General features: G+C 43.9%; 1 protein-coding gene across 3 annotated transcripts; it reads left to right on the forward strand.

Moving 5' to 3' along the window:
- Positions 1-24,121: 24,121 nt before the first annotated feature.
- ADRB2 (adrenoceptor beta 2) lies at positions 24,122-120,530 on the forward strand. 3 transcript variants are annotated; one of them, XM_067732189.1, is made up of 3 exons: positions 24,122-25,563; positions 117,464-117,834; positions 119,296-120,530. In XM_067732189.1, the coding sequence occupies exons 1-2, from the start codon at positions 24,375-24,377 to the stop codon at positions 117,643-117,645; spliced, it is 1,371 nt and encodes a 456-aa protein (XP_067588290.1). In that variant the 5' UTR covers positions 24,122-24,374; the 3' UTR covers positions 117,646-117,834; positions 119,296-120,530. The 3 variants fall into 3 exon arrangements, with proteins under 3 accessions (XP_067588290.1, XP_067588291.1, XP_067588292.1); XM_067732190.1 differs by lacking the exon at positions 117,464-117,834 and having other exon boundaries at positions 24,126-25,563; positions 119,296-119,433; positions 120,005-120,530; XM_067732191.1 differs by lacking the exons at positions 117,464-117,834; positions 119,296-120,530 and adding an exon at positions 39,217-39,508 and having other exon boundaries at positions 24,127-25,563.
- The last annotated feature ends 1,366 nt before the right edge of the window (positions 120,531-121,896 follow it).

Here is a 121,896-nt window from a genome sequence, read left to right on the forward strand (position 1 = left end):
GATGAATGGATAAGGAAGATGTGGCACATTTATACAATGGAATATAACTCAGCCATAAAAAGAAACAAAATTGAGTTATTTGTAGTGAGGTGTATGGACCTAGAGTCTGTCATACAAAGTAAGTCAGAAAGAGAAAGACAAATACCGTATGCTAACACATACATATGGAATCTAAAAAAAAAAAAAAATGGTTCTGATGAACGTAGGGGCAGGACAAGAATAAAGACACAGATGTACAGAATGGACTTGAGGACACGGGGAGGGTGAAGGGTAAGCTGAGATGAAGTGAGAGAGTAACATTGACATATATACACTACCAAACGTAAAACAGATAGCTAGTGGGAAGCAGCTGCATAGCACAGGGAGATCAGCTTGGTGCTTTGCGACCACCTAGAGGGATGGCATGAGGGGGGTGGAAGGGAGACACAAGAGGGAGGGGACATGGGGATATATGTATGCATATAGTTGATTCACTTTGTTATACAGCAGAAACTAACACAACAGTGTAAAGCAATTATACTCCAATAAAGATGTTAAAAAAAAAAAAAAGTAATGATTTCAGCCACTAGAAGTTAGGAAGATATAATGCCCACTGGTGGTTCTCATGAAAGAACAGCAATATCCAATATTTATGGGCAATTTATTTTGTGCCAGGCCCCCTGCTCAAAGTACTTTGACTGAATTATCAATTTAAGGTTCACAGCAATGCTACTAGGTAGGTTTTATTTTATCCCTGACTTACAGGTGAGTCAGACAGAGCCAGAGATGTAAAGCAACACCTCTGCACATGGTAGAGTTTAGATTTAAACCAAGGTCTGGTTTTTGAGGTCCATGTTCTTAACCCACTCTGCTGTGCTGGGACTGGACAGGTTTGCGAGGCCATATAAAGCAGTCAAAAGAGGTCTTGGCCAGGAACCAGGGAACTTAGGGAACATCTGGGGCCCAGCCAACCTGCTTGGAAGCTCAAGCAAATTTCTGTCCCTCCCTAGGCCTTAGTTTCCTCATCTGCAAATCCAAATGACTGGATGTTGAGGATGTTCCTTAGTCAGCTATAGCTTTATTCATTAATTCCACAAATATTTACTGTGTGCCCATTATGTACCAGGCACCATTCCAGACACTGAGAATATGATAATAACCAATATAAACAAAGTGCCTGTATTCATGGATTTTGTATTTTAGGTGTGTTGCAGGGGTGAGGAATACAGAATAAACAGGTTGAAAATTTCAGAAAAAGATTAGCCCATGAAGAAAATAAAATAAGGTCAGAGATTGAAAGTGACAGATGCAGGGTGGTGGCTGTTTTATATGAAGTGGTCAGTGAAGGCACTCTGGGGAGGGGAGTTTTGAGCAAAGAACAGAATGATGAGAAGGAAGGAGTAAGAAATGAGTATACACAGGCTACAAGGAATTGGAACTATAGGCATTAATACCCAAGAAGGCCCACAGCTGTTAAATAACTATTGAAATTGCCTCAAATTTAAATTAGATGCATGTGGGAGCTTGGTTTAAGCCTGTTCCCCCTTTGTCAATAAACCTTCCATCATGAATCCAATTTCATGGTATAATTTTAGTATAAGTTAGTAGCCTCAAATTATATAATTTGCTCAGGTTTCATTGTAAATACTAATTGTTCTAAGCCTAACTGAGAGACTCCTGGCCAGAGTAGGTTACAGAAAAGGAGCAACAATAGGTGAATAGACATTATTGCTGGTGTATCAGATAACTTGGTTAAAAAATGTCTTTACTGAAAGATTGCAGATGATCTGGGGTCATTCAGATTGTATTTGACCCAAGAAATTATTTCTAAGGTCCATGGATTCTACCTCTTCCAGATCTCTAATACCCATTCACTTCTCTCCATGTTTACCACCATTGCTCACATCCGGGCCACCACCATCTCTTATCTCTGTCTCCATGCTCACCCGCTTCCAATTCATTCTCTATACTGTAGCCAGGGTTATATTTCTAAAACAAAAATTTTATCATGTCACTGTTCTCCTGAAAACCCCCCAACAACGGTGACTACATAGCTCATAATGGTGGTGGTTGCAAAATGCTATGCATTTGTCAAAATCCATAGAACCACACACCTAAAAAGAGTAAATTTTACAGTGTGTAAACTACATCTCAATAAATCCGACTTAAAAAATCTCTAATAATAGCCACTGCTCTCCAGGTAAAAATCTAACTTTTCACAGGGTGGCGGTATTACATAGTGGATTAGATGTTCCTTCTCAGCCTGGATTCAAAGCCCAGCCTCATAATATCACTTATTAACTGTGTAATCTTCACCAAGTCACTTGAACTCTTGGTACTCATTCTCCTTATTTGTCAAAATGAGATAATAATAGTACCTACCTCTTAGAGTTGTCATGAAGATTAAATGAGTTAATTCCTATAAAGCCCTTAGAACAGAGCATGATGTATAAGTGCTCATTAAATGTACAGTATTACTAACAAGGCTTATAATACTCTTCATGATTAGAACCTATATTAGTTTGAAAGGGTTGCCGTAACAAAGCATCGTGGCCTCAGTAGCTTAAGCAACAGAAATTCATTGGCTCACAGTTCTGGAGGCTAGAAATCCAAGATCAAGGTGTTGGCAAGGTTGGTTTCTTCTGAGAGCTTGGAGGGAGAATCTGTTCCAGGCCTCTCTCCTAGCTTCTGGTGGTTTTCTGGGAATCTTTGTCATTCCTTGGCTTACAGATACATCACCTCAATCTCTGCACTCATCTTCACATGGCATTTTTCCTGTGTCTCCAAATTTCTCCCTTTTTATAAGGACACCAGTCATATTGTAGGGATCCACCTTACTCCAGTATGACCTCACACTACAACAACTCTATTTCCAAATGAGGTCACATTGTGAGATACTGGGAGTTGGAACTTCGACATACAAATTTTGGAGAGATATAACTCAACCGATAACAGGCCCTGACGTGTTCTCTTACCATTTTTGCCCATAATATCTCTTCCAACAAACTAACACAGTCACCAATTTGTTTGGCAAACTCTTACTCATCCCTCAAGTTTCAGTTAGATATTGTTTTCTAGGATAATTCCTCCCTAACATTTTGCAAACCCACCAATTAGATTAGAGCCTTTTTCATATCTTCTAGTGTCCCTGTGCTTACACCTCCCACGACGCGTATCACTTGGCACCATACTTGCCTGTTTACTGCTTGTCTCCCCACAAGACTTCAAATATCTTTTCAACAAAGATTCCCTAAAATTATGTCTCAGAACCCAGATGGATTCTAAGTAAACATTTGTTGAATTAATGAATGCTAACATCTCTTTCCAGATTCTGGCATCACCTATTTTGTTTCTATGGATGGTTAGAGGGCGAAAAAAGTAGAAAGCAAAATTTTTAGGAAAAAATTAGAAAGCAAAATTTTGTTAAGCAGAGTATCAGTTGGAGTTTAGTTTGAAGATCAGTATCCGTGCTAGTTATTTCCAATAAAAGTTACACAGTTGTTGGAAGAAAGGGAAGGCAAACAGAGAATGCTGAGAAAATCCAGGTATGAGTGACTACAGGAAGCAGCTCCCACTCCTAGGACTGAGGGAATAGAAGGGAAATGGAAATGTTACCAAAAACTAAGAGTTAGAGGAGGGTGTCAGGTATGGCTGAAGCTTAGATCTCAGACAGGCAGAAACCACATGGCTGTAGCTTAGACCTCCGATTTGGAGAACACCATAGGTGATACAGGGTGTGCTGAAGGTTGCTGGAGCTGGAGCCATGTCTGTCCTCTACTGTCAGAGGGAAACCTCAAGATACCCAGCATGGAAGTCTAGGCAATGTACAATAGTTTGCAGACTCCCAACTCCAGAATCACAGAGCAGGGATAGGAAGGTGGGATACAAGCTGAGAGGCAATGGACACATAACTAGCACAAACTAAGAATCTGATACAAAGGTATATATATTTCACATAATTATGAAAGATTCCTGCCAGTGGGTTTCAAACCGTGGCTCTGTCACAGGTTGACTATGTCCTTGGGCAAGGAGCTTCCCTCCTCTGAGCTTCAATTTCCCCATCCGTGGCAGGGGAGAAGAACTAGATGATTTCTTAGGGCCTTTCTATGTATGAGCAGGGATTTGACTGCAGAAGCACCAGGGAGTTGCTAGGGATTTCTGAATGATGATGTCACTCTAGAGGATCCAATCTCAGGCTTTAGCCATCATATAAATAAGACATTTCCTTCTTCCCATTCTGCAGCTACTGTTTACATGCTCCAAAGAAGGCAGAGGAAGGAAGCTAGGGCTGCATTTCTCCAATATGGTGACTGTCTCAGACAAACCAATCCCAAAATAGTCATTAAGGGTAATGTTTCACATTTAGTTAAGTGACCAAATAACTGAATTGCAGAGGGTGGGGGGGTCAGGGGAGGCAGGAGCAAGTGGGAGGAGGCAAGTGAAAAGAAAAAATGTTTTGTGTGTACACAGGGCCTAAATCTACTGTGTGTCTGATGCACAGCAACAATATTTTCTCCAGTCCCCTTGGCCTGGCCTTGCTCTCTGCCCCCTGTGGCCTTGTTGGGAGTCCAACCATGCTGTAAAAGACTCAGTTCAAGTCTCAGCACAACCACATGCCAGGCAGGAGACCTAAGGCAAGGTATTTATTTTTGCCTCCTATGAGCCTTATTTTCCTCGCCTGCAATTCTGCCTGCATCTCAAGATCATAAGGATCAAATGAGCTAATATGTGTGGAAGTGCCTACTCATTCTGGGTACTGTTTACAAAAGTGTAGTCATTTAATAAAATAAAATAAATGAAGCATTAAAGTGCATTTATAAAAATGTACTAAGTATATGCTTAAGATTTTTACACTTACATGTATGCTTTTTACTTCAATAAAACAATTACCCAAAAAAAGTAAAACTGTAAGAAGTAAAAGGCAATTTAAATTTAGTTTAATTTATGGACTAAAAAGTATCATGTGATTAGAAGTGATCTACTTAGATAACAAAGCCAATAGTATAACGATATAAAGCAGAGCTAAGTACTCTAGATTTTATAGACATAGCTGAAATTCTGTAGGTATATCCCCTACTTAATTCTAGCTTTGCAAAAAACGATGCATTTTTAGTGCAGAAAATTTGGTAACTATAGGAAAGCACAGAGAAGAAAATAAAAATTAACTACAATTTCACCGCCACATACACAAAATTAAGATTCCTCTGTGAATTACAAATGCTACTGGACTACTAGGGTCTGACTGGTGACAATGTTCTTTATTCTTTTCCTTCTTTTCTACTTCTTAACAGATTCAGAAATTGAGAATTCTTATAAGCCAGGACCAGGTGGCAACGCAAGGGCCTACAGAAAACAGGAAGGTGGTATATCAAGTGAAACACCTGAGACACACCACTGCAAGTTCAATGTAAATGGCAGCTGAACGCTGGCCTGAAAGGTGAGGACTGCTGGGGAGTGGTGTAGGCTGTGGCAAACTCAAGACCATGTGCTCCAAGGGCTACTTAGCCCCAACTCATTCTTCCATATTTCCAGTGTGGCTGGATCACTTATATTTCTAAGACGAGCTGAGCATATAAATATGTGAAAGTCCCCAATTTTTAAATGTTAGTGCCTGATTAATGTTTTAACTCTCTCTAAGCCAAACCGAAGACATCTGTAGGCCAAATGTGGCCTATAGCTATCAATATGCAACCTCTGCTAAAGGCAAAGAGGGTAGGGGCGTGTTCATTGAAGGTCTTAGGCAGGGAAGTAACAGGAGCAGAAAATTCCTGAGAAAATTTCTGAGGCACCTGGTATGAAGGAGAGATTGAAGTGGGAAGAAACTAGAGGTAGCGGAAAGATAATATTCCAGGTGAGGAATGATTGGTGCCTTAACTGGGGCAGTGGAGAGGGAAGCGGCGGTGGGGGGGAGTGCTGGGAGAACTGATGATGTAGGGAGGGGCCAGGTGCCCAAGAGGGGTATCAATGTCACAGCTTTGCCTAAAGCCCTGGGGACCCACTGTTCAAGTTTGAGAAAGGAAGTACCTTGTTTGATAACAGACAACTGGAGAGGAGGAACCACTTAGCATTAGAGAGCCCTCCTCCCAAAATAGCAAAAAGACTAAACAAGCCACCCATTACAGGGTTTGAGGTCAGAGCCAAGAAGGTAGCAGGGAGGGAAGGGCATGTGGGCTCAGTAATCTGGACCAGAGGTCAAGAGAAGAGAGGAGGAATAAAGTCAGAACCAAGTCCTATACCTTGAAGGGACTGGGGATGCTTAGCCTGAAGAAAAGGCACAAAGGAAACAGGAGTTGGCTGGCTTGCTGGCAAAAATATTTATTGAGCATCTACATGTGGCAGGGTTCCAGCTGGTGCTGGGTTTTGGGGCGATAGTGATAAGCAAAAGCAAATAAAACTGATGTTGTACTTACCCCGAGGGAGTCTTCTGGAAAGATACAGATAAAATAATCTCAAAAACAAATGCAAAGGTGCAAAACTGAGATAAGTGATGGGAAGGAGAGGGGTATAGTGCTCTGAGGGTGTGTCCCAGAGGTGGGGACCTATACTTCCATAGGAAATGATGATTCATCTGAGAGCTAAGAGATGAGTGAGCACTAATGATGTAAACAGGGGGAAGGAAAGGCTTTTAGGCATCAGGAACAGCATGTGCAAATACCTGACTCACAGGAAGGACTGAGAAGGCCAGTGTGGTGGGAGCACCCCATGAGGGACTTGGGAGGCTATCTTCATGAGGCTTGTTCTGTGCAGTCTGCAAATGCATCCATTAGGGGTGCCACAGACACACTTTCCATGAGAGACTGATGGGAGTGTTTAGGATTTGTTATTTGCTTTTAGTTAAAATAAAGAGCTATCATTTATTCAGTTTCACATGTCCCAGGCCCTGTTCTAAATAACTGTCTCATGAGTCTACACAATAGCCTCAGAAGGTACATGCTCCCTTTACCACTGCTGTGTAACAAACACCTGCCAAACTCAGTGGCTTTAACAACAATCATTTCATTATCCTGTCTCTTGATTGTGAAAGGGGCTCAGCTGGGTGGATTTTGCTTGGGACCCGTCGTGCATTTTCAGCCAGATGGTGGCTGGGGCTGAGCTATTTAGAGTGGCTGGAAGAGCAGGGGGCATCTCTTTCCAAGGGGGCTTCTCTACCTCGTGGCTAGTTTGTGCTGCCTCTTCACATGAGGTCTCTGGGTAGTTATATAGCAGAGGTCTTCCTCCAGACCAAGTTATTCAGGTAGATAGGCAGAGGTTGCCAGTCTTCATAAAAACTAGCACCCAAAATGCCACAGTGTCACTTCTGTTGTATCCATTGGTCACAGCAGTCATAGTCAGACCAGATTCAAGGGGGTGGAAGAATAAAGCCCATCTTTTGATGGGGCAATGGCATGTGCATACGGGAGGGAAGGAGTCAATGATGACTGTTTTGGAGATAAGCCACCACAGTACCACCGTACAGATGAAGGAATAGAGGCTAAGAAAGAAAGTTATTAAGATCACAAAGCCAGCAACACGTGGAAGAACTAGGATGCAGACCCCGGTCTATGTGACTCCAAAATACACTGCATTTAAGCTCTGTGATATTCTTTTAGCAGGGAAGGATGGAGCAATAAGAAAACTCCTGCGTTCTGCTACCAGCACGGCCTCCGACTTGCTGTGTGACAGAGCAAGCTCCTTCCCACCTGCGGGCCTCAGGTTCCTCCACTACGCAGAGAGAGATGGGTGGCTCTAGGATTCTAAGGGTCTGAGAGTCTATACTGCATCCTCTGAGCTGGGTGGTCACCAACTGGCTCCTTCACCCACTTAGTACATCACAGCATGTCAGCTCCACTGTCAGGCAGGAGCCTCTGTTGTCCCTCCTTCCCTTTCCTCTTAGCAACACTCCGCTTTGCTCCCCTGGCTGCTCTGTTTACCCAGCCTCTCCTCCACTTTCCTGTAACCATAACCAGTAAGCAATGCCTTACGTCTCTCCCCCTCAACAGCTGCCCTTGAAGGCTAGTTTCATTCTTGACTAGGGGCTTTACAAAGGCTGAGGCCAACATCGTTTTTATGCCAAACAGCACAGCAGGCTGTGCAGCTCTTTGCAAATAATTAGTACGTCACGAGAGTATGTCAAATGAGAGCTTGTATAAATGAATCCATGGTCCTGTTTTGTGCAAACTGCCAAACTGTACACTAGACAGCAAATCCACTGAGGACAGGAATTGCAGCTCATTTATTCATCACTGTAACGGGTATAAAAAGTGTCTGGCCCATAGCGGGTAATCAAAACATATTTGTTGGTTGCACCAGCTAATATATATTTTAATCCCTGCTGTCCAGTTCTGTAAGTTTCCACTTTATGGTCCATTTCATCCTCAAACATATTTAGGCTTAACTTTCCTCCTTTGTCTACTCTCCTCTGTCATTCTGTCAATCTGATTTGTTTTTCCTCCTTTTTGGTCTTTGTGAGTCTAGTATTTTTTCCCTAGGAACATTCCTTTACAACTTAAGCCACTGAAATTTAAGCTTGCCTGCAGGCCTGATCCTCTTCTGTTCAGTCTCAACTAAAACATAAGAATAAAAAGCCATAAGAAAGATTGAGAGTCAGAAGCCCTGGTTTCTGACACATCCCTCCAACTATCTTTGCGACATTTCTCAACTTTCTTCCTCATTATGGATCTCAGTTTCCCCATTCCTACTGTGAGAGGGTTGGAATATCTTTTTAATGGGTATCTTTTTAGCGATGGAAGATTTGCACAAATCTAATTGTATGCAGAGGCAGGATATAAAAAGGCAACTACAAGGGGAGCAGCTCTGGTTGGAGTGGGAACCCAGGACCTCCACCCACCTCCCTGTGTCTGTGGCTGCCTCTGAGGGCCTTCTGCTGAAGTGGGGACCCTTCTGAGCTAGGCAATCCTCAAGAGCACTCCAATCCCAAGGTGGAATGATTCACAGCCCTGTTAATCCACTGGACTGTCAAAAAGGGCCGCATCAGCAGAGATACACACTCATGTACACTCTAAATAGAAAACAGGCCCCAGAAACTGCTTTAACAAGCTCTGTCTTCTCTCTTATAGCTTCCGCATTTGCTCAAGTTTTTGCCATCTTTATTTTCATCTCCTGGTTTCTTCTCACATCCTTCCTCTTCTCCCTCCAAAGAAGTTACTGAAAAATTCTAATAATTTCTACTTTGATTTCTTTGCTGTTATCTACCGCACTCCCCTCCCCTCCCCAAACCCACCCTCACTCTCCATAATTACAGAGAATTCACTAACTTTTGCTTAAATTGCACCTCAATTTCTTCACCAAAAAGGAGTAGTCAAAGGAAAAGACTCTTGTGGCCATGACAGTATTTTCTAGAATTCTGTGTGCATTACTTTTTTTTTTAAATTAAACTATGCGATTTTTTCTTTTTTTTTTTTTTTTTTTTGCGGTACTCGGGCCTCTCACTGTTGTGGCCTCTCCCGTTGCGGAGCACAGGTTCCGGACGCACAGGCTTAGCGGCCATGGCTCACGGGCCTAGCCGCTCCGCGGCATGTGGGATCTATCCCAGACCGGGGCACGAACCCGTGTCCCCTGCATTGGCAGGCAGACTCTCAACCACTGCACCACCAGGGAAGCCCTAAACTATGCTTTTTAATAGTACTCAGAGTGAAAATTCAAGCAGAGCAGATGAGTAAAAAGTAAAAGTAAAAGTATACTGTCCTGCCTTCCGCACCAGCCCCATCTCCCAGTCCCTGGTCCCCTATATATCAAACACTGTTAATTATTTCTGAGTGTCTTTCCAAAATATGTTTGTGAAAATAGAAACATATGTTATACAAAAAGGTGATACACATACTGTTTTGCTTCAACCCTTTTCACTTAATATCTTAGAGAGCTTTATCTATCACATGTACTATCCCATTCTTTTGAACTGCAGCATAAAATTCCACATTCCACTGTATGGTTACACTAATTTGTTTAATCAATTTACACATTTCCTTATTGATGTGTATGTTGTTAGGAAGATGCCACATACGATGCTTTGTTTACACAAATGGGGACAGGTTACACTGTTGTACAGTTAGCTTTTTTACTTTATGATATATTTTGGATATTGCTTCATATCAGCAGGTACAGAGCTACTTCTTTTTTTTTTTTGATAAGACATTTTATTTTTTTAGAGCAGTTTTAGGTTCATAGCAAAATTGAGAGGAAAGCAGAGATTTCTCATATGCCCCCTGCCCCACACGTGCATAGCCTCCCCCACCAAAGTGCTACATTTTTTAACAGTTGATGAACCTACACTGATAAATCATCATCACCCAAATTCCATAGTTCAGAGTTCACTCTTGATGTACATTCTAAGGATTTTGACAAATGTAGAATGACATGTATCCACCACTGTAGTATCATATGGAGTAGTTCCACTGCCCTAAAAATCCTGTGCTGTGCTTATTCATCCTTCCCTCATCCTTAACCCCTGGCAACCACTGATCTTTTTACTGTCTCCACAATTTTGCCTTTTCCAGAATGTCATAGAGTTGGAGTCATACAGTATGCAGCCTTTTCAGACTGACTTCTTTCACTTAGTAATATGCATTATGTTTCCTCCATGTCTTTTCATGGATTAATAGCTCATTTCTTTTTACTGCGGAATAATATTCCTTTGTCCAAATGTACCACAGTTTATTTGTCTGTTCACCTACTGAAGGACATCTTGGTTGCTTCCAAGTTTGGCAAATATGAATACAGCTGCTACAAACATCTATGTTTACATAATAATCCACTGACTGTCAATACATAAATTTATTTAGCCATTTTCCTTTTACAAACATTTAGGTTATTTCCAGTTTGGGAGCTTTTAAATTATGCTAAACAACACTGCAAAGAATATCCTTTGTATATATCCTTTGCATATCCGTGTGCATATATCTCCAAGAGAAATTCCTAGATTCCTAGCAGTACAATTGCTGAGTCAGAGAATATGTGCACTTTAAATTTCAATGAGACAATAACAGTGTCTATCCTAGTCTGGTTCCAACCCTGAGTTTTTGTAAAGCATTCGATTTTGCCAGTGTGGTAGAGAAAAAAATTTTTGCTGTTGTTTCTGGATTTTGTATGGCAATCTACTCCCTCCTTTCCTCCCTCAGTGCCCAGATGACCACGCCATATGCTCCCACAGCTTGTCACACATCCCTCTCCCTGTGTCAACCTGAGTTCCCTGCTTGTGAGGTCTGTCCTGTATTTTCTCGCAGCATTAATCACAATCCTCTGTAGGAAATCAGCCCTTTGCCGGCATCCAGCCCTACAATTGCACGCACATAGTGCACTTGATCTCACCACCAGTCTGAGGGCAGGTAGGAGTGCAGTAACACTCTGCTTTACAAATGTGGAAACAAAGACCTGTCACCCAGCAAGGCCCACAGGAGCAGTGCCATATCACGCCCCTTGCCAAATTGGTTTCTTTCCTCCTCTGCTCCTTTGGCACACGGCTGCTGGGCACATTTCTGTGAAATAGCCTCATTTATCCTACCACCAATTTTTTTTTCCAGATTTTAGCTTTACATGGCCTGCCTGCCTCCTTCTGTAATTTCTCTTAAACCTCAACTGCTTATCCCAGCATTCAGGGGCTTTCAAAATACATACTGTGACTCACATCTTACTGTTATTCTCCTCATGTATCAGGTGTTATAGCTCTCCTGCAATAGTTACTGTTACTCAAACATAATTCAAGGTTTCCCACTTCCACATCTGTTCACATCATATCTCCTCTGTGGTATTCTCTTTCTGTTCCCTGACTACCCAAATCACATCCATCCTCAAGCCAAGCTCAATGGCCACCAAGTCAATGAAACTTTTTATAATTTCTCTTTGTCTTCGCCCACATAACTAACAAGACCAGCCCTCTGTTGAATGCAGGCCTCTTTTATACCTCTTTTACAGCCTTTATCACACATCCTGTCATATCATAATTTTCCTTCTTAACTTCACTGTGTTACAGTAAATCTTTGGGAGGCAGCTAACTGTGTCCCCCCAGAGCTTTCAGCAGGACCCAGAAGTAGTAACTAAGGTGCCCCCCAAAACTCTCATATGTATGTTTTGAACATGACAAAAATGAAACCATTTCATACAATCTGGCATATAATTTGCTCTCATACCTTAGTGATAAAGCGTGGACAACTTCCTGAGTCTGCAAGCTTTGGTCTACTTCATTCTTTTTAATAACTACACGTCACAATATATATTTCTTCTAATTTACCGAACCATTTCCCCTTTTTGAACAATTAGTTTTGTTTTAATCACAAGTGAAACAGTATCTTTACATAAACATCTGACATTTAAGAAACAAATTTCCAGGGCTTTCCTGGTGGCGCAGTGGTTGAGAGTCCACCTGCCAATGCAGGGGACACGGGTTCATGCCCCGGTCTGGGAAGATGCCACATGCTGCGGAGCAGCTGGGCCCATGAGCCATGGCCGCTGAGCCTGCGCGTCCGGAGCCTGTGCTCCACAACGGGAGAGGCCACAACAGTGAGAGGCCCGTGTACCGCAAAAAAAAAAAAAAAAAAAAAAAGAAACAAATTTCCAGCAAGAGAATTGCTAGGTGAAAGGATATATACATTTTACATTTTAATAAATTCTACCAAATTACTCTCGAAACAGCTGTGCCAATTTATTTTCTTTTTTAAAATCCTGTTAGTCTCTTGGCTGAAGACTCTTTATTATCCAATACTCCCTTCTCTTTTGGAAGTCTGCCCCATGCCTCGTCCCCAGTATTTATGTGGGGAAATTGGTTACTGAATCAGTCCTCTTTTGTGCATAAAATCAAGTTCCCAGCTCACAGTATTTACTTCATTATATGGAACTGAAGTTTATGTACTAACCTCCACTACTAGCCTGTGAGTTTCTTCAACGCCAAGAGCCCTGCCTTGTTCATTTCTTTACATTCCTCAGCCGCATACTTTAAGGATATCTAAGTAAATATGTGTGTGTGTGTGTTTGTGTGTGTGTGTGTGTGTGTGTGTGTATACACGCACACATATACGTATAGTATCTGCCCTCTGTATTCTGGACCCTGAGTTGGGGTGTTAGGGATACAAAGATGAATAAATTAGTACTAGAAAGCAAAATGAGGAATAATACTAACATAGGGCAAGTGCTACTGTTTGGTGTGACACAACAGCACATACCAGAGGCATCTAACCTGGTTTCATAGTTAGCAAGTCTTCCTGGAGGAAGCTGACAAAACATGAGTGTGTGTGAGTGTGAGTGTGTGTGTGTGTGTGTGTGTGTGTGTGTACGTGTGCGCTGGGGATGTGGACCATGCAGGAGATGAGGGGAGAAGGAAAGGAGGTGGAATAGGGAGCTACTATGAGTAGAGGAAGGAGGCTGGATGAAGCCCAGAGGCTCATGGCCAACGAATTCCAACCTCTCTCCCCACTGGTGACTGGACAGTGCTGCCACTACTCCAGTCTCCAGCAGTGTGGTGAAACCTAGCTCCGAGACCCTGACAACTGGGGCGCTTCCACCTCAGCAGCCTTAACACGCAGTACTTTCATTGAGTCTGAATCCTGACTAAGTGGTTCAGAGGCAGGCTTTTGATCCGACAGAGCTGGGTCTAAAGCCCTTCTCCTCTTCCTTTTACCTATGGTGTAACCTGCGGCAGGCTGCTTAATTTCTTTAAACCTCAGTTTTCTCATCTGTGAAATGGGAATAACTGTGCCACCTCGTAGTGCTGTATGAGATGAGATAAAAGATGAGAGACTGCAGGTAAGGTGCTACACATAGCTCCTGGTATGTAGAATATGCACATAATAAATAAAACCTATGCCTGTTGTCTTTCAGACCCCGTAACAACCACCAACGAACTATGAAGGGATCATGTGATTCAACTTTCCCATTTTACAGTTGAGGAAACTGAGGCCCAGTGAGGGGCAGTTGCACAACAGGGGTGAGGGCCAGGATGGACTCTCCTCCTCCAGGCCAGCACATGTTTCACCACCCCGCAGTGATTAGACTCAGTGGGGCATCTGTACCTTCTCACCTTGAGCCAGTGAGATCTTTCCCTCTGTGGCATCAGCAAAAGGCACCACTTTGGAGGGAGGCCAGCCCTGCTCCCTTCCAAGCACCTGGAAGGCATTTCTCCTCCTTTACCCATCTTCCCCAGCCACAGTTGGCTTTACCTTCTCCCACTGTTTCCCTGTCAGCTCTGCTTCTTTTCTTCAAGCAGACACTTCTTGATCCCTACAATTGTTTCATCCCTACTTTCCTACAGGGCCCGCAACTGCAGTTCCTTTTCTTGGGCTCCAGCGCTGGGCAGTTAGCACTTAGGGGCTCTTCAGCCCAAGAGGCTGCATGTACAATCTCTTCCCCGTGAGAGGTTTCCTCAGTTCCATGGCCAGCAGACCTTTCCATGGCTTCTCTAGGTTTAATATCAGTAATTAATTCAGCATTTACTATGTGTCAGGCCAGTTCTAACCATTTTGCAGATATTAACTCATTTGTTCCTCTGAACACCTCCAAGAGGTTGTGAGATATTATTATCAATAGCCCCAATTTACAGATGAGGAAGTCAAGACACAGGGAAATTAAGTAACTTGCTCAGGGTTTGACGGCTAAGAACTGGAGGAAGCAGGGCTTCAAACCAAGCAGTTGGTTCCAGAGACGCTCTAGAACACCCGTTCAAAGGATCAATCAGGTCATGCCCGGGTTTTTGTCTGAAACCACCACTGGCTTTGCTTCTCCCACTCTCTGACGGGTTTTTCTTGGGAGCTGTTCCTTCAACAATTACTGGCTCACAAACCCTCATCTCAGCAGCTGCTGCTAGAAAATCCAACCTAAGACTTCTTCCAACAATCCACCCCAAAGGTTATCACTGTTAGTAGTTTGATATATACAAAGGATTTTTTTTCCATGTTGGATAAATTTATTAATTCACTTAAAGGACTGCCCTCAGAGAAACAAATATAGTGTTGTGAAATTGAAGCCGTGCTAGAAAGTCTAAGATGACGATAATGATGACAGTGATGATGATGACAACGATAAACACTTTCTTTTGGAAACACTGTGTTAAGTAACTTAAATGCATTATTTCATTTAACCATCAGAAGTGTCCTCTGAGAGTACTGCTATTCAGGGAATGCTTCCACTGTAATGGCAACCACCAACAGACACATCACCCCAAATCTGTTTATCTTCTAAACATTATGATATTTTAACTTCCATTTTGATGTCCAACCAAAACCTCCAACTTGATGTGGCTATATCGGAATTCATCACTCCTTCCTGTGCTTCAGACACTTAGGCCACTGCTCTCCTCACACCTGCTGGGCAACGGCCCCCACTCCTTTGACTCATCTCCTCAACCCCCAGCCAATCCAACTTAGACTGATTTCTTCTGTTGCCTCATCTCTTGGTTTTTCTCCCTCCCTTTCCAAACCCAGTTTTTTATACATTCTTTCTATTTCCTTAACAGTCATCCAAGAGATTTTATCCTCATTTTACATACAAACATTCTGAGGCCCAGAGGTCTCAAGTATATTACCTGCAGCGCTCAGTTGGTTAAGGGCATTATCAGGGTTGGAACCCAGATCCATTTGGCTCCAAAGCCGAGGCTCTTTCCTTCACAGCAGTGTGTTCCATTAGCCCGAGCCTGGGGCTGAGATACCTTTAGATGTAATAAGAGATTATTTTAAACACTTCAGTAACACTACATTGAATAACAGTGTACTACTTTGAAGTTATTTTTATGCTTTTCAATTTTATTTCGATCTTTTAAAATAGATGGAGAAAGTCCCATTTATTACTAGAATACCGTTAATATCTCCCTGGCACTTCCTAATCTTCCTTTTCAATAAAATGAGAGCAGGCCCCAGGCTCAGAACTTTGGCAGGCAACAAAATCTAGCTAGAATTTATTAACATTGTTTCGTTTTCATGGTTACCTTCTCCTGCGGTAATGGCAGTAATACAAAATTTTCTTTAAAAATAAATGCATTTGAGGGCTTCCCTGGTGGCACAATGGTTAAGAATCTGCCTGCCAATGCAGGGGACACGGGTTCAAGCCCTGGTCAGGGAATATCCCACATGCCGTGGAGCAACTAAGCCCTTGCACCATGACTACTGAGCCTGCGCTCTAGAGCCCGTGAGCCACAACTACTGAGCCCGCGTGCTACAACTATTGAAGCCCACATGCCTAGAGCCCATGTTCCACAACGAGAAGCCACCACGAGAAGCCCATGCACCGCAATGAAGAGTAGCCCCGCTCGCTGCAACTAGAGAAAGTCTGTGCACAGCAACGAAGACCCAATGCAACCAAAAATAAATAAATAAAATTTAAAAAACAAAAAAAAATTGATTTTAAAAATATAAATAGATAAATAAATGTATTTGAGTTTTAGAAGTCAGTGTCAAAAAGAAGTATTCAGTAAATAATAGTACACCTGCTACTCAGAATAGCAGGAATCACAATGGTGAAGTATGCCAAAAAGAAACCAAACAAACATAACCAAGTTGTTCTGTGGGATACTGACAGTTTTTGCTTGCCAACTCTTCAGTAGCTCTTCAGAGCAGGAACTCAGCTCCTCAATGGCCCTCAATGTGCTTCCTTCCCACTACAGGCTTGCTCAGTTTAGAAAAGGAAGGCTCTTAGATGCCAACTATGGACGAAGACCGAGACTCTAAGAAAGAAGGTGACTTCTTTAAGGTTATGGATAACATTATAGCTGTTCTGGGACCAGAACCTAGGTCTCCTTATCCCCAATTCATGCTCTCTCCTCTGCATCAGATTGATGATGACTTGTATTTACCATCACACACTGTTCATTCCCACAGCTAAACGAGACTCCAAGCAGTTCTACTCAGATTCAGTAAGAGAAATTAAGCCCTATTCCCTAAGGCATCTATTTTATTATATGTTCTTAGTAAGGTAATAGTTTTGTACCATCCTTGGGAGAATTGGGAAGAATGACCACTCAAATATTTTTCTGTAGGGTTTAATCCTCTTGCAAAACCCCAACCACGGAAAGCTGCTAGAGTTTAGCCCCTTTTGAAGATTAATTGTCCTCAGGCCAAAGAGTCCTTCATATGACCATCTGAAGTTCCTCCTGCTTTAATTTAATGCCATCTTTCTTTGTTCAGTCCCCCTGAGACACAGAGAATTTATTAGCGTGTCTCTCATAAAATGCTAGCATAGCAGGAAATTAAATTCATCTGGTATTGCTCTGAAAACTTTGCTGGTTGCTCTTGCTTACTTTATGGTTGCCAAGGTAATTGTAAACTGATTGTTTGATGACTTGTTCTTGGATCATTCTAGGTACTGATGTTAAGTTTACACATTGACAAACCCAAGTATGACTAGTAAGAGACCTGCCATGATGGTAAAGAAGACTCTAGACCCAAGGGAACAGAAATATTTAACCTGAAGAGTCAAAGGCTCAGGAGAACTCTTAAGGGATTCTACCAAAATCTCAAGGACAATCTTGGGGAAGAGAGAGGAGACTTGTTTGAGTGGCCTCAAGGGGGCTGACTTAAGATCCATGGGTAGAAGCTATCAGAAGATGGATTTCAGTTCAATATCTGGATAGTTGGAGAAATACACACTGATGAAAGGAACTGGTGAGCTTGCTTTCATTAGAGATGGCTGTCAAAGAGTTTTGGTGGTTGCACTGTGGAAGGAGCTGACTAGGCTGTGAGATGCTTCATTCAAAAACCACTAACATCCCATCCAGCTATATAACTCAGTGATGATGGTCATTTTTAGGATCATTCTTCTTTCTAAGGAACCAAGTTTTATCCCTTTTTAAATTCATTTTCACAGAAATTCAAATTAAAAATGAATTACTCATTATGTTCAAAGTGTCTTTTCACAACATGATCTGATTAAGACATGTATTGTATATATACATTTTGATTCAAAAATAAGATTTCAGTAATGGCTATCTCTTTTCCAAGGCAGCATGCTAAGCTTTGCATGCATTTAGTCTCATTTAATGTAAGCTTAATGAGATGATACTGTACAGAGATAATACTAAAGACAAACATTTGAGACCATCATTTAGAAAAAAATCTATAGATGTTTCTCTGCTTAGAGGATTGTAAAGATGGAAGGACTCTTCATGGTTGATGTCAAGTAGCTTACCGCCTATGTTTTCTTCTAGGAAACATTCACGTCTTTACTCCATTTTGAGTTAATTCTTGCGTATGGTGTTATGACGGTGGTCCAGTTTCATTCTTTTGCATGTGGCTGTCCACTTTTCCCAACAATATTCATTGAAAATGCTGTTCTTTCCCCCACTGTATACTCTTGCCTCCTTTGTTGTAACTTAATTAACCATATATGTACAGGTTTATTTCTCAGTCCTCTATCCTGTCCCATTAATCTTTGTGTCTCCTTTGATTACAATAGCTTTGTAATATAGCTTGAAATCAGGGAGCTTGATGACTCCAGATCTATTCTTCTTTCTCAAGACTACTTTGGCTATTTGGGGCCTTTGTGGTTCCAATTTTTAGGATTGCTTTTTCTATTTCTGTGAAAAATGCCATTGCAATTTTGATAAGGATTGCACTGAATCTGTAGATTGCTTTGGGTAATATGGATATTTTAACAATATGAATTCTTCCACTCCATGAGCACAGAATATTATTCTCTTTGTGTCTTCTTGAATTTCTTTCATCAATGACATCATTTTCAGTGTACAGATCTTTCACCTCCTTGGTTAAATTTATTCCTAGGTATCTTATTCTTTTTGACAGTTGTAAATGAGATTGTTTTCTTAATTTCTCTTTCTGATGGTTTGCTGTTAAGTATATAGAAATGCAATCGATTTTTTTTTTTTTTTTTGTGGTACGTGGGCCTCTCACTGTGTGGCCTCTCCCATTGCAGAGCACAGGCTCCGGACGCGCAGGTTCAGCGGCCACGGCTCACGGGCCCAGCCACTCCGTGGCATGTGGGATCTTCCCAGACCGGGGCACAAACCCATGTCCCCTGCATCGGCAGGCAGACTCTCAACCACTGCGCCACCAGGGAAGCCCTCGATTTTATTTAATATTTATTTATTTATTTGTTTGGTTGCACTGGGTCTTAATTGCGGCATACATGCTCCTTAGTTGTGGCATGCAAACTCTTAGTTGCAGCATCTAACTGTGGAATCCAGTTCCCGGACCAGGGATCAAACCTGGGCCATTGGGAGCACAGAGTCTTATCCACTGCGCCACCAAGGAAGTCCCACAATCGATTTTTGTATATTATTTTATACCCTGCCACTTTACTGAATTCAATTATTCTAACAGTTTTGGGGTGGCATCTTTAAGGTTTTCTATATAAAATCAATGTCATCCACAAATAGTAACAGCTTTACTTCTTCATTTCTGATTTGGATACCTTTTATTTCTTTTTCTTGCCTAATTGCTCTGGCAAAGACTTCCAATACTATGTTGAATAAAAGTGGGGAGAGTGAACATCCTTGTCGTCCTGTTCCTAATCTTAGAGGAAAAACTTTCAGCTTTTCACCATGGAGTATGATGTTTGCTGTGAGCCTGTCATATATGGCCTTGATTAGGTTGAGGTACATGCCCTCTGTATCCACTTTGTATAAACCTCCTAGAAGAAGACATAGGTGGTAGGCTACTTGACACTGATCTTGGCAAAAAATTTTTGGATCTGAATCCAAAGCAGAGGCAACAAAATCAAAAACAAACAAGTGGAACTACATCAAACTAAAAATCTTCTGCACAGCAAAGGAAACAATCAACAAAATGAAAAGACAACCTACTGAATGGGAGAAAATATTTTCACATCATATATCTGATAAGTGGTTACTAACCAACATATATAAAGAACTCATAAAACCCAATAGTAAACAAATAATTCAATTAAAAAAAATACGCAGAGAATCTGAGTAGATATTTTTCCAAAGAAGGCATGCAGGTGGCCAACAGACACATGAAAAGATGCTCAACATCACTAGTCATCAGGGAAATGCAAATCAAAACCACAATGAGGTATCACCTTACATCTGTTAGAACAGCTATTATCAAAAGGATAAGAGATAACAAGTTTTGGTAAGGATGTGGAGAAAAGGGAACCCCTTGTGCACTGCTGGAGGAAATGTGCACTATGGAAAACAGTATGGGGGTTCAGTTGCTCAAAACATTAAAAATAGAACTACTGTATGATCCAGCTATTCCACTTCTGGGTATCTATCTGAAGAAAACAAAAACACTAATTCAAAAAGATATATGCACCCCCATGTTCACTGCAGCATTATTTACTATAGCCAAGATAAGAAAGCAACCTAAGTGTACACTGATAGATAAGTGGATAAGGGAGATATGAAATGATATGATATATGATAGAATCTATCTACCTATATATATACATACACACACATAAATGGACTACCACTCTACCATAAAAAAAGAATGAAATCTTGCCATTGGCAACAACATGGATGAACCTTAAGGGAATTATGCTAAGTGAAATGAGTCAGACAAAGAAAGAACAAATGCCGTATGATTTCACTTACATGTGAAATCTACAAAACAATACAAATGAACAAACAAAAGAAAACACAACAAAAATCATAGATACAGAGAACAAAATGGTATTTGCCAGAGGGGAGTGGTGATGGGGAGAGGGTGAAACAGGTGAAGAGGGTCAAGAGGTACAAACTTCCAATTATAAAATAAATAAGTCACGGGGATGTAATGTACAGCACGGTGACTGTAGTCAATAATATTGTAGAGCATACCTGAAAGTTGCCAAGAGAATAAATCCTAAAAGTTAACTATGATGCATGGTGACAGATGTTAACTAGACTTATTGAGGTGATCACTTCTCAGTGAATACAAATACTGAATCATTACGTTGTACACTTGAAACCGATATAATGTTATTTGTCAATTACACCTCAACAGCAACAAAAAAATGTTTTAAAAGATGGAAGGAATCTTGTCCAAGCCAAGACCAGGATAAGATTTTCCTAAAGCGTCCAGATATTCATGTGAGAGCGTTCCCTGGCTCACACAGCCTTACTCCTATTCAAACATTTGTTTGGTAAATCAAAATGTGGGGTTTTTTTCCTGTTTGGCAGGCAGGAAATGACAAATCAGTGTCTTAAGGGATTGACAAAATACATGTAATTAGACACTATCAGTCACCATAAAAGAGCCTGCTTTTTCTTATATCAGATAAAAGTGCATTTAATCTACTAAGAACTTTCCAGTTCAACTAAAGCATGAGCTCTCTAAGACCACAAGCTCAATAAGCAGTGCTGGTCACATTCTTCCGCTGGGAAATGACGCCACAATGTTGGGCAGTGAAAACGTGTGAGGCCAGGAACAGACCTGGACTCCCAATCTTCCCTGCCACCTTTGACTGGACATTTTCCTCATTTGCAGAATGGAGGACTGGGGGGAATAAAGTAAATGATCTACTAAACTCTTTCCCATTCTAACTCTCTTTAATCCTATAATTCTAAAAGGGAGGTCAGGAAAGAGACTCTTGGCGTGAAGACATTTTGAAATTCCTACCAGCCGCGGTGATGCAGGAAAAAAAAAGGGGAAGAGATTGAGGGAGAGGTATTGTCCGTTTGGCAAGGCTGATGAGACAATGGTCCGGAACTTTGTTGACATGAGCAGACCTCCCTTCTAGATTTAATGTCTGTGGGTTTTTTTAAAGGTGCTTACCAAAATAATCAAAGTTAAATTTTTAAGTGACTTATGTGTATATCTAAATGATCAATTAGTGTTTGTCCTAAAAGGGCTTTCTTTGTTCCTTTTTTGTTATGAGAAGTTTAAACAATATGCTTATTTATTCCATAGCTTCACAAAGAGGAAGGAGGCTTTAAATGGCTCAGTTCCACAGTTTGGGGTAGATATATATTTAAAGAAATATTGCATAATGCACATTGCCTCTTCCTAAAATGCATCACACCAGAGCCAATTTTGGAAAACACAAATATGGGACGGGTATATTTTGCAAACTATGTGAACATAATACATTCTTAATTAATACACGTGGCTTTTATGGAAACTACTTGCTTTTTAAGGCATCTTTCATGCAAAAACAATTTCTGCTAGTGAAGGAAGTTAAAAAGGGCATGTAGGTTAATTTTGTTTCTGAGTTATACTTCTAGTGTAAATGCCCAAGTTACTTTGGTCCTAAAGTATCTTAGTGTTCTATTAGAGAACACTAACAACATATTCTAGACTACTAATTTATATAAATTTTATTTATAACCTATAGTTGTGTGGCATTTATACGTGCAAAACACTATTATCTTTGTCATTATATCATTGGATTCTCACTCAGATCAATAGAAGTGACTTTATTCCCCATTTAGACATGGAGGAAATTAGAGTCCACATTTTTAATTTGTCTAAAGAATGTGAGCTAGAAACTTCTAAGATGGGGATTTGGAAGCTGATATTCCAATTCCAGTTGTGATCCTTCTTCCCCATCCTCCATTCCTTTCTGCATGCGGTGATACAGTACATTGAAAGAATTAAAAGATGGATTTTAGAGTCAAACAGAACTGGGTTCAACTCCTGCTTCTGGCACTGCCTGGCCCTGTGCCCATGGGCAAACTATTTTCTTCTTTGAGACCCATTTGTGAATTAAGCTAAAAATAGTTACACCCTCCCACCCCCCCAACAACACACACCATGGGACTGTGGGAAGGATTAGATGGAATAATGCATGAAAAGCGGATAGCAGAATGTTCCATAAATGTTAGCCATAGTTATGTTATTACATAATCTAGAAAATGTTTGGTTACACTGCGTGAAATACTTTCCATTTTTCAAAAGCACAACTGATACATGTGAAATCAAATCCTGAAAAATATTTTCCTTTTAACAGTAAAGGCATATGCCAGATGCGAAGGATAGTATTTCATGGCAAAGACCCTAGTTTGAAGATTTGGTCTGACTTCTTTTTAAGAGAAATTATCTTTTGCTTTCTGTGGTTTCAAAACATTCTTAATGTTAACACGTTCTTAATAATCTGAGCCATATGAAATTGCCATTTTTTTAAAGTCAGACACAACAGAACAGTGACAATTTCATATGGCTCAGCCCAACAGATCAACCAACTACCCAGCAGATGATTTTTCTAGTTGCAAAGGGATTACTGAGGAAGTTGAACTTGAAAGGAAAATAATCTCATTTTCAACGCATTTTCATTTTAACAGATAATGGAGTGATGCCACACTCCCTAGAATTAAAAATTAAAGCATACAACTTTCCGTCCCCATGCACATACGTGTATACCCCAGCTCCGAATGAAATCCCAAGTGTAAAATTATGTCTCAATGCCTGCAAATTCCCAAGGAGGGCACCAAAAGTACTTGACGGCAAGCGTGCTGAGGAAATCGGCTGCTGTTGAAGCCACCTCCTGTGGTCTTGCCAAATGTTTGAAAGGGAATATGCCGCGTGCCCCCGTGTTGGGGAAGAGGGAGTGGATGTCCGGGATGCAGGGTTGAGGAGTTTGGAGTACCTGGATGGGAAGTCCTTAGCTGTGGAGCACTGCTTGCCTCCAAGTGGGTGTCTGCATGTTGTTTACATACTTCTTTTTGTGTGTGTGCCCATGTCTTTGTGCTTCTGGGTGCTCCTGGTTTGCCCCCGGCCGTGTCTCTGTGTTGGGACAGGGGTGACTTTGTGCCGGTCGGCTTCTGTGCCTGCGCGCGCACTTGTCGGTGCGCTGGACGGGTGTATGAATGTCTGTGGCTCTAGTTCCGTGTAAGTCTGTGCATGACTGTCGGGGTACACTGCCTGTCCGGTGCGTGTCTCGGTGGGCGCTCTCATGTATCTCCGAACGGGAAGGAAGGCCTGCCTACCGCCCTCTGCTCCGAGATCTCAGGCCGCACAGCCGCCCCGCGCAGACAGGTAGCAGCCACGGAAGAACCAGCACCTCCTGGGTTGGCTGGTAAGCACGTCAGCCCCAGCTTCAGCCCTCGGCCCCAGCCAAGGGAGCCGGGAGGGAGCGGTGGCCGGCTCGCCCGCCCGCCGAGAGCGGCGGGGCCGTGGGGGGCGGGGGGGGGGGGTGCCCCGCCCGGGCCACCCCCAGGAGGAGGCGGGAGAAAGGAGGGAAGGGGCGGAGGGCCTCGCCCCTTCGGGGCTTCCCGCACACGCTATTGGTCAAAAGTTCCAGCACGTCACGGGGAGGGAAGTTCCCCTAAAGCCCTGTGCCCATAACGGGCAGCGCGCACTCCGAGGCTGTTTCTCCAGAGCGCAGGCTGGGACTGACTGGCACCGCGAGCCCCGAGCACCCCCGGAGCTGAGAACACCACGCGCCCCCACCACATCCACCCCACGGCCGCTGAATGAAGCTTCCAGGTGCCCGCTTGCTGCCCGCAGCGCCCCGCCGGAGGTCCGCTCGCTGAGGGGCGGCTGGTGCGCTGGCCGCCCGTGCGCTCACCTGCCAGCTTGCGCGCCATGGGGCAGCCCGGGAACCGCAGCGTCTTTTTGCTGGCGCCCAACGGAAGCCACGCACCGGACCAAGACGTCACACAGGAACGGGACGAGGCGTGGGTGGTAGGCATGGGCATCGTCATGTCGCTTATCGTCCTGGCCATCGTGTTTGGAAACGTGCTGGTCATCACAGCCATCGCCAAGTTCGAGCGTCTGCAGACGGTCACCAACTACTTCATCACCTCCCTGGCCTGTGCTGACCTGCTCATGGGCCTGGCGGTGGTGCCCTTTGGGGCCTGCCACATCCTCATGAAAATGTGGGCTTTTGGCAACTTCTGGTGTGAGTTTTGGACTTCCATTGACGTGTTGTGCGTCACAGCCAGCATTGAGACCCTGTGCGTGATCGCCGTGGATCGCTACCTTGCCATCACATCACCCTTCAAGTATCAGTGCCTGCTGACCAAGAATAAGGCGCGGGTGGTCGTTTTGATGGTGTGGGTCGTGTCCGGCCTTACCTCCTTCTTGCCCATTCAGATGCACTGGTACCGGGCCACCCACCAGGAAGCCATCAACTGCTATGCCAAGGAGACCTGCTGTGACTTCTTCACGAACCAAGCCTATGCCATTGCCTCCTCCATTGTGTCCTTCTACTTGCCCCTGGTGGTCATGGTCTTCGTCTACTCCAAGGTCTTCCAGGTAGCCAAAAGGCAGCTCCAGAAGATCGACAAATCTGAGGGCCGCTTCCATACCCAGAACATCAGCCAAATGGAGCAGGATGGGCGGAGCGGGCCCGGACAACGCAGGGCCTCCAAGTTCTGCTTGAAGGAACACAAAGCCCTCAAGACTTTAGGCATTATCATGGGCACTTTCACCCTGTGCTGGCTGCCCTTCTTCATTGTCAACATTGTGCACGTGATCCAGGATAACCTCATCCCTAAGGAAGTTTACATCCTTCTAAACTGGGTGGGCTATGTCAACTCTGCTTTCAATCCCCTTATCTACTGCCGGAGCCCAGATTTCAGGATTGCCTTCCAGGAGCTCCTGTGCCAGCGCAAGTCTTCCTTGAAGGCCTCTGGGGATGGCTACTCCAGCAACAGCAATGGCAGAACTGACTACCCAGGGGAACAGAGTGGATATCACCTGGGGGAGGAGAAAGACAATGAACTGCTGTGTGAGGATCTCCCAGGCACGGAAGACTTTGTGAACCGGCAAGGTACTGTGCCCAATGATAACACTGATTCGCAAGGGAGGAACTGTAGTACAAATGACTCACTGCTGTAATGCGCTTTTTCTACTTTTTAAGACCCCTTCTCCCCCCACCCAACAAAACACTAAACAGACTATTTAACTTGAGTGTAATAAATTTAGAATAAACTTGTATAGAGATGTGCAGGAGGAAGGATATCCTTCTGCCTTTTTATTTTTTTAAGTTGTAAAAAAGAGAAAACGTATTTGAGTGACTGTTTCTTGTACAGTTCAGTTCCTCTTTGCATGGAACTCGTAAGTTTATGTCTGAAGGGCTTCAGTCTCAGAGGACCTGGGGCTGCTATGTTTTAATGACTTTTCCCGCATATCTACCTCATTGATCAAGTATTAGGGGTAATATATTGCTGCTGGTAATTTGTATCTGAAGGAGACTTTCCTTCCTGCACCCTTGGACTGGACAAACTCGAGTCTCTCGGACCTTTTGCTGTGAACATGGACTCTCCCCGCCCCTCTTATTTGCTCAAACGGGGTGTTGTAGGCAGGGATTTGAGGGGCAGCTTTGGTTGTTTTCCTGAGCAAAGTCTAAAGTTTACAGTAAATAAATTGTTTGACCATGACTTAATTGCACCTGTTTCTCCAAAACCCCTTGACTGGAGTGTGGCTGCCTCCCCTTGACTGGAGTGTGGCTGCCTCCCCCACTGAAAACCGCAGGTAACTATTTGCAATAACTTCCCAGTGACTTAATGTTAAGCACTGATTGCTTAACCTGTTCATTTGCTTTTGAATCTGCTGTTGTAAACCTGTATCTCTCCTGACGCTGGTGCCCCCACATCAGTTCTGCCCGCCCTGAGCACAGCTCATCTTGCTCTTCCTACGGGTATTATTCTTGTGTTGTAACATCAGAAACACTGACTCATGGAAACAGAGTTAAGGGCATCTGTTGTATCCCTTCATGTGCCCCCACCGCCCACCTTCCAGTTCTACTTGTTTTGTAGCTGCTTATATTTTTATCTTTGCCGTGTCTTACAGTAGAGATCTTTGTACTGCATCAGGGCTTGGCATTTTAAGGATAAGAAAGTTCTTGTGAAAAAGCTACTCAAACATAGCCCGGTAATTCCAAGGGAAATGAAAAGGTCGTGGGTTATAGGGAGAAAAGCTGGGAAACACTTAACTGGTGAATACCTCATGACCTAGAAACACGGTTTGACCCCTCCTCCTCTGAACTGCTGTCCCTTTTTTCCCCTCTCCCTGTGACTCTAGTCACTTCTGTACAAATCGAAATTTCTCAACCTCGCACTATTAACATTTTTAACCAGATAATTCTCCATTGTGAAGGGCTGTCCTACACATTGTCAGATGTTCAGCAGCATCCCTGGTCTCTACCCACTAGATGCCAGTGCATCCCCTGAGTTGTGACAACCAAAAATGTCTCCAGTCATTGCCAAGTACCCTTCCCTTGAGGAATGAAATTACCCCTGGCTGAGAACTACAGTTAGAAACTTCAAAAATCTAAACAGATTTTTAGATTCTGCCTAATGTAACCACTTCATTGTGCAGAGCGTCAGAGAGGAATTTCTCACGGTTCACCCAGTTAGTGACAGACCCCGGGCCAATGCTCTTTCTACTCCATCACGCTGCCTGCCAAGCTGATTCTCCAGCTGCCCACATACTGCCTGTGAGACATGAATTGTTTTGGAGGGTTTATCAATGAAGGCGAGGACTGTGAGCCGTTACTGCCTGTTTGTGGAGAGATTATAATAGTGTTAAGAGGCACGTAAAGGAAAAATCACAAAAGTAAACACATTTCTTCTACCACCCCCTTTCTATTTTTGCCTGTGTGTCTGAGCCACAGCTTGGCCCAGGTTTGACCAAGTGGATCATCCTCCTTGGCAACGGCAGCCTGGAGAGGATCAGCCTGCAGGGTTCATTGCCATTTCACTCGCTCATGAAGCTGACTCCACTCCTTTCTTCCCTCTGTCCCAGCCATGGTCCCCAACCAGAAAAGCATTAGTCTCCTCTGCTTCCTGTCAGCTCAGCGATGGGGTGTTTCTGGGTGAGTCCTGAGCTCTCAAGAGAAAGTTAGCTGCCCCTGTTTCTAGAATGTGCCATCGAGCCTTGGAGAGCGTGTGCCCTTTAGCGCTTTGCTTTTTCTCCAAGGGCTTTCATACCTATTATCACATTCTTCTCCTGCTCTGGGCCCTGCACTCAGAGATGCAGGCAGCTTCTCCAGCTAATCTTCACACTCCTCATAGCCTCATGGGATATCAGACTTGCAAGAGAAAGCATAGAAAGCATTTGACATCCAAAGAGACCAAAAGCCTGTGAGGGGGGATGACCTGCCCAAAGTAAGAAGCCAAGGATGTCAGAGATGGGGCTAAAGCCAGCGAACCTGGCTGTCATACCAGGAATTGGTGTATGCTCTCCACCACATTGTCATTGAATTCTTCCCTCACCCTCAATTGCGGAAGCTTTTCCCTGGGGTTGTCACATTAACAAATTCATTTCAGCAGATATTTTTAGTTCTTTCACATCCTTAATACAAAACGCAGGCAATAAACAAATAATCTGCGATAGGGACAAAAGAAAGAATTATTCCTTTTTCTCGGCAAGAGTTCACTAGGATATCCTCAGCATTTAGGGAAATTGGGAGATTCCTTAACTCTTTATGACCTGAAGGGATTTCAAGCCACTCCAGGTAGAAATTTCCCACAGTCTTATTTAAAAGAAAAAAAAGTTGGAAACTTTTCCGTCATCATTTGTTAAGTCCCATGGACAATAAATATTATTAATAAACAATGTATATATACTCTTTTGGTTAGAGATGCATTTTAATGTAATTTCAGTTTAGAACTCTGCTATGAATGTTAGTTCACAGACTCTCAGCTAAAAGGCAGTTTAGCCTAATTCATGTTCATTTGGGAATACTTTAAATATAAGAACATTGACCAGTTTTAAGGGTTTTGACAAGCAAGAGCATTTTAGGCCTATCTCAACTCCTTGCTTTCTCTCTCCTTTTGTTCTGCTTTGTTTCTTTTGGGGGTGGGCATTTGTCAGTGTCTCCCTGTCCCTCTGTTTGCTGACAGGTTGCTTACATAAGGTTTGTGTTGGATTCATCACCATAAAGTTGTCTTTGCCTGGATAGCAAGTTCTCAGAGTCTGTCAAATGAGAACCTTATGCTGAGATGCAAGCTGACAGGTGTGCAAAGTGGCAGGACAGGGTGGGCCTCCCCATTGAGATCATTATTGAGAGAGGGAATCTGGGGAAAAAGGAGCTGGGAAATAGGAACTGTCATTACACGATGCTTAGAATGTTTCCGATGTATCTACTGCCAAAAGAAGACTAGACCAGGATCAATCGGGGTATTTACAACTACTGAGTGCAGCAGGAGAAAAATACAGGTTTCTGTCTCTGAATTCTGGAGCATAATATTAATAATACTACATAGATATCTTTTCTAAAATCTTACTAAATGTTAGGAACTGTGCTAGGCACCTTTTAGGCATTATGTGACCTTGACAGTCTTATGAGGTAGGTAGCAAAACTGTCCTCATCTAACAAATGAGGGAACTGAGTTTCAGAAAGGTTGTCACCTTCCAAAGCCACACTGCCAGCTAGTTGCAGAGTTAGGACTGGAACCCAGGTGCAGTGATTCCTGCACACATGGAAACCAGGGAGCAGCATGGGGCAATTTATAATCCATGCCAGAACAAGTGTAAAAACTGGAAATGCAATACCTTGTTGAGAGAAGAGGGAGACTGCTGTGGATTGGGGCAGGGAGGAATGTTCCCCTGGAAGCATGTGACTGCAGAGTTTGCTGTGGACTGGGAAAGGAAACCAATCACTGAAGTGTCTAGTTTGCTTCTCTGAGTCTTTGCTTTGTCTTTTCATCAGAGAATCAGTCCAGACTGAAAAGAGGATACGAAACTTTAAAACAAGCACAGGGTAAAGCAGAAACACAGCCTGCTTCACGTCCTGGCAAATTCATTTTCTGGTTCCAGAGTTGGGAAGGTCTCCTACATTGAGCAGGTATCTGGACCTTATGGAAAATTTGGCAGGCCTAGGTGGCCCTATACATGTGCTGGCCATTTTGAGCTAGCATTTAGGGCAATGGAGATGAACTTCTGACAGCAGAGAGCAATGAGAGTTAATACACTTTGAAGGATGCTTTCCATTGACAGTATAACCTCCACTAAATTCAGCCCTATGCTAATCCCTATTTCACTAACAGTGCAAATATAATTTTAAGGAGGAATTTTTGAAATACCTAAGAGAACAAACTTCCCAGCCACTTTCAAGAACTTGAGAAATTCTTGCGTCTCACGAATAACGCAAAGCCGGGTGAGGCGAAAAGAGGCCTGCACTGGGATTCATGCAACTAGATTTCAGGTCTCAACTCTGCCTCTCCTCTCTCTCTGTCTCTCTCTCTCTAGTTGGGTAAGGCAGTTTTCCTGTTTTCTCAGTGGACCTCAGTTTGCTCATCTGTAGAATAATGAGGCTAGTGCAGGTGGTCTCTAAGCTCTGCTTAGCTCTGAATTTATATAGCTGTTAATTAAGAGGCTAATTAGAGACAACAGTTTGTTTCTAATTAGAGTTGATGACATTTGTCATATAAATAACGGTTTAAGGTACTGGGGGTGGTCAGCTTGCAGAAGAGAATGCTGTGAAGGACTATTTGGTACATGATAACTGCCTTCAAATATTTAAGGACCATCTGGGAAAAAGGAGCATACCTGTTTTAGATGAATACCAGAAGGCAAGTAGAACACTACAGGAAGATAGATTCCAGCTCAGGGGAAAGAAAAATTTTCTGAGAGTGAAACAGGTTCTCTATCAGAGTAGTGAGTCTCCTTTCATTGGAAGCATTCAAGAGAAGTCCAAATAAAGCTCTGTGTGGGATGAAGCACAAGGGGTTCCTACACTGAGCAGGGCCTGGACTAACCTTCCAAATCTGTGATTCTATGTCCTTGAAAACAACAGACCTAAATGTTCTTAAAAAGTATTCAGACCATTCCCTAACTCCAGCTGGCCTTCTCCCCAATTCCTTGGGATTTCAGAGGTTTCACTACATTCCTAACCAGGAAACCTCTGGGGAAAATCAGGATCTCAACAGTCCTTGCCCATGGGGGGAAATCCAGAAATAGAGCAATACGGTTAAGCAGTTTTCCAAACTATTAAACCTTTTCATCAGCTGCTCTTCCCATGCCTTTTGAAAATGACCTACTAACTCCCAGAGAGAAAATAATGAGAGCTGAAAAGTCCTCTCTGCAAAGTCTATTACATCCTTCTCCACACTCAGAATCACTGCACTTCCTGTGGTCTTTCCGTCACCCTCACAGGACGGAAAGGAAGGGAGGCAGGTCCCTGGCCAGCACAGGGAGCACTTCAAAGCCCTCTGGCCTAAGGTCCTGAAGACTTGGGAACTGTATAGCCTACCCCTAATCACTGGGCAACCTCAGGCAGGTCACTTCCCTTCTCTAGACCTGTTTAATCATCTCTGAGCAGAGATGGTTTGGTTTACATAAGTCCTGCATTTCCTTCTTTCTCCAAAACTCTGTAAGATTTCAGGAAGTCTTCAGTGCTGCACATTTGGCTGGATGGCTCTTATTTTAAAAGCACATTTTTACCTTGTTCAAAAGGTAATAGAGGGCTTCCCTGGTGGCGCAGCGGTTGAGAGTCCGCCTGCCGATGCAGGGGACACGGGTTCGTGTCCCAGTCCGGGAAGATCCCACTTGGCCACGGAGCGGCTGGGCCCGTGGGCCATGGCCGCTGAGCCTGCGCGTCCAGAGCCTGTGCTCCGCAACGGGAGAGGCCACAGCAGTGAGAGGCCTGCGTACCACCAAAAAAAAAAAAAAAAGGTAATAGAGGGCTTCCCTGGTGGCACAGTGGTTGAGAGTCCACCTGCCGATGCAGGGGACACGGGTTTATGCCCCGGTCCAGGAAGATCCCACATGCCGCGGAGCGGCTGGGCCCGTGAGCCGTGGCCGCTGAGCCTGCGCGTCCGGAGCCTGTGCTCCACAACGGGAGAGGCCACAACAGTGAGAGGCCCGCATACCACAGGAAAAAAAAAAAAAAAAGGTAACAGAACTCATTGTAAAACACTTAAAAATATACGAAAGCACAAAATGAGATAAATCACATACAACATTACCACCTAGAGACAGCCATTGTTAAATGTGATGTATATACTTTTAGCCTTTGTCCTAAGCATGGCTATGGGTAGAAATATTTTTTTAAATAAAAACAGAATTAGATTATTCATACATGATTATTATTCATACACTTTTGTACCCACTGATAACACTTTAACAAATGCCTCCTTGAATATGTTTTATATATAATATGATCCAGATATCGTAATTGCTACTAGCCTGGCAGAGTATTTGGCAGTTTTTAGACTTTAGGAGTACAAAAGAATCATCATTTCCAGAGCATCTGGATTGGGAAATCTGAGCTGAGGCCTAAGAATCTGCATTTTAGCATGTTCCCATGGATTTTTTCCAAGGACCACGTTTTGAGGAACAAGGTTACAGAGATAAATTTTGTAAATTAAACAGAATGCTCCCTCTCCTGTTACTGGTGGTTGAAAAAGATGTTTCTATGCTGTACTTGTCTCTTTGAAAGCTCCTTTCACGGGCTCTGATCTGCTTTCAGAGCATGAGAAACTAACCACCAAACTTCCAGGGGAGGGTTCTTTCTGCATTGTTAAGTGCCTCTGACCCAGCCTGTCGACTTGTGTTAAAATAAGTCTAATCAAGTTTTATAGTGACCAATATCTACCATTTGAAAAGTGCAACAGCAGGTTTCCATTCCATAGAGCACTTGCTGTGATCATGATGGCTAATAAACACAGTGTACTTACCATGAACTAGGCCTTGTACTTGGCAATTCTCATGCATGATCTCATTTAGTACTCACAGCAACCCTACAAAATAGGTACTATTATGTTTGTCCCTATCTTAGAAATCAAGAAACTGAGACTCGAAGGGATCAACTAAGTTGCTGAAGATTACAGACCATACTGCAGTAAAACCCATGTATTCTGAGCCAGAGCCCATGTGCTTTACCATTAAGATAGGCAATATTTCCTCCTGTTGGGGATCAGGTAAGAAAGAAGGAGGGAGACAATGATGAGAGGAGGTTTTTAATGGGTGCATTTTATTTTATTCTCCAGGGACTCTTTTCAGAGAGGTCCGATGGATTTCTGAGCCTTGGAGCTAAGGGGCAAGCCTATGCCCTCTAGGTAGGCGGTGGCTAAGTATCAGCTAGGAAACCAGACTGAGAGTTGGGAGAATCTGCATTTAGAATCTGTGCTGAGAGTTGGGAGCACACTCTTTCACCATTATTCAGGCACAGTTTGAGTGATCTCCCCCCACCAAGGCCAGGAAGGAGGCAGAGGGAGGCGCCTGCTAACAGCACATGGGTTTGTGCTGAGTCAAGTCACTGCTTTAGGGTCAGGAAGCTCCTGACAGCTGGAAATGGGGTGCTCTTTCCATTTCTCTGCCCAGGTCTGTGTCTGCATCTGAGTCTCCACAATAGAGAATATCAGGGTAGGAGGGGCATTGAGAGAGTGCATACGCCCTTAGTGTACTAAGAGACCCCAGATTCCAAGAGGCAACGTCAGTGGCAAGGTAACACAGGGACCTGGAGATGACCATCTCTCGTGGCTTGTTTTATTATTATTTTTCTAGTGCTATGAGGGAAAGACTGGAGTGTCTGCATGTATTCATTTCTCCAGGAAGGGAAAACGGTTTTTGAAATCATAACGGCAACACCCATGACAAAGCAGAATTGGAGTCCTAGGTAATCCCTGCTTGCTTTCTTTTCTACCACACCATATTGGCGTTGCAGCCTCAGGCCTTGTGCCCAGAAGCCACAACTGCTGTTGGGGAGATTCCTTCATTTTTAGACAATTCTGTCTCTATGCGACTGCCTAGTGTTTCTCTTTATAAAAATTCTACTAGATGTCTCTAAATACTACAGTCAGCCCTGACAATCTGCTGGGTTTTTATTGTTTTGTTTGAGAGAGATTCACAGTTCTCACAATATGTATTGCAACAATAAGCCTGTCAGACTTCCTTTCTTGTTTTAGTTCCCACAGTGTCTTTCTATAAATCCAGATGCTCACCTAGCCTCCTCAACCTAAGAGAACCAAGCAAGGGTCAATCTCGAGGGCCTGAGGTGGGCAGCCTTAGAAATTTCTTTCTATAAAATTGTGTTGTTGGTTTAGGTAGTGAGTCTTTTGACATTATGTTGTTATTGCAGTGGGTCCCAAACCTTACAGAGGCCAAAAATGATCTGCACTGAGAAAATACACATTCCTGACCCCCTTCCCTGAGATTCTAACAGGACTGTGGTTGGGGGCCAGCAATCTGCATTTTGTCACTACTTCCCCCAGAGGACTGTGATGCAGGTGCTCCTAGGATGGCAATTTGGGTACCTAGGGATCTCACTGTCTTCCCCTGCCCACTCTTCCTGCTCAAGAACACAAAATGTAGGCTTGTAAAAATTGATCCTGTACATCTGCATACATTCACAAAAATAACCATTCTGTCAAATAAACAGAATCCTAATTTCCCTGTGTTATCAAATAAAACAATGTAGATGAATATAATTTATAAATGATAAAAAGTTACTATGAAAGATGAAGGTGATAATAAAGTGCATTGAGCAATTAGGCACTTGATTTAAAATGTGTTTTGTGACAACATGGCATCTACACAGTTGTACCTCCACAACAGCATCATTGTCTCATTGTCCTGAACCCTCTGCATGTAGACCAAGAAATAGCAGCACAGGAAGAAAAAAGGATTCTGCTGCAGGGATGGACTCTTAGTCCAGTGCTCCTTCCTCCTGGACACTCTGCTATGATTAAGTCAAATCATACTAAAGTCTATCTGAATCAATTTGCCTAATTTACATAAACCCTCCTACTTAGAAATCTGAAGGAGGACCCACCCAGCTGCAGGATGATTCATACATATACATACACTTCCATATATGCACATACCCAAATAAACACACATAACACACACAGACTTTTACATTGATGCCTACATCTATATCAACACAAGTATATACACATACATTTTCACTTAGATGTACGGACACATCTATGTTCTTTTGTGTATACTCCCATATGAATATGTTCACACGTACAGGACACAGGTGTACTCAACCTAAACATTCTCCCTTAGATAAATACACATGGGTATTCCTAAGCACACTTTCGTGTGCTCCAAATGAGAAAATATGCCATGTCACGTAATCATGGTCCCACCGCTATCTAAGTACACACAGGCACACAAGTTCCTATACTGGCCCTTCTTCCTAGGTAAATGTATACACCCGATTCAATACATGTCTGTTGAGTTCTTATTAAGTGGCAGGAATTGTTACGTGCTGAAGATCAGTGAGTGAACAAAAACAGTTTATCTCTGCCCTTATTGAGTTTGTGTAATGGGAGGGATAAGTTTCTTTTTTAATGAAGACAGATTTTTAACTGTGGCAATTTCTATGTAGAGATTCAGAGTGTTTTGAGGGAATCTGACTAATTCTGAAAGGTTTGTAAAGGTTCCCCCATAGAAGTAAGGCTTCAACTGAGAGCTGAAGGATGACTAGGTAATTTCTAGAAAAGGAGAGAAGGGAAGAACTTACCATTCAGGGAGAAAAGCATGTATAAAGGTCCTGTGGTGAAAGGAAACCTCATGCATAAGAAGGACTAAGCAAAGATCAGTGTAGAGGTGTGCAGAGAGAGGGAGCATAGCAGGGCCACACATAAAGGGCCTTATAAGCTGCATTAGGTTTTGGTTCTTTATCCTAAAAGCATTTAAAAGCCATTGATATGTTTACAGCAGAGATCAGATGTATATTTTGAAAGACTCTCTGAAGATATGCTTGTCCATACAAAAGCATTCTCACATAGGTAAGTGCACACATATGTGTTCCTATGTACACTTGTGTATATTTTCCTAAAATGCACACTTACATATAAGTATTCACTTGCAAACTCTGCCTCTGTGAACATACTCTTATGTGTTTATATTCATGGTACATATAAATCCAGTGGGCATCAGGAGGCAGGGAAACACCTTCCTTGCCAGGTACCATCAGGCCTATCAAAGCCAGTACACGGTGCAGGGACAAGGCAAATGGTGTATCAGATCTGAACCCTCTGACTTTGGAGCTTTGGGCTTTGTGGCTTGGCCTCATGCCTGTGCCTCCAGCTCTGCTCCCCCTTCTCTTGGCTCAAAGCACTCAGTGGCAAGGTGGGGTTTCTTCCAGAACAGGATCGTTCACGATTCTTGGCCCAGGCAAGGAGGTGAGGGTGGGCAGGTCAGGTTGCATAAAGATTGCCTTGTGCCCCCCCAGAACTTTATAAGCAGAGCCTCTGCCCAGCTCCAGGCCTGAAGTAATTTTTGCACAGAGTCAGCTATACCAAGATATTAACATAAGGATCCACAATCAGAGGTCTGTGGGTCCTTATGGGGATTGCAATGGGACTCCAAGTAATGTGCTCCATAACTAACCACTGTGTGAAACGTGACACTGGAGGAAGAAAAAGAGAAAGCCAGGAAAGAAAGCCTTTTCAAGGCAAGATGTCTGACGAGGTGTCCCTTACTGCCCTGGCACAGAAAACACATGTACATACATATCTACACATACAAATTTTCCCCCAGTGGGTGTACCATCTCACAGCAGAGGAAGTAGCAAGTAATTATCAGCCACAATACCCTGCATTATTTTCCCTCAAATGAACTAGAACGACACTTGTAGTTTTGCTCCTGTTTACCAGCAAAGGCCTTGACCAGAGGCAATGACAGGCTCCAGGGAGATCAACAGAAACATTCATGCAGAATTAAAGGCTCACCTAGAGCCTTACATCTTAGGGTCTTAAGGATGTTCCCAAGTGATTTTTTTATGTATATATTCTAAAGACTCCTACCCACTGATATTTTATGTTTTCAAATATGTGCTTGCAAAATGTTTTCCTCCATAATTAAAAGGAATTATATAATGTAATTTGAAGCTCTTTTTATTTTGCTTCAGGCTGTGTAAGGAACATCCTTCTTTTCTTTCAGTTGGGTGGTTCTTTTATGCTGTCACAGCAGCAAAGTACCAGATGCATCAAGGACTGAAGGCCACAGCACTATGCTCATGGGGCTACTGTTGTAGCAAATCCCTCACATTGATCCAGCACTTAGCAGTTTACAAAGGGCTTTTTTATATGCCATCTTCTCTAATCCTCATAACTCTGAGGTCAACATGGTTGTTCACATTTCACAGATAAAAAGATTGAGGTTCAAAATCTGCTTAAGGGCATGGCACTAAGACATGGCAGGGCTGGGACTTAAACTTAGGTCTTCATACTCATATGAAATATGAAGGAAAAAAAAGAAGTTTTTTCACACTCTGCTACCCTCCTAGGACCCAGGACTCTTCTCACTATATTTTCCTGCTTTCTGCTGCATTTTAACTTAAAATTTTATGGTTAACACTCCCCAGCACAGAAGCCACAGCTGCCAAGCAGCAGATAAGTGACTGCCAGCTCCAGGGACAGTCCCCAGGATGCTTTCAATACTGACAAGCCCCGAGATTGTGTGAGCTCAAGCTCAGAGTAGGCAGGGCCCAGCTCTATCAACTATGGCTTAGAGCAGAAGCTCCAAGCCTTCTGGGCTCCTCATGACAGTCACCAGATGCACTTTCACCAAGTCAGAGCTATGGAATCACATGTCCAGCTTCCCATACATGCCCTGCTGGCAACTTAGGGCTCCACTGAGGCTGTCCTTGTTCACTCTGCCCAATTCCTCTGGGATCAGGATGTTCCTGTGGGAAGACCCAGTGGGATTTGCTGCCCCAATCCCACACACATTGGGCCACAGCCCAGCCTTCTTTTAAGGGCCAAGTTCCACACCTCGATAAAAATTGCAGGCTCCAGGAAGTATTTCAATTTCTTGAAAATGGCTTGTGTTGGGTTGAAATTATTTTAGTCAGAGCAATTAGGTGTTCTTGTTTTACACACATATCTTCCAATAGAGGTGCCTTCAGCACAGGTTAACTGTATTTAATGGATCTGGGAAAGCTTGGAGTGGATGACAAATCCAACCACAAGGAAAGCTCCTGTTGGCCATCTCTTCTCCTCAGAGTGTAAGCTTATCTGGTTTACTTAGCTTTCTAAGCAATGTGTGACTAATTTGCTCATTCATTCATTCAAAAGATGTTTGAAGACTTCTATATGCCAGAACCTGTACTAACTACCAGGGATACAGCCATGACTGAGGTAGACATGGTTGGTCACTGTTGTTTTAGTTTCTTACGGTCTAATGGAGAAGACAGACCATGAAAAGGGAATTATAAATGGTATTTGGATCGAGTTCCCTAATACTCACACCAGAGAAACTTAAGTATACTTATGAACAGGAGTGAGGGATGGGAAATCGGCTTCTGCATTTTGCCAGTAGATCCAGAAAGATATCTGGATCAGTCTCAGATTGGCCTCTAATCATCTACAAAAAATATTTCTATCATCCCTTTAAAAATGTCTCTGGGAAAATCGGAGTTGATGGTGGCTCACAAAGTTATCAATTGTCTCTGTCTTGGTCCACATCTGAAATAATGTGCCCAGCTCTGAGGGCCACATTTTTCAAGGGAAGAAGGGCATTCGGGGCCCTTCTAGGTTTGCCAGATTCAGCTGATAAAAATACAGGACATCCAGTTTCAGATAAGCAACAAATTCTTTTTCATATAAGTATGTCCCAAATTTTGCATAGAACATGCTCATACCAAAAAATTATTCATTGTTTACCTGAAATTCAAGTTTAACTGGGCATCCTGTATTTTAAACTGACAGCCCTAGTAGAGAACCAGAGGGAAGACTGTGAGGAAACCCAACACTTTGTCTGAAAATGAATAGTTGAAGGAACCTGGCTTTTTAGCTTGGAGAAAAGAGTAAGAACCTAGACTTGTGTAGGGAAGCATTTTCCAAACAGAGTTTCTAAAAGTATATATGGAAAATAGTAAAAGGTATACTGGGGGAAAAAAAGGGTTTTGAGATTAAAAAATCTGCGAGGTTGAAAGTTTGGGAAACACTGCATGCCCAGTATTTCCACTTTGGAATCCATACTCTGCATCAGCGTAGTAAACGTCCTGAGCAGCCTTGCAGGAAACGTATCTGGTTGACCTGATTTAACCTAGCATGCCCACAGAGTGCTATTTATGGGCTTTTGTCTGTTTGTTTTGATATGTTTGTTTTATAGAGGACACCTATTAACACTGTGAAAACTTACTACTCTGCTCAGCGCACTTTGGGGAATGCTGATATAAAAAATAAATGTTGTCTTCAAATATCCAAAGTCTTGCTGAGTAGGAAGGAAGCAGATTTAGTCTTTGTAAACCGAAGAGCAGATCTGGACCCAATGCATGAACACATCTGGGAGACAGATTTTTGATCTAATTTGAAGACTAGAACTTTCTAACAATTACAAGAGTCTGAAAGGTAATGAGCTCCCTGTTCCTGGAGACATTAAAGCAGAAACAAAAATGCCATCAGGGACGTTAGAGGAAATTCTTGTTATGTGTAGGAAATTCTCCGGGTCTGTTATGAAAGTTTTATTTACATAAAACACAGAACAGCAAACCTTTCTTTAAAACTTTGTCCCAAAGGGCTTCTCTGGTAGCACAGTGGTTGAGAATCTGCCTGCTAATGCAGGGGACATGGGTTCGAGCCCTGGTCTGGGAAGATCCCACATGCCGCGGAGCAACTAGGCCCGTGAGCCACAACTACTGAGCCTGCGCGTCTGGAGCTTGGGCTCCGCAACAAGGGAGGCTGCGACAGTGAGAGGCCCACGCACCGCGATGAAGAGTGGCCCCCGCTCGCCGCAACTAGAGAAAGCCTACGTACAGAAACGAAGACCCAACACACCCAAAAATAAATAAATAAATAAAACTTTTTTTTTTTAAAAAAAACAACTTTGTCCCATGATCTATATGCTTTCTGCCGTCTGAGTCCATCCATCCTGGAGTCACTGTTACTATGTTCCTTTCACATCTATAAGCCAAATCCTTCTAGGAGATTAGTCCTCACAAGTTAATGATCTTTGCTCTGGTCTGGGCCTCTTCATAGCCCAGCCCAGCTACCTTGGGTCCTGGTTGTTGGAAACCCCACTCTGAGCCTCTGGGAGTGGCTTATAAACCTGAGATGTAGCATAGAGCTCACAGCTGAACTTAGCAGCCCAGAAAAACATGGGATCTGGAGAAACCCAGCCTCATACACCTCTAGAACTATGAGACTGCCCCATGCAGTATCCGTGGTGTAGTACAGATCACTTCATATCTAAGGTGCTCAGCATAATAAAAGACAACAGAGGGTCAAATCCCAGCTCTGCGCTTCCTGAGTCTATGACCTGGACAAAATGTTTAAACTTTCCAAACTGTATTCCCCACTGTGGGGGGAAGAAAAAACAAAACAGGAATGATGACACCTGTATCATAGTACTATGAAAATTAAGAAATTAAAAGTACATAAATGACCCAGCAGAGTGACTGGTACATAGTGGACATTCAATAAATGTTTATTTAATGGAAGACTGTGATTGTTATCATCATGGTAAAAACTTCTAAAGAAGTTAAAAGCCTTCTCCTGAAATTCACTAATCAGTGTGCCAAGATTTCAGGCCCCAGTCAAAGTAATACACTGGAAATTGTCTCCAACACCTTCCCTTTGAGAATCCATGCTGAAGAACATAAAGTAATGCATGTGTATTAAAGGTTATAATTTTCCTGCCTGTGGTGCTAGGGCCAGGGCTAGAAAGAGCACTGAACTCAGGGGCAGGGTGCCCTGGTTCTTGGTTTAAGTGACTGCAACTTCATCCATTCTGGATTCCAGTTCTTGTCTATAAAATAAAAAGGCTGGACTAGGATAGCTTCTAGGTCCCATGAGCTGTGCCTCTGATTTGGGGCAGTGAATGCAGATATTTAATTAGTCCATAGTATTTAATTAAAGAAAGATTTCGCCAAACTAAAGCTCTGTGCGTGTGTGTGTGTGCGCATGGCCACACTGAGTATACACAGGGTGCTTTGAAATCACTTTAACTGCCTCCTGCTCTTTTGCCTATCAGTAGGTTTGGCAAATAAAACGTTAGACCCATAATTAGTTTTGAAGGAGTGATGTGAGCTCTGATCTCAGAATGGAGAGAGCTGGGTTCGAGTCCCAGTCCTGGCTCTGCCAGCAAAGTTTGCCTCCTTCTCCAGGGTGTGATGCTAACCTCCCTTCCCTCCTTTGCCTCCCCATCTTTCACGTGATGGGTTTGTTTCCAGGATCTCCAAGTTCTGCGTCTCTTGGGAAAATGTCTCTGATCTATTTTCGCTTGGATTTGCATGCTCACCACAAGGATTATCATCCGGCTGACTCAAGTTTTGCTTATTTCTTTTGTTTGACCTGCTCTGGTTTCGTAACACAAGCTCTACAGCCAATTTTAGCCCTTCTTGGATTATGGGAGTGTCAAAATGAAGGTATTGGAACATTTGTCACCACTTCTGCCCAGGATTCGTGTCTTCCCCCTTCCCTACCCTGCCCCAGCCCCTGATGCTCCCTTCTGTTCTGGCACAAGCAAAAGTCCTCCCGCCCCATGACATGCTAAGTGCAGCCTGGCTTCACATTAGCTGAGTAGAGGCCCTGAAGCCAGAAATCCTTGGCATATGAGCCACTTGTCTCTTTGTGCCTCATTTCCCCCCAACTATAAATAGGCGGAATCTCGCACTTTCTCCCAGTGTGTGAGGGCCCCCTGTCGAGGTCGTTTTGTGCAGGTGAGGTGTCCTTTTCCCACTGGCAGGTCTCAGTATCACAGCCCAGGGGGATTCTCAAGGAAGCAACGTGTCTGTCTCTGTCTCTGTGCTTCTTCTGCTTGTGGACCACTCCAGACCCCCTTCATCACTGTCAGTGTGAATTTTCTAACACACAGAAGTCAACCTTTGCTGAAAAGCCTTCAGTGGCTCCCTGTTACTTTCAGGATAAAGGCTTCAGCAGGTGAGCCCACAGAAGCACAGTGGAAACTCAGGCTGGGAAGTAATGATGCACCTCAAGTGATACCAGCCCACAGCATGTCCCTTCATTCAGTCCTGTGAGGTGCAAGGCAGCATGCAGGGAATCAAAAGAGGAGTAGAGTAAGACTTAGGCCCTGGGTTTAAGAAGCTTACACACTTTTTTAAAAGGTGTGCAAAATAATAATGCTTTTATTTTTTAAGTACTGAAGGGCCCTTAGAAATCACTGACCTTGCCCTACTGCCTTATTTTACAGTAGTGGAAACTGATGTCACAGAATTGGCAAATTATAAGAAAACATGTCTCGTAGTAGGTCTCTTTGCTTTACTCTGCCTCTATCAGCAGGAGCCTCTCTCCACTCTGCAGCCAGAGTCATCTGTCTGAGGGGCGTGCAACCTTGTTACTCCCCATGGGAAAGCTCTCTGTGGCCCCCGCTGCAGCTAAAGTAGGAAGTCAAACTTCTTCCCAAGCCTATGTGTGGACAGGTCCCTGCAACCTTGCTGTTCCCTCTGACTGGAATGCTCTTCTCCCAGATCAGACTTCTTTGTGCTGTTCAGTCTCAAGTTTAAAGACACCACCTCAGGGTTGCCTTCCCTGACCAAGGCTGATGCAGGACCCCACGCATTCTCCTTCCCATCCCCTTGGTTGGAGGCACTGACAGCATGGACCAGCATCTGCATCATCTTGCACGTTTACTTATTTTTCTTTATTATCTGTGTCCACTCACTAGAGGGTATGCTGCGGGAGAGCTGAGATTTGCTTCTGTCTTTAGTCTCGACAACACAACTGGCTCATAGTTGATACATAAGAAATATTTGCTGAATATTTCTAAATATTCAGCAAACTAAACAAACAAATAAGTACATACTGAAGGAAATTTGAATATGCAGAATAGTATAAAGAAGCAAATAAAAATCACTCATACTTCCCCCTTCTGGATTTTACTTCTGTTAATATTTTGGATTATTTCTTTTTTCAGGTTTTTTTTTTCTGTGTGTATACATATATATGATATATAGTATATATTTAAAAATTAAGATTATTCTAAGTTATGGTTTATATCCTGCTTTTTAATTTATCTCTATACTGTATTTCCACATGTTATAAAACAATCTTTTTTTAAGATTTTTAGAAATTTCATGTAATGTCTGAAACATTTATGTTAACATATTTCCATAAAAATTAAAACAATCTTTTTAAACACTATTTTCTGTGCTGCATAAAGTTTCATATGGATGTATCAAAAGTAGTTTAAGCAACTCCCTATTGTTGGACAATGACAATTTAATTTTTTTCTAATTGATCTATTTTCTGTGCAAACCATTCTGATAGAACCTGGCTTTTAAGGTACCTGGAGTAACTGTTTCTCACTGCAAGTAGTTGGAAAAAAGACATTACTTCCTTTCCACGAAATATCTATAGACCAACCCTTAGTTTTGTATGTTTTTTGTGACCTCTTTCAGTGCGGATTGACTTAGTTGATGATCTATTTATTAAGATTTGTGGTTAGTAAAGAGTTGTGTTTCTAAAACTTCCTGTTTGAAAGATAAGCCAATGTAAGTGTTCACAACTGAATGGAGTGCACAGGGAAACAGAGGCCATCAGGGTTACCTTCAATGCACACTCTTAACCCAAGGGTGTTTTCCTGTTGAAATTAATGTTCAGGGAAGATTCAAGAATTCCAAATACTCACAGACTTATAAAATCTTCATGAACTGAAAGGAATATTAAACGTAAATAACTTCCTCACTTTAAGAAAAAGGAAACTGAGGTTCAGATCAGGGGCAACCTCTTGCCCAGGGTCCCGTAGCAAATAATGGTGGAGCTTCTTTCCGCTTCTCCCTCCCCCATCCCTGCCTCCCTCTGTCCTTTCCTTCCTCTTTTCAGTACTAGTCTTATATGAACTAGATTTCAGAAAAGATTTCACAGAGCTGGAAGGGATCTTAGAGATGAACTACTCCAGCCCAGCCTCATCATTGCTGAAGATGAGGAAACGGAGGTCTAGACAAGGGCACTGTAGTAGGTCCCCACACCACCAGCTTGTGGCAGGGCTGAGATGAGAACAACTTCCTCGTTCTTCTCATCCATCAGTCCTTCTACTGCCCCAGCTTCGTGGGGCCCTATAAACTGTCACACTTGGCAGCATCTGCCTGTGGGCTCTCTTTCCTTGAGTGCTAAAAATTCTAGTTATTCCACGTAGAGAATTGAGAGATTGTAGCCTTCAACAAAAGCCAACTAAGATTTACAGTTATCAGCTGTGAGCACAGCACTGCAGCAACTGTGCTGAGGATAAAACAGTACATTCAACTAAACAGCCCTCTCTTACCATCCCCCACCCCCATCCAGCATCATGCACCCTCAGAGCACAGCAACCTCTCCCTCATTCTTACCACACTACTCATGTGATCTTTTGATTGTCCATCTCTCCCACTAGGCTATAAGTTTCCTGAGAGCAGAAGCTCTTTTTCTTTCCTTGTTTTCTCAGCACTCTATACCCTATTTCACAGATCAGTGCCTGGCACGTAATAGATGCTCCATAAATATCTGTTGAATGAATGAATAAAAACATAGTCTCTGTATTAGTTTTCTAGGGCTGCCATCACAAATACCACAGACTAGGTGCTTTAAACAACAGATATTTTCTCACAGTTTTAGAAACTGGCCATCCATGATCAAGGTGCCGGCAGAGTTGACTTCCTCTCAGGACACCTTCCTGCTTCGCCACATGATATTTCCTCTGTATACCCACATCCCTGGTGTCTATCTGTGTGTCCTAATCTCTTCTTAGAAGGACACCAGTCAGACTGGATTAGGTTCTACCCTAATGGACTAATTTTAACTTAATTACCTCATCAAAGGCTTCACCTCCAAACATAGCCACATTCTGAGATAGTGAGGGTTTAGACTTCAGCATATCAATTTGGGGGGTACACAATGCATATGAATTTGGGGGGTACACAATTCAGTCAATAACAGTCTTGACTAGCTCACAGTTTAATGAAAGGGATGGACGTGCCCAAAAATGGAATGATAATAACTGCTGTAACACAGGAAAGTAAAAACCTTGTGGAGAACAGATAGTGGTTAATATTCATAATAGCTGTATCACCAAGCATCTCTGTGTGCCACATACACTGCCAAGCACAGAATGTATTATCTAATTTAATCCTTGTCAGGATTAAATTCAGCAAACCTTCATTAGTGCCTGCCATGTCAATGACTATGCTTAAGCCCAGAGGTCCAAAAATATATAAGCTTAGATCAGAGTGGAAATACTTGTTCTGCCTAATAAGGAAATGCACACACTCATATATCTAATATACTGTCTTAGTCCATTTTTGCCATGTTTATGGCTCCCATCCTGGTTATTATTCCCCAGCCAGGTAATTTAGTCTGTGCCCAACCAGGAAGATGGGAATCACCTTAGGTCTTTCCACATAAGAAATGAAAGGGATGGACGTGCCCAAAAATGGAATGATAATAAGCATATGAAAACTAACATAATTAGAAAAAACTATTTTCCTGTTTTCCCATGGTTTTCATCCACTTTCTTTTTTGGTGAATTGTATATTTTTCCAAGTTTCAACTCATTAATATCTTCCCATCTGAAATAACTACTATGGTTCAAAGTCAGAAATATCCCATAGAAATTGCAAATGATGCAGTTCCCTGTGTGGCTTTGTAGAGCGTGGCCGAATGGCTCACTGGGGTACACTGTATAGACTGGAAGGACCTGTATTCTTATGTCTAAATAGACACGCAGAGATATAAACTAAACAGCCACTCTGGCTGGGTTTGTTTTACCAAACAAATATATAAGGTCAACAAACATTTACTGTACTGGTGTCTGCTGAGTGCCAGGCGCTGTGCTAGAACCTCAAGACCTAAAGCTGTATAAACTCGGTTCCTGGGTGAAAAGGCTCTCACCATTTAATAATGAAATGCACACACATACACTAGTATGATATGCTATCTCAAGCTATTTCTGCCATGCTTATAGCTCCTCATAGTAGTGACTACCCAGTCAGGGGATTTGGACTGGGTCCAACCAGGAAATGGAAACCACTCTAGATCTTTCAAAATAAGAAATTTAATATAAGGAATTGGATGCACAGGTGATAGAAGAGCTGCAAAGCCAAACAGGGGATGGTGAAGAACCAGAGATTAGCAACAGCAGGAAGATGCTGCTGCTCCTGGGTCTGGAGGGACAGAGGAGAAGGTGGTGTTACAAGATCCCAGAGGCCAGGGCGCTTATTTAGCAGGAGCCTGAGGCACAGAACACACGAAGCCATTTGCCGAAGATACCACAAGAGACAGAAAGAGAGGAGAAACAGCCACTTCTCCCCTCCTCACCTCCAGTCTTCTATCATAGATTCCCATTAGCCAAACTTTCCCTGAAGCAACAGGGTGGGGAACCTGCAGGGTGGAGGTCCCCATGATGCAGAGCAGAGCAGAGGAAGTATGCAGAAAGGAGAAGAAAACAAACACAGGCTGATGGGCACCCCAGGCGACCTTCGGCAAATCACTTCATCCCTCAGAGTCTTAGTTTCCTCATTGGCAATTTGAGAAGAATAATAACTCTCACATTTGTTTGTTAGACTTACATGAAATAAAATCAGAAAAAGCACTTTATAAGCTTCAAAAGGCATATATACAAATGTAAGGGCTTTTATTATTGGTTTTTTAATCCAAAGTGTTTTGGACTTTAGGCTCTGGTGGAAAAAAAAAATGGGATGGTGTTCAGGTGTCATCGGGAACTTTATATGCAGAGCTAACTGCCTAAGTAAAAAGAAGCAGCTCTGCTTTTTACTGGTTGTTATTTCAGTCTGTCACTCTGGGCCATCAGGCTTCGAAATCCCCAATTGATTTTGAATAAACTGGCACATAACTGAAAGGATGTCAGAGCCCGCTCTCAGCTCTATTTGGGGATCTGTCTGTGGTTTTGAATCAAAAAGCGACAAATAAACAGGACTCTAGAAATTACTTCAAGACCATTTGCTCCACCGTTTTCATTTTACAGAGGACCAGACAGAGGATGGAGTTTGCACGTTGTCACATACCAAATTCTTGGCAGAGAGAGGCATGGAGCCCAAGAGGAAACTCTCTCTTCCTTGGACCTTGGGATTTCAAATTAATCTCAGATAGTAGCTTGTACTTTCAACTTTTCCTTCTTCCTTTTCTGTTAGTCTTTTATCTCTTCTTCCTAATAATCTTTGACAACTCAGTTTCACAGACTTTTTCCTCTATACTCTGCTGATGGACAACGAAAACTGAGCACTAAGCCATATCTATTTTGAGTGGGTGTAAACTTTTCTAAATAACTCAGTTTCCCTTTGCTATCAGGTGTAAGACAGTATCATCAAAAATTCTTTGAGATCAGCCTTTCTGCCAACCTCAAGGCTTCCGGTGAAAATCATAAGGTATGATCCCTTCCCTTCTACTTCTTTTGTACCAGAAAGTACAGGTCATGGCCAGAACATTTGACCAAGCGTCAGGGCACTCACACCAGGCCCAAGAGAAAGGCAATATTTTTTACCAGTGGAAAAAGGTGGTTTGACTCTCTCAGCAAGAATGGTCCTGTGTTCTGTAACTTTTAATGTATCTCAGTAGCAAGGGACAGTGGTCAGTGGATGATAAAATTTAAGAGTTTATATCTTACTTGACAAATGAAGAGACTGTGCTTTCATTGTCTGTAAGTTCCTTTCTGGCACTGACATTTAAGAAATCAGTGTCCCTCTACCAAAGAAGGTCTATTATGGTCCCAGAGGCACTAAGACAGTAATAATCCCCTGACTCATGTCATTCCCAGTGGTCCACTGTGAATTGACATTTTAATGGTGCAGAGTCTGTGGCATCTTAAAATGTCAGAGCTGGAAGGGCATCTGTCATCATCATCCACTATGGGTACACTGAGGAGTCTGGGACCTGAAGATTATGGGTATCCATTCGCTGGTTCCTTCAGCAGAAATTTACTGTGCCTGTGCCACGTGCCAAGCACTGTGCTAGGGCCTGGGATACAGACATCAATAAGACAGATGAGATGTCTGCCCTCACGTACGTTAGTGGGGCAAGATACGTAATAACAGGAAACTAAGAAACAAGCAAGATAATTACAGTCTGTAATAACTGCTTGAAAGGTAATAAAAAATATATAATGGATTAATTCACTTTACTGAATGGATATTGACTAACTTGGGATGGGGGAGTGACTCTTTGCAGTAGCAGCACTTAAGGCGAAATCTGAAACTTGAGAAGGAAGCAGCTGTGGACACCAGGATGTAAAGAAGTTACAGGTAGAGGGAATAGTGTGTGCAAAGACCCTTAGGCAGGAAAGCATTTGGTAGATTTAAGGAGTGGAAAGGGGACCAGTATGGCTTGGAATGTAATAAGGGAAAAGTAGCATGAGAAGTGGCTGGAGGAGTAGGATGGGACCAGATTGGCCTCATGGGCCCTAGTAAGGAGTTTGGGTTTTATTTGAAGAATGGGAAGCCACTGAAGGCTCTTAAGCAGGTAAGCAACTAGATCTACAGTTTATATTTCTTAAAGACCCCTCTGACTGCAGGAAGGAGAATGGATTGTAGAAGACAGAATGATGCCATTGAAATAGCCCTGACCAAAAAAAAAAGATAGACAAAATTAGTAACAATGGAGATGGAAAGAAGTGGAAGGATTTGGGATATGTCTAAACATAGATCCTATTAAGAGTTGTTGATGGTGACTTCCCTGGTGGCACAGTGGTTGAGAATCTGCCTGCCAATGCAGGGGACACGGGTTTGATCCCTGGTCCGGGAAGATCCCACATGCCACAGAGCAACTGAGCCCGTGCACCACAACTACTGAGCCTGCGCTCTAGAGCCCACAAGCCACAACTACTGAAGCACGCATGCCTAGAGCCTGTGCTCCGCAACAAGAGAAGCCACCACAATGAGAAGCCTGTGCACCGCAACGAAGAGTAGCCCCCTCTCGCCACAACTAGAGAAAGCCCGCGCACGGCAACGAAGACCCAACACCGCCAAAAATAAAATAAACAAATTTATTAAAAACAGATTTGCTAAAAAAAACAGATTTGCTGATGGCCTGGTTATGGAAACTGAGAATCAGAGGACTCAAAGAAAACTTTTAGGCTTTTGAGCAGCAGGGTGAATTGATGTGCTATTATTGAAGTGGTAAAGGAACATTAGAGGTGGATGGGACTAGAGAGAACTATTTACTATAAAGGGAAACGTGGTTCTAGGGGGCACGGGCTGGAGAGTGTACAGGTAAGTAGATGGCATAAGAAGTGGAATATTAGCAAATATTACCTACGCCTTAAGAGAAAGTGAGAACTTGAATTACTTTACAGCAGTGGTATTCAATGGATGTGATCTTTGCCCCTAAGGGACATTTAGTAATGTCTGGAGACTCTTTGTTTTCATGACTTGCAGGGGCAGGGGGAGCAGGGGATTGAGGTCCTTCTGGCATCTAGTGGGTAGAGGCCAGGCATACTACTAAACACCCTTCAATGCACAAAGACAGCCCCCATAACAAAGATTTATCTGGCCCAAAATATCAAAATGCTGAGGCTGAGAACCCTGCTTTACAAGTTGCTTTTCTGTGTTTATGCAAATGAAGGCCCAGAGAAGAGGGTCCTGTAGGTGTGAGGCCAGAAGGACTAGTATTAGGAAGGAGCCTGGACTTGCTTCTGTGGTAGAGGCTGACAGGAGCTGGTGAGTTATGAGGCTTGCAGAGTTTCCCTGGATGGGGGGGAGGGGCTGGGGCCTCAAGAAAGGGCACTGAGCCCAGGGGCCTTGGTAAGAACAGAGCAATGACTGGATCCAACTGGAAAGCACTCAACCCAGGGGAGGCCAGGTGGACAGTCTGCCAAGTGAGAACCCACTAATCAAGCAAGGAGATTGATGGGCTGAGTCTGGGGCAGATCAAGGGTTTCCAGAGGAAGAGTAGGAAGCTGGGGAGCCTAAGGGGTAGAAAGGTAGGGATCAGGAGCCCTGCCATGAATCTGGACTTCTTGGAGCTGGTTTCCAAACTAGAGATCCTCTAGAGTCTGCTGGCTCTCATGACTGCCTGGACAGTAAAATCACCTCATACCTAGGCCCCTCGCCCAGAGACAGTTATTAAATTAGTTTGGCTTAGGGTCCTAGTACTGGAATTTTAAAAGCTCCTCCAGGTATTCTGGGTTGAGAACCACGGATCTAATCCAAACATTGCACATCAAGCTTCCTCCGAGGCTAGGCAAGTAGAAGAAATGAAGACAGGACAGACTCCACTTCAGCGGGCAGCCTGTGCTCGGCTGTAGCCCACCGTTGCTTGTAGAAATCTGGGCTTAGTGTTGCCAAATCTTCCTGTTTTCTTTTTTGCTTGTTTTTTTTTTTGAGAAGCCTAAAATCCAGATTTTTTTTCAACATTGATTCCAAATATCTTAAAATCCCATGTCAAACAAAACATGTATGCAGAGCACATTGGACCCTTGGGCTGTCAGTTGGCAACCTCTGATCCAGTTCAGTGGTTTTCACACTTTTTTTTTTAGCCACAGAAGGTTTTCTCCAAACCTTCTGTTATTTTGTGGAACCGCTATAGATTAAATAAATCCAAGCAGAGCTTTGGTCAGATCAGGGCAGAGACACAGCTTTTCCTTCCAGCCCCAGGCAGTTCCTGTAGCTGCTCCTGAGTGAGGCCCCTCTGGTTCTGGGGAGTCTCTCTTGTTCATTTACCAGATGAGGAAACTGAGGCCCTTCAGAACACAGTCCCTGAGCAGAAGCAGCCCCACAGGCCCATTTGAAAATGTGTGAGGATGCTTAAAGTTGGCACTGTTGACAAAACAGACACTACTGGCATTTAGTTCTGGGGGCCAGGAATGCTAAACTCCCTGCAATTTCCGGGACAATAAAGAATCATCCCACACAAAATGCCAACAGCTCCCTTGTGGGAAACACCAAAGGAGGAAGGGAGACCCTGAGAAGGAACACCAGCTGGCACGATCGTAGCAAGTGCACACTAAAATGTTGGCCCTTGCCCCACAGGCTTGGGGACTTGAGCTGTACCCAAGAATAGGAGAGGTCACTGGCTAGGGTCAGGTTGGCTTTACTGCAAAACACAGGGGAGAAAGGGATATATAAAAAATTAAAACTGAGTAGCCTCCTGAGGTGAGGTAGCTACTACATAAAAAGCTAAGTGTCAGATTTTAAAAAGCAACCCTGGGAAAGGAGATGGAGCTGCTGGGTGTCTTCAACCCGGGCTGGAGGCCAGTGATTGGCACTGGGAGGAGGCAGGTCAGCTGCTGCAAGGAGCAGACGGGCTGGGAAATGCAGGGGCAGGGCAGTCACGCAGGTTTGCTCTCCCCAGTGGTCATTTAATCCCTCGGCCAAAATATGCCAGGTTCAAAAATAGGGTGTGGGAACAGAAGGTGAAAAAGGGTGTTCCCCAGCACTCCAAGGAAAGTAGAGCCAAAGGAGAACTCATCCTCTATTTTTATCATCACAATGCCACATGTCATACAGAGTTTTCCCACTTATAAAAACATTACTACAGTATTACCTTCTCTATAACCAATGGGCAAGGGCAGAATTATCCACATTTTATAGTCAAGGAGATGGGGCCTCAGTGGCACTTATATGATGCTTTCTTTCCTTTTTAAGTGTTGATTTTGTTTGTTTATACTTCCAGTAATCATTCTTGTGAGGAAGGTCAAGGGAGGGATTCCTATTCACAGTCTGTACTATAGACCAGCAGTTTTCAAACTGTAATGGGTATCAGAATCACGGAGGAATGTGGTAAAAACACAGTAAGCCCTACCCTATTTCAAGGAAACTGGGTCTCTGTTCTCTCTCTTAGCATGCCAGGTAATTCTGATACTCACCGACACCCAACCAGTCTAACCCAGCTCAATGAGACAAGTTCACTTTTCATGTACTTGAATATCACAGCAACACCACATTTACTATCTGGGTTTCTAAATGCTTAGTGTCTCAGGTGTTGATGGAGATAAGACAACATCCAATGGTGTGTTAGTAAGCCAGCTCTTGGTGGGGGCAAGCCCTTGATTTGCAGTGTGCCTGTTTCCATACTCCTCCCATGGCCAGTTTCAAGCCACCAACATGACGTCACTGAATGTGGAGTTGAGAAAGAGATGCGCACAACTGACTCTTTTAAAACAGTGTAAGCCAGCTCCAGCACACACTTCTCTGTCCCATCTCCAAAGCTAGAGATCTTTCCCCTAAAATATCCAGAACTAGGACATGGCACAGGCCCATGAGGGAAACAAGGGATGCATGTTCAATGACACCATCATTCTCAGGGGCGAGAGTATTGCTCCCGCTATTTTACCGTGGTCTTTGAAGGGCAACAGACATGACTTTGAATCCCAACTTTGTGATTATTGGCTGTGTGACCTTGGATGAGTCTGAAACCTCTGCAGGCCTCAGATTCCTCATATCTAAACTAGGAACAATAACACAGTAACACAGTCCTCAAAGGGAAACCTTAAAGGGTATACTTTAATGTGTGTATGTGTATATATATATATATATATAATTTATATATATTATATATATTATTGTTTTATATATTATATATATTGTGTATATATATATATATAAATATAAAATATGTAAGCTAGTACTCCTCAGCAACTAGGGATACTTAATAAATGTCCATGCTTTCCCCTTCTTCTCCCACATGCCTCACATTTTTAGGCCTAGAAAGGACCCCATAACTCTTCCCATCCAGATGTCTTGCTGAGGAATAATAGATTCAAGCAGGGCAGATAGATACTTTGTTCAGCAAACCACAGCCAATTGATGTGGAAGCCCACCTGCATCCTTGCCTCTTGACTCAGAAAGTCAGGAAATGTGTCACTAAACTACAGTCTCCCCATTCCCACTCCATTCCTCAAAGTACACACAAGTTGGTTTCCATGGACCAACCTGGAAGCCAAGCTGTGGAAATTCTGCACATTTATATTGCAGTGATTTTGTCATTGTCACTTTACGTGCAAAACTTTTGACAGAGAAGTCTAAAGGCATTTTGCTTAAGCAGCCTGGGCTTTGGACTGGGGCTGGCCCTGCAGAAAGTCACCTTCACCTTTCTGCCATAGATGATGGAAACACTGAAGGTGTGGATAACGTCTCTGCATCCTCTTCCCTTCACACCAGCTAAGGTGTTTTTCATTCCTCTTGGCGGGCTCAATTTCCCCCATGTTCTCCAAGCTCTTCCTCTCGGCTCCCCAGGGCTTCCCACAACCAACCTGTGTGCTTGGGCGGCGGCAAAGGCTGGGGCTGCTGAAATGTGCAGCAGATATGACTTTGGCTGTGTTTATCAGACCCAGCCTGGCTCCTGTGGCTGAAGCAAAGGACCTGGCTGTTCAGATGACCCTGGCCTGCCTGCAACCTGCCCATCTGGCCTGAAGAGATGGAACCTTCCTCTCAGCTCTGCCTTTCATTTACTGCTCTGGGCCCAGGCAAAGACCTTGCCTGTTATGCTTCAGTTTCCTCATCTCTGGGGAATGGTATCTTTGTTTCACACGGGACACTGTGCATTTTACAGCAGTCCCTTTACCTGTGGTTTCCGGTTTAATACCATCACAACCTGTGATGTAGAGCAGCGGTCCCCAAACGTTTTGGCACCAGGGACCAGTTCTGTGGAAGTTTTTCCAAGGACGCGGGTGTGTGGGGGTGTGGGAGGACAGTTCAGGTGGTAACACGAGCGATGGGGAGAGGCAGATGAAGCTTCACTTGCTCACCCGCCACTCACCTCCTGCCGTGCGGCCTGGGGGTTGGGGACCACTGCCATAGAGGATAACACAACTAGTAAGGTGGGACTTCAGCCCAGGTCTGGGCCCCAAGTCCAGAATTTTTGCCCTTCCCCCAGCTGGCTTTTTTAAAATAAAACTTTATTATATATCTATGTGTACAATATTATATTTCAATTTCTATACACTACAGTGTGCTCACTACCAAAAGTTTATTTTCCTCTCATCACCATACAAGTGACAGCCTTTACCCATTTTTGCCCTCCCCCCAACCCTTCTCCTCTGGTAACCAATACTCTGTTCTCTGTATTTATATGCTTATTCTCATGTGGTTTGGCCTGTTCATTTATTTTTTATTTTTTTATATTCCACATATGAGGGAAATTGATAGGGGCTGAGACACCAAGTCTAGGGTTCTGTTCCACTGTGCAGGACTTGCCTCATTGCCTTGGCCTCACCCTCACTCCTCGCTGCCCCTCTCTTCCGGTGGAAGTTGCTTTGCTACCTGAGAGCAAAGTGTGCTGGCTGGGAATGCACAGCTTGTGTGATGTGAGCCTCACAGAGCAACCAAAGAGTTAAGTGGAAGATAGTCACTCTTTTTTTGGGGGGGCCGGGGGGGTACCCACACTGTGTAGCATGTGGGATCTTAGTTCCCTGACCAGGGATTGAACCCATGCCCCCTGCATTGGGAGCGCAGAGTCTTATCCACTGGGAAGGAAGCCCCAACAGTCACTCTTTACACTCCCCATCTGAGCTCCTGGTTAGAAGAGCCAACACAAATTTTCCTGCTCTTTTTTTCCCTTTGTGCACTTGTGTCCTGCCACCAAATACTCTTTTGGGACACAGAATGTATTTTTTTCCCCTTTCTTCCCAGGTCCTTTTGGCAGAAGGGTCAGGAAGAACATATAATATTTGTGGAACCCATCAGTTCCACAGACACCTGGGCTGAATGTGGACCAAAGAGAGAACTTGTTTGTCCCATGTGACTGCTGCTTAGGAGAGTAAAGATGAGGGTGCTTAGAATCCACAAAACATCTTAGGTGAGGGAATTTCCCAACATATCCTGAAACATTCCCAGCCTCTATCCTGCCTTTTCCACTAAACAAAGATTTCTCTGACCTTTCCAGCTGGGATGAATTTCTTCATCCCAAATGCAAACCCCACTTCGAATCTCAGTGGCCATGCTTCTACTTAGCAATTCATCATTCTCTGTATCACTTATCTGGTTCTCTTGGTAGATTGTAACTTCTTCCAGTAGAAAGACCACTTCTTAATCACACTACCACCAGCACCATCACCCAATACCTAATAATAATATTGATAATGATAATAGCAACTTCTATTTATCAAATGCTTATTGTGTCATAGACTAGTCAAACAATATCTTACTTCATCTTGCATCAGCCTACTGAGGTAAGTAGTATTATTATTCTCATTTAAGAAAATTTCCAAGGGTTACGTAGAAGTAAGAGAAGGACCTAGGATTTTCAACACAGGTTTGTCTGATTCTCTAATTCTCAAGCTGTTGTTCCCAACTTCTATGGTCTCCTGCCTACCAGAGTGGCTGGGAAAATAGGCCTTCAACAAGGGAATTCCAACCTTGCCTCACTAAGAATCAGCACTGTCCGAACAGAAAGAAGACACAGCGTCGTTTTATCCCACACTCTCATCTCACCGATGAGGGAATTAAAGCCAAAGAGGGGAAAATGAGTCAACCAAGGTGGCCCTGCCAGCCGGTAGCACAGCACAACCGCCAGCCCCCGCCATTTCCCCTGCTGCCTGCCACCTCTCTGCCTCTCACCTTCCTAAAGAGTTTCCCAGGGCTTCCCTGGTGGCGCAGTGGTTGAGAGTCCGCCTGCTGATGCAGGGGACACGGGTTCGTGTCCCAGTCCGGGAAGATCCCACATGCCACGGAGCAGCTGGGGCCCGTGAGCCACGGCCGCTGAGCCCGCGTGTCCAGAGCCTGTGCTCCGCAACGGGAGAAGTCACAACAGTGAGAGGCCAGGGACAGGAATTGTTCGGTATTGGGAGAGATTAAGCAGGAAGAGGGTGTGGGCACAAATGTATGTCATGTTCCCTGATCATGCTGCATAGAAAACCAGGGACATCTCAGCCTCCCCGAAGGTTTACTTTCCTGAAAAGTTGTGCATAGATCAAATGCTGACTTTCCCATTCCGGTAAGTCAGCCTCCAGAGTGTCAGTCTGGTGTGTGGCTGGGAGTCTGTGCACTGGCTCTGTATTTGTGCTGGCTGTCAGTTGACGGTATGTGTATGGACTTTAGAACATACAAGATTATATATACGTATACATATAGTATATGGTCCATATACAGATGGCATATACGGAGACATAATGTGTGTATATATATATGTATGTATGTGTATTATATACATATGTATATACACACACATATATAAAACCTCATGAAATTATTTTTCCATTGTAGTCTGTGTCCCTGGGTTATTGTTTAGCCCGCTATTGGCATTTTATACCAGATAACTCTTCGTTGTGGGAGCTGCCCTGTACACTACAGGATGTTTAGCAGCATCCCTGGCCTGTACCCACTAGATGCCAATAGCATCTTCCTGCCCTACATTGTGACAATCAGAAATATTCCCAGACATTGCAAAATGTTCCCTGGAGGAAAAATGTGCCCTGGTTGAGAACCACTGATTTGGCCTCCTATCTTTCTTAGTCCTTTGGTGGAGAGTGGGATGCTAATTGGTGAAGAGAGCAAATATCCAAAACTTCAGCCAGGATTTATACCGTAAGGATACTCTAACCTGCAATTTGAAAATATTCTTATGGTTTCCATGTGTTGCATGCTTGCTTTGTGCCCAATAGAAGACTAAGGGATTTAGCTCACTTACTCCTCACAAGAACCCTGTGGGGCAGCTATTTTTTCCACATTGCAGAAGAAGAAACGGAGGCTCAGAGTGGCTTGTCTAAAAAGCCACACAGTTAACAAGCAGCAGGGAAAATGTTAAGACCAGGTTTGTGTTCTTTACCTCCGTATGAGTGTTTCTGTCCAATGGGCCCAGTTCATGCTGGGTGTGTACTGTAATCTCTTAGGTGCATGGGGCAGAAATAAAGCTTGAGAACCACTGCTCTGTGCTCTGTCCCTTGTTGGCTGGTAATTCCAGAATCATTGAATATCAGGGTTGGAAGAGACCATCAGGATAATCTATCCAAGGAGATATTAACCTGATAACCATACAAATAAATGAGTAGGAGAACTATAGAGAGTACTCTGATGGAAAGGTGCATGTAACTGGGGAATAGACCTGGCCTGGGGTCAGGAGAAGCTTGCCCAGAGAGTGGATAAGTAGGAATTACTGGGCACAGTGAAAAGGAAGACATTATAAGCAGAAGAGAGATCCCTAAGGTGACAGGACAGGGCAAACTGACCCAGGCTGGATATGCAGAGGGATTTCCTAGGGTTGGCAGAAACCCACTGAAGAAAGGGACACAGGATACAGGGACTTGGAAGTCCTACAGGGGTGGGGATGAGGGTGAGGAGGAGTGACTGTCTTAAAAATCACAGAACCCCATCCAATACCATCTCCCATTTTCAGTGGAAGAAACAGACCCAGAGAAGTCACTTGTTCCAGGACACACAACTAGGGGATCACACAGGTGGTATGAGAACTCAGATATCCTGCCTCTGATTCAATGATATTTCTAGGTACAATGCTACCTCCTTCAGGTTCCCTGGCATTGCCTGTCCCTCCCTTCACCCCAGAAGGAGTACCCCAGCCCTTGGAGCTTCCCACTTTACCCAGAGTGTGGTGAAGATGCTGTTCTAAGACCATGTGTACCCTGAACACTGCTCATAGGACCATGACACAGGAATTGCCACCCAAAAAAGGGGGAGTCCATGCTTGGGCTCAAGTACCGGATCAGGAACCGGGAACACCTAAATAACTCATGAACACAGAGGCTGAAGATACAAAATAGTGGTCCACAGCTGGGATCTGACTCGGGTGTGTTTTGTTTGGCCAAGCAATGTTTTCAAATGTTTTTGAAATGTATTGCCACCATTTAAAAATAAGATTTCATATAAAATTCAGATTTCTAGCCTGCATGACAACCTGGAGCTGCTGTGCACCCCTCCTCTCTTTTCCCAGGTGCCCACTCACCCATTCTGTTCCACCTGCCCACCCCGTTCCACAGACCTGCGCTGCCAACAGGAGCACAGCAGACCTGCAGCACTGTGTGCCTGCCCTGCCCGGTCCCACAGCAGCCCTTTAAAGATCTGCAGTGACCTTGGAATGGCTCCTCGAGTCTTCTGCCTGCAACTGGAACTCTCAACACGGGTTCCTTCAGTCGTCCCTCCTCTGATTTAGGCAGCAGTCTCCTCCCTGTCCTGTTATCCTCTCCTCTCACCACACTCCTTAAAGGGATGCATTCAGAAGCCAGAACAATGCTCCCCAGGGGGGCTGACCCAGGCAGAGGATTTAAAGAAAGTCTTTATATTACATACCATTAGTTTTCAACCTGGCAAGGAGACCAGAGAGCACAATGTCAACCCAAATTGAAAGAAGCCTCACAACAAACAAAGTTGATTCTCTCTTATGACTCCAGCTAAACAGAATAACCCCCAGGGGAGAACATCAAATCATTTCCTGAGACTCTACACAGGCAAACCTGGAACAGTGTGGGAAGAATGACAAGCATCTTGAAACATTTTTTCATTTGTAAGTATAAGCAGTGAGAAGAATCTAAGGAAAATACTTGTAAAAGCCCTTGTAAAATGACAGTGATCTAACTGGCTGTTTGAGGTTACTGCTGGTTCTCTCTGCTCCAAGAGTGAACCTGGGTAGACTCCTTTTGCCCTCTGAGGTTAAAACTGCACGGAAGAAAGCAAGAAAACTAATGGTGCTTATAGGAAAAACACTGGCCTGGGAATGTGCTACTCTGGGGACTTTCCTCCAATCTGCTTCTGACTATTGAGAGCTCTCAGGTAGGTCACTTAACTCTGCGCCTCAGTTGCCTCATTTGTGCAACGAGGTCGTTGAATCAGACTGGAGTTTCCACAAACCAGGGCAGCACATCCATGACACGGGTCATAATGTGTGTAGTGCTTCCCAGCTTTTTCTCCAGACACAGGTTCCCTGGAATGGTGATCATTTACTTAATGCTCCCTTTAAAACTGACTTCAATTCTAGTCATAATTTTTTAGCTTATCCTCATCCTAGAACATTTACAATATCACAGGCGTGATGCGTTAACTATGATTCCAAGGCATATTAAAATAAATACTCAGGAGTGAAAACTTAAAACAGTATTTGTCCACATACCACCTAAAATCATCTTATTTGCATACAACACTTTGGGGACACCAAACTTTGGGTTCATGGGTAGACTTCAGGAATCGCTTGAATACCCTAAAACTGTATATACTTGGTTGTATGTGGGAGAGGGGGGGATTTTTGTGGGGAGAGAGTGCAAAAATTTGGTGTGATTCTCAAAGTTCTGTCTGTTTTATAAAAAAGCTGAGAACCACTGCCTCCAGCTGGGTCCCTAAGAACCCGTTGGTTCTAGAGAAGGGACTGGGCAAAAGGACAGAAGTTTCTAAATAGCCTGCCTAGAGCTCTTTCCAGCAAGTTTCCTCCTATCCTCCTTTTTAAAGGTCTTCTAATTGACTGAGGAAATACCATTCAGTTACTTGGTGGGGTGGAAGTGGGAGGGCTTCTCTTGGACCTGAGCCTGGGAATTCCACAGGGCACAGCCTAATCCTGGCTCCTTCTAAGTTCTGGGTAGGTTAGTCTTGGAGGTGCTGGAGTGATAGCACCCTGGAGAAAGGAGCAGGGCTTTGCTTAAAGTGACTTCATAAACACTTGGTAAAAGCCCACAAAACCAGAATCACACTGAGCACAGCTTCAGCAGATCATTCCTTTCTCTTCGGAGGACTCGGAAGTTCAGCTCTGCAGGATTGTTGCATGGAAAGGGGCAAGAATTATAATCGCTCGCCCTCCAGCACTGCTTTGCCTCGAGGAACTCCCTGCTAAAAGTAGCCAGTTTGCCTACGATGTCCATCATGTCCAGCATGATCAGCCCACCTGAGCTACTACTCGTGGCTGAAGCTTGCCATCCTGCTCACAGACTTCAGACGGGCACACTGAAGGAAAGATCAATCCCCTCACCCTTCTTTGAAGGCTTCGTTCTGACTGGCTGCATTGCCCTGTGCTGTCCAGCGGCCTGGACCTGCATTCCTCCTCTGATTGTGGGGTGCCTGGCATCAGGACAGAGCCTCCAGGGCCCAGTCATGGGGAGCTCCTACATCTGAAGGCCCTTCTCATGGTTGCATTCCCCTTGGAGAGCACTAAAAAAGGAGGCCCAGCAGCCACAGTGTCAATCAACATCAAAGGAGTCAAGATGCAGGACGAGCCATAGAATTGCCAGAGGCTGGTGCTGAACTTTTGCTCTTGAGCAGGTCCAGCTAGGCCTGCACATCTCTGGAGCAGGTGTCCCTCAGTGCCGTGGATCCTGTTCATTCCTCACTTGTTTATTACCATGCCCTGTGTATCAGACTTAGCTGCTTTCTATTTTCTTCATTGCACTGATATTATATCATGGCAGTAAGTGTTACATCTCTTGTATCAGGATAGTGTTGGCCACATACTAAGCACTCCGTTAGTATTTGCCGAAATCTGAAAGAATGAATGATTGAGTATCCACAGTGCCTGGCACATAGTAGCTGTTCCATAAACAGTTGTCAAATGGTGAGAGTTTGCCTCCTTGGCTGGGGAACAGGAATGAGGGTGGTAGCAGAGGGAGAGAATTTTGTTCAAGGAAGGCTTCCTGGAGGTGGCTTTTGAGCTAGACCTTAAAAGATGGAATGAAGTCCCACGAGGAAGGCTGAGCAGTGGAGCATTCCAAACAGAAGGTACAAGTATTTAGACAGGACAAGTACTGGGGACCTTTGAGAAATTGGGAATAGTTTGGCTTGGCAGGAGGGCTAGAAAGGTAAAGAGGAAGCTTGGAGAAGCTTCCCCCATATGGTAGAGCGTCTCAAAGGCCACGCTAAAGAAGGGGAGGCTGCCTCATCAGGCAGCAGAGAGCCACTGATGGTCTTTAAGGAGGGGAGTGACGTGATCTGACCACTGCTTTAAAAAGAATAACATGGCAATGCCTTGCAGAGTGGATTTGAGGTGGGAGGGAGGCAGAAAACAAGGATCTGAAGCCAAAAACACAGAGAACATATGAACACGGTTTAATGTACCACAGGGTTTAATGTAATGTTGATTTAAAACAATGAGCAAGGAAGGGAGAGTCTGAGATGAAGTTTAAGTGCCTTCGTGGTGCACTGAAAGGGGAGCAGCCTGAGTAAAGAAAGAAGTCAGGAGGAGCAGCAGAAGGCGTTGGGAGTCTGGATGGTGCTGAGGAGATGAGCACTGGGAGGGTTCAGGGCTGGGTGAGCTGCCAGGGAGGCTGGCGGAGAAGCCCATGGTTACTGACCTACTGTGGGAAAAGACAAGCAGGACAGGTGGTGAGGCTGGCTGGAGAGGAAAGAAGCAGGAGACCTGACCTGACTAGTTAAACCACTTTACTAAGAACCACAGCTGAACCAGAACTATAGCTGAACCGAACCAACTCTGAATCTGAGTCTGTGTGAGTACGTGCGTGTGCGTGTGTGTGTGTGTATATGCACCCAGCTGCCTGAGCTGGAGAGGCACAGGGGAGAATAGGCCTGAGTGTATATCTGCTTCATCTGTTTGCTTTTCTCAAGTTTGTTCCTGTGTGAACAGACCATTCTAATCCCTCGTACTCACAGAGAAGGAAACATCAGCTGTAGCTCTGTTTCCAGAAACCTTCACAGCACCCCTCTACCAGTGACCCCTGCCCCCAGGTTTCTAGGGACAGAATCTGCAGCCAGGTCTCTGGGTTGGAGGGCCCAGAGTGTAGAATCCTACAGGGCAGCCTATATATTATATTAAGACTCTCCAGCAAGCTCAGACCTTTGTCTGAGCAAGGGAAAAGCTGGGCAATCCAGAGCCTGCATTGCAAAGATGGGGCAGATCAATGCATGCCCAGTGGGGACAGAGGTTGCATTGTCACTGTCCCAGCAGATTGAGGTGGGAATGCTGGGAAGGCAGGATCGCCTTTCAGCAAGGTGCTTGGTTAGCCCAAGATGAAGATTTTGTTTCCTCTGCTTTCCTGGGGTGCTTGACTTTGTTCCATGATTACTTTCTACCTCTGAGCAGATGTATCCTATAGCTCTGTGATCCATGGTATTTTAGTAAAAGAGATTGTAATCTTTTTAGTAGCAGAATTCTTTCTTCAAAATGACATCTTAAACTAAATCCCAATATATAAAAGATATTTTTAAATGGGTGATTAACATGTTCCTTAGTCTGTGTGAATTTTTATTTTTTGGTGGCAAAGATGTTGTTATTTTCAAAATCTTGAAGGACGTACAGGAGACCGCAGGGTTCTCTGGAGCATGGCGTGAAAACCACTGATAAGTCCTCCCTTTCTGGGGTATTAGGGTTCTGAGTCATCACAGGTCACTATCTCATCTTTCACAAAGTGAGATTAAAAACACAAGGTCACTGCCATCATGTCTCACAAAGCAAGATAAAGACAACACAAGGGCACTGAAGCATTTCACAGCATTTCACTGGTTAAAATGAAACAAGAGGGAACTAGCATTGTGTGTTGGAAAGAGAAAGGATGGTGCAGAAAAAGGTCTGTGCCCCGTGTTTTACTCTGAGCCCTGGAGTTTTGGCTCTAGTCTTTGGAGAGTTAGCACGAACTGGGTGACACCTGAGAAGTCCCCTCCTGTCTTTGGACTCCAGCGTCCCCATTCACGGAGGTCACTTCCCCTGAGTGTCTAGGCTGTGGCTGCTGCTCAGCATGTTTGGCACAAAGGCTGCACTATAGTTAACCACACAGGTATACTAAGTGTGGCACAGAATGGATGCAGCCCCTCTACACATCCAAATTTACATGATAATGAGTTCTGTAGGGTGATTACACACCGAGCAATGCAAATGAACTCTTGGAAGGCCTCAAGTGGTCCCAGGAGGTACAGAAGGGCAGCAAATGAAGACACAGTTACGCACCCAGCCCTGAAGCCAGACCTAGATGTCAGTCCTGACTGTATCAGTTACTAGCTGTGGGATCCTGGCCAAGATGCTTACCCTCTTGCTTTCTTCATCTGTAAAATGGGAAGAGCATGGTGCCTCCCTGGCAGGGTTGCTGGGCTGGTCAATATGACGCTGCACAGTGGGGAAGGCTCTGATTATACCCAGACCTAGGTTCAGATCCTGTCTCTTCTACTGATACGTAAAGTGATTCTGTAAATCTTAGTTTTCTCATTTGTCAAACAGAGATAAAAATTAAATCAGACATGTTTGTAAAACACTATAGTTAGCCCTGTACTTGGAATACAGTAAACATCCAGTGGAAAAAAGGATATGGCCAAGTGTAAGGAAAATTTGTAGGAAATAGTACCAGCTATAGATGAAGATGGGGGAAGCTGGATGATGCACTAGAGTGAGGTCCGGACTGGCACCCTGGCCATACTCCACTTCTTGAGGGACCTCCAGAAGAGCTCTCCCTCTTTCTGGGCTACCGTCTCTCCATCTGTACAAGGAGGGTGTTGCACTCTACAACTGAATTCTAATATTCTCTGCGTTTATGGTGGACTTTCAGCTTCTAGTTACAGACCCTCAGAGTGATCTGGGAGTCAATGTCCAGGGTCCCAACTAAATGCCTTTAAGATCAGGTGCACGTCAGGCATGAGTGAAGTTAGCCATATTGAATTCTTTCGTTTTCAATACAGTCACAAAACTGACCTATTAAACATGAAGGAATGTTCTTCATATCCACCAAAAAATGTGCTCACTCCCATTTCTCTTTAACCACTGACAAAGCCTCAAATTTGAAGAGACTAGAGGGAAAGGGGACCAAGTCAGGGCATTCAAGCCCCACCTAAAGGTGGCATCCGTTATTCAGCAAGTTGGTTGTTGCCAAACAGAATGAAGGTTCAATGCCACTAGAGCTTCCAGATTTTCAAAAGTTGGAAGTCGGTATTTTTTGTGTGAAATCTTCTTATCATTAAGGTTGGCAAACAATTCAAAATCTTTTAAGCATAATACTTCTACAATCTGTAGATTGAGCTCATGAGTGGCATTTTGCAATTTCCAGTGTAATCAGTTTCTAAAACATATCAGCATGTATTGGCTGCTGCAGTTCAATGCTCCCCACCTCCAATCCCCCAAAAGAACATGGGAACGTTACTCCAGAGAATGCATGCTGATCACATTTGGTAGAACCCGGGATGAGTATCTGATCCAAAAGCAGCTCTCCATGGCCATTGTTGTCAAACTTTAGGATCCATAAAAATCACTTAGGAATAAAAGCAGCCTAGGAGTTTTGGTACATGAATCCCTCAGGCACCACCCACAGAAATTCTGATTCAGCAAGTCTGAGGTGGGCCTCGGGAATCTTCCCAGATGATCACTAGGTCTCCCTTTGGAAAAATGATCTCAGGTCTAGCCAGGGGCCAGTAAAATGGACAACCGTGGAAGTCCTGCCCGACGTGGGTGCCTGGCACTGGAGGGTGATCAGCTCAACTGATTGCTGTAACTGAAGGGACACAGACCGAGGACGGTTATGTGCCTCTTCCAGGGAGCATGGACAGGGACCCACTCATGTTACTCATTTACCAGGAATTTATTTTAAGAATTCACAGAGAGGAAGATAAGAAACAATCTGAGCCGCAGAGCCAAACCACCCGGAGGCGAGAATATTGTTCAGCCACTGGACTGTTTTCACTCTTAGTGACTAAGTTATCTCATCCCTCCATTAGCAGTGGGCATCTGTCACTTCCTCCTCTGAGTAGGAGCATTGTTCTGTGCCTGACTCCTATCTTACTGCTCTCTAAGAATCAAGGTCTGATTGGTTCAGCCAGTCCCCAGCCAAGGCACAGTGCTCCTATTGGATAGAGCATACACACTATTATGTCTTTGGGTCAAGCTGCCATTCTGTATTGTGTCATCTGTAGTCAGGGTACCAAAGTCAGGTAATGCTAAGCATACCAACCTATGTGTCAAGGGCCTCCCAGCAGAAGGTTAGGGGCAGTAAGCTCCTTGCCTGGACCACCTGCTATGATAATGCAGGTGAGGAAAATATCCAAAATGGCCAAAGAGATAGAGGCTCTATGAGTCTGAAGGTACAGATGCTCCAACACGGGAGCTTTCAGCCCTGGCTGGTGCCAGACGCTACACATAAACAGGAGACTAGCCTAGTGGGTGAGGGTACAAGCTCTGGAGTCACACTGCTTGGGTTCTTATTCCGGCTGCACTATTCTCCAGCTGTGTGACCTTGGGTAAGTTACTCTCTCTGAACTTGAGTTTCCCAGTCTCCCAGTAAGAAGGATTATAATAATACCTCACAAAGGGCTTGTGAGGGTTAAATGAAATCCTGGGTGTAAAGCCTTTAGCACAGAGCCTGGCATAGAGAAAAAGACAATATTTAGTTTAAAAGGGAAAAAAAGAAACCTACAGAGAGTTTCTCTTCTCAGAAAACTTTCTCAGAGAAGAACAGAACAACATTGCAAGAGGAAACCCAAGTTCTGGGGAAATATGAGCTAGCACTGCTATTCTGCAAGTATAGAAAATAGATGTGGATTAGAGGGCATATGTCATGTGGTGCAGCGGGGGTGGAAGGGGAAAAAGCACTGGGACAGGAGGACACCTGGGTGTGTGTCCTCACTCTGCCATTCTGTACCTAACCCTGTGACCAACCAACCATAAGCAAGGCCCTTCCTATGCCTTGGCCTTACCTTCTCCATCTCTAAAATGAGGGGGTTGGGCCCTCTGACCTCAAAGGGCACTTCCCACTCTAAAACACTGGAATCTTCTGAGGATCAAGAATGAAAGAAGAAACAAAGACTTGGTCAAGTAACTTGAGATTCTGGAATAGATGTTTTTACAGGGAAATTTACTCTGAAAGGTTACTTTAGGCTGAAATAACAGCCAAATTTGCTGGGATAAGATGATTTAATTGGGATCTAGGAATTGTCTTCAAGAATGTAGAGGAGGACATCACCTGGAAACAGGATTAAGCTGGTCCTGTGCCATCCATGGGTGGATGGCAGACCCTGCCGCATTTCCTGGGGACCATTCTGACAAGTAGGCGACATCCCCCAGGTGGCTTTAGGGCACAGTCTCTCACTTCATTCAGATCTCTACTCAGATGTCCCCTCCTCACTCTCTCCTCCTAACCCTGTTCCTGACTCTAAGCCTACCTCTAACTACCCAGTCTAAACTGTCACTTTCAAGGCCCTTAAACTACACTGTGTATCACATTATATATTGTCTGACTCCCTCAAAGGGCCATCAGCTCTACCTCCACCAGGGCAGAGATGTCTGCTTTCATTGTTGAATTCCCAGCTCTTAGAACAGGGCCTTGGACATAGCAAATTCTCAATAAATATTGGGGACAGAAAAGAAGAAGGAGAAGAAGGAAGAGAGGAAGGAGAGTGGGAGGGGAAGTCATCCTACAATAAAACATTCTCTTTTGTCCTAGTGAACAAAACCTGAAGTTAAAGAATTAATTTCTAATTGCTAAAATTCAGAACTCAGCCTGCTAATGAGGAAAGGAACTGGGGGAACAGCAATCATCCCCCTTATTCCTGCAAAGCTTTCTCTACACAGAGCCCTGTGTAGAGGGCAGTGCAGGCACTGCCCCAGGGCAGGGGGACCGCAGGAGGATGTGCACTTGAGAACAGACATTCCACCTGGAGCAGACCCTGACTCAGGAAGGCTCTCCCCCTTGATTGTGGAGGCTGTTTGCTGGCCCTGCATGGGGCTTTGAAGGCTTGGACATTCAGGAACTGTCCTGAAATTTCCCTTCTTCCACAGCCAGGAGGCCTGTAACTTTCAGGAACTTGATTGTCTAGGGAATATAAACAAAAGAACAAAGGCAAAACCCACACGTTGGAAGGAAAGGAATCTCAGAGCTAATGGAATATGAAACCTGCTTGGAAATGAAATACCACCCAGCGTGGCATGCAGAAAGAATACCAACACAAACCCCCTGGGGAGGGGTCCAGATAAACCAACAAAATTCTATCCTGGTTCTGTCTATGTTTACAAGAATTTCATAGAAGGGGCACGTGTCCCCAGAGCCTGGGCTTCTCCTTGAAAAGCAACCTTGGCTGCCAGTTGTGCCTCCTCTGGTCTCAGAAAGCAGAAGGGAAATCCCAGCAGGCTTCCCTCCCTCCCTCCCTCTCTCTCTTCCTCTCTCTCTCCCTCCCTCCCTTCCTTTTTTCCTTTCTTTCTTAACATCTTTATTGGAGGATAATTGCTTTACAATGTTAAGTTTCTGCTGTATAACAAAGTGAATCAGCTGCACATATACATAGATCCCCATATCTCCTCCCTCTTGCATCTCAGTCCCACCCTCCCTATCCCACCCCTCTAGGTGGTGGCAAAGCACCGACCTGATCTCCCTGTGCTATGCAGCTGCTTCCCACTAGCTATTTTACATTTGGTAGTGGATATATGTCCATGCCACTCTCTCACTTCATTCCAGCTTACCCTTCCCCCTCCCCGTGTCCTCAAGTCCATTCTCTACATCTGCGATATGGTCTCTTTTCAGGGAGTACTGTGAAGCAAGCATCAGGGACCTGCGGGCCAGCACGCATTTTTACTTTATGGGCTGTATGACTTTTGGCAGATTCCCTCCCCACTGCAGGACTCAGTTCCTCCTTCCATAGAAAGAGATCTGGGCTGCATTGGGGCACCTTTTTCTCTGTTCTTCCAAACTTCCTTGTCAGCAGTCTCCAAGCCTTTGGTGTACTTTTCTGACCTGCTCCCTCCCCCCACCCCTCCTTTTTTGTTGGCAGATAAACTGTTTCCTGCTTGATGGGGAATTTCATCTCCAGAATGGGGAACCGCTTTGAGTCTCAGTCACAGGCACCTGAGGTGAGGAGGACTCCCATGGCTGCCAGACCCCGGTTGATTTTTCCTCTATGGCACCAGGGCTAATGGGCTTGCCCTTCCTTTCTCTTTCTCTCTCTAGAATCAGTGCCAACACCACCTGCTTTGCCAAGTTCCCCACCATAACATGTGACAGCAGGACACCCCAAGGGGAAAAAGCTACCAAGAAGGGCCTTGAGTGCTTGGCTTTGGGTGAGAAGGTAGAACTCTCCCAGTATATGACTCTGGGCCTTTAAGGGGTTCCTTCTCTACTAAGCAGCATCAACTTCCTGAACTATAAGAGGGAAATTAGAACTGTGACCAGCCAACTCAGAGAGCTTTTGTGAGAATCAGTTGGAAAAATAGTTTCGGAGGAAACCTTTGAATTGTTACTTAGACCCTTGGGTCCAAGACTCTCAGCCACTGCTCTGACTGCCTGACCCTCTAAAGGGCTATTCCCTCACTGTGCCCATCCTGTTAGCCTCTCTAGCAATAGCAATGCCGTTTGAGCATGGGCTCTGGAATCAGACTGCCTGGATATTCATACTGGCTCTCCTGCCTACCAGCTGTGTGATCTTCAGCAAGTTAATTTAACTCTCTGATCTTCAGTTTCCTCATCTGAAAGCGAGGATAAAACAGAACCTACCTCAATTGTTGCTGTGAGATAGTGTATAAAAAAGTATCTGACGCAGCACCTAAGATATGTTAGTTCCTATTGCTGTTAGTGTTCTCTCTTTAAAGACACCCCCAACCTGTTGGTGACAGCCCAGCTATCACTGATGGGATCAGTGTAAGACTCGACATAACTAATGAAACTACTATACAAGGCATCCTGGAAACAGTGAGTTTGCAAGGTATGGTCCACAGACCTTGGAGAATTCTCAAGACCCTTTCAAGGCATCCCCAAAGCCAAAACTATTTTCAAGAAAATACTACCTTGCCTTTTTCACTGCAGCGATATTTACACCAATGGTGCAAAAGCAATGGCAGGCAAAACTGCTAGTGCCTTAGCATGAATCAAAATAGTGACTCCCAAGTACATTTCACCACTGTATTCTTTACTGCTAGGCACCAGAAAGAAAGAAAAAAGGCTGTTTCACTTAACACTGTGTTTTATTAAGCTATAAATGTTGTTAATTTTATTAAATCCTGGCCCTTGAGTATACTTCTTGTTAATATTCTGTGTGACAAAATAAAGACAGGCATAAAATACTTCTGCTGGACACTGTAATACAATAGTTGTCTCGAAGAAAAGCACTCCTGCAGATGTTTGATTTGCAACATGAATTAGCTGCTTTTGTCATGAAAGAACATTTTTACCTGAAAGGACTGACTGCCTAACAAACTTTATTACTCAGATAACAAAGGCGTTTTGCAGACATTTTCTCAAAAATCAATGAAATGAGTCTGTCATGTCAAGGAAAATCACTACCAGTGTTTGTTGCCAATGATAAAATTCAAGATTTCAAGTGAATGTGGGAACTCTCATATTTGCTACCATAAACTCATCAGCTTCCCAATACTTAAAGATTTTTCTAATGAGACTGAAGTAATATTAACGAATGAGATTTTTTTAATATATTATAGAATGAAATGTGTTAACATTTGGAAGGCCAGCATAACTCAGTAATCCAGTATTTTCCCACTGAGCAATGCATGATGTTACAAAATCATGCATGGGTAAAAAATCTATTTAATGTAAGTTAGACCAATGTAATAACATATGAAAAGGTCATTGATATGCTTCTCTATTCCACATGTCAGGTTTTAGCATAATATCAAAGAAGAATACCCGTAATTATCTAAAAAGACCATTAAAATATTTCTCCATTTTCCAACTATGCCTCTGAGCAAAGCCAGACTTTATTTATACACTTCAACAAAACACTGCAACAGATTTAATCAGAACCAAATATGAGAATCAAGCTGTCTTCTATTAAGTCAGATGTTAAAAAGATATGAAAAGATATAAAATGCCATTTTTCTCAATATTATTTTTTGTTTCTGAAATTTTTTCATAAAGATATGTTAATTATGTTAACATGTAATGGGTTTATTTTTGTTATTTCTGTTATTTTTAAATGAATTAATAAATCTATATATATATATTTTTTTGTTTGTTTGTTTGTTTTTGCGGTACGTGGGCCTCTCACTGTTGTGGCCTCTCCCGTTGCGGAGCACAAGCTCCGGACGCGCAGGCTCAGAGGCCATGGCTCACGGGCCCAGCCGCTCAGCGGCATGTGGGATCTTCCCGGACCGGGGCATGAACCCACGTCCCCTGCATCGGCAGGCGGACTCTCAACCACTGCGCCACCAGGGAAGCCCAATCAATATTTTTTTAACTTATATGTTTTAATTCCTTATACGGTAAATACTAGTAGATATAATCTACATAAACAAAATTCATTTGTGTTCCTCAATCATTTTTTTAAAGACTAAAATGATCTAAAACCAAGACGTTTAGAATCACTTCTATAAATGTTTGAGAAACAGCAAAAGAGTAAACCGAATTCCATGTACCAAGCACCCGAGATAACTGTCCTGTTGTGTGCTCTGTACATCATCCCACAACAGGAACACTCAAGAATACCCTGTCCAACTCTGAGCACCACACTTTTAATAGGGAAGTTGACAAACTGTATACTACCCAAAGAGGGTAACTGGACTATTGAGGAGTATGAAAACTGTGTCTCCAGAGGAACAGTGGAAATAATTAGGTAAATTTACCCCAGAGAAAAGCAAAAATAAAAGTAAAAATGAATCTTATGGAATCAGAATAGCTTCTTCAAATCTCTGAAATATTGTCAGGTAAAATTTAAATCAAAGGGATGTATAAGAATGGCCCCACAGGTATACTTTGCTACATCAGTATTTTTTTTCCTTTTTTCTCCTCTCTCATTCTCTAATTATTCTTTCTATCCTAAAATGTTGTTTCTGGTCTCTTTTTATTCCATTCTCTTTTTCTTTTTCTAGTTTTACTTCTTTTTCTCACTCTCTCCTTTCTTTCCTTCCCTTCTTTTCATTGTTTTTCTCCCTTAATTACCCATATTATATAACAAATATATTTTTGTTATTTTTTTCAAAGAGTTTTATCCTTCCTTCTTCAAAAAGGTGAGTGTGAGAAGAAGAAGAGGAGGAAGAGGATGGGGGAGGTAAGACAAAGGAGAGAAGTAGGAAGAGGAAGAAGAATAAAAAAAATCTGCTTTTATTCCCTCTCTGTAACCTGATAGATTTAATAAGTCAAAGGTCTAAATGTTGGTAGCTTCCAGTGTAGGAGCAAGAACATCTACCCCTAGCACGGACAGCAGTAAGGTTGAGTAAGGCTCAGCCCTGGGCTTGGGGTACTAGTTAGCCCAAAGCCATTAGAAAGAAAGAAAAATTCACAAAACATTAAGGGTACATGTTTTGTAGGCAATAAAAAAGGAAATAGAGAGTTCTGGGATATTTTCAAAAGAAGACATAACAAAAAGATTCCTCTTCTAGAAAAGTAACTTAAAGAAAGAATCTAAGATATAAGGAGACTTCCCTGGTGTTCCAGTGGTAAAGAATCCACCTTCCAATGCAGGGGATGCAAGTTCGATCCCTGGTCAGGGAACTAAGATCCCACATGCCATTGGGCCACTAAGCCCGCGCACAACTACTGAGCTGTGGCGCCTCAACAAGAGAGCCCACGTGCCGCAAACTACAGAGCCCATGCACTCTGGAACCCACACGCCACAACTAGCAAAGAGAAAACCTGCACACTGCAAGAAAGATCCCACATGCCTCGACAAAGATCCTGCATACCGCAACTAAGAGCCCATGTAGCCAAAAATAAATTAAATAAATAATAAATCTTTTAAAAAAAGATATAGACATAAAATTATGCACAAGAATATTTGTCACAGTATTATTTAAAATAATGAAGAACTGAAATACCCTAAATGTCCAATAATAAGTGAAGAGTTACATCATTTCTGGGACATTTATGCAATAGGCTATTAAGCCACCAAGATAATGTTAAAATTTTTTTAAAATCAAAATATCAAGTTATGCTTAATAATTTATTCAATGTCTTTTTGTTGAGCTGCTACCTGCACTATAGTAGATACTGGGCATTCAGTGGTAGGTATAGCCCCTGCCCTTATAGAGCTTAAATTCAAATTAAAAATATAGATTTTAAACAATTAATTATACAAATAATGAATTAAAAGCCATTTAATCCCTATTTCAATAAACATGCAAATCTATAAAAGTTTTTGTTATTAGATCCACTTTACAGATTAAAAAAATGAAGCTCACTGGGTTAAATAGAAGCTAGTAGGTGGTAGAGCTGGAATTCAGATCCCAATGGTCTTATTCCAAAGCCCAAACTCTAAATAAATCACAAGGAAGAGAACAAAGTTACCAGGAGAGGGAGAGGACCTAGCCCAGACTTGAGTATGAGGAAAAACTTTCTGAAAGAAGCAACCTCAAGAATGGGCTATAGGGCTTCCCTGGTGGCGCAGTGGTTGAGAGTCCGCCTGCCAATGCAGGGGACGTGGGTTCGTGCCCCAGTCCGGGAGGATCCCACATGCCGCGGAGCGGCTGGGCCCGTGAGCCATGGCCGCTGAGCCTGCGCGTCCGGAGCCTGTGCTCTGCAACGGGAGAGGCCACAACAGTGAGAGGCCCGCATACCGCAAAAAAAAAAAAAAGAATGGGCTATAGTTGTTTAAGAAGCTTCCAGATGAGGACCTGGGGACACGTTCTGAGAACTGAAAGATCAGGAGGACTGCGTGTGTAATGCTGACAGGGGAACTGGTTACCATAGGGCCTTGAAAGCTCCGTTAAGATATTGAAATTTATCCTTAAAACTACTGGAAGTGTTTTAAGCAGAAAAGCATCAAGGTCAGTTTTCCATTTACAAAATACAATTCTGGCAGCTTGGTGGAGAATAATTCAAATGAGTCAAGAAAGAAGGTCCGAACGGCAAAGCCCATTAACAATTCCCAGGGGAAAAAAAGTAGTATCTGGGTAAGAAAATAAAGTCTAACCTTTTTTCCTTTGTGCTTAGTCTAGTTTCACTCGCTCCTAGAGTGCTGCGTGCAGACGTCTCGTGCCCAGCACCCCAAACCAGAGTTCCTAGTGTGAAAATGGCTGCGGACGCCTCGGCTCGGTGGGCGGGTGCAGAAGCGCAGTGCACGGTACCTCAGTTCAAGATGGCCGCGGAAAACCGTCTGCGCGCGGCACTGCGCGCGGCACCACAATTCAACGCGGCGGTGGCGGGCCGTGCGCAGAGATGCTGCACCCGGCACTGCGACGACCTGGAGCCAGGAGCAGCACAGCTGCACCCGATCTGTGAGAACTACAAAAACCCTATAAAGCAGCCCCGCCCTGTGGCCTTTGCCGAGAGGAGATCGTGTGCTCTACAGCAGGAGCTCGCGCCTCTCCATTCTTTCATCAAAGAACACAGATTTCCTTTGCTTCCGAAAAAAAAAAAAGAAAAGAAAGAGTGAAAACCCAGAGGACCAATTAAGAGGCTATAGCAATCAATCAGTAGACACATGATGATGATAAGAACCAGCATAAAAGAAACAGAGAGAAAAATGTCTGTTCCCAGAAAGTTGACAAATGTAGAGATTAATCGAGTATGAGGAGGGGAGAGAGAGGCAGAAATGGGATGCTAGGATGATTCTCAAGTATAGGCAGGTAAAGTATCCTGCCAATTGAGGTGCGATTTGTTGATAGAGGGAATACAGGAGGTGGGCGGAATGTCCCTTTGTGGGAGGAGATAATGAGTTCACTTCAGGACAAGCTGAGTTTGAAGCACCTTTGTGACATTTAGCTGGCAATGAGGTTGAGTCAGAAGGTCAGGGCTAGAGTTCTGTATATCTGATGACTGAGCCGTGGGAATGGATGAGATTCCCTTGGGAGGAGTAGATAGTGAGAGGACAGGAAGGGCTAGGAGAGAACCTGAAGAACACCAACATGTGAGGGCTGGACAAAAGAATAAGATTGAAAAGGATAAAAATGACTGGAGAATGAGCAGCACCCAGAAAGGTAGTAAGGAAAATGCCTACAGAGGAAAAGTGTGGTATCCTGGAATCCTGCCAGGAGAATAATTTCAGAAGGTAGAAGTAGTCTGCAGACAAAGAAATGTTAACCGGATTTAGAAACTAGAAAGTTGTTGGTCACCTTTGGGAAGCCAGCTTCAGTTGCAAGGTGGGTGAGGAAGCCAGTCTCTGTGGTAGCTGACCAGCAGGTGAGTAGGGGGGAGAAGTAGAGACAGCACATAGAGACATGTGGCTGTAAAGAGAAGGAGAAAGATGGAGTGGTACCTGGTGGAGAGCCCACGCTAAATACTGGCACCTCTCCACTTCATAGTTACCATGATTTGAATAGATGAATTAGACCAATTTCTCCTCACATGTACTAGAATTGATAAGCAATGTTACTACTAGTCAGGAACCACTGAACTTCTAAGTCACTTGATTTCTCTTAAGAAGAAAATGCCAGAAATAAAATTGTAGAAAATATAACATTTGATTTGGACACCGAGGAGGCTGCAATTGACCTTTTGATTCTATACTAATAATAAAAATTATTTTTAATAGAACAATATCAGTTAACATTTGCTGATCACTCATTATGTGCTGTGCATTGTTTTAAAGACTTGATACATGTAAATAATTTAATCCTCACAACAACCCCATGAGATAAGTCATTATCCCCATTTTGCAGATGCAGAAACCGAGAGGCAGAGAGCTGAAGTAAATTGTTCACATTCACACAACAAGCAAGTGTTGTAGTCAGGATTCCTTAGGGGTGTTTTTCCCTGACTTGCCCGAAGGACAGAGGAGAAAAAGTAAATTGAAAGAGCCGAGGGCAGGAAAAGTGAAGTAATTCTGAGGTTGCCAGTACACTTCCATTCCAGAAAAGTCCTGGCATGAAAGGAGAACAAACTGGTCTTTAGACACTCTCAGTTCCTTCTTCCTAGTGGCTCAGGAGCAGACAATGGTTTTCCCTGAGCCAACTGCTTTAGCCCCTGCCAGCTCTAACCACATAATTATGTTCTTTGATATTCTAGCTGTATGATGACAGGAGCACGTAGGTGAACTGAAGATCCCAGAGGACTATTAAAGAGCAGAAAGTAAACTGGTTTTCTTAGAAATGGTCCTCCCAGTTTGTTGCCATATCTGCACATCTTTATACAATCAACAAGTGCCTTCATACTCATTATCTCATTTAATTTCCACAATAAGCCTAAGGTAGACAAGGAGCAGTTGTGATCTCTGGATCTTTGCACATCCTGTCCCCTCTTCCTGGAACATGCTTTCTCCTCTCCCCTTTTGTTATGTTACTGCTTAGCCATTTAGTTTATCATTTCCTATGCCTTGGTCTGCTGAGCTAAAGCGGGGGATAATAGTCTTTGTGTGGTGCTAGACTAAATGAGATTATGATCTATGCCTCTCCTTAAAGGGAAGAAATATTAATATCAGCCCATCCTTGGCTGTCTGGGTATGCCAGAAATACTCAAGGACAAGTGAAATCCAAGCTACTAAGAACTTTATGAGGCTTGTATCAGTCAGTGTTCAGTTGGGGGTATATTCATTATGAGCATTATAGAATAAGAGAGTTACTATAAAAATTAGACCTTAGACAACTGTGGGTAATGCTGGGGCAGTGAAAGTCTTGAAGGCATATTTGAAGGATTAGAAAAGGGACCATAGTAAATCTGAAAAATCAAGCATGTCTAGCCACCAAAGTAGGCTCACAAAAAGGTAATACGTGAAGCGGTTTGAAACACCATTACCTCTCAGAGGCTACTGCTTCTGCGGGTACCAAGAGGAGGTGGTGAGCTTGGAGCTGCTGGTTGTCAAGAGGAAGAGCTGGATGACCTGAAACCTACGAGGTACCTCTGCGCCTGTCACTGCATCTGACCACAGTGACCTCCAGAGAGTATTAATGGCTGCTGCTTCACTTCTGCCTTCCAAATCTTATACAAGTTCCTCTTTTGCACAGCTCTGGACTGGGACCATAAAGGGAAACATATGTAGTTCCCAACTGAACTAAGTTGACACAGCCAAATTCAGCACACACTCTTGAAAAGTAAAAGGCAAACTAAGTTAAGGGTTCACCAACATGGGAAGGGTTGTCATATTAGAGTCACCCTTGACTCTTCTCTTATATCCCACATACCCAGTTTGTCATCATATTCTATAGATTTTTTTTTTAAATTAATTTATTTATTTATTTTTGGCTGTGTTTGGTCTTCGTTTCTGTGCGAGGGCTTTCTCTAGCTGCGGCGAGCGCGGGCCACTCTTCATCACAGTGCACAGGCCTCTCGCTATCGTGGCCTCTGTTTTTGCGGAGCACAGTCTCCAGACGCACAGGCTCAGTAGTTGTGGCTCATGGGCCCAGTTGCTCCGCAGCATGTGGGATCCCCCCAGACCAGGGCTCGAACCCATGTCCCCTGCATGGGCAAGCATATTCTCAACCACTGCGCCACCAGGGAAGCCCATATTCTATAGCTTTTATCTCCCCAATGACACAGTCATTTATCCCCTCTTCTCTATCACCTTTGTCATCACCATAGTTCTGATTCTCCTTACTTTTGTTTTAAAGACCGAACGTCTTTCAAGTCCCCCACCCACCCTGCTCTCTCTGGCCTATGTATCCTTTGCCCTTGATACTTCGTCTGCCTAGAATGCTCTTTCCCTCCTTAATACTTCAGGTCTCCGTTTAAATATCACTTCCTTCTGGAAGAATTTTTGAATCCCTCTAAAATTCTGAGTCAGGTACTTCTCTATTCTAGAACTTACTATATTTTATGTATTATTTAATTAATTATCTATCTTTCCCTGCATCCTCACTAGTGCCTAGCAGATAGGGGCTCAATAATTGTTAGATGATTGACAGACTGAATGAATAAATAAGTGAGTGAATGAATGATAAGTCTCTCCATTTCGAGTGTGTCTTCTCTTCACGATCTTTTATATCCTACATTGACATTATCTTTTTGAAAGCCTGACCTTGTTCAGTGGCTTGTCATTGCCAGTAGAATAAAATCCAAAGCCTCACCTGTGCATTTAAGAACCACCACATATGATCCCAGCCTATCTTTTTAAAATATGTCCCTGTATTCCTCTACATGTTTCCCTGAATACCAACCAAACTGATCTACATATTATTCCCTAAAGAAGAGTAATTATTTGTAATAACTTTTAAAAACAGCTTTTATTTATTGAGCATATACTATATACCAGGCACTGTGATAAACATTTTATATACTATATCTTATTGAATCATCGCAATAATCACATTACAATAGCAATCACAATAAGAGATAAGAACACTGAAGTTCAAAAAGGATAAGTCACTTGCCCAAGATCACATAGCTAGTAAATGATGAAACCAGTATTTAAGCTCATGTATTATCTTACCCCAAAGTCAAGATTATAACCACTCCACTGCACCACATCCTCCTATAAGTGATTCTCAGTAACTTTGTTTTCCAGCTAACCATTGTTAAAATCAACCATCACTGTAGCTGGAATAGCCCCTAGTTAACTTCTGTGTAAGTGCCCTTGCTTTACAGGTAAGGAGATAATTCCCAGGAAGACTAAGTGACAGCCCCTGATGGTGGTAAACCAGAACTCTGGTTTGCTATGCAATTGTTTTCCGTTATAAGAACTGTCTCCTTCTCTGACTAGAAATTGATCCTAGGCTGTGGCATGATGAGAACAAAGTTCTCCCCACTGGAAGGCAGGGAGAACACCCAGCACACTTAGTCTTTGCTCATTCTGTACACTCTGCCTACCTAAATTCAACTTTACTCTGCTGGTCCTCAGGCCATCTGTTTCCTGTTTTCTAAGAATACAGAGAAGAGTGAATCAGAGAGAAATCGTGCCTGCCTTCCAGGATCTTCAAAATAAATAGTGACAATACTGATAAGGAATACTACGAGCAGTAGACAAAAGTTCCATAGAAACAAGCACTCAAGACTTCCATTCATACAAGCAATGGAGTCAGTGAGTTCTGAAAGCTGTGTGTTTATCCTGGGTGGGAAATTATCACCTTCCTGGAGGAGGTGGAATTTTAAGAAAAGTTGAAATGCTACAAGATACAGAGTCCATCCAATCAGAAACTGGACATTGGGTGGAGCAAGGGTGCATCATGGGAAGACATGGAGATGGGAAAAGCATTTCAGACTGAAGGGGCAGTGAATTTTCTCATTCATTCAACTGCTTTGTTTTCACAATGTACTTAAGATATACCTACTGAGCCAGGAATTCTATGAGAGCTTAAAACAAAGGGGCTTAACCTAGAACAGTAGTGGTTGAGGACGTTTATACTAATATCTGAAGCTAGGAGATTGGGTAAAGACAGGGAAAGCATTCCAGGTGGGTGCAAATAGCAAATGCAATAACCCTGAGGTGAAAGAGAACCTCATACATTGGAGGAACTAAAAGAAGGCCATAGTTCACAGAAAGATATTATCATGAAATGAGATAATGGATTGGTTAACAAGCACCAAATCATGGAAAGCTCTTTAGTTTATTTTATGGATTTTTAAAAACTTTATTTCTTTATTTTTGGCTGCACTGAGTCTTCATTGCTGCACTCGGGCTTTCTTTTTAGTTGTGGCGAGTGGGGGCTACTCTTTGTTGCAGTGCACAGGCTTCACACTGCAGTGGCTTCTCTTGCTGCAGAGCATGGGCTCTAGGCACACAGCTTCAGTAGTTGTGGCGCACGGGTTTAGTTGCTCCGCAGCATGTGGGATCTTCCCAGACCAGGGCTCGAACCCGTGTCCCCTGCATTGGTAGGCAGATTCTCAACCACTGCAGCACCAGGGAAGCCCCTATGTTATGGATTTTTATAGTTAGGCTGTGGCAAGTTAAAACCTGACCCCCAAATTCTTTGATAATCCTCCCAGTGGGCTCTGCAATGCTGTGCCAGATTCTTGCCTCATGTCTTAAGAAATGGCGACTTCTACTTCCTGTCTTTTTGGACACTTTTGAAACCCAGCCACCGTGTTGTAAGGAAGCCCAAGCAGATTATGGAGAGGCCCACATAGAGAGGCCACGAGGACAGGAACGGAGGGTCCTGACCCTTGGCCCTGGTTGAGCTTATAGACAATAGCCAGCACTAACTTGCCAGCCATATGAGTGAGCCGTCTTGGAAGTGGATTCTCCATCCCCTAGTCAAGCCACTTCAGCTGATGCTGCAAGGAAAAGAGATGAGCCTCTCTTGTTGAGCCCTGCCCACACTGTAGATTCTTAATGTAAACAAATGATTGTTATTGTTTTCAAGACAGTAAAGTTTGGAAGTACTTCATTACATAATAATCGATGTCAGGAATGTAGAGAAATGGGAAGCCATTGAAAAAATTTGAGTGTAAAGAATTTTGCTTCTAATTAAAGTTTCCCCTTCTATCTGGTGGGGGAATATCACTGTTATTTACTTCGTAGAGTTGCTCTGAGAACTGAATGAGGTAGTGAAAGTAAAGTGCTTTGCACAGAGCTGGGTATTTAATAAACCCTCAACCAGTGTTAGGTTATTATTGTTTTTTTTTATAAAGTTATTTATTTTATTTATTATTTTTGGCTGCATTGGGTCTTCATTGCTGCACACAGGCTTTCTCTAGCTGTGGCGAGTGGAGGCTATTCTTCATTGTGGTGCATGGGCTTCTCATTGCAGTGACTTCTCTTGTTGCAGAGCAAAGGCTCTAGGCACGCGGGCTTCAGTAGTTGTGGCATGTGGGCTCAGTAGTTGTGGCTCGCGGGTTCTAGAGCACAGGCTCAGTGGTTGTGGCGCATGGGCTTAGTTGCTCTGTGGCATGTGGGATCTTCCTGGACCAGGGATTGAACCCACATCCCCTGCATTGGCAGGCGGATTCTTAAACGTTGTGCCACCAGGGAAGTCCCTGTTGTTGTTATTTTTTGAGTTTAGAGAAAAGAAAGAGAACGTAAGAAAAACTATTGCACAAGTCAAAAGATGAGTTAATGTTTTCTTGGCCTGGAATGGTGACAGGAAGGATGAAGTGGATAGATTAGAAAGCTATTTAGGATGTAGAATTGATGGGCAGTCATAATTGAGGGAGGTAAAGGGTGAAGAAGAAAAAAAACTCAAGAATAATTCCAAGGTTTCTGGCCTTAGAACTGGGTCCACAAATGTAGCAGATAACTGCTGAATTTGCTTTTTGGAATCTTTTCACTGTCCAGGTAATTTTACCCCAACTTCCTTCTGAGGAATCAACCTGCCTCCACCCTCAATCCTTGCTTTGAGCAGGGCTGATCCACTCCACCTCCTCCAGGTTATACCTATTACCCAGGCCTAAGCTCATCTCCCATGTTCCAGGATTGTCATATGGTCCAAACAGGCCATCAGAGCCAACAAGACTCAATTTTAGGGCTCTTTGTTTCTTTGGCTTTGGAGAACTGAACCTGTAACTGTATAAACTGGAACTACTACAGCCATCTCCCATCTGAACATAGAGCCAACACAGTGGTGGCAGAGCCAGAGATGACAGTATTTGAGTGTTAAATCAAGCTGTACCTGAGATATAAGACAATACCTTCCACTTATGGAACTAAAGAATTTCCTTTTTTTTTTCTTTCACATAAGCCACTTTGCTTTGGGTTTATGGGTGCTGGCATCTGAAGGAGCCCAAACTGATACATTAGTGATGCTAGGGAAAACTGAAAGAGGGACAAGTATTGTGCTACAGCTGGGTGGGATGTTGGCAACTTTATAGAGACCACAATATTAGTGGAGAAGTTAGGGTTGACAAAGTGAAGGGTAATTGGAAGGGGAAGAAATGGAGGTGAAAAACCTAGACTGGTCAAAAAGTATAGTCATCCCCAACTTTACTAGTCATCAGAGAAATGCAAATTAGAACACAATGTGATACCACCACACACACACACCAGAATGACTAAAATGAAGAAATAGACAATTTCAAGTATTGACAAGGATGTGGAACGCTTGGAACACTCATACACTGCTGGTGGGGATGTAAATCTATGGAACCACTTTGGAAACTAACAGAAATGCATGCTTATCACACCATAAGACATGTAAAGGAATGGTGATGGCTCTCTATTTGTAACAGCTTCAAACTGGAAACTACTCAATCCCCTTTAACCATAGAAAAACTCATGGTGTATTTTCTCAATAAAATACTATACAACAGGGAAAATACGTGAACTACCAAGCTCAGAACAAGGCAGAACAAATTTATGGTGCTATAAATCTGAATATTGATTAGGCTTTGGGAGGGTAGTGACTGGAAGAAGCAAGAGGGGCCTTCTGGGATGCTGGCAATTTTCTATTTCTCAATCTGGATGCTGGTTACACAAGCACGTTCACTTTGTGAAAATTCACTTAACAATTTGGGCACTTTTCTGTATATTTGCTATACTCCTCTTAAAAGTTAAAAAAAATAGGGCTTCCCTGGTGGCGCAGTGGTTGAGAGTGCGCCTGCCGATGCAGGGGACATGGGTTCATGCCCCGGTCCAGGAGGATCCCACATGCTGCGGAGCGTCTAGGCCCGTGAGCCATGGCCGCTGAGCCTGCGCGTCTGGAGCCTGTGCTCCGCAACGGGAGAGGCCACAACAGTGAGAGGCCCGCGTACTGCAAAAAAAAAAAAAAAAAAAGTTAAAAAAATAAAAGTGTAGGTACAAGGAGTCATAAGCGATGGAATATATTTCCAGTAAAGTTGGAGATCTGAAAGTAGGTGAAATAATTGGTTTCATGTCTAGTGTCTCCAAGTCTTAGAATCCCAGAAATGGGAGGGACTAAATTAACTCAGAAAAGGGTAGTCTTCAGTCTTCACTTATTAAGCAGTGCCAGTTCTTGGCATTGGGGAGCTCAATGTTGAGCCTTCCCTGTCTAGGGCAAAGCCAGTCCAATGCAGTGGAGCAGCCCCCTGACCTCTCTAAAGGTCAGAGCCAGTGCTCAGGTCTGTAGTTGGGGACTGTAGGAGCTGCAGTGATGTCACTGCAGCCTTGGTGGTCTGATTAGCTAGGATACCTGCTAGGATTGTAGATTGCCTTGTAGGAATTGTTTCAGTGAACTTAAGAGAGTTGCTGGGAAAAAGTTTAAGGCATTGGGGTCTCTAGACCTGAGGCTTAGAAACTTTCTACTCAAGTTTCACTGCCTCTCAAGAATGAGAGGCTTCCTTTGATCTCCTAGAATTGATAGACTGAAGGAGCTGAGAAGGCCGTGCATATTCCAGGTCTGAATTCCTAAATTCCAATTTTGTCACACCATCATCAGCCTCACTGTCTCTCCTGTAGAGTTAGTTCAGGCTCCCTTTCCTTCTCTCCTGGAGCCCCAGGAGTCCCCCAGATTCATGCCTTACAACCCTCCATTCACAGGGTCTTCAGAAAGATCCTTCTAACATGCAAATACAACCATGTCACCCCTCTGTCTATAGCCTTTAATGGATCCTCCCCTTCTTGGGTTTCAAACTAAACTTCATCAGAAGGCTCAAGGCCCCATGACCTGTACTTGACCACCTGTCCAGTATCATCTCTGTCCACTTGTCCCCACTTTACAGTCCAATCAGGATACTGAATGTGGGGGCTGTTTCTCATCTCTGTGCCTTTAACCCAAACACCTTTTCTTCTCTGTCTGTTAAATACTTATTTATCTTTTAAAACCATAGCCAGGCATGACTTCTTCCAGGAAGCTTTCCCTGACAACCCCTACTCCTTCCTCTCGTTCTGATTTTGTACTTTCTTTCACTGCATATGTTACATGGTGCTGTGTTGATTCACTGTGTGTATCTTCCCTATTAAAAGTCCAGACGCTGGGTGGCCAGGATTTTTATTCATCTCCATTCCCAGTTCTTGCAATGGCATTTGGTATGTGGTATGGCATTTTTCAGTGAGGTTTTGATGACTAGACCCTTCAAAGTACAGCTCTATTGCTATCATTGAAGCGTAACTTTCAGGAGACTTTATCATTACTATTGTTTATGTGCATACATGGGTTAATGATAAGCAAACTAAAATCCTACAACTGCTTAATGAAGGAGGCTATTTCATTTGATCCTTGCAGCAGGTGCTTGATAGAATGGCCTCTCTCAAGCCCCCAATCCCACCCACAGACCGGCACAAAAAACTCAAATATGGGAGGAAATATTAGAGTTTCCCTTGATATTTATTTTTATCTCGGTTTTAAACATTTTTATTTTATATGTTTTATAATGTATTTGATAATATAGTGGTATACGAGCAAATATGCACATATCATGGAAGAGTACTTAAAATTATTTTACTGATAGAGGGCGTGATCAAAAAAGTTTGAGACACTGTGTTAGGTACCACAGGCTTCATGTTAGAGCACCTCAGAAAGGAAGGTGATGTGATCTGCCAGCCAAGTTGCAGGGTATGTATTTCACAGTTTGGTGACAAATTTCTGGCTGGGTTACATGTCTGAGCTCAGTTCCCGTCTCCCCATTTTTCCTATTCCTGTTTCCCAATTACTAATAGTGGCAGCAGTATCAATTAATATGCAGTAAGTGCTGGTTCTTTGCCAGACGCTGCATTAAACATTTTTACACATTATTTCATTTAAAACTCATAACAGCTCTGAGGTGGGCACTATTATCCCTGATTTACAAATGAGGAAACTAAAGTATAAGAACTTGCCCAAGATCTCAGAGCTACCAGTGGCAGAGCCAAGATTCAGTCCTAAGCCATGTAGGAGCTCCTTGAAAAAGTAGGTGGAGTTGAAGGGTAGTTCTGGATTCAAACACAGATTTTGTCGTTTATTAGGAGGGCTGTACAACAGTATTGTCTCTACTTAGAGGTACGTGACACATTGTTTTAACGTCTAGTCCAAACCCTGTAATGGCCCTCTCAGGCAGAGGCAAATAAAACATGATGCACACAGGATCCTGCACTTCTGAAGGGTGTTGGATGCCTCACAGTACCAAAGGGAAACTGCTCTTATAAACAGCGTAATTCTTCACCACCACTGCCCCACCACTAGCCTCATCATGGCAAGATGCCCAAAGTCCTAAGCAGTAAGTACATCAGTGTTTAAAGTGAGTGTCAAGTGAAAAGCACAGCAAATCAGTGCACTTTGTCTTCTGATGGCACAACCTCACCAAACTGTTTACTTGAAGCCGGCAACTGAGAGAGGGTAAAGAGGGGGAAAAATCTTCCAAGGCAGGTAGCAAAACAAGCACTAGAGCAGCTGACAATGGCTCTAACTACCTGCTTCTCCAGCAGCCCCTGGGCACAGGTCCTGGATCGCTCTCTGCATCCTAGTGTGCTCCCTTCATGCCTTGAGACTACTCTGTAGATCCCAGTCCCTCAAGGGTAACACCAAACAAAGCTCACCTTCCCCCCTAACATCTGTATCTGTATCATGCGTTTTTTTGCCAGTTTTCCCATCCCCCACTACCTGTTGGCATATGACACCACTTCACTCCACCCGGGAAATTCTTAGCAAGGAGAGAGGAGGTTTATGTATCCCTGTGATGATGAAACAATGACTTGGCCAAGGTCACCCTGTGACGGACTTAAAAATGAAACTGAAGCTTGGTGTCTGTCTACTGCCATCTATGGAGGACCACATTGGGTTCAGAACCTGACCTGGATGCCTTAGGAGTCTCAGGTTCATAATGTACTTTAGGAGCTTAGCTGAGACAGAGTATTCTCTTCTCCCTCCCTCTTCTTGAAGAATGGGGTCTGGCTAGGAATGTGGTACCCGTTTCCCAGACACTCAAGCTTGGCTTGGTTTATTTCTGGAGCCCAGGCTGGAACACGCCAGGAGACCCAATTAGGAGGATGCCCCGTACTACTGCTAGGAATAGAATTAGGAAGGGTTCTGTCTCCTGCTGAGCCCAGACTATGATTGCAACAAAGCATAGAAGGAACATAGATCATCAGAGCAGAAAGAGCCCTCTGCAAAAAATGATGAAGTTGATAATGATGATGACAAGGAAAGTGATTACAGTAACAGCAGCTAGCATTAACTGAAGCTTGTCTACATCAGGCACTGTGATAATCATTTTACATGAATTAGCTCATATAATCTAACCTAGTTATATTACTGCCGGGCCTCAGTTTCCTTATCTATGATATGGGGGTGTTCTCAATTGCCCTCTGGCTCTAACATTCTGATTTTATGACAACTTTGAAGGTGGTCTCTGCTTACCTTCAAAACAAAGCCCAAAGGAACATGACAAAAGTAATACTTCCTTCTTCACCTTGCTTTATAGTTATTTTACAGTGTTCTTTCTCCACTGAGTTAAGCCCCCAAATAGTCCTATGGAATCAATTAATGGATACATAGAATAAACTGATTTATGTTTCTTATAAAACATTTGGCTCCCAAGCTTGTAAGACAGCATCAGAGAACATAAAACTTTATTTAATAAGTACAACGTACTAAAAATATCCTTTACTGAGACATTGGGGAAAATTGAAAGGGCACCAGCTTAAGAATTGGGCATTCCAGATGCTAATCCCTGCTCAGTCACAGCCTCAATCGTATGGCCTTGGGCGGACACTTCAACTTGACCTCAGTTTTGCCGTGCGTACAATGCTTTCTCTAAGTTCCTGACTGCTATTCTGGAATTCTGTTATGTAGAATAAGTATTCTCAAAGCTGTGTGGGGCTTTCCCTGGTAAATGTGGGTGGTCTTTCATTTGTTTGTTCAGTTTGTGGTTTGTTGCTGTTATTGGTTTGCTCATCTTGCTACCGCAAGTGTAGTCAATACCTCATGCATATAGTAAGCCAGGAAACATTTCTCAACAGTTCAGATCAGACACTCACATCTCAGCAGGGGTGTCAGACACTCACTTCTATTAAAGTGTCCAAGGCTGAGGAAGGCTCCCAGAGCTGTCTGAGATCCTGTTGCTCTACCCTAAGGTTGGAGCAGGTTCACACCCTGCTCACAGCTCCTGATTGAACACTAGTTCCATCTTCCAAACTGGAGATGGACCCCACAGATGGTCTGAGATATAAAAGGCACCCCCCAAACACTTATCAGGAAAGCATCCTTTATCGTCCCATTTTCTAAATCCTCTGAGTGGAAAATAAGACCCAGAGATATGTGGGTCTTTGTAGGGCTGAGCAATTACATCTGTGCTCTGCACACCACTAATGAGGGTTCAGGGTCAAGGCTACTTGCAAGGAGTTTTAACAAGAAGGGAGGCTGACTGGAGAAAAAGCAGGGAAGGAAGTAAGGAGGCAGAAAGAGGAACAGGAAAAACTAGAGGAAAAGGAGGTGTGTACCATTAAATGCTTAGGGCACATAAGATGAGTCTCTGAATAAAGGACATGGAGGGTTCAATGTACAAATAATGAGGCTGACTATTTTATCTTCACTCTTGGAGATTTATAGCATGCCTTAGCGTGTTAAAATCCTTGTAAAATTCTGCAATTTAAAAAAAGTTTTTAAAGTTTATCCTAGTCCCAACCAAACTTTTTGGCCACAGAATCCAGTTTCCTTGTAGTGCTTATTAATATTCCTGGAATAGATAGAAAAATTTATCTAAGGGAGCCCAGGATGCTGGGGTGAAGAGGTATAAAGAGGGAACTGGTTCTTGTTTCCAAGGAGCTTACAAAATTGTGGGACAATACTTGCCTAAATGCGGAATTTTGCAAGATTGAAAACCAGTTTAAGGTAATGGGAGAGAATCATTATTCCCTGGGGAAGTGGAACAGACAGAACAGGTTGGGAATTCATCCATTAATCCTCAAGTATCTGGGGCACCTAGTAGATAGCAGACACCATGCTGGGCCCAAGGGATACACAGGTGAACAAGGCAGACATAACTTTCCTCTCCTAGAGCTTAACTTCCAGTGAGGAGAGACAAAAAATAAGTGCACAAGTAAGTAAATGTAGAATTATAAGTCAGGAGGAGTGCCCTGAAGGAAATGAGCAGGGTGCTCTAATAAAGCAATGGGGACCTGCTTGAGCTGGGTTCAGTAGCGATGGCCTTTCCAAGGTAGAGGCATTTAAGTTTCAACTTAAAAGTTGAGAAGAAGTCAGGCATAAGGCAAATGGGAGGGGAAAGGATCAAAACACACTTCATGGGGCAAGTGGAGGGTGTAGGCTGGGCTTTAGAGCATGAGTAGATTTAGGGAGAGAGAAAAAGGTGTCCAGTTACTTGTTAATTTAAGCAATGTAGTATTGAGCCTCTAAGGTGCTTCACTGAGCTAGGGATGCAGCAGGGGGCAGCCGACAAGCCCTTGGATTTCCTAGAGCATTCCAGTGGGGAAGACACAGAAAAGCTATAAACAAGTAAAGGAATGAGGTCATTTCAGGTAGTGAAGAAAATTCTATGAAGAAAATAAAGTAGGGTGATGAGGTGGGGTGAGGAAGAGGTAGTATTAGAAGACTTACTCAGAGAAGGACTTTCTGAGCATTTGATATTTGAAATGAGATCTGAATGACAGAAAGGAGAGGGCTGTTTGAAAAGCTTTCTGGAGGAAAACATCCCAGAGTGAGGTGATGCAAGAATGCTGAGGTGGGGAATGAGCCCAGGACATTCAAGGAACCTGAGGAAGGTTCTAAGTGAAGGAAACAACATGAGCGATGAGAGAGAAGGAGAAAGATCTGTTTAAGACCCTTTTTGGCTAAAATAGAGCTCTCAATATGGAACCAAAGGGTGAAATTTTTGGATAAGTAATCTGTGGCCACTTGAATATCAGGGTAAGGAACCTGTTTTCCAACACCACCTATAAGACATTGTTCCCAGGCACAAAGCACTCCTACAGACATGCCCACACTTTTATTACCCACCAAAATGCTGTAGGGCATAAGAAACTGCAACAGTTTCAAAATAACTATTAATAATATTTCAATAATGGCCAAATGGCAGAAATTGCTTCTTGTCCCTCAGTATTACTTCTTCCCTTCTTTCTCAGTAATACAGCAACCCAGTTTTAGGTAGGAGCATTACTACACTTCCCAGGATTCCTTGTAGTGAGGCTTGGCCATGTGACTAAATTATGGCCCATGGGATGTAAGTAAAAATAGCAAAGTCAAGCTCTGGAATGTGTCCCTAGGGGAGGGAGTATGTCCTCCCCCTCCCCCACACCTCTGTCTGGATTGTAGATATGACAGTTTTATTTCAATCCTGGATCATGAGGACAGGGGCCACCCCTAGGGATGGTGAACTGGAAGAAGCCTGGGTCCCGAATGACTATAGAGGTTCCCTACCAGCCACAGGCTGCCCCATCAGTGTTTTACATGACTGAGAAATAGACTTCTCTCTCGTTTCATTTAGCTGCTGTTTTTGTGGGTCTTTGTTATACACAACTTAGGCTGGACGCTAATGCAGCCACTTACTACAAGTTGTAGCGATGGATAAGATAAGCCTATTAGAATGCAAGTGAATGAAAATGTGTGTATTCCAAAGATAACCTTGAACCCTACATATATTCTACATATACATAGATTCTATATATCATTATATTTCTTAGGCAAATCTTTCAAAAACATTGGTACTTTAAAATATGTTTTTATCACAGGTTAGTATTTGCAACACAACTCACAGCAGATCATAACAGCATTAGTGTCAGGACACTAAGACAGAGCACTCCATGTGAAATTTGATTTGGTAAGTCCCTGGAGCAGGGCACAACTGACATCTTCCAGAGCAGCTGGAGCTGGGGTCTCATTAGAAATCATATGATTTCCATCAAAAGAGACATGGACTCTGGATTAATGTTGATTTCTCTCAAAGTTAAACATAGTCTTTACCATATGACCAGCAATCTCACTACTAGGTATTTGCCCAAGGGAAATGAAAACAATCGTCCCAACAAAGACTTGCACATGAATGTTCAGAGAACTTACGCATGTAGCCAAAAACTGGAAGTATCCCAGAAAAATAGATAAACGAATTGTGGTACATACAATGGAATGCTTCTCAGCAAGTAAAAGGCTTGAACTACGATGCATACAACATCATAGGTGAATCTCAAAATCATTATGGTGAGTGAAAGTAGCCAGACATCAAAGAGCACATTCTGGATGATCCCATTTTATGTGATATTCTAGAAGAAGCCAAACCAATCTATAGAAGAAGTAACAGAAAGCAGAGCAGTTATTGCCTCTCACTGCAGGTGGAAGTGGGGATTGGCTGCAAAGGAATACAAGGGAACTTTCTAAGGTGATGAAATTGTTTTATATCTTAACTGGGGTGGTGATCTAATAAGTATCACCACTGGTCAAAATTCATCAAACTGTACACTGAAAATAAGTGCACTTTACGGTATGGAACTTAATTTTCAGTAAAGTTGATTTTAAAGTGTTTTTTTTTTTTTTTTTTTTTTTTTAGTTACCATGCTAAACAGGAAAAAAGAAATGCTTTGGAGAAAGAAGGTAAATAGTGATTTGAAATGGAAATCCCAGGGGCTTCCCTGGTGGTCCAGTGGTTAAGACTCCATGCTCCCAATTCAGGGGACCCAGGTTCAATCCCTGGTCAGGGAACTAGAGGCCGCATGACGCAACTAAAAGATCCCGCATGCTGCAACTAAACATCCCACGTGCCACAGCTAAGACCCAGCGTAGCCAAATAAATAAATAAACAAATAAATGAAATGGAAATCCCAAATTCAATGTTAAAAGGGCAGATGTTCTGAATTGCTGGTTTTTTGTTTTTTTTTTTTTTTTGAAGAAAGCTGCTTCTTGCATGAAGACTCTTGACAGCCGTGCTCCAAGAAAAGAAGCAGTAAGGACTGTTTTCCAGAAAAAGCAACTCTGGGTCTGCCAGTGGGTAACAGGGAGCAAATGAGGGAATGCACAGAGGGGCCAGACTTACTTGTGTATGAGAATCCCCTAGGGCAGTGCTTCTCAAATCATCTATGGCAAAGGACCAGGTGTTTTTGTTGGGGCAGTGTCTTGTTTGTTTTGTAAAATAAAAAATCACATATACTAGAGGTCACAGCATGTAAGTCTCCAAACACTCCTCGGTGTATGTCTGGCCTGTGTGCAGATTGTTAGCAAACATGCACAGACTGGCCTGGATGCTCAGAGCACTACCCCGGGGCTTCCCAGAACTGCTTGGGGTACAATTTGGAAGAGACAGGCCCAGTGTCAGCAGAGAGGCAGGAGCCAAAGACAACTGGGTTGTGAATATGAAAGTGGCCTTGTTTGAACACAGTGGACGGTGAGGTCTGAGGAAATGTGCTTACAAAGATTTCAAAACAGGTGCATGAGGTCAACAAAACACTGTTTTGGAAAGATTCATCTGGCAGCACACACAGGACAGTAAGGAACAAAGAGGCTTGAATCACGGGATTGATGTAGACGTTGTTGTAACTAACCAGGTGGGACATGACTAGGATTTAAACCTTGGTGGCAGCTGTGGAACTGGACAGGAGGGAGTGTAGGCCAGAGGGCTAGGATCGACAGCGACTGGCAACAGAGTGGAGAGGGGCCTGGGGGGTGAAGGCAGGGTCAGAGCTGGTCCTTTGATACAGGAGGACGCAGGTATTCCAAGGAACGAAAAGGAAAGGGAGGAAATTCACCTCTGCAGCTTCCATTTGCTCTGGGGAATAGGAAGAAGTCTCCTGGATGTGCCAGGGCTCCCTGGGCCTGGCAGTCGCCTGAGAGCTGACTCTGCTTGCCTTGGCCTCTGGTCCAGCAATCCCTGACCCACTGCCGCCCACAGTGCCACCCACAGTGAGTGACAAAGGGAGATGGTCAGAGGGGGTGGGAGAGAGCTCGTGCCTTTGTGTGTGCCATTTTCCATGCCCGGCATGCCTGCTTTCTCCCACCCGTAGCTCCTCCTCACCTTCTAGGCCCGGCTGAGATGTCACCCCGGGGGCAGAATGACTCACCCTCAGTTATGCTGGGATGGCTCTCCAATTTGTTAGAGCAAAAAAGCCACATCCCAGGACAGCTGCTCACGTCGGGCTGCCCTGCCACATTGCAGCGTCACCGTAGGGGTCATATCCAACTTCAGCTTCACCAACCTGTAGCACAATGCCTAATGCAAGTGACCGCACGCAAGACACAACACAAACGGATGAGGGAGACACCGAAGGAAGGACCAAAACAGGCAGGGAGGTCATGGGAAATGGGCTCAACAAGCATGGAGGTGAGCGAGAGCCAGAGGTCACATGAGTTTTCTTTCCTCTGCCCTTGATACATGTATGGCAACCATTATTTGAGACTTTAAACTCCCTCAACCCCAAATAATTTAGGGGCTCCTCTCTGAATGAAAAAACAACTGGCAGCCCAGTTAGTTTCAGGGTAGAAACTATACTCTGGATTTAGTCATCAGTACCCAGAGCGGTCTTAACTTTAAAGGCTGTAAGAAGCTGGGCTGAACTATGGAGAACAGTACGGAGGTTCCTTAAAAAACTAAAAATAGAACTACCATACGACCCAGCAATCCCACTACTGGATATACCCTGAGAAAACCATAATTCAAAAAGACTCATGTACCACAGTGTTCATTGCAGCTCTCTTTACAATAGCCAGGACATGGAAGCAACCTAAGTGTCCATCAACAGATGAATGGATAAAGAAGATGTGGCACATGTATACAATGGAATATTACTCAGCCATAAAAAGAAACGGAACTGAGTTATTTGTAGTGAGGTGGATGGACCTAGAGACTGTCATACAGAGTGAAGTAAGTCAGAAAGAGGAAAACAAATACTGTATGCTAACACATATATATATGGAATATAAAAAAAATGGGTCTGAAGAACCTAGGGGCAGGACAGGAATAAAAATGTAGAGAATGGACTTGAGGACATGGGGAGGGGGAAAGGTAAGCTGGAACGAAGTGAGAGAGTGGCATGGACATATATACACTACCAAATGTAAAATAGATAGCTACTGGGAAACAGCTGCATCGCACAGGGAGATCAGCTCACTGCTTTGTGACCACCTAGAGGGGTGAGATAGGGAGGGTGGAAGGGAGACGCAAGAGGGAGGAGATATGGGGATATATGTATATGTATAGCTGATTCACTTTGCTGTAAAGCAGAAACTAACACACCATTGTAAAGCAATTATACTCCAATAAAGATTAAAAAAAAAAAAAAGCTGGGCTGAGGGTGATCTGACCAGTAAACTGGGGAGTCACCACCTTCAGTCTGAGAACAAGGATCAAAAGAGAAGCTGGGTCACCCTTCAGCTCTACCGGCCCTGAAGTCACTAGTGTGACTACAAAAAGAGGTGGGATTATCACAGATCTGAAGATGGAAGCCCACTTTCAGTGTAGGGTTGCTCATGTCTCAGGGCGGGGAGTAGCCTGGGGTTTATGGTCTGGTCCTTTCTGATGGGTTGGTGCCCTGGTCATAGAGGATGTTACATGCTTTGAATATCACCCCTGACACACCCCTTAGCAGAAGCAATCGTCCCAGGGATTTTCTGATCCAAAGAATCCAGGCTTCTACAGCACAGAGGAAAGGGATTGAGACCCCGGAGGGAAGATACTAGAACAATCAAGTAGGGGAATTTTCAGTTGGAAGCAGGGATTCCTGGATGGGAAACTTTCAGTAGTAAAGCCAGGGCAGTCATGGGCAAACTGAGACGGTTGGTCAGCCTAGTTAGAAGGCATCTAAGAGATCACTGCCTTACTCTCTTTCATAAAATGTAGTCCCAGAGAGGGCAAGTGACTCAGCCAAGTTCACGCAGAGGCCAATGGCAGGGCTGAGACAGGAGCCCAGGTCTCCAACTAGCTCTGCAGGCTTTTCCCTCAATGGTGTTTGCTTTCAGCATCCTTTTTCACTTAGATGACTACAGCCCCTTCCTTGGTACCACCCCAAGCAGAGGATTTTCCAACAGCTGATTACCTGCTAATTGTTAGACAGGAGGGATGTTGATGTGCCCCAGGAGCTCTTTGGCTTGTTCTCTGGCAGCCTGTCTCCTTTGTCTAATTAAAGAAATGCTCTCATCCAAGCCTGGACCAGTGGATCTGCTTCTCTCTCTCCCCCTTGGGCCCCAAACTAGACACAAAGTCTCAAAAGGGATAAAATCCTCTTCCCGTGTCACCCTTAGGACAGCCATGGCAGAGGGCAGAGAGTAAATGCACACACGGGAAAACTCGGCAACCAACGGTGCAGGGCGTCTCCAACCACCTGCAGATGGCACCTTTGGTTTTCATCTCCTCTCATTCCTTGGAGGGCTGAGTGGTTAACTCAGCAAGTGATCCCCCTACCCAACCCTCCTGGAATCAGTGGTCCGAGAGTGTGAGGCCCTGGCTGAGGCAGTCTGCAGGTGTGTGGCAGTGCGTGCTTCCCAAGGACATAAAATCCAGTGATGGGCAGATAGCTGTACCACCACAGGCTTTCAAAACAAGCGTACAGAAAATGAGCTCCAGGCTGTCTGTTTACAAATGCTGTGGTTTCTTCTTCTCTCTTTTCATGCCTGAATCTGTTCAGGAATGTCACATCCCAGCCTTTCTGGGCTGACCACATGTCACAGTGGCAGCCATGGTAATGCTGCACAGGCTAGAATGTGGTACTTCTGAATGAGTCAGGCAGAAATGCCAAGTGTAAACCTGCCTCATACTACTTCTTCATGTGACTCCAGGGCTTGGATCATTGGGTGGTGTATTTCAAGATTCTTGAAGACAACATGCAATTTGCTGTCCAGTTTGGTGAGTGACAAAAACAGAGAAGTATGACCACAAGAATAATGAGTCAATTTTCATCACTGTTTAGTTTGTAAAATCCTTTCATAGCCATGGTCTGGATTGATTCTTACAATATCTTTGTGAGGAAAGCAAGGCTGATAAAGTTCAGAGAGTGGAAATGCCTCAGATCAGATGACTAGTAAGGGCCAGGCAGGCCTGAGCTATTGGAGGTGTACACGCTTCAGAGCTTTTCCCACTGCATCGTCCAATGTCTGCCTACTCAATCCTCCTCCAGAAGTGGATCTGCTCATTAATCCATTATGTGGACTGGCACACTCACAGGGGCTTTTCTGAAGCACTGAGGTGGAAGTTTGACAATAAAGCAAATGAGGATTTAAATAAGAATTAAATAAAATAAGGTTTGGGAAACGGCAGAGGGTCATGGCTGACAGCCATCACTCTGGAGCTACTGGACCTGGATTCAAGACCAAGTTTTGCCACTTACTAGCTGTATGACCTTGGATATGTCACGTCACCTCTCTGAGTTTCAGTTTCCTCATCTGAAGTATGGATAAAATCAGTACCTGCTACACAGGGCTGTGAGGATTAAATGTGATAATGTATGCAAAATAGCTTAGCACAAAATTGGCACTTGATAAATATTTGCTGACTAATGAACTGAAATGATTGGCAAGGCTGGGATATGAAAAAAGAGCTGGCTGACTTTGAAGCCAGGGCTCTTAACTCTTATGAAATGCTGATGCCCAAACTTGCCAAACACCTCCCACCAGACAATGAGGGTAGCAGGCATTCTTTTTTTTTTTTTTTGCGGTACATGGGCCTCTCACTGTCGTGGCCTCTCCCGTTGCGGAGCACAGGCTCCGGACGCGCAGGCTCAGCGGCCATGGCCCACAGGCCCAGCCGCTCCACGGCATGTGGGATCTTCCCGGACCAGGGCACGAACCCGTGTCCCCTGCATCGGCAGGCGGACTCCCAACCGCTGTGCCACCAGGGAAGCCCTAGGAGGCATTCTTGAAACAGCTGGATGATTCTCCTTAAAGCCCCTTCCAAGGCTCAAACATCCATGCCTCTCTCCTACTTCCTTGGATACGTTACAAAGAACTTCAAAAAGGAGGAGCTTGGGAAGGGAGTGTAACCTCCATACCAGAGATATGTCTTCACACGAGGGAAGAAGTAGACTAGCAAAAATAGTTGGGTAGATCTGGCCTCATTCTACACCCAAGACTGTACGTTTCTGCCTTTGGGACTTAGCATCGTGGTGTGCCAGGGCAGGAAAGGACCACAGATAGATGTTGTTTGGTGAGAACACGGAGGCCCAGAGAGATCAAGCAGCTTGCTCAAGACTGCACAACCATGCTGTGGCAAAGCCAAGACTGGAACCCAAGCTTCCATCCCTAGACTCCCTGCCACCACCTCCCTAAATACACAGGCTTTCAAAATCATTAGGGCACAGAATAGTCCAGCATTAAGCTTTAGAAATCCCAATTGGCCCTCCCGTATTTCTTCTTGAGGACAAAATCACACAGGGGTAAACTGTATTAAAAAGTCTTTTGAGATGACAGAGGAGGTGTTCCCTCAGACAGGAGCTCCGAAGAGAAACAGAGTTGAAATATTGATTTGATCCACAGATCACCTGGGTTCCATGTCGTGTGCAATTTTTATCTTTTTCGGTATTTCAGATGGTGAAGTATCAGGTTCATGAGCCCAATGTGCTCTAATAAGTGCATTCCAAATGTCTCTGCAACAGTGCCAAAGGAGGGACATGCCTCGTTCAGCCCTCACTGGAGGATTGGAGAAACAGGTTGCTCCAGTCCCCACTCAAGTTTATTAGGAGGTACCCTACCCACCCCACCCATGAATTCCAAACAACGGCTTCATTCTCACTGTCCTTCACAACCAGGTCACTGGCCTGGCTGGGGAAGGGTTTCTGGAACCCCGGAATATCAGAGCTCAGAAACACTCAAATGAAACTCCTTGCCTCTCAGCTGAGGGAACTGAGGCTCTGAGAGAAGGGTCATGCTTTGGGCTCAAGGTGAGAGTTTTAGTCATTTGGCCCACAATTTCCTTCCTGCGTGGTGGCCTGAGCAGTTCAGAAACAGAGCATCTAACCAAGAAGCCAGGACTCCAGGGAAGCAAGGAGCAAGAAGAAGCACCCAGCCCTAGGAGCTTCTAGGAGCACTTGGCAGTCCAGAAGGGCTGTCCCCTGACAGCACAGGTATCCCAGTGCAAGCAGCCAGGTGCTTGCATAATGTAAAGCCACGCCTGCTTCCGACACTCACCAAAGAAAAGTAAGCCTTTCCCTTTTCATGTCTCCCTGCATCCCTAAAGCTGGATTTCCTGAACAGATATCACCTGGAAAAGAGACCCCTTCGTTTGTAATAAGAGATGTGTATGTTACATGCAAGGAAAGACAATCCCAAGTTTCAAAGCCAAGTCGCATTACTAAGGAATTTCCTCCTTTTCAGGTAATTTAATTAAAATAGTAGGCATGGTTCTCTGGGAACATACAGTTCTGGAATTGAATAATCTATCGATTAGGTCTAGAAAGCTTGCTTGTACTGAGTCATTCGCTTTTGTTGGGATTTGAGCTTGGGGTTGGGGGTTTTCTTTTACATTTGTTTTGGTTTTGGTTGTTGGGGGTGGGGTCTTTCTCAAATGTAATCCTTGGAAAAAACTGATTAAGCCCAAACAAAATAACAACAACCCCTCTAAAAAATAAATACTTGGTAATGGGTAAGAACCACAGAACAAATGTTGATTCCTAAAGTCATCTTTGAGACCTGCTGATATAAGAAAACTCTCCTAGTCAAAGCTTTGGAGTGTGGTAAAAGAAATGAATGCTTAATCTATTTCACTTTGAGCAAAGACTGAGGGGGTTAATACCGGTCCTCACGACAATAGCACAACTAACATATATTGAGTGCCTTCTGTATGCCAGGCACTATGCTAAGTGTTTCCTATCACCTTCTTCATTTAATCCTCATGATAACCCAGTTAGCTCTAAGTTAACTGTCATTAGCGCCAGCTCCATTTTACTAGTTGGGTAACTGAGGATTTTGGAAATTGAACAACTTGCCTATACATGGCAGAGCTGGGATCAGAACAGAGGTCAGCTCATTTCAGAGCCTGTTTCTTAAATTATTATGTTCTACTGCCTGCCAATCTAAAGAGCTTCTTCTACTTTAGTTAATTAGGGCCCTGGGAGTAGGGTATTTTATTTTCATTAACTGGCAGGAAATAAACTTCAAGTTCACCATGTGTTATTGAGTGCTGAAGTGTGACTCTTGACCTGGTTCAGGGAGTGTTAGAATTCTTCATCAGCAAACACAGGTTCTTTCATTCAAATCCATATCAGCACCTAAGATAAAACAGGTTCTGTACTCAATATGGGAAATGCAGAAAGAAAAGACACAGGGTCTGCCCTTGGGAAGTTCCCAGTCTAGTGAAGGGAAACAAACTTGTGAGTAAGTTATCACCATTCGGTTTGGTAGGTGCTGCAGTCAGTGCTTGTGTGAGGTCCTGTGAGTAGCAGAACAGAAGATGAAGTGTAATGTGGTGCTTATGTAAATTCACGGATTGTACAGCAGGAGAAGCCTGAGATTGAATCCTGCCTCCTCCATTTAATGAGTCGAATGACCTGGACAAGTTCCTTAACTTTCTGAGCTTCAGTTTTTAATCACATTTAAATGCTGACAGCACTATAGTCTGTGCCTCATCCCACTGTTACAGGATGGAATGATATAACGTCTGCTCCAGCACACAACCTAGCACATAGTAAGTGCTACATAAATGGAAGCCATTAGGGAGGATTAGTCTAGGGAATCAGGGATGATTCTACACAAGACTGGGGCAAGAAGAATGAGTTGGAAGTGGTCATTTCAGGAGAAGAGATGGGACAGAAGCCAGAAGGGGTGAACATGCATTGTGCGCTCAGGGAAAGGAGTGGTTTACAAGGGCAGAAGAGAAGCAAGACAGAAGCTGGAGATGCAACAAGTGTCAAAAAAGAAAGTGATTAGCAGTGTCCAGTACTCTGAACACAAGTGTGCAAAGACATAAGGTACAAGGGATTCACCGCAGCATTGCTTGTAATGGGGGTCATGCATGAATGAATACATAAATATATAAGTAAACAAACAAATAAATGGAAACAACTTCAGTAGCCATCAAAGGAAGACTGGTGAATGAACAAATGCATGAAGGAATAAATAAATAAATAAATAAATAAATAAATAAATGGTATTTCTAAACCTCAGTATTTATCAAAAGAAGATTGGCTAAATAAATTGTGATATAGTCATAAAATGGAACACTGGCTGGACATTTTTTAAATGATATGTATCCATACACACTTACATGGAAAGACATCTGCAGCACAGTATTAAATGAAAATGCCAATTGTAGAAGCATATGTTAAAATGATCCCAAATTTGTAAATTCATAAGCAACAGCATAGAGGAATTTTTACCAAACTATTTTATAGTGGTTACTTCTGGGGTATGGCATAGAGTTGGGAGTGGGGGAGTGTTGGCTTGCATGATCTCAGTTCCCGTACCAGGTATGGAACCAAGGCCTCTAGCAGTGAGAGTGCACAGTCCTAACCACTGGACTGTCGGGGAATTCCCAAGGTGATGTTTCATTTTCTACTCTACATATCTCTTCAATATTTGAATTCTTTATAAAAAACAAGTATTATTTTTTGGTATTTTTATAATAATTTTTTTAATTTAAATTTTAATACCCTGTAAGAGTTGAATAGGATAAAAAAAGAAAAAGAGCTATTGGGAGGTCATTGGTTACCCATAAAAAAGCAGGCTCAGTGGCAGAGTGGTGGTGCAGAGATGAACAAAGGAGTGGGGTGAACAGTGGAGTCAGCAGTGGCCGCTCTTCTCTGCACACATGTCAGATGGAGGACAGGAGCCAGAGAAGAGAAGAAAGTGGGGTGCTGCAGAAGCCTTGAGGGGAGCTCCAGGGAGGGACCAGGGAAGAATAAGATGAAACAGGTGAGGGGAATACATTTAGTGGGGAAGGAAGGAATGAAGGGAGGGAGGGAGGGAAGGGAAGGGAAGGGAAGGAGGGAGGGAAGGGAAGGGAAGGGAAGGGAAGGGAAGGGAAGGGAAGGGAAGGGAAGGAGGGAGGGAGGGAGGGAAGGGAGGAAAGGAGGGAGGGAGATGGTGGTTGACAATCCTAAGAGTTCTGAGAAAATGGTGGGTGGTCTCAGGCTTATCAGTAAGGTGGGTGGGAGGTGGTTTCCTGATTAGGCAGGTAGAGAGGGGAGGTGGTGACCTCAGGTTGAAGGCTTGAGGAGATTAGCGCACCTGATTTCTAACTACTCAGAAGGGATTGGAGGGAGTTCCTCCTCATTACCCCCAGCTAAGGCCCTCCCATTCCTGGACTCCCCATTCCAAGTTTCCAGGCTTCCTTGTGCCAGCCCACCTTTGGTTCTCTCCAGACACAACTCTTTGTTTGCTGCAGCGTCCCTGGGGATATGAAGGTGAGGAAGGGCAGAGGGTGGGTGGCCTGTGGCTACAACTACTAACAATGCTGCTTCCGGGTATTTTGTCCCTGATGGAATAAAACTTTCTGTTGTTGTTGTTAAGGAAGGGAGAATGGTCCAAGCTCTCTAGAGTACACCAGAAGTGCCTGAAGGTGCTCAGAGCCAAAGTCTTTCCTCACAGCCTGGGTCAGCTGGGGATTATCAGACCATGTGTCCTGATTTTTCTATTTGAAACTATAACCAGCATCTCATTAGCATTGACGATTTCATTATTGCTGAAATCATCCTCGGAAAATGGTATTTGGAAATGTGGAAGGAGAGAAGAAGGAAGAAAAATAGTAGGAGGAAAGAAATGAGAACAGGAAAGAAGGTGAGTCTCCAGGTCTCAGAAGGATGTACAGAGGATTAGATGAGAAATGGGTGCCCTGCAGCCGAACTGAGAGGGTTTGTGGTCCTGGGTGAAGAATTTTAGTTGTTTTCTTTAGGCCGTGAGAGGTGCTTAGAACCTGAGGTTTCCACGTGGAAACCCATCCTCTCATTCTCAAACTAGGAGGCTGGTCCAGGGGATGAATAAGACAGCACACAGCTCCTGCTCCAGCCCAAACGTCTAAGGTAGATGGTGCTCGGGATGAGCATGCACCCCTACTTGGGGGAGTGGGAGGATGGCCCTGCTGGCCTGGGCTGAGTCGAGGTCTATGCCAGGTGAAATTTAGTCAAGAGGACATCAGCTGACAGTTGTCTAGCACCCAGTGACAGAGATCCTCAACCTTCTCTGCTGTGTTGAGGATCAGAAGGCTCTGGGCCGACTGCAATGAGAAGAAAATCCCCTGGAGGTATGGTATCTAAGAATACCATAAGAGCTGGAAGGAACCTTAAAGATCATCCAGACAGAAGTGATCACTTCTTCCTCTGTCTCTACAGCACTTTTTGCAGATAGCATGCTGTATTTTAATTTATTGTCATGCATCTATGCAAAAAACCCTATTTTATTCACTGTGCATTGCCAAAGCATGGCATCTAGCTTGAGGTAGATTCAGCAAATGTTTGTGAGTGCTTGCTGCATTTATTGATGAGAAAAAAAGGAGTCCAAAAAAACTGTAAAGACATTCCAAGCTATTAACTTAATCAGGCTAATGACATGCTGGCCAAAGGATCAGCTCCAGCCTGTAACATTCAGGCCAAAACATGAAGGCTTTCCACAGTGTACAGTAAGATGGAGAGAAATCAGTTCCAACACACAGTGTGTCCTGTGCAGGGGCAGCCTGGCAGCTACATCTTGGAAGCAGCCTTGTAAGCAAAAGGGATTTACAAGAATATCTGACTAAGGAGGTCAGAGCCCCCAAAGATGCTCTAACCCTAAGGTAGAGTGTATGAGTTACCATCTTCCCTTTTTGCAGTTAGAACTGGTCCCATCTCTCCCCAGGGAGAGTGAGTAGCTCTTCAAACCTCCTGAGATGTGTTCAAAAAGTACCTGAAATAGAGTTAGGTGTCCAAGTGAGTGGCTGAGTTGTGTGTCGGGGACTACCAAGGGTCAATCTTTGAATTAACCCCTCCTATAAAAGCCTTCAGACTTCACTCAGACAAAAAGAAAGAAGGTGAAATCCTTCTGAAACAGTATCTGCCAAAGTGTTTCCTCAGGATACTAGCCCCCACATATGTTTTTGGAAAGAAAAACATGACTCTGTGATCAGAAAAGATGGATAAATGCTGCATTCTACACCTGCTCTGGGGGAGTCACCACATACATTAGCACATTAAAGGCACCGAGAAATCCTGCAGTGAGGAATCAGGTTGAATTTTGTTCAAACCAGTATTGCACAAAATTATGTCACCAGGGGACACTCTGTTCCATATCACCCTTAGGACAATGGCTCTCGGATTTTTTGTTCATAGTACATTTTCAAATTCTGGAATTGGGGCAGCACACTTGAAATCAGGAATGTGGGCAATGGGAGCAGGCGGGTCTAGTGTTAAACAAGGTCTCTCCATGGGACAGCCAGAGCTGCATGATTCACTCAGTGCTGAGTTGAAGGTTGACTTGAATTTGGCTCTGTCCTGATCATAAACTTTCTTATAAACTCCCAAAACCAAGTTGCCACCTATTCCAGTAAAGTCTTCCTTGGAATGCCTCAGCTTCACAGCACGCCTCTTTACAGCCTGTTGACCCAGCTCTGCAGGACATCACAGCATCCACTTAGCTCAGAGTTCTCCCTAGCAGGCATCCTTGCAACAGTGTGATGCGCAGCTGAAGCAAAAATAAATTTTACACACATTGAAGAAAGTTTGGCAGCATATCTGTAAATAGTTTAAACCACACAGGCTGAGAGCACCGGCCCTGGAACTGGTATTCCAAGAAGTAAACTAGGAGGGCTGTTGAGAAAAGGCATTCATGCGAGGTTATCTCAGGGATAACCCTTGCTTCTTAAAAGGCATGGAAGCATGCCTGGGTGGGGTAGGGATGCAGGGCTGCTGGATCCCTGGGAGCCAACGTCCAAAGTCCTCCCAAATACAGAGATAGAAAGTAGTATATAAATCCCATTTTCCTGTTTCCAATTCTTTAAACAATAAATTTCCTTGGAAGCGTTTCAGTATTTATTTAGTTAGTTACATGCTTGTGATTTGTTATTTTCTTAAAGCAACCTACCAGAAAAATTCGGTAACCCTTAATTAATTCTCATTAGGGAATCGTGATGTGTGAAAAGGTGTCAGACAAGAACAAAGACCCCTGCACCCTCCTCCTGCCTCTGCCTCTAGATGAGCAAGTAGCTTCACTCCTCTGAGGCTCAATTTCCTAAGCAGTAAAAAGATGGGTTGAAATTGGTAACTTCTGGAACGCTTTCAAAGCTGATATATTCTGACTTCTAAAATGTGCAAGAAATAGTTCTAAAATTAATACGTAAATAGCAGATGAAGTGTAGTGAATGACATTATTATTGAATGATTATTTATTTACCATTAGCATTTACTAAAAGCAATGTGCCAGCATTGTTCTAAGTTCTTTGCATGTTATTATCTATTTAGTCATACAGCATCTCTATGACCTAGATGTCATACCTTGTCTTACAGGTATTAAGATATTAATATCTTACAGAGATTAAAAGCCTTGGCCAGGACAACACCGATAGTAAGTAGTAGAGCTAGGATTTGAATTCAGCAACTTTAAAACTACTATGATGTTGATTTTCCAAAATATCAAACTTAAAAGTATAGTAACAGATGCTGGCATGTCTTTTTATATGAAATGTGTGTGAAATATAAATCTGGGAAAGAAAACCCACATACCTAAAGGGGGAAGATTTCTAAAAGGGGCTGATGTGATAACGAAACTAAATTTTTCAGCCAGAACACAGAGTGAAATCTATTTCACACATGCCCCGGTGGCCTGACATGTTGGACCCGGATTGGTAAGTTGCCATGGCAAGGCTCTGGAGCCAGGTTCAGGAAGGAGTGAGGTAAGCTGCAGGGTGAGCCCCAGAGGGAGGAAGCTGGCAGGCAGACAATGGAAACTTAGAATCCTTGCATCGAAGAGCTACTAGGAAGCCTAGAGGCCATCCCATCAAAGCCCCCACCCAAATCAGGCATTGCCTTTACAACACCCTGATGGGTATTTATCCAGCCCTGCCTGAGCATTCCCAGAGATGGAGTTTGCTTTGCTTACCAGAGAGACTTTCCTAATTGCTGGACACCTGAAGATATTAGAAAGCTCCATTCCTTTTAATGAGACAGAATATGCCTTATGGTGATTTCTGCCATGGGCCCTGGTTCTGCCTCCGGGGGACCCCAAAATAATATGTGACCCCTTTTCCTATGATAGACTTCAGAAATTAGAAGGTTCACTGAGTCTTTCACCATCAAGCTAAAGAGACTGGCCCCTGCAGACATGCCTCATGGGGCAGGTCTTGTCCCATGACCATCTTAGTTGCCATCCTATGGTCACTCTCAGACTGACAAAGGCCCACAACTTACTCACCTTGGAGTCCTTTGTAGGACCTAGCCCAGGGCCTGCCACATGGTAGTAAGCATGATGTGATTTTTAATTTGAACAAAACTGAACAAGGAAACTGCAAGGGGAAAATATGGCGAAAAGTGAGAGCCTAAGTCCTTGACAGCATCATTTAAATAGCACCTACATCCATTTCTAGATCTGGGGCCATTTTCCAGATCCTCCCTTGGCGGGGGTGGGGGGCGGAGCCATTTTCTTCACATGCTACAATTGGGCTTTGGAAACACTGATCCCTGCCCAAGACTTGAAAGAGGTATTTTGGGGATCAACATTATGACTCCAGTACCTAGCCCAGGGCCTGGCCCACAGTAGCTACCAGATAAACACTGAACAAATGATCAGCAATAGTAGCTTATTATGCACCTACTATGTGCCACTTTCTTATGTATATTATGCATATTACCTGATTCAAACCTTGCAACTCTATGATTAAAATATTAACATACTCATTTTACTGATGAGGAAATTGAGAATCCAAGAGGTTAGGAAATGTGCCCCAAGCAACTCACCTAGCGAGTGGAAAAGCCACAGGTCAAACCCAGACTTGCCTATCTCTAAAGCCAATTGCTTTTAACTGCATCATACTGCCTCCTAAGGGGAAAAATGAAAGAGAGATGGGGAAGCAGATAGAACAACGGAGAGACAGGAAAAGGAAAGAGCATTTAAAATAGCTTTTTGAACTGTAAAACTCTGTAAAAGGAAGCACTGAGACCTGTAAGAGAGAGGGGCTCTCTCTAGATCAGTCATATAACAGGTTTTCTAAACTGGAAATCAGGGGTGGAAAATTCCAGATTCTGATGTCCCTGCTTGGTGTGCAGAGACTGCTGTGGGGCTGGGTTGTCAGAGCTCTGGAGCTCCCTGCATTCACAGGCACTTGAAGATATGCATCGCTTTCTCTAACTGCAGGTTGGCAAGCACAGCTTTGTTCCCATCCAAGTCAAGAGACCTAGACCAGGCCAGCCATCAAAGTCCACCAGATTGCACCCTGCCCCTTGTCATCACATCCTCCACCCCAGGCATTTCCTTCAGGCCCTACAAACTTCCACTGTGTCCCTCAAACACCAGCAAAGACACCATTGTCTGGCTTTTGCCCCAAATCGGGCCACGAGGGTTTTACAGAGCATGTGTCCTGTGCCCACTTTTGTGCTTGACACCTGCCCTAAAAGAAACCACAACTGGAATCCACTATCCTAGTGGTGCATAGGCTAATGGGGGACTCTCAGGCATGAAGGCCACTTTGCAGAGGGGAAGGAGCCAGTCTCTATATCAATGTTCCCCAGCCCATTTCTTTCAGAGCAGCTGGAGGGGTGTGACTTAAAAATCAAACCAAACCTCATCACTTTCCTGTTCTTCTGCTTGAAACTCTCATGGCTCTCCACTCTGTTTAGAGTACAGACTAAATTCCCATGAGGCCCGCCGGATCCCCTGCCCCTCTCCCTAACCTTGCCTTGTGGCGCCTGGCTCCTGCCCTGGCCAACTTTCAGAGCCTCAGACTCATGCTTCCACCTGCCTTGGGTGCGTGCTGGTCCCTCTTCCCAGAACGAGGTCTCTCCTGCTGCTCCGTGGACCAACTCTTCCTCCTCCTTCTGAAACTCATGCCCTAAAGGCAGCCATCACTCAACCCTAGGCCAGGTTATACCCCCTTGTTATGAGCCCTCAAAGCACCTCTACTCCTTCCCTGCAACACTTTTAATTATCTTGGTTTTCTTTGTTTGTCTGTTTGTTTGTTTTGCGGTACGTGGGCTTCTCACTGTTGTGGCCTCTCCCATTGCGGAGCACAGGCTCCAGACGCGCAGGCTCAGCGGCCATGGCTCACGGGCCCAGCCGCTCCGTGGCATGTGGGATCTTCCCGGACCGGGGCACGAACCCGTGTCCCCTGCATCGGCAGGCGGACTCTCAACCACTGCGCCACCAGGGAAGCCCTATCTTGTTTTTTTAATTGTAGTATAATTGACTTAAAATATTATATCAGTTCCAGGTGTACAGTATAGAGATTCAATATCTTTATACATTATGAAATGATCACCACAGTAAGTCTAGTTACCATCTGTCACCATACAAAGTTATTACAATATTATTGACTATATTCCCTATATTACATCCCTGTGACTTTATTTTATAACTAGAAGTTTGTACCTCTTAACTCCCTTCACCACCTATTTCACCCATCCCCCTACCTTCCTCTCATCTGGCAACCACCAGTTTGTTCTCTGTATCTGGAAGTCTGTTTCTGTTTTGTTATGTTTGTTCATTTGTTTTTGTTTTTAAAATTCCACATATAAGGGAAATCGTATGGTATTTGTCTTTCTGCGACTTATTTCACTTAGCATAATACTCTCTAGGTCCTTCCATGTTGTCACAAATGGCAGGATTTCATTCTTCTTTATGGCTGAGTAATATTCCATTGTACATATGTACCACATCTTCTTTATCCAGTCGTCTATTGACGGACACTTAAGTTGCTTCCATATCTTGTCTATTGTAGATAATGCTGCAATGAACACTGAGTGCGTATATCTTTTCGAGTTATTGTTTTATTTTCTTCAGATAATACCCAGAAATAAAATTTCTAGGTCATATGGTACTTCCGTTTTTAATTTTTTGAGGAACCTGCATACTGTTTTCCATAGTGGTTGCACCAATTTACATTCCCACCAACAGTGCACAAGGGTTCCCTTTTCTCCCCACCCGCTCCAACATTTATTTCTTGTGTTTTTGATAATAGCCATTCTGACAGGTGTGAAGTGATATCTCAAAGTGGTTTTTAATTACCTGTTAGGTCTATCTCCCCTAATAAATTCTGAGCTCCATGAAGCAGTAGACTGTATCTGCTGGGCTTGCTTTTCTCCTCCCAGAGATATAGTAATCATGGAAGAAACATCTGAGGGTATATAGATGTTCTAGCCCAGCCGTTGGCTGTAGCTGGCCGTGTGCTTCAGGCAAGTCCTTCCCCATATCTAGGCCTCAGTTTCACCAGCTATAAAATGAGACAGATGGGCTGGGCAACCTCTGAGGCCTTTCACCATCTTAAAGTTCTAGGTTCAACAACTTGAGAACGCTTAACAGTATAGTATCAGCCCAAAGCAAAATAATTTTAGAGCAATACCACTGGTGAAGGAAGACCGTGGGAATGTAACTCCCTCCTGTGGTATGGACTGTGTTTACAAAACAAACCCAAGAAATCATCATAAATCATTCCAAGTGGAGCTGTCTGAGCTGAAACAACAGGACAAAAATACCTCCAGGCACAGTTCCTCTGGGCCCCCACCCAGCTGAAGAGAGGCAGGGCCAGCCAATGCTGTACCCTCTGAAGAGTCACTTACCCGGTTTTTTTCCATACTGGGCCCGTCAGCAGAGCTTCTCTCCTGCCCTTCACACTTCTAATCCCTTCTAGGACCTTCACCGTTCTAGTGCCTGGCAAAGAGGAAATGACCTGAAAAGATGAGGGATTGAGTTCTTGGTCAACCACTTCCGAGATGTGTGTAACTCTCCATAAATTTTTCCTTCGTTCTGATCTGATCCGTCAAGTAGGAGTTGTAACATCTGTCCTAATGACCTTGAAAAAACACAGAGGGGAAATACTTTGAAAATCTTAAAAGGCTATAAAAGTGCAGGGATTGCTTTTGGCCATCGTTTCCAACTTGCTCATTGACTAAAACGCAGCCACCAAGAATCTCAGTATTTTATCTCTAACTGGGGAATGGAAGCCTTGGTCCCCAGGTCAAAGAATCTCAGGCATCCAAGTAGCAGGTGGTTGAATCACCCTAGACTGGCTCAGCTTGCTGTAAAGGTAGATCTAATTCAAGCTTCTCATAGGGTCCCTGAGTCGGGGCCAGGGGCCTTAGCTCTGAGGTAGACCTAGTCCCAAGAGCTGCTGCTGGGTACAAAAATGCCTAAGTCCCAGTGATTCTGGGGGCTTTGAAGTCACAGTGTAGCTGAGGGATTCAGAGCATGCACTTTGATGCCAGACAGACATTGGTTTTCTCTCTGCCACTTACCAGCTCTATAAGCATCCATTTCCTCTTCAAGGAAACAAGGAGAGCTGGTTGGCCTCAATATTAAAAGTGATGGTGCATGTAAAGCATTGAGCTTTATGAACATGTCACATGTTAGGCATTCAAAAAAAAATGTTATTGTTATTGTTATTGCTGTTGTCATTTTTTCCAGGGTCAGAAGCCTGCCTATTTTGTCATACACAGTACCCCACCTCCACACACACACCCTGGTCTTCTCCAAATGCCTTGAGTACTCTTACTACTTCCTGCCTTGTCTAGCTTTGCCTTGTCCTTCCTGTTTTCCTCTAACAATTCTGCAAGACAAATACTTCTAAATTTACCTTGTAATTAACCTTATTTTACTCAGTATTGCTCAGAACATACCTCTGGAAACAAAAGTTTGGACAAAGAAGTCATGGTCAATGAGTTATACCAAATTTAAGTGCCATTATGGAGATACCGGGCACCCGAGTAACACGGCATAGGAAATAGATTCCTGGACTATTTGGAGTTGAGATTTTTAGACCTGGCTTAGCCATGATGACAATTGCCAAGTGTTTTAACATCCTGAAATCTTTGTATCTTATCTGTAAAACTAAAATATCTGTCTTTCTTTCTAGCTAGATAAAACCCTGTTCCCCTAAGAAATATTTTTGCAGGAGCCTGATACGTAAAACATTTAACAGAATAGCAGCTCTCGATATAGGAGAGGAGGGCAGGCTCTTGCCTGATAGCCTTCCTTGCCTTCACATGGTCTTGCACTTTCCCCTCATCCCCAGAGCAGCCTAGAAGCTCCCCCACACACCCATAAGTCTTCAGAGAGTCCTGTTTATGTAGCTCTTTGTGCCTCAGTTTCCTCAGCTGTTGAATGGGAATAATACACAGTCCTATCTCACAGGTTGGTTGTAAGAATTTAATGAGTTAATACAAACAAAACCCTTGGCACAGAGCCTGGACTAATGTACTTGATAACTGTTAAACTTCACTATTACCACTACTGCCACTTGATTGCTAAGGTCTCTGTCAACCAGAAGCATTAGGAATCTGTGATCATGCAAACGCACCATAAAAATGCACCCACTTATAGAGACTGTTAAGTTACCTCCACCACCCAACATCTCATCTCCACTCTCTTCAGGACAGAGGAGAGATATGATGTTATTTCACAAGATGGATAAATTCTGTTTCTATTGAAAGCATGTTTTATAAAACAATATTTCAGTATTTCTTTCCTTCCTTGATTCACCTGACAAACAGAGCTCCCATTCTGTGTGCCAGGGTTGTTGTTAGGAGTATAAATAGAAGAGACAAATAAAGAAGGAGAGAACTCGAATTAACAGTGCCAGCCAGGCTGTGTTTAGTAGCGGGTGACCCATGCATTCATTCATCCAACAAATATTTATTGTTCAACTACTATGAGCCAGGCAGCACGCTGAGGTCACAGTGACAGTGAAGAAAAACCAGGCCCCAGCCCCAGGGGGTTTGCTTTCTAAGAGGTATGGATAGGAAGGGCTAAGAAATTACATGGAAAGAAAGATCTATAGGAGCTGAGGGTGTAGGGGGTGGAGTGGAGGGAAGGAAAGGCAACCAGAGTGCAGAGAATAAGAGGACTTCAGCAGAGTTGATTCAAGAGAGGTGTAGCCGCAGGTAAGGCAGGGCTAAAGGGAACAGCGCGTACAAAATTATTTATCCAGGGGATTTCCAAGAACACTACTGTTTGCTTCTATTAATTTGTCCCTAGGAGGACACATGTTACTTTTGGGGGAACAAAATTTTTGTATTTTAAATAAGCCCTTTTATAAATAGTTATCAAAAGGACATTTGACAGGACTTCTCTGGTGGCGCAGTGGTTAAGAATCCGCCTGCCAATGCATGGGACGCGGGTTCAAGCCTTGGTCTGGGAAGATCTCACATGCCGCGGAGCAACTAAGCCCGTGCACCACAACCACCGAAGCCTGCGCACCTAGAGCCCGTGCTCCGATATGATACAAGAAGCCACTGCAATGAGAAACCCATACACCACAACGAAGGGTAGCCCCCGCTCGCCGCAACTAAAGAAAGCCCGCGCAGCAACGAAGACCCAACACAACGAAAAATATTAATTAATTAATTAAAAGGACATTTGACATAAGCAATATGATTTTAAACAGATCCTATCATTAATCTTCTCTTCATGAAAAATTGGCCAGGGTCTTGTTTCAACAGAACTTTTCATTCTGGGAAGTTAGTTTGAAAAAAAAAATAATAATAATAATTGCATTTAAGAGACACTGAGCATGACTTTCAATACGGTGCCCAAGATTTGTATTTAGGAAGAAGCTAAAGATTTGGAGAAGACCCAAATTTGGATCCTAGATTCTTACTAATTGAAGTTCCTCTCTCTGAACCTATTTCCTCTTTGGTGCAATATGGAGCCTGACACCTAGTACAAAGCGAAAATATCACACGAGATAACAGATGTGAAAATGACCGATGGACCTTTCTTTGTTTGTTTTCCTTGCCCCCAGGCATAATAAGATTGGATTATTTTTGTGACTCATGTTTGTGTTACGAAGGAAGAATCAATATCTAACGATGGCATTGCAATTATCTTGGGCTCACATGTCACCAAGGACTCTCCAATATAATCTGTCATTGAAGCCCATTCAAGCAAAGAACTTTCTTAGGCTGCTCCTAAGATACTAGATGAGTAGGACAGTCAAAGACAGACATTCATTAAGACTCTGAGCCAGAGTTCAGTTTCCAGGACTCTGCTGTCTGCCCCCGACACACTATGGAACTTTGAGTTTATTCTCCACTCATCTACCATACCAGCTCTTTCCTTCCCTCTTTCCCATCTGAATCCACCAACAACAACCCATGTGTCCTTAGATTGGTTAAGGTCTCTGTGACTTGTGGGGCTTTTTGTTGTTTTTATTCATAAAAAGGACACAATAAAAAGAATCTAGGGGCTTCCCTGGTGGCGCAGTGGTTGGGGTCCGCCTGCCGACGCAGGGGACACGGGTTCGTGTCCCAGTCCAGGAGGATTCCACATGCCACGGAGCGGCTGGGCCTGTGAGCCATGGCCGCTGAGCCCGCGCGTCCAGAGCCTGTGCTCCACGACGGGAGAGGCCACGGCAGTGGGAGGCCCGCGTACTGCAAAAAAAAAAAAAAAAAGAACCTACACCATAGAATTATTTTCAGGATTAAAGGTGATTATGCACTGTAAGGACTTCACACCATTTGAGGCAATTGTCAATACTCCAAGTATTTGCTATCGTTACTATTACTCATAGTATTGCTCTCCTTCCCTCCTTCTCTCCCTCTCTTGCTTGCTTCTTCCCTGTTTGGTCACTAACCTGGCTCCCGCCTTCCACTCCACTCCCCTTCCTTTTGCCTTCCACTCTCTCGCTGCCCTTGCCCTCGTGTGCCCTTGTCTCCCCTCACCCTGACAGCTTCCCCAGCCATGAGTCATGGGAGTTTGCTCTCCCACTGGCTCTTGAAAGGCTGTCGCTGGCAGGCTGGCGGGCTGCAGAGGAGACACAAGCCCGGGGCAGGAGACAACTGCTGCCAGGCCCTCATTCACCTGATGAAGCCGGCCTGGAATTTGACTTTCGGGCGCTTCTAGGACTTGAACATGCCTCTGTGGTGCCCCCAGCCATGATTTTGGGTGAATTAAAAGAGGCCCAGAGTCCCTGAGGACTGGGAGAAGATAAATGTATTGCCCATCTTTGCTAAGAAACGATTGATTCTGGTCATTCTAAGCCATTCTTTTAATACCTGGGAAACTCTCCACTAAGTCTTCTCTCCACTTGTAAGTGCCAGGGCCCTTGTGAGCCCTGAGCCTCTTCCCATCTCCTTCCTTCCCTCATTTCTCTCCCAGTTTGAATTTGGCATCAGACCCTGGCACGCACAGACTTTTTCTCTCTCCTCTGCGGGACTCGGAGCTCCTAGAGGACAATCCTCTGTCCCATGACACTAAATTGTCTTAGTCCTGTGCGTGTGGGTCAGGAGCACATTTGGAATCAGACAGACCTAGGATTCAACACTATGTTTGCCAGTTTGTTCTTGTGACTTTGTACGGAGTGTTTAATTTCTCTGTTTATTTGCTCACTTACTCATTCAACAAATAGTTACAGAGCACCGACTATGTCCCAGGCAGTGTGCCAGGTGTTGGAGATACAGGACTGAAGGAGGAAGGCAGTCTTTGCCCTCAGGCAGCTTAGAGTGAGTGAGACAGATAACAAACGAAACCACGAACAAAAATAATACACTGTGATGAGCACCATAAATGAAACATTGAGGAACTAAGCTAAACATAATGAGGGGCTGGTGGAGACCTGTTTTGATGAAGTGGGCAGAGATGGCCTAGAGCAGCAGTTCTCAACCTCAGCACCATCGACATTTTGGGCCCATAGACAATATGTCCTTGTTTGGGTGGGGTGGGGCTGACCTGAGCACCACAGGATGTCTGACAGCTCTGGTCGTCTCTACCCACTAGATGCTAATGGCCATCTCCCACATTGTGACAACCAAACATGCCTCCAAGACCTTGCCAATGTCCCCTGGGGAGTGGTGGGGAGGGACCAAAATCACTCCCCGTTGAGAAACTGTGGCTTAGAGTATGAGTCACAAAGACTTGGGTTTGAGTCTTTCTTCTACCATCTGAATAGGTAACTAAGCTCTTTGAGCCTGTTTCCTCGTGGGTGTAATGGAGAGTTGCTGTGAGTAATAACGTCTCTTGGTGCCGTTATGAGGAATAAATGGGATCACAACAGTCCACAGAAAGCCCTCAATAACGTAGCGGTTACTGCTACCATCATTAATGTTGCACGTCTGTCTCTCCTACTGGCCTCTGGTCCCTTGGGGGCAGGAACTGGCTTATAATCCTATCTGTGTCCCCAGTGCACAGGTCAGAAGACAGGACTCCTTACAAACCTGGCTAACCTCTGCAGCATAAATCTCACAGTCCTCCCCACCAACCCCTACACACACACACACACACACACACACACACACACACACACACACACACACACACACTGCAGAGAGATAATCAATGCCAACCCAGTGACTGGCTTTGATTGGACCCCAAGTAGTTCCAGTTCTCACAGATTTGATATCTGGTCAGAATCAGGCTTTTTTAGTGAAGAAAGAGGCGGCTCCTCCCTGCCCTGCTAAGAGGAGGCTGTACTCTTTGGAAAGCTCATTGCCCCACAGGGAGTGGCTGATGAAAGATAATACTGCCTTTGGTCTTCCTCTTCTCCCTCAAACAATTGAAGGGGCCTTTCCTTTTCCCGTTTGGCTGGTTTGAAGCCCCTGATATGCTTCTGCCTGTCAGATCTTGCCTCTGCTCAGGATTTGTGGCTCAGCCAGCAGACCAAAAAGCATTTGTTTTCACATTTCCATGCCAATCTTGGGGGAGCGGGTTTGCATCTTGTGGCCTCTCCGGCTCTTGAGCATTTCGGGAGACTAGTTTCCATCCCCAGAGAACTGGACTTGAGGGGAGAGACAATGTCAAATTTTCTCCAGCTTCCTGATTCTTCCTCTTTCTTGGGGAATGTGTGGTTGCGTGCACTCTGTGCAAACTCCATGCCCATCTCCACCTCATCACCCTGAAACTCTTTACAGATCTAATCATCTAGGATTCATTTATCTCCATAGAGCTCTGAGTAATTCCTCTTTGGCGCAGATAAAAGCAAATCAAGAAGGGCAATTTACCTTAGCAGCTTCCTCCCCTAAGAAATTATTTCAAAGATTCTCCAATGCCTTGCTTGTCCCTGTGCCTGGCAATATTTGCTCAAGTGCTTCACAGCTTCCAGATGCTGCGTTGAAGCAATTTTGGCAAGAGAAGATAGGGCCCGATTAAAAAAACAGTATTTCCCGAAAAATGATAACGTAAAAGATTCTACTCTGGGCACTGTCATGGCTACAGTAATGAAGGCGGCCCACTGCTCTGTGACGCCCTGTCATAGCTGCACAAAAGTGCTCAACGAATGTTCATTGGACAAGGACGTGGCTCTTATAAGGGGCAGGGGGTGGAATAAGAGGACAGATGTCTGTTGAACACCTACCGTGTAACAGGACCTTATTGGGAACTCCAGGTCCAAAGGTGAACAAGAGACAATCTGTAGACAAACGTAGACCTGGCAGAGATAAGTCTGTCCACAGAAAATGTAATATCATCTGGTAAGTGCTAGGAGAATGCTATGAATACCGGTGGAGTGGTACTCAGCCCAGCCTGGGGGTCGGGGAAATCTTCCTAGAGGAAATGATACCCAAGTGGAGTCACAGACACGAGAATGAGAGAACAGAAAGGATGATCTATCTAGAGGACAACCAGAGGCATGAGGGCTTGCGGGAAGTAAAGCAATTGGGCTTCACTTAAGTGTCAAGAAAAAGGTAGGCAATAGCAAAGAATGAGACAGCAGGCACAGTCAGGGACCTGGAAATGAAAGGCCTTCGTGGCAGACATGCACACAAGCTGCCCAGATCCCGCTGCCCAGCCGTCAGCTCCACAGGGTCTGCCTCAGCTACAGAGAACCATCGGGCCTGAGTCCCCACCAGCAACAGAGGGAGGCGGGGTATTTTGGCTCACTGTGGGGTGATGCTGAAGGGGAACATTTACTCCCAAGCTCCCCACCCGGTTACCTGAAGCTTTGTTGGGCCTGCTTTGACTTCTTCCTCTGCCCACTCCTGTGTCCTCCCCTTTCTTTTCACAGGTGTTGATCCTATATCAACATCTAACACCCCAAAGTCCATCCCTGTGTCTGCTTCCAGTGAACACAGCCTGCTCTAGCCTGGGATACCAAACTAGAGACTGGACTCTGTTCCATCACCAGCAGAGTTCAATCATTTTTCCTTTGAAACACAGACAATCCAGATGCAAGTTTATCCAGATTCTAACATTCTTCAGTGTAGACAGGCTACCTAGTCTATAACTTGTGAAGAATTCCCAGAGAACTGGCTGGCACTAATAAATTCCTCCACTCCTTTCTCACTGTTACGAGGGAAGTCTTCCTCACCACCCATATTTCCACATAAAAGAACTTCATCTTGAAGACATTCCTGCCTTCTTTCTTCCCACAGTGCTCCTCATAGGAGGAAGAGGGGATTTCCTGACTGGTCAGTGTGGAAGAGATTCGAGGTTCTGGGTGCACCCTCACTTCCCCTGGGATGGGCTCCAGCAGAAAGGAGACCGCTGTAGACCTGTGCTCGAGGCCATGCAGGAAGCTTGGGGACAGTTCTGTACCTGCTGGGAAGCCTTTGGTGGCCCCGCCCTGCCAGGCACTGGTGAGAAGCATGAGCACACCCATTCGGCTCCACAGTCAGGCAGCAGCCCCCCAACCCAGCTTCAGTCAGTAATAATGCTGACATCTTAATCTTCATTTTCCTGATGCTCAGTTAGTTCTCAACTTGGGCAGGGAAGAGGGATGTTATTTTCCAAGCCCTCTAAAATACCCCAACACTCATAATCCAACAGCTCAAAATATCTTGATGTATCAGTTTCTCAGCACTCAAAGCATATCAGTAACTGTTGTGGAATATAAACAAATGGTCAAATAAATGCGTGTTACTCCACCAAAAAGGTATAATCCCACCAAGAGGAATTATGACTGTGTAATTCAGTGGAGGGCTCCACCCGCACACACTGGGGTTGATGGACAGAAGCTTCAATTGAATTGCTGCTTCAGACGGCATAATATTGCCTTAGTGGTGAGCCACAGCATGTTTACACAAGGGAGAAGCCGGTGAAAACCTCAGAGTATGTTCATTAGGAATTCAGCCGAATATTTTGAGTGTGAGGCCCACAGGACTTTCTAAAAAGGTTAAAGGGTCTTTTCCTCTAATGTACGTGAAAAAACAAAACAAAAAAAACCAGACAAGCATCTTTCTTTGATCATTGACTAGAAGGTAAGCAGAATGGTAGGGTATCAGCTTAAACAGCATAGGATGGGAAGTCCATAGACCTTGTTCCTGACCCTAGTCACAGATTTGCTAAAGAACCTCGCTCTAGTCATTTTAACTCTCTCAGCTTCAGTTTCCATGTCTGTAAAACAGCTGTGAGAGTACCTGATATGCTCTGCTCACAAGGGTCTTATGAGGATCAAGTGTGATGTTTTATTATAAATCATGCTAAGGGATAACATTTATTGGGTGCTGTATGCTAAAAACGGTGCTTCAGTCCTCACACCTTTAGTCCCTGCAAAGCTGCCTCGTTTGTGCTGCTTGACATCAGTCCAAAGTGACCACTTATTTTAAAATATGAAAAATGAGAAGAAATATGAAGAATTGAGAGTGAGAAGCAAGGATTTTCCCACCACCACGACCCCACCTTTCCCATCCCCTACCCTCCCACCTTCCACTTTCTCTCTCTCCCCTCCCCTTGTAGCCGTTCCACATTCTAACTGCATTCCCAAACTTCTTGAAACAGAGCGCTGCCAAAACAACACACGATCCTCCTCAAAGCATGGTCCCGTATGGTATTTTCAGGAGCCGTAGGAGATTTATGTGGGAAGGAGTCAGCACGTGTTGGGGGGATGCTGGTGACTAGCAAGAGGCCATTACCTGGGGCCAAGATCTCCAGGCATTTTAGGGAGGGGCTCTGGGTCTTAAGCTGGATAACTGTAGGAGGACTGCAGCGAGCAGGTTGGGTTACTGAAGTTTCTGAGCAGAGAGGGAAAGGGACATGAGGTCAGCATCTTTCCAGGCTGGACATCCTGGAAAGCTTGGGTGGGGGCACCTGGCAGCAGCAGTGGGCTTGAAGAGCTCTGCAGGATGATGCCTGTAGCCTGTGTCACTAAATCTGACAGTTCCACAGGAGCACAGGATGACACACCTTCCAGGCTGCAAAGTCCACTCTCATACCACCTTCTCTATTTTTGCTGTAAGTCTATGCCTATAGACTGCTATACCATTCTTTAATTTTTTTTTTAATGACTTCAATTTTTCCTTCAGGAAATTTATTTTTCAAAGGACATTTTAAACATCACTGTCTGTGGTAGAACCCTCTAGTACTCACCCTTTTCAGTCCTCTTCTTTCCAGGCACAGGGGAAGATAATAATCCCGGCACGTCCCACCACCTCTGCGCACACTGCCTTGAGCTGGGCGGAGCCTCCTGTTGGGTCTGACCAATGGACTGTGGAGGCATGAGTCAATCATCCAGTGAGACCAATTCAATAACTTGTTCTATTTATTAAAAACACAAAATTATTCTATATATTTTCTACATGTTGACGTACTCGCTAGATGTAACCATAAATCTATAGATTTTAGAAATGTCTGAAAGGACTCACAGCAAACTGCATGCAGTATCACCTCTGGGGAGGCCACCTGAGCTAAAGATAGGGAAGGGGAGACAGTGGTAAAAGGAACTTGAAATTTACCTGTATCATTTTAAATTTTCACAAGGAAAGTGTGTTTACTTATGCAAGTAGAAAGGGCAAGGTGAACAGCAAAATGAAAAAAGGAAATAAAACTGGAAAGTTATGTTGGGGCTATTTTTTTTTGTTTTGTTGTTTTTTTTGTTTTTTTTGTTTTACATCTTTATTGGAGTATAATCGCTTTACAATGGTGTGTTAGTTTCTGCTTTATAACAAAGTGAATCAGTTATACATATACATATGTTCCCATATCTCTTCCCTTTTGCGTCTCCCTCCCTCCAACCCTCCCTATCCCACCCCTCCAGGCAGTCACAGAGCACCGAGCTGATCTCCCTGTTCTATGCGGCTGCTTCCCACTAGCTATCTACCTTACGTTTGTTACTGTGTATATGTCCATGACTCTCTCTCGCCCTGTCACAGCTCACCCTTCCCCCTCCCCATATCCTCAAGTCCATTCTCTAGTAGTAAGTCTGTGTCTTTATTCCTGTCTTACCCCTAGGTTCTTCATGACATTTTTTTGTCTTAAATTCCATATATATGTGTTAGCATACAGTATTTGTCTTTCTCTTTCTGACTTACTTCACACTGTATGACAGACTCTAGGTCCATCCACCTCATTACAAATAGCTCAATTTCGTTTCTTTTTATGGCTGAGTAATATTCCATTGTATATATGTTTTGAAGCATCTGAAATGCCAAACTAAGAGTTTGTGCTTAATGCTGCAGGCACCAAAAGCCAAGGAGAATGTGTGGACTGTCACGAGCAGGTCCTGATCCGGGCTGTGACAGCACCTCCTCCTCCTCAGGTGGGCACGGGGGCTAGATGGCTAAACATACGTGAAGTGCCCCAGAGCGTCTGTCATAGAGCGAGTGCTCTGTCAGCATTCGCTGCCGCTCTTTTCTCTTCTTTTCCTCTGGCCACGCTGACCTTTCCCTTTCTCATGAACACGCCAAATTCTTTCTGCCTCGAGGCTTTCATACGTGCTCTTCCTTATTCCTACTGTTCCTTTCTTCCCTCTCCTTCTCATCCTTCGAGTTCAGCCTAACTAGTAGCAGCTCAGGGACACCTTCCACTACCTGCCTCTCTAAGTTGTTTCCCCCAGCCCACTCTGTGTCTGTCAAAGCATCCTGTTGGTTTTCTTTAGGACACTTATCACAATTTGTAATCACATCTGGTGGGGGGGGGTTGTTTGTTTGACCTGTTTATTCTTTTTCTCCCCTACTCACAAGTATATAAACTTCACAAAGGTAGGGACAGAATGTGTTGTGTTCACTGCTGTTCCCACGACACCCAGTAGAGTTGTTGGCACCAAATAGAGTTAGAAGTAGCAGTAGTAATAATAATAATAGTAATAGCTACTATTTGTTGAGCACTTACTATGTATCAGGCATGTATTTACATGTCTTACATACTTATTTAAATGTCCTAATGACCTTTCTGAGTAGGCATTCACCTTGTCCTCATTTTACAGATGAAGAAACTGAGACCTAAGAGAGATTAAGAAATTTTACTAAGATCACACAGCTGGTAAATAGCAGAGCTGGGATTCCAGTCTTCAGTGCACTACGATATTTTATTGAATGATGAATGCATTAGTTAACACAATGCTGGTTTGTGGTATTCCTGATGTCCTTATACTCCAAGTGCAAATAGTGCAATTTGCCTTAGAATAAATGAGAACGATTAGCCTAATCGATAGAGTGAGTGTCTGCAGGGAGGTCATGGCCGTTAGGAGGAGAAGGCAGCTATTTTCCATTGAGAGGCAGTAAATTGAGCTTTGTGTGACAGGGCTGATGGCCGGGCTGCAAACAAGGAGCAGGGTGTGCTGGCAGAGATGTGGGAAGCTCATCCGGCTCCAGACCACATCACCTGGAGAACACTCCCTGCCAAACCCAGTCACAGCCAGAGCTCCGAGAAAGGAATTCTGGGAGCAGCGGAGAACTGACCGCCCCAAGGACTATGCCAAGTAAGAGAAACCAGCCTCTGAGTCAGATGAGGGAGATTTCTGTTCTGTTCTGGCCTGGTCTTTAGCGGCAAGACCTTCCTGGACCCACAACTTACAAGTCCTGTTAGGTGGATCCCAACAGCTGCCAGCCATGACTCTGTGTATGCAGAAGTCAAGAGGAAAAATAATCACATGTGTTCTCACCATGTGCCAGGTACTACGTGAGGAGCTTTAGATAAATTATCTCCTTTAATTCTCATAATAACCCTGGAGGTTATTTCAACCTTCATTTTGTCGATAACTGTTTATCAAGTCCCTGCTACGTTGATGAAGTAAGTACTATTTTTTTTTTAAATAAATTTATTTATTTATTTATTTTTGGCTGCGGGCAGGCTTTTCTCTAGTTGCGGCGAGCGGGGGCTACTCTTCGTTACGGTGCGCGGGCTTCTCATTGCGGTGGCTTCTCTTGTTGCGGAGCATGGACTCTAGGCACACGGGCTTCAGTAGTTGTGGCACACGGGCTCAGAAGTTGTGGTGCACGGGCTTAGTTGCTCCGCGGCATGTGGGATCTTCCTGGACCAGGGCTCGAACGTGTCGCCTGCATTGGCAGGCAGATTCTTAACCACTGCACCACCAGGGAGGTCCCAAGTAAGTACTATTTTTAATTCTCTTTTACAGATGAGGAAAAAGAGACTTGGAAAGATTAAGTAATTGGCCCAAGTTAGATGCTGGCAGAATTAGAACTTGAACTCAGGTCTGCCCGGTGCCAAAACCCTCCTTCTTAACCTCTACTCTGAATTGCCTTCTGATTTTTAAAACCACCATTTGTTTCTATCTATGTGTAAGGTACTGTACTATAGTCATTAGGAGGAATTATTCAATGAGATAATGTTGCCTGGCTCATAATAAATGGTTAGTAAATATTAGCTTATGTTATCCCACATATTATATGTTTATATACTGTGATGGTTAATTTTATGTGTCAACTTGGCTAAGCCACAGTGCCCAGATATTTGGCCAGACACAGCTGGATACTGCCGTGAAGTTAATTTTTAGATTAAATTAACATTTTAATCAGTTGACTTTGAATAAAGCAAATTACGCCCCATAATGTGGTGGGCCTCATCCAATCACTTGAAGAACTTAATAGAAAAAGACTGTCCTCCCCCAGGGAAGAGAGAATTCTACCTCCAGACAGCCTTGGGATTCAAGCTGCAACTCTTCCCTGGGTCTTCATCCTACTGAACTGTCCTGCAGATTTTGGACTTGGCAACCTCCACAATCACATGAGCTAATTCCTTAAAATCAATCAACCAATCAATCAATCAATCAATCAATCTATACATATACACATTCTCTCTATACATATATATACCCATTATATATATATTACACACACACATCCTACTGCTTCTATGTCTCTGGAGAAGCTTGACTACTAGAGATATATATAATAATGACAATAATCGGATGAGCAGATAAAAGCTGGAAAGGTCTATATTAGAGGCAAAGAATTCAAACTGCCCAAATTCTTCTAGAAATCTAGCTCCTAATGAAGAATACAGCCTACAACTGTCACAATCATCTCCACTTATGGGAAAAGCTGATTTTCCTAATTTGGTTAGAAATCAATTAGAGATTAATGGTAGTTCTTCTCATTCTCTCTTCCCTCTAGGCCTGTTTCCCATCCATAAAATGAGAACCGTGTGACACTTCATGACAACTGCAGAAACAAATGGGCAAGTCCGCTGAAGGTCAGGTCCTGCCTTTGCCACCCTCCTGGCTCAGTGCAGAATGCGTGGTGGCAGTGAAGGTACTGAGGAAAGAGCCCCTGTCTGGCAGCCAGAAATTCCGTGGGCGGGTCCCAAGGTCACCACTCACCAGCCTGGTCACCCTGGGACAGATCTGTTTCACAGGTCCCGGCTTTAGTGTCCTCCTTACCAAAACAGTCATGATAATGATTACTCTGAGGGTGACTGTAAAAATCAACATGAGATCTTGTTTGTGACATTATTTTATGAGCGGCAGGTTTTCCCTCTCAGAAGACAGTCTGACTGTTGAGTAAATGCATGCACATCAGAGCAGGGTCAGCCCTCGGTCAGCCCGTGCTCTGGAATCAGCCGGCCAGGACGGTTGATGGTCCTGTTCACGTGCCTCATTGCTTCTGCTGACAGGGAGTGCACGAATGGTCATGACAGCCCCTTCAGTGGCAGGCATCTCACCTCCAAATACTTGGTCTCATGTTCTCTTCCCAACAGCCCCATGAGGTAGGCAGCCCAGGGAGGAAGAGGTTAAACTCAAGGCCACATCCCAAGGTAGAGGTCTAGCTTGGCTGCAGCCCCATCCAGACTTGAAATCCTGGGTCTGTCCCTCCCCATCTCCAGGTAAGGTCAGCTGAGAGTCAGAACTTAACCTAATGATTCAGGGGCCAGAAAAGCAAATTGATTCGATCACAAATCCTCCTTCGAAAGCCAAGGCCCACCCATCACTGCGGAGGATCCAGGAGACAAGGACTGGGAAAAGAATTTAATTTGAAAAACAACAACAACAACAATAGGAAAGCATCCGCAAGACTCTAATCAGAGAATCGGCTGCCTGGAGAACTGAGAATCATTTGTCAAATGTCTCCTGGTGACAAAGCGAGAGAGAGGCATGGACATATATACACTACCAAACGTAAGGTAGATAGCTAGTGTGAAGCAGCCGCATAGCACAGGGAGATCAGCTCGGTGCTTTGTGACCGCCTGGAGGGGTGGGATAGGGAGGGTAGGAGGGAGACGCAAGAGGAAGGGGATATGGGGATATATGTATATGTATAGCTGATTCACTTTGTTTTACAGCAGAAACTAACACACCATTGTAAAGCAATTATACTCTAATAAAGATGTAAAAATAAATAAAATAAAATAAAGCCACACACACACAAAAAAATGTCTCCTGAATCTCAAACTTGATCTATCACTTTTCCTATTATTTTAGGATTTGGGAGAAACGAAACACATTTTCATATGACTAAGCTCAGTCACCAACTCACTCTGTGACATTAAGCAAGTCGTTTAGTATCTCCGAGTCTCAGTTTTTCTCTTCTAAAAACAACAATGTGGTACAAAATTAGTTTCCCAAACTTCAGACATTAGACTATTGGGATCATGATTTTTGCCATATATGTGCACCACAGCTAATGTTTACCTAGTATTGTTCTTACACACATTTATGTATTTCAAAAGGAAATCCGCTATCACTTCATAAGTGTAAAAACAGAGCCTCGCATCAATAATTTACAGTGAATACATAATTATTACAATTTTTTAAATTCTCACATTCCAGATCCCTGAAAGCATTCCTCATACTACCTCTGGGAATCGCTGGCCTCCAGCTCTGGCATTCCGCCAGTGAAAAACCTTGATCCCTTGCAGCACTGCTAACTCCCAGGGAAGCCCTTCCTGATTCCCTGCATTAGGCTAGTTCCCTCTGCACATCCCTGTCGAGGCACTGATTGTGCTTCTCTGTCATTCTTAGGAAAGTCCATCTTCCCTGCTAAGAGGCAATGGCTGAGGGTATTGGTAGTGCACACTGCTACATGTATCAGCTTGGTCACCTTACTTAACAGTGTTACCTTATGTCTCCAAGACTCAGTTTCTTCATCCACAGAATGAGGTTAATTTTTTCTTCAGTGAATGTAATCTGAAAAAAAAAAAGTTAAAAATAATTCAGGTGAGAAAGGCAGAAGAGACTTAAGAAGGTAGCCCAGAAGGGTTGACATCAAGGGAAGAATCTATCAACTGGAGGAGATAGAAGCATGTTTACGTTATTCAATATAATCTACATTATTCAACATAATTCACTCCATTCACATTATTCATTACAACTATTATGACCACAACTGACATTTATTTAGTGGTTACTATTGTGATAAGTGCTTCTTAAGCATGATTTCATCTAATCTCCACATCCATTATTATTCCCACTTTACAAATGAAGAAATTAAGGGTCAGAGAGATTATGTGTGTGGTCCGAGGACACAACTAGAAAGTGGCAGAGCAGGGATTGAACTTGAGTCTGTCTGACTCCAGGGCCTATGCTCTCTTCCCCGTGGCAAGGTTCTTGAACTAGGCACCATGGTCACTCCTCCTTCAGGCCCTAAGCTGACCACCTACTCCCCTCCACAGACTCTGCTGCTCATCCCATGACCAACTGAATGTGAATTCCCGATAAGACACTGCAGCACGTGTCTTATCTCTTTTGTAACTGTCAGTTTACTTCTGAGCCATCCCTC

Source organism: Pseudorca crassidens, chromosome 3, assembly GCF_039906515.1.
Source record: "Pseudorca crassidens isolate mPseCra1 chromosome 3, mPseCra1.hap1, whole genome shotgun sequence".
In the NCBI taxonomy this organism is placed as follows: domain Eukaryota; kingdom Metazoa; phylum Chordata; class Mammalia; order Artiodactyla; family Delphinidae; genus Pseudorca; species Pseudorca crassidens.

Coding starts and splice junctions, on each gene's coding strand:
- ADRB2 (XM_067732189.1), top strand. CDS start 24,375: ATGGGGCAGCCCGGGAACCGCAGCGTCTTTTTGCTGGCGCCCAACGGA. Junction 25,564..117,463: donor AGACTTTGTGAACCGGCAAG/GTACTGTGCCCA, acceptor TTTGTGTGACAG/GGCTGATGGCCGGGCTGCAA.